Here is a 141,940-nt window from a genome sequence, read left to right on the forward strand (position 1 = left end):
TGCTTTCAGTGCTAAGCCCTCTTCCGAACCCCCCAGTAGGAAGTGGAAGATTTAGAGTGTGGGTTGCTTCCCTGTCCCTTGATGAGAACCAAAGAGTTGGGTAGATTCACTTAGTGCAGGGGTGGCCAACAGTAGCTCTCCAGATGTTTTTTGCCTACAATTCCCATCAGCCTCAGCCAGCATGGCCAATGACTGGGGCTGATGGGAGTTGTAGGCAAAAAAACATCTGGAGAGCTACCATTGGCCACCCCTGTGCAGTCACTGACCATTAACACTGTTCAAATGTTACATGACCAGAGACAGTGGAACCTCTCATTCAAATCTTCCCATTCTCTCTAGGGCTCTGCTGAATGTCTTCAGTTTTGTAATCATGAATTGTAATTCAAATCAAGAACTTCCCTGATGCCTTTTAGTCAGTTCTATAGTTTCTCCAGATAAGCTGCCCAACTGTCAAGCTTTCTGTTATTTCTTCTGTTTCTTAAAAAGAACCAATTTTATGCTGCGGGCCCAAAACGGTGTAGCTGGCCTGACTTGAGCCAACTTTGGACACCAATGAAACCGGAGTAGATTCCCAATATACACACTGGATCCTTCCTGCTTCCGTCTGATTCCTTGGCAGAATAGGACAGGTAGTCTTTGTTCTCCATCTTGATCTATCCACCCCGCACCTCTCGTTTTCCAAACCTCATGCACACCTTTGGCTCAGAAAGTACCGTAAGTCGTTTCAATCTGGAGTAGTTCTGTTGAACATTTGGTTTTTGTTGTCATAGTAATTAGGATAAGGAACAATTCTGTGTTTTGATTTAGTATTGCTAGCATTTGCTTAGCGATATCCCCCCCACACACTATTGTAACCAACTCCCTGAATAAACTCTGCATTCCTTTTAAAACCAGGTCTCTGTCATCCTTTTCCTGCTGAAAAATTTCTACTCACAGCCACCTCTTAGATAAAAGATCTGTTTTCTGTACCCTACACAAAACATGCAAGCTAATTACCCATGTTGATGTGGATGTATTTGTGGGGATGTGGTAACAGGGGGAACAATTTGAAAATCTTCTGTACCAGGATTCTCTAAGCTGTCTGGGGTTCTAATACCTTGATTTTGCTTTCCCTACGCCTCTTAGTTGTTCTCAAAAGTCCATGCTCTTGGAGCATATTCCACCTTCATTAGGGCTGGGGCATTTTTCTCCCCTATTTTAACAAATCCATATTTTTCAGTATACTGGATAATTCTTTGCACATATGGAGACCAATGCTCCCTCTAACCTGTGGAGTTTCATAAGCAAAAATTCTACTTTATGAGCTACTGCATAAATTTGCCCCGAGGTCATTTTTCCTGAGCTTAAAACAAATGTGTGAGCCAGAAGGTAAAAAACTGAGCTAGCTCACACTAACACAGCTTAGAGGGAATACTGATGGGGAATCTAACTTGCCTGGAGTCAGCGTTTTGCTGCTTCTGTGATTGGTACACTTGGGTCCCTTTGCACAATAGGGTGATACACAGAGACCTCTTTCCTCTTCAGTACTCATCCATAAGCACTCTTCACTCCCTGTTTTGATTCGTGTACACTGAACCTTTGAACACTAACAATTAACCAATGTCTCAGTATGGTTGCCTGCTCACCCATAGCCATCCCTTATTAACAGCTCACATCCTCACCATTGTGGTTGGGAAAAATGACCAGCATCTGAATGCGTAGAATGTTCATAAACATTTGATAACTCTTCATCAATTAAGCCAGTGAGGAGCAGGAACAACTAATTTAACACACTGAAGTTAATAGGAAGAAAGCTTCAAACACTTCAGTCAGTTTAGTGTAGTGGTTAAGAGCAGTGGACTCTAATCTCTCCACATACAGCCAGCTGGGTTACCTTGGGCCAGTCACAGTTCTCTCAGAGCTCTCTCAGCCCACGTCAGGGTGTCTGTTGTGAGGAAAGGAAGGGAAGGAGAAGATTTTTTTTTCTTTTTAGGAAGGGAAGGAGAAGATTGTAAGCCACTCTGAGACACTGAGTGAAGAGTTAGTATGAATCTGACTCTTCTTCAATCCAAGTTTCTCATTTAGGGTTTTATTACTGGTGGGGGGGTAAACTGGAAAAGACTCCCTTTTTTTGCAAGTCCATTGATATTTCATCCATATATTCACACTCTTGAAAACTGGCTTTGGACATTACAAATAGATATCTATGCATTTTCCTATCTATTCTCAACACAGAAGACGAGCTTGTTGCTTTCCAAAAGTCTAAGTGTTTTCAAAGAACAAAAAGCCTCTTGCCCTTAAAAGCCAATTGAAGAAATAGATTGTTCACCCTGATAAAATTGATTCACCTCTTAAATGGGACCACGTGATGTTCCGTGAGCAAGAGACACAGAAATACAATTGAGCACCAACCTCTCACAGTACATCCATGAATCATTACTTAAGTGAGGCGCATTCACTTTTTGGACGTGAGCTTTTCTATTAAAAAAGAATGATGCTGGCTGCCAAGTCATCGCTGAGCTTGTGGTTGGAGCCTCTGCCCTGAACTTCCAACATTTTCACCAGCAGAAATAAGTGTTATGATAGCCTGAGGTGTGGGGCGCCTCTGTATCCGTTCGCCTGATGCAGTGACGCATTTCTGGCACCCAATAACCTTTGTCCCCCCCCCCCTCAAATATGTTGAGGGTTTGTTCAGTGCTCTGGCATCTGTCATCAAACTACAGCTGACTTACTGTGGCCCCTCTTGGGGCTTTCAAGATGAACAGAGGTAGTTTAACATTGCCAGTCTCCACATAGCAGCCCTGGACTTTCCTGCAGGTCTCCCTTCCAGGTTCTAAGCGGGGAAACCCTGCTTAGCTTCCACAATGTGACACCGCCAGGCTAGTCCGGCCACCCAGGTAAGGTCCTGTTATGGCTCTTCTGTGTTCTGCTGACACCGTTTTTAATTATTGACTATTTATGCCACTAAATTTTTAAAAGGATGCACTACTTCTTCAGCTTCAAGACAGAATGAATGTTCTACTACTGTGTATGTCTGCAGTTACTACTGGGAACCATCGCAAGAGCTGAGAAGATAGAAGGCAAAACAAATGAATTAAATCAGTATTACCAAAACGGATGCTTATTTTCTTTCTTTTTCTGGCATTTTTAAAAATGTGCATGCGTGTGCACGCACCTGCAAGTTACGGCAAGCTCTGGTGACTCACCCCTAGTGGAGGCCTGGAGGATATGTGGCTGAATAAAGCCTGCCCCTGCCCCCCAACTTCTGGTATCCCAAGGAGGTCTCCCACCCAAGTACTTGCCAGAGTCCACCTTGCTTAGCTTCTGAGTTCTGATGAGATGGGGCTTGCCTGGGCTACCCTGACCAAGACAGCACTATATTTTCAAACAATTTTTTTTTTCTAAAACCAAGACCTTTGTGCAGTATCAGGCACCGATACCCTGTAGCATATTCCATTTTGTATGCCCTTTTGTGACATGATCCCTTGTATGATTTATCATCCATTTCAGATTATTTTGTGCAACAGCTCCTTCCACCCGTTCAGACAAAAACACGAAACGGCATATAACACAGATCCTATCTACGCTGCTTTTTGTAAAAGATTTTTTACTCCCTTCAGCATATAAAAAAACAAAATTAACCTGGTGGGAAGCATACAATATTCAACAGCAACATTTTATACTGGCCAGGAGGTTGTGTTAGTGACCCCCAAGCATGCTTTCCAACTGAAATGGGAAATCCGCACAAGCCCCTCTTGTAAATCCTAGCAATTCTCAAACTGCAAGCCGTTTATCATTTCTACGGCATGGTCGAGGAGGGACCCTCTGAGAGGCTACAGGTTAACTCTGCATAGGAGATGGTTTTCCTTGCAGTCTCTTCCTCTTCCATTACGGTAACATGGAGCAATCTGAATTCGTTAGGAAGCTATCCGGTTCTGAACATCCAAGGTATGAACCGTCGCAGCCATCATCCGCTCACTGGATCTCCCCCATATACAGCCGTTTGTCACTAGATGCCGACAGAACTGATGGGAAGAAACAAACATGTTTTCAGAAAATCCGAACGCTTAATTATTGTCATTTCAGTCTTTTAGATCCCTCTTGCTTTAATCGGTCTTAAACTGGCTTCCTTGCAAACGTGCCTAATGCAGTACTGAGCTGCCAGGCAAGGTCTTCCAACAGTGTCATGCGAGGAATGAGAAAGTAAAGGTAAAGGTTGTTTAGTTTATTCAATTTGTATCCCGCCCTCCCCACCTGAAGTAGGCTCAGGGCAGCTCACGACATGCAGTGAAGTCACAATAAAACAGTAGTCCCCTGTGCAAGAATCAGTCGTTTCCAACTGTGGGGTGACATTTTGTTATGGGGTGGTTTGCCATTGCCTTCCCCAGTCATCTTTCCCCCCAGCAAGCTGGGCACTCATTTTACTGACCTCGGAAGGTTGGAAGGCTGAGTCAACCTTGAGCCAGTTACCTGAACCCAGCTTCTGCCGGGATCGAACCCAGGTTGTGAGCAGAGAGCTTGGACTGCAGTGCTGCAGCTTTACCACTCTGTGCCACAGGGCTCCTTAGGAATGAGAAACCCAGGTTCAAATTGGCCCTCTGGTCATTCCTTAAGGGGTGGGAGGGGGAAGGTGAAGGAAGGGAGGGAAGAGTCATGCGTGCCACCTTGAATTCTGTCAAGGAAGGGCAGGATAATCCATGCCAAACAAATAAAAATATCAGTCCCTACAAATGGGATCATGAACTGCCCATGTGCAATTCCAAAAGAAGCTGACAGCTTCTTCCTCACTCATGCTGGAATGCAGATAATTTTCACGGTCTTTGTGAGCTCTATGAATGTGGATGAATGTTTTTCAACACCGGGATCTTTGTTTCAGAAAACAATACACCAAAGCTCTTCACAACATTCCCACTAGAGGGTGCAATTTTTACTAAAGCATCTTATTGCAATGAACAAAGAAAGGGTAGGCAGACCATTCCAATTCATCATGCCCCCCCCCCCCATTCAGCTTTAGATTTGTGCCTTGAAGCACAACTCACTTCTTGTCAGCAGCAAACACTCTCAAAAGACAAGACCAAAACCAAATGCAGCAAATGGAAGGGAACCATGAGTCTCATCCTCTCTGCCCTATGAGATCCAGCACGTCTGGCAAGAACATTCCTAAAGCTTTCATCCCCTAAATGTATATTATTTACTTGATTTATACCTCACTTTCTTTCCCCAACAGGGACTAAAAATGGCTTACAATATTCAACACTTTACACTGCGGGATAAACGAGGTTAAGAGTGTAAAATGGGCCCAAGGCCACCCAGCAAGCTGCCATGATGGAGAAGGGATTCAAAACTGAGTGATCTAAAATCACTCTAACCACCGTACTACAGGGGCTCCCCAAAGTTCTCTAGGGAGGACAGTTTCCACCTGCTGCGCTTCATTCACATTGTGTGGGTCCTGCAGCACTGCTACTTGCAGCAAACCTTATAACTCAAGGGACTCATTGAATGGGGCTCGGGGTATCTCTCGGAGCTATTTAACATGGCCAGCTTGTAGTAACATTTTCAGAAGAGCCACCCTCTCTGCTTCCACATGCCTCCGCACTTCCTGAATATTCACGATGGAGGAGGGGGAGCCTGGGAATTGCCAACAGGATGAGCTCCAGTTTAAGCATCTGTTCCTTTTTTGCAGATACACAGCCTGGATGTGGCGTGAGGCCAGAGGAGAGGAGGAAGGCTGGGAACTTCTCTTTGCCAGCAGGAGACCCTGAGCTAAGCTTCTGTTCCTCCTCCGCTGCACAGGTATTTAACACAAGCGTAGCCAGAGGCACAAGCCAAGGGGCACTTAGCCTGTGGCTTGTCTCCTGAGGCCCTGAATGAGCTCCACATAGGGAAGCCAGTAAAAGCTCAGGATGCTGCAGCATTATAATATGGATGTTTTGGTTTGCTTAATGTACACTGGATTTTTGGATTTATTTGGTAAGCCGATTTGGGTCCTGGTATGTGCAGAAAAGCAGACTGCAAATGCTTTATTTGGGGGGAAAAGAAGACTTACTGATGGGTTCCTCTGGATGAAAAGCCACTTCGTTTATTGAACCAGCATGGCCTGGCAGCTTGTAGAGGATTCTTCTGGAGGTTGTGTCCCAAACGTAAACGAACCTGCAAAAAGGCAATCGGGCATGAGCGAAGGCCTTCCAATGGTGAAACTGAATGCCAAGACGCAGCTCCCACCAGACCCGGCCAACTCTTGTTGCAAGATGGGACCATCTCAGTGGCTTGGCTAAGCATGAGGCAACTTCCTGCAAAGGACAGTCTGACTGCAAAATAATGGGCTGCCCTGGCCATGGTGCCCTTAAGCGAGAAGTGTGTCTGGCAAAAGGTGCATTTCCAAAGAGGGCAGAGAACCAAACAGCAGTGGCTGGACCCATGACGTGAGTCTGTCAAGGGACTGGGTAGATCTGTAAATCACGTCTTTTCTGTTCCCTACAGTTCATATATCATGACTGAGGAAGGTAGTTTTGCAATTAAGTTTCCTTTTCTACGTATTAGTCCCAGAAGAGCAGTTTTAATTTGGCCAGTTAAATAACTCTGGCTATCGAATCTATTTGCTGAGTAGGAAGAGCCCCTCTTTCCAACTTGAGCGATGCTGACAAACTTGGAAGGAACGCACACACACACACACACCACACACATGCATTTCCAGCCAAAATGCTACAAAGCATCTGGCACAGAACACATTAACAGCAGCCGGTTATGCTCTGGGGCAGAAAAATATTCCTTGCCTCTTCCGATAACAGCTTTATGTTACTCTCCAACACATTTACAGATGGCTTTTGCTTGCGGCTGAAGATTTTGATATTCAAGAAATTAATATCTAAAGCATTATTATACAAGGAAGACAGGATTTCCAGCTGCACTTTACAATTGGATCTATAAGTTTGTATGTATGCATCCCTGTACTTGATTTCAGGCTATTAGAAGCTGTTGTTTGCCATCAAGGCAAGAGATGAACCAGGGTTGGCCTTGCCACTAGGCCAGGGGTGGCCAACAGTAGCTCTCCAGATGTTTTTTGCCTATAACTCCCATCAGCCCCATCCATTGGCCATGCTGGCTGGGGTTGATGGGAGTTGTAGGCAAAAAACATCTGGAGAGCTACCATTGGCCACCCCTGCACTAGGCAATTGCCTAGGGCGCCAGCCTTCTGGGGTGCCAAATTGAGCACCCCCATGTGACTCGGTGATTTTATCAGAATTGGGGGGGGGCCGCCAGAAGCCAGCTTTGCCTAAGGTGCCAGACAGTCTAGGGCGGGTCCTGAGATGAACAGAAATGGCTTGCCATTGCCTGCTATTGCGTAACAACCCCAGACTTCCTTGGCAGTCTCCCAGCCAAGTATGAACCACGGCCGACCGTACTTCGCTTCTGAGGTCTGATGAGATTAGGCTGGTGTGGGCCATCCATGTCAGGTCATCACCAGCTTTAACTGTATTTAGAAGTGGCTTGCACTTGAAGACAAACAGAACCCTACGGGTAAACAGAATCCTATGGTTCATTTGTTTTTTACCTGTCTGCTGACCCAGCGGCTATCTTGCTTCCATCTGGTGACCAAGAGCATCGCAGAAGATTCTGACGAACAAGAGAACACCATGTAAATCCCAAAGCAAACCTCCATTTCCTCATCTGGCTTGAAATACGGTCGCCGCAGCTTTCGATATTGAGAATGCTGCGGCAATGTCCCCCCCCCCCCTTCTGAAAGCTTAGTCTGCAGTAATATTACTTTTTATTGCCCAAAATATCCAGTATCTTGTAATCTTACAAGAAGTAGATTGTGAATGTCAAGACACTTAATTTATAGACAATTAGAGCTGCACTTGGAAGAGAGGAAAAAATTTAGCTGCAGCAGCTTTAATTGGAATTCCACCTCACACATTAATCTTAGGTGCAGCACTTATTAAAAAGGGTTTGAAGGGTTTTGAAATTTTAAACAGCCATTTACATATGAATTAATTCTCAGCTGCCACCCATAAACAAAGAGTGTTCCAGCAAGCAACCGTGGCTCACCTTTTCAAAATTATGCACATTCCCTTGAAGGATCTTGACACATCTCTCCTTAGGGGCGAAAGGCCGGACATCCCAGATGCGAACTGTAACAGGCACAGAATAGCAGTTTAGTGCTGCTTTAACTACAGGGTATTAACTAGGAACACAGCAGGGTTGGTGTTCTGTGAGCCACTAGAATTCTTATCTAATGTGTTATCTCGTCACAAGCTACAACTGCTGGATTATCAGCCCTCGCCAGTATCCAAGATCATATGAGGATAATTTAACACAAAAAACTATCTTAAAAAGGGGGCGTTAACACATCTACAGGACCACTCCCAAGGAGCAGGACACTTAAGTCTGCACTTTGTAAAGTACCCACATCAGTACTCTGAGGGGAGCTGGATAAGCACTGTAAAGCTCAGAGTTCCAAACCAAAGGCATGAACAAATGATGGATTCAAACTGAAGCTGCTAGGCTAACTATTGTCAGGCAACTGACATTTCAAAGTCTGTGCTGCCAGATGTTTTCCGAACACTGATGGTATCTTCAGACTACATGCCCAGTGTACAAATTTCCCTTGGCTTTTGCAGCACAGCTTTCAAACTACTGAAGGACTTGATACAGTACTATGTATAAGGCAGTGAAGCCTTGGATACTGATTAGGCTGAGCAGATTCATCACGGAATGTTCAGCTGCCCAGGGCCAGACAAATGTGGAGTCTGGCTCATGTGTGGCAAGGGAAAGCTGTCATCTTGGCTGGGATTAAACAGCCCAGAAGAAACAAGAGGCAGCCTGAAGACAAAGAGACTGTGGGAAAAGCACAAGAGTGGACCTAGACAAAGAAAGAGAAACCATGAATACAACTTAAGCTCAGGGGCAAGGGAAATGAGGAGCTAACAGGATGGTGGAATGAGGAAACAGCAAAGCATTTAAAGTCAGGAAGTGCTCACTATTTTGGAAAGCAAAGAAACAGGTCAAGAGATAGGATGGGGAATACTGCCAGTTGCAGCATCTAAAGTAACTGCAACATGAAGACCCAAGAGGGCAATAAAGATTTAAAAAGCAGTGGGTGGGCAGGCAGTAAAACTCATATATTGATTTGATTTATCCAGGCAATTCTTTTCATGCAAGCGTCTAATTCTGATGCATTGCATTGGCATTTACTCTTGGGGCTTGAATATGCAACTACCAAAAGCTGAAACTATTTCTCCCCAAACGTCCCAGTTTCCTAATCATTAACTAGAAGCTTCTGAAGACAGACTCCTTGCTATATATGCCTTCCTTCTGAAAGGAATTATGCACCAGAAAAGAATTACCTGTATTGTCCATTGCATTGGAAAGCAAGTACGAGCCTTCTGAGCTCAGACTGAGACCTGTGACAGAGTCAGCGTGTCCTCTCATTGTATAGGTTAACTTGTTTTGTCGAAGGTCCCACACCTTTAAATACACAGAAACACCGGTACAGTAGTTTCTCAGTTAAGAGACAAATAAATCTGCACAAGAAGCAGTTATTTAGACTGTTGGAAACAGCTTGCTGCAAAACAGCACTGTTGCATTTCAGAGTTTCAGGGCCTGAAAAATAGCCATTGCAGGCCTAGCAGTAAACTCAACGATACATTAAGAGAGATTGTCCAATGCCTTTTCTGCAGAAGCACTTTTACACTGCAGTGCCCGACAAGGTACGCAGCCAATGGCAGCTTCCATAAAAGACAAACTTCAGAGCAAAATTGAAATGTTACCCTTTTTAATGGGGGAGGGGATACAACCCAGCCTCACTATGCCTCCTACTTTTGCAGGTGGACAGGCGTCCCATTTTGTTTCTCAAGTTTATTCTGCGTTCCTGAAGCCACCCACTCATAGACACACCCAGTTTTCCTTTCTCACTGACAAGAAAGCCACCATACTTTTGACATATTTTCATTATTCTCTCTGGCAATAAGCTCTCTAAGAAGATTTAAAGCCAATTTTTAGTGCAGGAGCTCCAATGAATGAACTTTAAATCATTATGGGACTTCCTATGATAAGCATTGGGTTGCCTGACAAAGACAGCTTTGATTCTTGAAACTTTGTACCCTGAAAATCTCTCAGGTGCTACTGGACTGAACTCTAGCTGTATTACTGCAGACCAAAACAGCTACCCTCTGGCGTTACCTTGATATCGTTGTCTATGCCTCCAGATATTATCTGGTCACTGGTATCATTAAAAGTGACAGATAAGACTTGGTAAGTATTCTGAAAGGTCTGAACAGCAGCTTTTTTCCTGATGTCCCACAGCTGAGGAGGGAAACAGAAAAAGGGAGGCATGAAAATGAAATTAACAGGAAAGTCAATGGCAAAATTTTAAGAAAAGTACAAAAAAAAGAATGAGTTATAATTGTCACCAGAATCTGAGTATTTATCAAAATCTCCCCTCTGTGAGAAGCTGGCCAGGGCCGCAGGGCTGAATGGCAGCCATCTGACTACAAAGAGTTACCCTTGCCATGTGCCTCAGGGACCCTGCTGAAAATCAAGCACTGCCTTTTCATGAACATCTCCCAGTCCTGGGCTTTATTTCTTGGCTGTGATGGAATATTGGAAACTAGCTTTCATGTGTATGGAGGGGAGAATGAATGCTACTAGAGAGCCCTGTGCTCTGAATGGCCATCTCTGTATTTCATAGGGGACAACACGGGTCTCTGCTTTTCTCTTGCAGAGTCTGAATGAAAGACCATCCATTAGAGGCACTTGTCTTACTTCCTATGGAAATAGGAAGTGGGTAAAAAGCACATGCTTCTTCTCCCAAAAAAGATGCTGTCCATATCCAAAGACAGAAAAAAAGTTGAGTTGGAACCTGACAAAATTAGTAATTTTTGCCAATTCACCCTTCCTGCTGCAGACCATCCACCCCCTTCATGTCATTGTTCAGGATCCCCTATCTCCTAGGATTAGCATTTCACGGAGATCAATAGACTGCTGTTGGAGGAGGAACCAAGGAAGTTCCATTATGTCACTAGTAAATCAAATCAAATGTATTAATGTTACAGCCCATAACCAATACGAATACATTCAAAGGTCACTAGTGAATTTAGTTAGACTGCATGCATTAAAACTAGAGAGGTAGCATGTTTAACCTAAGTTTGCATTATGACCGAACCAGGTCAGGAAAAAAGAAAAAGCATACTTCCTAAACATGCTCATTCTCCACTGGACAATATTCTGCTCTTGTAAAATGACTCAACACCAACCTTTACTGTCCCATCATCACTGCCTGTGCAGACCAGCTGAGGCCCCCGCCGCGCTGGGTAACAGGAGTTCACAAATGACGTATGGCCCTTGAGTCTTTTCACTCGCTCGCCTGTCTCGCTGTCCCACACTGCTACTGTTTTATCCGTGGAGGCAGAGAATAGCATGCTAGGAGAAAAATGTTTTTGAAATACTGAAGACAGGTACTTGACAAGGATCAGAATGTGCTCAATAATAAACAAGGTAAGAGACAATTAGCAAGAGACAATAAATAAGATGGTAAACAAGGACACTGTTGGACAGTCTTTGGACCATCTTCAGAAGAGGTAATTTTGGAACTGCAGACAGCAACAGCTGCAAAGGAAAGAGCACTGCTTTTGAAACTAACTCCAATTGCAGTGCTTGATCCAATCATTCCAAAATGCCCCCAAGGAAGTCCATGAGTCTACTGCAGAGTAAACAGAGCATATGGAAGAGAACCCACACAAACTTAATCACTTTAGGAACACAGGCCTTGTAAAGCTGTGTCTCCAGTACCCGGGAACCATATATTTTAAGATACCAGGTGAATTCCAGAGTTCATTTCATACTTAAAAGTTTGGATTTTTTGACCTCAATATGTGTCACCTTGACTTTACATTGAAATTAATTAGCTATCGAAAAATTTCCAATATTCTATTTTTCTACGGAAAAATTTCTGCACCACATCAGTTCGTTTATTTACTGTTGTCAGGGCTGTTGGGAAGCAAATCAATTGCGACAGATGGGCTAAACATGGGATACTATTCATGAACATTCTTGGTGCTTGTAAATGGTGCATTTGCCTACTTTTGCAAATGTTATTGCAATTTTGTGAACATTACTTAAATTTGAATTGGAAAATGGTTTCAAATTTTCCCGGAAATCCCATATTACTGGTTCTCACCGGCCTGAGTAATTCAGAATTATCTGCAAAGCTCGCTGCTACACTGCTCACCTGCAAGTATGGATCAGTTCTGAATTAAACAGCACCAGCCACATGGGACCCCCCTGCAAGAATTACTCATTTACTCTCTCATTTCTGTTGTGCAGTTAATGTTCAATCTTTAACAGGACCCGCCCATTAACCCCAGGAAAGTTTATACAAGTGTTATGGGTGAGGGAACTTGTCAAAAATTTTTTGAAAATCCAAGCACATTATGTCCACTGGATTCTCCTTATCGCATTCTTCTTAATGTGCCTAATCTATTCATCCATATCTCCCTTGGATCCCTTTTTAAAAACATGTCTGAGATTGGGAAAAAGAGTAATAAGTAGAGTATTAAGATCCAAAGTTCCAGAAAGATCCTGAGTGATCAAATAATCATTCCTAAACAACAGTGCAATCCTAATGCAGGTCTACTCAGGACGCTACCTGGATCTAATCAATGGGGCTTAGTCCCAGGAAATTGTACTTGGGATTCCACTGCAAACAGAGAAGAGAGAAAGTCTATGAGACAAATGACAGTCTGAAGGGTTTTTTCAATACCAACCTGCCGTCTGTGTTGTAGTGCAGCTCCATGACAGCCCCGCTATGTCCTTTCAGGGTGGCATAATTATCACAATCACCATACACGTTCCATAGTACTGAAAACAAGTCACATTGAGAGAAAATACTGCAGTTACTATGGCAGGTTTGCCGAAAAGCCTTTAACGCCTCAAATCTTCTTTCCCAAACCTAACGTTTTGTAAATGGCAAAGCAAGTCTCAAATTAGCTGCAACAGTCAGAGTTAAAACAAAACACATTTTTAACTCATCTAACATATCCAAGACATCTTCCTTCCTATACCAATAATAACAGAAAGAAATAATTAAGTGTCCCCAAAGGGAATTGTATTATGTTCATACACACATAGGCCTATCTCTGGTATACCAGTGCATGCTGCAAATAAAATGGCAAGATTACAGAAAGAGGAAGGGGAGAGAAAGAAAAGATCCCCCTATTGATCCATCCAACAAGCCATCAAGAAGGCACAGAACAAATACACATCAAGACAAAAGAACATATCAAAATTGTTGCACAACTTTGGAGCTACTGAGATTTTTCTGCTTCCAGAGCTTCTTTCAGCTTGCCAGCCTCAAGTGCCTTTTGTAGGTGCATGGTCACAACTAGAAATGTGAAAGAAAAGAAAAACTCCACACCGGGGCCCTTTATTCTGATTTTTCTGATGAGAAAATTGGAAATTTTGGGGAGTACTGGTGGGGGAGAGGGTTCTCCCATTAAACATTCTCTTTTAAAATGAATGAAGTGCTTTCAAAGACAGGGTAGGCATAAAGCTCTAAAATCTAAAATATATTTTGGCATCTAGAAGGATAGCTAATCTTACGAAAGGAGCAAAAGACTTTCATTACTTTTCAACTGCTGCACACCTTCTGTTGTCCTTTCGACCTGACTTGCAGTTGACCTTTTTATCTCCCCCTCAAACCATTGAGGCACATATACCCATAGGAAAAGGAAAGGTCCCCTGTGCAAGCACCAGTCGTTTCTGACTGGGGTGACATCATTTTCACAACGTTTTCATGGCAGACTTTTTATGGGGTGGTTTGCCATTGCCTTCCCCAGTCATCTACACTTTCCCCCCAGCAAGCTGGGTGCTCATTTTACTGACCTCGGAAGGATGGAAGGCTGACTCAACCTCGAGCCAGCTACCTGAAAACCCAGCTTCCACACCGGGAATAGAACTCAGGTCGTGAGCAGAGCTTAGGACTGCAGTACTGCAGCTTTAACACTCTGCGCCACGGGGCATCTTACCCATAGACCGGGTGACAAATAGTTTATTGCCCAACCTTGCTGGAGGGAATGAAATATCAGGAGGAAGGGCAGAAACTGCACCAACACTCTGAAAGTTTCATTGAGAACTGAGCTCCCTCTAAACAGAAAGCGAAGATTACAGTGCATGTGCTAAATTACAGCTGGGTATGAGCTTTCATGAATTTCTAATCACAGTGGTATCTGAAGAAGTGAGCAGTGAGGAAAGCTCATACCCAACCACAAATTTTGTTTATCTTTAAGGTTCCACTGGACGCTTACTCTTTTCTTCTACTACAGACAGACCAACATGGCTGTAAGTTTTCATCTAAGAACACAGTGGTTTCATATACAGGAATATAACGTTTAAAAAAAACAGTTCAAGGAATAAACTTACAGATCAGCCTGTCAAATCCAGCTGATGCTAAGGTGGCTCCATTAGGATGAAATTTACAACAGTACACTTCACCTTCATGCCCTGAAAGCAACATAATCGGTGCCTGGAGGGAGGAACATCTTGGTGGACCCTAGAACGCAATAAATGAAAAACAGTCAAGGAGATACAAATAAGTAAACAGGCATCTAAGTGCCAAAAAGATCTCAGAAAACTTTGTTTTATGTGCCACCAAGTTGCTTCTGACTTTCCACAGTCCTATGAATTGACGACCTCCAAAATGTCCTATCATAGCAATACAGAAAGACAGAGCTGGCACAGTCATCTAGTCCAACCCCTTGTACATTGCAGGCAATTCACAGCTACCTCCCCTTCAATTCCTCAGTGATCCCTGAGGCTCCCTGAGCCTGCTTCGACGGGGAGGGCAGGATATAAATCCAATAAACCTTAAACCCTGCTCTATGCCCAGCCAGACAAAGGCAGAAAACCACCAGAATCCCTGGCCCAATCTGGCCTGAAGGAAGATTCTTTCCTGACCCCAAAATGGCAACTGCCATTATCCTGGGCATGTAAGAAAGGGCCACAACAGCTGAACACTGGCTCATCCCTTCCTGCCCTACCTCTCATAATCTGTCTAAATTCATAGTGAGTCACAGAATCAGCATTGATATCAAATGGCCATTTAAAATGCTTAAAAACCTCCAAAAATAGGAGGGCCCACCACCTCTTGAGGAAGCCTGTTCTACTAAAGAACAGCTTCACCAGGAAGTTCTTCCTAATGTTTAGCAAAACTCTTTTGATTCAACCCATTGGTTCTGATGCAGCCTTCTGGGGCAACAGAAAACAATGCCACTCTGTCATTAACAGCCTTTCTCAGGACTCACAAACTGAAGGTTGTACCTTCCTTTATTAAGTCAACCCAACTCATGCTGGGTATTTCTTTTTTTCTGCTGCCCCAAACTCTTCCTAGCAATATTGTTTTTCCCAGTGAGTTTTGCCTTCCCTTACATCTTATTAAAACTATTTTGCTACAATTCAAAATGCCTTCAAAGGATGCAAAGGTGTTTTAACAAACCTCTCAAGATGAGCAAGCATCTCAAAACATGAAATTGCAGCCAGAATTATAATTACTTCTCAGTGTGGTGGATCAAGCCAATAGCTGTAGTGATTGGTGCAATTATAGCACGCCTATTTGATTAATGGATCCCCTAAGTGGGATGTGAACTCAGAAGTGGATTCAATGTTCAGCCTTAAAACCCACGTGTTACTAACTCTGCTCATGTTATCAGTAACACTAACAAACATACCTAGCATAAGCTATAGTGTGCTTGAGCCTGGAGATGATGGCTAGGCTAGAAAAGATATTACAACTGGCAGAGAAATGCACAAGCAAAAGAAAAAGAAGCCTACAGCATGATCCTTTGCACACTTACCTGAGAATAAATGCTACTAAGTTCAATGCAACTCACACTGTTCAATGCAACTTCCTCACAAGTAAACACAGACAAGATTGCAGCCTGAACTGTCTGGTTTTTAGTTTTAACAGAATGCTTTAAGAATTATGCATGTTGAAAAGGAACAAAAAACCCACCCTTTGATGGAATCCGACTCCTATTTTTTTCTTTTTTAACATTTTTGTTGATATAGGTCACTCTGAAACCTGCTACAGGGAAGCATGATATAAACACTGAAAAAGACTGAACTTCTAGAAGGCAGATCGTTAAGGAGAAATAGAACCACTTTAAGCTACTATACATAAACTAATATGCATGGAGAAAGAAGGCACAGAATTGTAAATTCCCGCAAACTTGAGAGCAGCAATAAACACACACTTTGAGGTAGGCACTGCCCCTTACCCATTTATTGCTGGAGGCCACACTGAACACATGCAAGATACATTATTTTCCAAAAAGTCAGTTTCTTGAAAACAGTTAAGAAAAGCTAACACTTTGATACACTCATTTACTCTTTAGATATTTGCAGTCTGCTTTTCTCCTCAATGTGGACCCCAAGCCATATAAAACATTTATCTCCCCCCTGCCTCCATTTTATCCTCGTAACAGTCCTGTGAAGCAGATAAGTCTGAAGACAAGGGCCAAGGCCAAGATCTTCTGGGGAACTCCCATGTGAAATTGGGGATTCAAACCTGACTAGCCCAGATCCTAGAATGACAGTCTAACCACTGCACCACACTGCTATCACTATTATGTCCAAGTCTCAGGTTGCTAGCTCCAGTTTGGGAAACACCTGAAAATGTTGGGGGTGGTACCAGAGAAGAGCAGATGCTGGGGAGAGAAGGAACTTCAATGGGGGATAATGTCACGGAGTCCATCTTCCAAAGCAGCCCTTTCTCCAGGGGAAGTGGAAATCAGTTCTAATCCAAGGAGCGCGCCAACCACCAACTAGAAACTGGCAACCTTACAAGCTCCCATAAACAAAAAGCCAGCTCAGAAATAGCTGAAGGGTATATAGAAACTATTTGTCTCTGCACTGCTGTTTTTCCTATAGCAGGGTGTCTTAATATTGCACCAATCACTACAGCTATTGGCCTGCGGGCCTGTCTCTCCCTATATACGCCCCAGGTCACTTTGCTCGGCCTCCCAAGATCTTTTGACCATCCCCAGCCCAAGAGATGCTGCGTCTTGCCTCTACCAGGGCCAGGGCTTTTTTGGTCCTGGCCCCAACCTGGTGGAATCAGCTTCCTATGGAGATCTGGGCCCTACCTTGCTTGTTAGCCTTTCGTAGGGCCTGTAAAACAGAGCTGTTCATCAAGGTTTTTGGATGAGGCAGCAGGTGTCCACTTGTTAGATCGGTTGGCCTCCCCTGCTGTACCATCAGTGCTGAAAAATTATGCTATTAATACAGTGTTGCTACTTCATCATTATTTGGACTGTTTGTTACTGACGGGCCAGTGGGTTATGCAAGATCAGAATATATGGTATGTAAACTGCTGATTAGATTCTGAGCTTAATGCTGTAACTGATTTTATTGTGTTTTTAGCTATTCTTGATTATTTTATTATTGCTTATTTTGATGTACTCCGCCTCGAGCCCCCATGGGGGAAAGGGCAGAATATAAACCAGTAACAATAACAACAACAATAATCAACAAGGTGGAAATATTCCAAGAAATGACATTCCGCAGCCTAAATTGGTGCAGCCCTTCCCATTCGGGCAAGCCTCCTTACTCTACTACCTCGCCCCAGGCCTAAAGCGGGCAAAGGCCTCCATTCCTAACGGAGAAGCCAGAGAACGAAACCCAGTCGTGCTTCGCTGGGCTGGCCCGGGACTCACCGTCTGCAATAAGGCCCCCGGCGGCGGCTGTCCGGCGGCGGGTCCAGCACCTAATATCAGCTCATGGCGGGGCTTCTTGGCCGCGGACGTCGCCGCCACCAAAGCCACATCCGGGCCGGGTGCTTTCCGTTTCTGCGGGTCGATCATCACTTCTCCCTCAGCAGCGTCTCCGAAGGAACCGCTTCGCAGGCCTCACGGGCGAGTAGAAGGAGCCAACCAAGCTTCCTGATTGGAGACTTACACGGAAACCCAACCCCCTTTCTTCTTTGACACACCAATGGGCAAGCGGGAAAGAAACTCGGCGGCCTTCTTCGCTCATCAACAAGGAACGCTCTGATTGGCGATCACGTTTAGATTGCCTGCCGAATGAAGGTGAAGGAGGGCAAGGCTGTTCTTTGTCCTAGAGATAGAGTGGAAAAGCGTAACAGTGACACTTCCGGGGGAATGGAACTCTGCTTGACCCCTCATAGATGGAACCCCCTTTTAAAACTGCAGATATATAGATTTAGATGCCTCTCACCAGTTGAGGGCTCGTGCCGAATTTAAGTCAACCAATTTCCCCCCTATATAGTTATTTGTAAGAGGAATTTTAAGCACCTTTAATTTGTGCAGTTTTTAAAGATTTCTCACATTTCTGTTAATATTATAGAAATGGCCTGTGTGGGAGTCTTGAGGAACCTTAAGAGTTCTCATATTTTTAATTACGGTTTAGTATTGGACATGAGGCCTTTAAAGACTGACGGCTTCACTGAAGACCACGAAAACTTCAACAAATCTTTTTTTTTTCCTGTAGTAAAATTAAGATCTTGTTTCCTCCCCACCGTCCGTGGCCCTGACCCTAGAATTGTATCAATAATTGTACAACAGTTGATCTCCCCCAATATAAAACACAAGCCCAGACAAAGTTGGAGTACAGTGTCACCTTTAAGATCAACAACGTTTAATTTTACACATAAGCTTTAGTGTGCCTGAACACTTCTTCAGATACGTTGAAACAGACTTCCTCAAGGGAGGAATTAGTCGCCAGGAAGAAGAAAAAGATATTGGATTTATATCCTGTTCTATACTCTGAATCTCAGAGGTCACAATCTCCTTTACCTCCCCCCCCCACACACACACACAACAGACACCCTGTGAGGTGGGTGGGGCTGAGAGAGCTCTCAGCAGCTGCCCTTTCAAGGACAACCTCTGCCAGAGCTATGGCTGACCCAAGACCATCCCAGCAGGTGCAAGTGGAGGAGTGAGGAATCCAACCCGGCTCTCCTAGATAAGAGTCCACACACTTAACCACTACACCAAAGGACTGGATCAGTTCAGGAAACTGAGCCGAAATACCTACTGAGCTTCCATGGAGCTCCTTCCTTCTCTCACACTCAGCACTAAGTCCGAACAGTTCCTTCCTTCCTAAGCACAGCCTTCGAAGGGAGGAAATACCAAGGTCGGTTTTTAACCGGACTTCAAACATGTTCTTGGAGGGTCTTTTCCCCTCAATCATTATATTTTTCGGTAGTTGCGCGGCGCACAGCATGACGCGTAAAAAAATTGACGGTTACTTCTGAGGGGATACAAGCTGGAAGTTTGACGAAGGAAGGGGGAGATGGGCAGGTGGCCCAGTTCGGGGTTTAATTCTTCCGGACGGTGCCTGCTAAATCAGCTCCCGCTTCTCCCTACGCTGCTCGGAGGAGAGAGACTGGGCCGCTTCTCTGGCAGGCCTGCTCCGCTTTGCCTTTTCTACCGCGGAAGGTGAGGCGGGGGTAGAGTTGCCAAGGCTGGTTTGAGAAACAGCTGGAGTTTGGGAGCGGAGCCTAAAAAGGGCGGGGTTTGGGGCTGGAAGGGACTCGAGTTTTGCATAACGCCGTAGAGGCCGCCTTCCAAAGCAGTCATTTTCTCCAGGTGAACTGATCTCTGTCACCTGCAGATCCGTTGTAATAATGGGCGGTCAAGTTTTGCATAACACCATATAGATGAAGGCAAATAGGGGAGGGAGAGGTGGAAAGAAAGCAACTTGAACTTTGAATGTTGTCTCCAGCCACCACCTGGAGGTTGGCAATCACAAGGAGTTTCACAGAACAGAATACGAGAGTGTGAATTTTTTTCCTTGAGGCATATGAACTTTTGATTGATTCTTGGGTGCATCGAACTTTTGGGACTTCAGTGATTTAAATAGATTTTTGGAAATTGAATGCATTGGGTTAGTTATTATTTCACGGTTTTTTGATATTACCACTGGACATTGACGGTCCTAGGTGGGGGAGTGTGCTCTGGTGAGATTTCCTGCTTTCCCCTCAATATCATTTTTCACCATTATTTTATTTCATCAATTATTGCTTATTTTATTCATATCTATTGTTTGCTTTTACTCAATACTGATGAGATATTAGCTGCGATTGCATACACTGAGGTGGCCATACTTGCTTAATGTAAGAGCCACATAGAATAAATGTCACATGTTTGAGAGCAGCAAGACATGAATGTCAGATGTTTTAAGGAAGGAGGGCAAATTGGGGAGGGAGTGGTTGAAAGAAAGCAACTTGAACTTTGAATGCATTCTCCAAGCCTTTTCTAAGCTGGCCAATGGGGCAGTGCGGGCTTCAAGAGCCACACAATATGTGTGAAAGAGCCACCTGTGGCTCCTGAGCCACAGTTTGGTCACCCCTAGCATATACTATAGCTGATCTCCCAATGACAGAGCAGCTTTTCTGAAGGAAATGGCAGTTTTGGGGGGTGGACTTAATGGTATTGCACCCCTGCTTGGCTCCCTCCCTACATAGCACCTCCAAGCTCCAGAATTTCGCTGAGCTTGACTTCGTAAGCTAAGATGGCAGTGCTGCTCTGCTTAATCAGACTCCGGGTTAAGGTTGCCAGTTATGTAGACAAGAATATATATAATATATATATGAAAAAATTATGATGCACTCCTCCTTGATGATATTGGTACTTGTATTGTATATTATGCTTTTTGAGATGAGTGGGCCCTCTTCTGAAGTGCCTTGAAAATAAGAAGAGTCCTGAAGAGCCTAGTGGTTCATCTAGTCCCCTGATCAACCTGGAGAGCCAGCAAACGGGCATAGAGGCCAAGTCCTTTTTCCCTGTTGTTGTTTCCTGGCAGTGGTATTCAGAGTTTCATTGCTTTGAGTGTGGAGCTTCCCCTAACGTGCCATGGTAGTAGCCATTGGTAGACTTTAAAAAAACAACAACTAACATTGTGATCCATTTTAAAAGCATATGGCGGGGAAGTGCCTCCAGGGAAAAAGAGACATTTGGGTTCTGTGAGTGAGTTTTTTTGGACCTGTGTACAGCAGCCCTAGGAAAGGATTCCTCCTGTCTGATTTCTTTATGAGAATTGTAGAACGACTGCTGTTTTGTGGATGAGGCTTTACATTTAACACGCCCCTCCATGTGTGATTCCTCTTCTGCATCTTGAGATGTGTTACATGTGCATGGCAAACCATGTTTGTACTTTCCTAACTGTTAGTTTGGATTTAAAATAGTGCAAATTTGAAAGTTTAACTTGCTGAGTAAATAATTTCCTGTTAAAAATTTTTCCCCTTTAAAAACAGTTTTTTTTAAAAGAGCCATAAATATAAAATTGACCTAACCCGGGGGTGGGGAACCTGGGGCTGGAAGTGAAGGGTGACTTTACTGGAGGGTCGGCAAGGGCCAGTTTGGTGTAGTGGTTAAGTGTACGGACTCTTATCTGGGAGAACCGGGTTTGATTCCCCACTCCTCCACTTGCACCTGCTAGCATGGCCTTGGGTCAGCCATAGCTCTGGCAGAGGTTGTCCTTGAAAGGGCAGCTGCTGTGAGAGCCCTCTCCAGCCCCACCCACCTCACAGGGTGTCTGTTTTGGGGGAGGAAGGTAAAGGAGATTGTGAGCTGCTCTGAGACTCTTCAGAGTGGAGGGCGGGATATAAATCCAATATCATCTTCTTCTTCTTCTTGCAAAATAATTATTTATTTACAAGGATTTTGCAAGGTTAAAAATTTTTTTCTGGAATCCTGTAGTGCCAAAAACTTGTAAAATGGTGTCCAAAACAAAGCTAACAAAAATCTAATTTAAACAATCTTAAGTCAACACACCTGATCTTTATCTTACTTTTGTTTTGACTTTTGACAGTAAGTGTAAACCCAGCTTGAATCTGAAATTTAGCCAGGTTGAGAGACTCATTTGGTTTTTTGAGTGATTTCTATACACTTGGAGCTGTGTCTGAGAATGATATCTAATGTATCCTAACACCTGATGTTATGATTTGGTGCTGATGCTCTTTCCACTAAATCTGAAAAGTTGCACTGGCATATGGGAGCTGTGGTTTTTCAGATAGCTGCAGTCTAACTGTGTACACTTCGATAGATTATTAGTTTATTGAATTGTACTTGAATAATATATAGTACTTAATCACAGTAAAGTCATGGCCTTCACCCCTAGGCATATTATGTATATATCTGAGACTTTAGCGTCCTTGGCCTCAGCAAAAAACTGCCAAAGCAGTCTCTTCTGATAAATGTCTACAGTATCGGTACAAGAACCATTGCTTGTTGAAAGGAGCTTTCACTATTTATTAACAGAGTACCACACTGTAAAAATTCAAGCTTTCAAACTTATAATTGTTTTGATTTGGTCTCCATTGCACCCTAGCATGTAGACAGAGTGTGGTTTGTTGCAGGCCTTTGTAAAGCAATTGTAAAGGCCTTTGTAAAGCAACTGGGGCATCTGCAAAATTAAGTCTAGGAGGAGTGATAAGCTTTTGAAATATGAGTGATGGTAATGATTCAAAAGAGCCAGCTTAAAATAATCATACAATTTTTTAAAAGATCTAGCATTGTGTAATTTCATGTCAGTCAAGAAAGATAATTTTTCGCTGCTGATGGTTAACAGAGCACACAGAAGAAAAGCTGGCTGAGTGGTTTATGCGACACAGATCTTTCAAGAAGAAGAAAAATTGACTGAGTGATTTATGTGACACGGTTTTTTCAAGAAATCTTCATTATTTAAGACAATGGAAGTGCTTCCAGAACTCTATGATATCTTTCAAGGAGAGGTATGTGCCGAGTTTATTTTGTTTTCAGAGTGACAGGAAGAAACACAGATTGCATTTTTGTTTTTCATTTTAGTTTCACTGCTGGACAAAAGTCATGAGGAGCTCTTTAAGGGTTGTAATGAATGTATTCCTCAGTAAGCCCAGTTCCTTCAACTGGATAGTTCTGAAATAGTTGTCTCTTAATTGGTCTAAGCAAAATAAATAGTTCTTTGTTTCCTAGAAAACAAGTACCATGAAAGGTGTTGTTGGCTAAATAATTTTCAACACAAACTGAAGAATAAGGAAGTGAGAGGGTGGGAAGTATACCACAAGTTTGAGAAATAATGTCTTCCAGTCTTCTGCTAAGTGTAACTGGTTATCATTGCAGGTCGCTGCTGTGACAGAATATGGAGCTTTTATAAAGATTCCAGGAAGCCGGAAACAAGGTTTGATTTTCTTATCAGATGAACTGTATAGTGGTTCAATTTATACTGAACTGATTAGGATAACTAATAGAAAATTGATCAGATTATAAAGCCTTTTAATCTGGGCATTCGAATAGTGTGTCTGTCAACTATTCAGCAAATTCTCTCCCCCCCACCCCCGATTTCTTCTTAGGTCTTGTACACAAAAGCCATATGTCAAGCTGCCGGATAGACAAACCTTCAGAAATGGTGGATGTTGGAGAAAAAGTATGGGTGAAACTTATAGGAAAAGAGGTAAAGTTGCAGCTACTTTTTTGAGGGCTGTGTAAAGTAAAGATGATTTCACAATTTCAGCGCAGTTTTGTTAAAGAATAATTATTCAATAGTCCTAACCTCTTTGAATGTGAGGTCCCTTCTGACTCTATGATTCTATGAAATAACTCACCCGGAATTCAATCAAGGTCACTTGTAAAAGCATGAAAGCTGGGAACATAAATACTCCTGTTTCTTATTGCTCTTACAGGAATGTTACGTGCATGTAGAACTGAGATATTAGTAATTCAGATATTCGTGAGGAGAAATAAAAACGAACACTAGAAATTTGCTGAGGGTTAGTGTCATGGCGTTGAGGGGGAGTGGGGAGGGAAGGGAAAGATAGAGGGAGGCAAGGTATGTCGAGAAGGCAGCTGTTGGGAAGAGAAATGGAGAAAGTGGGGGAATGTGGGATAGGCTATCAGAGAAGGGGGTAGATTGAGAAAGAAGGGATGGGGGCAAAATAGGTTGAGGTAGATTGCTTTCCATCTCCTCCCCCCTCTCTGCAGCCTCTACCTAGGAAAAGGACAGTCTTTCTTCACAGTGGGGACCAAAGCAGCTTATATCATTCTTCTCTTCCCCTTTTGTTCTTCACAACAGCCTTGTGAGGTATGTTAGATTGAAAGTATGTGGGTGGTTCAAAATAACCCAGTCAGCTTCCACAGTAGGAACCTGGTTGTGGCAGACCCTGCTCTGAAATGCTGGTTGCCACATCACAGTAGCTGTCATAAGGGGGCTGCTGCTGAACAGGAGCAAGCAGCCAGGGCTACTGAAGTCATGTCAGTCAGGTGGCATCAAGTCACCTGGAGGGTGCTGCCAGGCCTAGGGTGTAGGCTGAAGATCTCCTGGTATCACAACTGAACTCCAGACAACAGACCTTTTTTCCGCTGGAGAAAATAAGAGCTTTGGAGGGTAGACTATGGCATTATTTTCAGTTGGGGCCTCTCCCCTCCCCAATGTCTGGCTTCCGTAGACTCCATCACAAAATCTCCAGGAATTTCGCAACCTGAAGCTGGCAATCCTAGTCAGGACTGGTCCCAATGAGTTCTCCCTCAAAGGCCGTACCTTTTCCTGACAGAACCAAGCTTGGTTGTGGGGTTGCCAAGTTCAACTCAGAACCTGGGGTCTTTGGGGGTAGAGCCAAGGACTTGGGGTTGAAGCCAGGAGACTTTCCCATTCCGCCCCCCCCCCAAAAAAAAATGCAGCAGTGCAGTTCCCCTGAATACAGTCTTCATTTCCTCATCCCTTCAGCAGCTGGGTGCACTTCCACTAAATCAAAATGAACATGTGCACACACACTCTCATAAAGCAGCCAAAATAAACACAATTTGCAAAACACACCTTTGTGATCTCATTGGGGCAATTTACTCATTGGAGCTGATGAATGTAACCATCTGCTGTATTTCAACCAACTTCTTCAGATTAACAGGAAAACAAAAGCAGAGCAGCCTAGGGGGTGGAGTTTTTCTTCAAATAAAGGGACTGTGCTCACTTCTCTTCCTTTTACACACTTACTTGGAAGACCCAGTTGGCTCTGTTTACTCACCCTGCCCATTCAGCTTTTCTCTTGGTCTCCCATCCGAGTATTATTTCCACCTTCCCTGCCTTGTGACACTAAATATCTCTAGCAATAGGCACTGAGGGGAAAAGCAAGTCCAGTGGCCTAATTTTGAACACAGGGCTCCATACTCTCTATCTCTCTTCCCGTCCCCATATCCCCCTGTAAAAAGGGATTCCATTTTTTTGTCTATGTCTCTCTGGCTGTTTGGTTCCCCAGAAGAAGAAAGGGAGGGAGGAGCCCTCAGCCAATTGAGGGAATGCTTTTTGTGGCTGTTTCCCCCCGCCTCCCTCCCTCAGCCAATGGAGGACAGGCTTTCTTCCCTCTGTGAAGCAGTGCCTCAATCCTCAGCCAATGAAATGCAACAGACCTTGAATGGCAGTTGATGGAGTGCACACCATAACCAAGGGGAGACCTGGATTAGGGCTTTGATATATAGGATTCCATGGCAAACTTATTCTAGTGGGATTTTTGCCTTCTGAAATGGATCTGCCTTTGGCTGAAGCAAGAGCATCAGTAAAGATTTGCTGCTGCTGTAACTATGTTTTAGAAGTGATCTCTGCTTCAGTTGGGTTTACTCAGAGTTGAGGGTGCCACTTGCCCCCAGGGAGTTTCCTTTCCTCCTTTGTCTGCCTCAGTTCCTATGAATATTGGGTGGAGTTCTTTTGGCAAAACAGAAGAATATGCCCAGGAGTTGCTGTGCACATTGAAACCTGTTGTGCTGCAAGCCAGAGTAACCAGCAAAAAAATTAATGAGAATTGTAAGGGGAAAAAAAAGAATTATAAGTAGAGAGCTGGGGAATCAATTAGTTCCTTAGTTTGCTTTCATGAATTATTTATGCCCCACTTCCCCCTCCCCCACTGATGGTGGCTCAAGGCAGCTAACCTAAGAAGCCCAGAATCTCAAACTGAGTATAGGAGAGCCAGGAGTCCTTGTCTGTGAGTGACAGCAATCTAGCCATCTCAGCGTTGTGATTTCCAAATCTCAGTACCTGGAGCCATTTATTATTTGTGAAAGGCCCCATCATTATTGTGGAAGCTACTGATTTTTTCCAAGTTCTGTGGCTTTCATAGTGAAATCCTGCAAAGCAGTAAAATACATCCAAGAGACTACAATACAGCTTCTACAACTAACTTGAGTGGCTTAGCTGTGAAGTTGACAGTGCATTAAAGCAGAATCACAACCTGAGGCCACTGCTGACAACATGCTGGATCAAATACACATGGCATTCTTTCTGTAGGTTCACTCATTGCTGCTACCATGACTTCTAGCCCCAAGAACAGTTTGCTGGCAGACACACCACAGATACCCTGCTTTTACCATTTGGGCAGATGCTGTCCTGAAACTTTTATCTGCCTAGGCTTTTGTAGTATGCTTTGGATAATAATGTTGTTTTTTATCATTACAGTAATCTTGTGATGAAAGGGAAAACTCTTATGAGGCAGTGCACACCACTAGCCAGTCCCTCAACCGTTGCTCAGTTTTCCTTCCATTTTGCAGTTCCTTAACTTGCCCATCACAATCTGCTGTTGGTTTATACAGTGAGGTTAGAGAAATGTACAAAAAAAAATCCAAGGATTCGATGCTTATTATATTTCCATAATTTTTTTTTCAGAAGAAAGATGACAAACTGAAGCTGTCTCTTTCCATGAAAGTTGTTAACCAAGGAACTGGAAAGGACCTGGATCCCAATAATGTTGCCCTCGAGTAAGTGGTCCCCCCCCCCACAGTGCAGGTGTTAATTTATGCATGTCTTCCCCCAACCCCTCTTTGCCTTTTCTTGTCTCAGTCCCAAAGGCTGCCCCAGTCTGAGTAGCATATGCAAGGGGTTCTTCTAATGCTACTCTCATGTGGGAAGAAATCGTAAGGTTTTGCTGCAGTCTAGTTTTGTTGCATCTGCAGAAGGAGAAAATCCAAATACCTATTCAATGGGGTTTTTTTGCTTTCTCTTGTAAAAGAGTAGATTTTTTTAAATATAGCTAGGCAGAATTTCCCAAATGTTTCTAAGTCTGGTATAAAATTTTACTTGTCTTTCTTCTAACCTGCTAGTGAACTGTTTTTTAAGGTGTTTATTTCAAGGTAATAAAATAGAGCAAGGAGATTATAAAAGCTGTTAAATGTACTTGGTGTTCCGTAGTAGAGAACAATACTTGCTTACACCAGAGAAATGAAATGTAGCATACATTGTCTAACCATAACTAAACTTGCAAAGAAAGTGTTTAGCAGAGCCACTGAATGGAACCCTAACTAAAATGGGATCCCTGTGGTAAGTTAGACTGACAAAATGTACTCGATTGTAAGCTTTTATAAATTGGTACCCACTTCTCCAGACGCATTACATTATATCCACAATAGAAAATGAAGGGGAGAAGAATGCAAAATATCTGAAATTATCATATTTGAAATCCTGGATCTCAAAGCAAATACAAACCATGGTTTGCCATTATATTACAGTATCTAAGAAAGTATGTTTCCCTATGAAGAAAGGTTAAAACGCTTGGGGCTCTTTAGCTTGTAGAAACGTCGACTGCGGGGTGACATGATAGAGGTTTACAAGATTATGCATGGGATGGAGAAAGTAGAGAAAGAAGTACTTTTCTCCCTTTCTCACAATACAAGAACTCGTGGGCATTCAATGAAATTGCTGAGCAGTTGGGTTAAAAGTACTTCTTCACCCAAAGGGTGATTAACATGTGGAATTCACTGCCACTGGAGGTGGTGGCGGCTACAAGCATAGCCAGCTTTTAGAGGGGATTGGATAAAAATATGGAGCCGAGGTCCATCAGTGGCTGTTAGCCACAGTATATATATGTGTGTGTGTGTATATATACACACACATATATTGGCCACTGTGTGACACAGAGTGTTGGACTGGATGGGCCATTGGCCTGATCCAACATGGCTTCTCTTATGTTCTTATGTTTGAACAGAATAGAGGGAGCAGAAATTGCACAAATCAGGCTAGGGTTTTTTCCTAGCCTTGTTCTTATAGCAGCAACATATACTTTGCTGTTATATACAAACCAAGGCACTTAGAATTTTGCCATAGATTCAGTGGTTTCTCTCCATTGTTGCTAATGGGGATATTTGTAATTGACAATTCTGTTGTGTCTGTTTATAGTCAAGATGCACGGAAAAAACGCTCATTCAAAGACTTCAGCAGCCAAAAGATCACTCTTGAAGCTGTTTTGAACACAGTTTGTAAAAAGTGTGGTTGCCCAGGTATGTTGAAGCTGTTCCCATTTTAAAAAGTGTGTGTGTGTGTGTCTTTCTGTTGGGTGACATGTTGGTTATTTATTAAAATTTCTGCCCCAGTGCAAGAGAAACATACAATAATAAAATGACTTCAAAACCATAAAACCTTTTCTTTTCAAAAACCAGAAAAGTTTTGTTTTAAAATCATACTTTAAAGATGACAGTATTCATGTGGCAGTCAAAACTCTTCTGACATACAGAGTTGCCAACTTCGTGGTGGTGGCTGGAGATCTCACACTGTTACAACTGATGTTCAGGCGATAGAGATCAGTTCACCTGGAGAAACTGGCTGATTTGGAAGGTGGACTTTAGACTCCATGGCATTATGTCCCAGTGAAGCCCTTCTGCTCCCCAAGCTCTGCCCTCCTCAGGCACCACCCTCAAAATCTCCAGACATTTCCCAACATGGAATTGACAACCCTCCTTATATTGGTGCAAAAGGTATTGGGTCGTTTATGTTTTGCTCCATGTCCATGATGTAGTGGGTGAAGTGTTTTATATAGTCTTTGGAGGCCTGAGCAAATCTCCAGCTGGCTACTAAACCACCAATAGTGCAGTCCTATGCAGAGTCCTTGGAGCTCCATGGCGCAGAGTGGTAAAGCTGCGGTACTGCAGTCCTAAGCTCTGCTCATGACCTGAGTTCGATCCCGGCGGAAGCTGGGTTTAGGTAGCCGGCTCTAGGTTGACTCAGCCTTCCATCCTTCCGAGATCGGTAAAATGAGTACCCAGCTTGCTGGGGGGAAAGTGTAGGTGATGGGAAGGCAATGGCAAATCACCCCGTAAAAAGTCTGCCGTGAAAACATGATGCAACGTCACCCCTGAGTCGAAAATGACTGGTGCTTGCACAGGGAACTACCTTTACCTTTTGAATGCAAAGTTACTCCAATCTAAGCCCTTTGAAATGAATGGCCGTAAACTGGAGTGACTCTCCTTAGGATTGCAGTCCAAGTGACTGTCAGTTTCAGCTAATTCCAGAGCCATCGCAAGGATGAAAAGGAGAGTGTGTGCTGCTCAGAGGTTCTGTTGTTTTCTGGGAACATCATTGAATTCTGTAAACAAAAAAATATGTCCTCTGTAAATACGGATAACTCAGGCTAGTCTTATCCTGGAAACTAAGCACAGGGTTGCCATAAGAAGAAGAAGAGTTGGTTTTTATACCCTGCTTTTCATTACCTGAAGGAGTCTCAGAGTGGTTTCCAATCTCCTTCCCTTCCTTTCCCCACAACAGACACCCTGTGAGGTAGGTGGGGCTGAGAAAGCTCTGAGAGAACTGTGACTGGCCCAAGGTCACCCTTCAGGCTTCATATGGAGGGGCGGAGAATCAAATCCAGTTTTCCAGATTAGAGTCTGCCACTCATAATCACTATTCCACACTGGCTCTCATAAATTGGCTGCGACTAAAAACAACCACCAGAGGTACACCTGGCGTTAGCTGTCAAGTGTTTCTGGATTTCTGATTTTGAAAGTATCTTTTTTTCACAACTTGGAATGCTCCCAAAAGCTCTTCTCTTCCAGCTTCTATTAACCTCTGCCTTACCCTCACATTTCTGATCTTCATAGTTTCACAGGTGTGTTGAGAAACTTGATGGCAAAGGCTTTCTTAAACTGCTGATCCTTGTATTCCACTTACAGTTTTAGAACTCTAAAGTAGTAATTATGTGACAGAGGATGACATATTTCATAACTGATTTCACTTTTTGAGCTCGTCCTTCCTCCAAGAACTTCAGGGTGACATACATGGTTTCTCTCCTGCAGTCACATGGCAATTGATATATTAATATTGTATGGAACCTCTGGAAACACTGAAGATAATTGTTTCCAGATTTCAGACATGAAATATTCATTGTAGGAGGAAATGTTTTATTTTATTAAACAGCTGGGGGGAAAAGCGATTTAGGACTGTTTTGTGTCTGATTGGTTAGCTCCAAAACAGTATGTTGTTGTTTTTTTAAAAAGTGACTTTAAATGTTTTGCCAAAGGTCATTTTGCTAAAGAGTGCTTCGTGCAGCCAGGAGGCATCAAGTATGCTCTTATACCGGAGGAGGAAGAAGACATCCCTCCAGAAAAAGAAAAGAAAGCACATGAGTCTGAGCATTCTGCAAAGAAGAGAAAAAAAGTAAGAGCCCAGGCATGGCAAGCATAACCTCACAGAGCTGGGTGTTAATACTCAAAGATTAAAGACCCAGCTGTAAAAGGTGAAAATGGAGAGTGCTAATTGTTCTCAAGGCAAGGTATACAGACTATTTTTTATTATATTGCATAGTAAATACGGATTCAGAGGCTGAGGTGTGGTGCACGCACGTATGTATAGGCTTCCATGCCCAACAGCAAGCGAGAGCAAGTACCATCATGCCTTGCTTGTGGGTGACTCCTAGAAGCATCTTCTGGCTCCTGAGGAACAAGATGCTGAGTAAGCAGTCCCATCAGGGCTGCTCTTATATTTTTATGATCTTCAGACTATGTGCCCAGCACTAACTTCTTAAGCCCATATTCCCAAGAGCAAAATAAGAAAGTCTCTGTAGCTTTATTACTTGGGTGCTTCAATCCTACATTCCCATGTCATAGTTCTGGTATTTTTTTTCTCGGCAGAGCCAGAATACTGGCCCTAGGATTTAGTAGGATGAGACAATTTATTTGCTTAACCTGTAGTCTTTGACTAACCATTTTAATAGAATTTGGAGGTTTGACTTTCAGTGAACAACTGCCCAGCAAGCAGTAATTCTACAAAACAAAACCATTAATGTTTGCCCCCCTGCCTTTCCCCTATTTTTATTTTGCAAAAATTATTTTTATTTATTTTGCAAAATTTATACTCTGCCTTTCTGCCCTCTTAAGGGCCATCGAGGCAGCTACTCAGGGGCTTATTTCCTGTAAGCGTAACGTATGATGCCCAATAAATGGTAAGTGGAATTTGCACAGATGTTCTTAGGAGGGTGACATCCTAAACTAATTAGAAATAATGCTTCTGTGGAATATTCTGCTGAGGCATAGCGTTACAGATGGCTGAACGATTAACTGTTGCTGTATTGTGCTTTTGAATGTTAGAATCCAATGGATTTTGTTGATAACAGTTTCATGAATGGCTTTGTTGTAATTTCTAGAAGCGTGGGCATGCAGCTTTAGAAAGGCCTGGTTGGTCTGCTGATTGGTTAGCTCCAAAACAGTATGTTCTGTATTTTTTTTTTTTTAAAAAAATCCAATGCACATATTTTGCCAGCTCTTTCATTAACACTTCTGAAACCAAATACTGCATAACCTCCCCTAAGGAATTTTGAATGAAGTTAAAATAATGGATGAGGTTTCACTCATGACTCTTTAAAAATATGTTCCTGTATACTATTTTTCTTCTGCGGTTAAATGCCTAATGTATATCTTCATACGTGTTTCAACTGTGTTTGGTACACAAATACCTACAACAGGGAGCTGGGATTGCCACAGCTTCTTGCCATGTGTAAAAACACAGCAAAGCAGATCTTAATGGGAACGTGACCGGGAGTGAGGTTATCCAAAGAAACATGCATAGGAAGGGAGGTTAGAGAGAGAGAGAGGCGGACACTTTAGTCCATGCACTGAGAATGACCAAGAAGCAGTTCTTCAGGTTTTTCCTCTTCAAACAGCTTTTGAAATTAACTGATTTTCAGAGAGTTGGGCCTTCACAGATACATTAAAGGGTTTGAGGGAGAGGCAAGCCTCAAGCTGGTGACAAAGTAAAATTTGTTCTTTAAATATATAAAATGCCAACCAATAAATCATGATTTCTGATGTCCATTGCAAAAGGGAAAAACCCTTTTAAAAATTACCTTGAATCTGGACTTCATGAATAAATGTGACTTGGCATCTGTTTCTGGCTTTGTCTCTCTCCTCTTCCCCCCTGACCTGCTTCCCTTTTGTCTGATCTCTGGAATTCAGTATCCTGCATGTCCCTAGTTGATATAATTTTCTTTACCATTTTTTGGAGAAAGCAGGACTGAAATGGATTTCTGTTTAGTTCAAGAAACCCACTTAAATAAGAGAGCCTTTACCTTGTAACTGAAACCAGAAAAACTGGAGTAGCCATTTAGCATGTCCAATGAAATTAAAGATTTCCATAAAGATGGGTAAGTAGGCTAGATTTTTATGGCACAGCATATGGTACTACACACCAGGCTGTGTCACAAGCAGCTGTCTCTGTTTCTATTCAGTTAACACACACAAAGCTTTTGCTATAACGCGCAGTTCTTAGCTTAATCAGTGAGTATACAGAAACGTTTCCTATCGCACATGGTTTTGATTGATGGACTCCCTCTGACAGGAAAAGAAGAAGAAAAGGAAACACAAAAGTAAAATCCCTTCTGAATCGGATAATTCCGACAGCTGTAATTCAGACATCGGCGGTGATCAGCCTTCCAGGAAGAAGGCAAAACATGCTGAAAAGGCGAGTGCATCTCAGAAGAAGAAGAAAAAGAAGCACCATAAGAAAAAACACAAAGAATGAGGAGCAGATGCTAAGCCACAGGCCGTGCTGATACAACATGCCTCCTAACCCCCTCCTTTCCTTTTGGCTTCCCAGAGTCATCAGTCAGAGAAAAGAACAGCTGAGACAGTGCCTCTTGCTTTAAGGCAAAAGGATTTTCCTTCTCTGAATAGCAGCATTGTTTCCTACAGCATTTCACAGGACCTGTCACTTTTTTTTTTGTTTCTTCCACAAAGAGGGAAAGGGGGAGCCAGCTGCCATTTGGGCGTTCCTCGGCCCAGATGTTGTGCTTGTTCTTCTGGCACTTGTCTTATTCTGTAATTATTTTTTCCCCCAGGCAACATGCCAGGGCTGCAGCCAGCCCTTGGGGAACAACCCCTGAGCCACCTACGAGAAGCATGTAAGGCAAGCAGTGCAGCTTCTTTAGATGGGATGACAGCTGGGTGTTGATTCAGCATCTCCCAGCCATTCCACATGCCATTAGAAGGATAAGTGTACGCAGACTCTGAGCTGACAGTCTAGCTGTGGCCTGATTGGTGCAGAACAATCACTCCACTGCATTTGCTGTGATCCTATTTGTCAGCAGTACTGAAGGGAGGGAAAATCCATCAACCTACATATGTAGAGGCAGTTTTTTCAAAGAAAAAACATTAAATGTGGTTATTGCTAAAAATATAAGTTATGAAATAAAATTGATTTTGTTTTGGGCTCAGTTCTTCTCTGTGCTTTATTCTGTTCCATAGAATAAGTGGTTAAGTGGAAGAAGGCCGTGCTTCAGTTGCATTCAAAGTATTCTTTAACCTTAAAGCATAACTTGTTTGCTGATAGCTTCCCTTTTCAGCCTCTCGTCTGGCTTTCAACAATGCAGCAGATTCATCAGTTGCTTTGAGTCCCCAAGAACTGTGATTATTGGATTTGATTAATGCCCATCCTGTGGGAGAGTGCTCTTTGAAACTTCCCTGAAAAAAATGTTTTGCTGTTGTGTAACCACATTTTCTTCCAGTATAGACAGGGCACTCTTGGAGATCTGAGCCTATGCTCTAATGCAGCATAATCTCATAAAGCGCCAGACTGTGTTTTATTAAGCATTTGTAGCACAAATTGGAAAGTTTGGACTAGACGTGAGGGCTAGGCGATTTAAGTTTGGCAGCATACAGTTTAAATGAGGGCATGTACTGTTTGTGTTTAACAAAAAAAAAAAATCTAAATTCTGACGCAAGAAAAGCTGGCTTATTTATTCTGCAACTTATTTTGTGATAGTCATAGAGCCAAGAGTATGCAGGTCCTTTAAAACCACACCTTGACTGACAGAAACTTGATCTTTTGTGGTTGATGCACTTGAGGCTTAAAAGTAATCCCAAGCCAATCTCAATAGCCATTGTGGTTGGAAAAAACAGCCAGCCAAACTTGGATTCTCAGGAAGCCGGATTCAGTGACAAAGGCAACGTGTAGCCCCTCCACCTTTCTCTCAGTAGCAATTTGTGGCTGGTTCAAAGTGGTAGATACATAATATTGGTAGGTTAGGAAGATTAGATAGGGGCGGGTTAATGCCCTTCATTAATGAATGTGCAGTTAAGACTCCAGAAAATTCTCATTCCTGCATTGCAAAAAGCATAGCACCCCTACCCCTTTGCTAATCCTAAATGCAGTGGGTTTTAACTTCTAATATTTGAGCTTTTACTTACGTAAGTTGTTCATTTCTAGCCAACTTAAAGGGTGAAAGGTAGAAGGTTCTCATGATTAAATACATACCTGTCCCAAAGTTGATTCTGAACAATACCGTAAGTGTTGGACAGTGATGGTGAAGTTGGCTTGCTTGTGGTGTTTTTCTTGTACTGTTACATTGATGAACTTAGAGTCCTATATTGAGGACTCTGCTTTAGCTGAACCAGGGCAAATAAGTGGCTTGTACTACCTCATTGGCTCTTCCTTGCTAACAGCTTCTCTTGCCAGTACAATATGTATTTAACTTGGTCAAAACCCTTTCTTCTCTTGCATCCTTAATAAAAACTCCATCCACCCTTAGTACATGGAGATAGAATTGCCTTCTCTGAGCACTGCATGGGAATAAATAGAACAGTTCCCTGAAACTGCTGATTGTGACAGCTTTAATTAAATATAAAAGAACCCCGTGGCACAGAGTGGTAAGCTGCAGTACTGCAGTCCAAGCTCTGCTCACAACCTGAGTTCGATCCTGGTGGAATCTGGGTTCAGGTAGCCAGCTCATGGTTGCCTCAGCCTTCCATCCTTCGGGGGTTGTTAAAATGAGTACCCAGCTTGCTGGAGGTAAAGTCTAGATGACTGGGGAAGGCAATGGCAAACCACCCCATAAAAAGCCTGCCATGAAAACGACAGCAACGTCACCCCAGAGTCGGAAATGACTGGTGCTTGCACAGAGGATTATCTTTACCTTTGTAATGAACTATAAATGTTTGATATCTCCTAATACTTGATTGGTGGCATCAGAGTCCAGGTCTAGACAATATAAAGTAAATTGGATTTACAAACAATTACATAAACTTCACTATCACTGTTCTTTTACAAGTTATAGCATTTCTGATGTCTTAAGAGGGCTGAAATTGAATGAACACATGTGAGTACTCGTGTCCTGTTTATATTGCAGAAGGAATGAGGGAGGATCTTTAAAATTTCCCTTATTGAAGCTATGTGAGTGTGTAAAGTCATAACTCATTCTCTTGAAGTGAATTTTTGTTCTTATAATGCTTTTTTAAAAAAAGTACATTGAATTCCTTCTCTTGAAGGAATATCAATTCCCAAGCACTCAAGTACTCTTTCTTTCATCCTACACTTTTTCAGTCCCAGCTCTGAGTTGCTTTAAAACAACAACAGATTTTCATAACATAACGTAACATATCTTTCCCCCACTCACCCACATAATTAAGTCATGCAGTTATAGACGCAGCTATTGAAGAATTTTAAATGGCTACTTCCTTTCTCCTGCTCACCTAGTGCCTTTCTTTTCTTAAAAACAAGGCAAAGCCTCAGCCTTTCAGAATGGCAGTTTCCTCCCCCCCCCCCACAACAACTGATATCCTTTTTCCATAATTACCTCAAAGCTCTCCTATAGTTTGGGCTTTCCAGAAAGTGCCTTGATTCCCCTTAACAATAGAAGCATGTGGTGGCAGCAGTGGGACAGGGTGAGCAGAAGGGCAAAGGCCACCTTTCCCTCCCTCCTGTTTAGAAAGCCTTCTTCCAAGAATGCAGATTTAAGAGTTCAGCATGTCCTGACTACAAAGGTACAAAAACCGTGCTAATGCACTAAATAATACTAATAAATTCTTACTATGCTGAAAGTCTCTTATGTTTTTATTTTTATATTATTATTATTATATTCATAATAAATCTACCTTTCTTACTCTTGCAATATAATTCCAATGCTGCTAAAGTTAAGTATAACAACACATGACTATTAATACAGCTAAAGTATACATACAAATATGAAACATAGCTGTGAAGTGTAATCAGTACATCATCTTAAATCCAAGGGCTATATAACCATAATTAAGTGTATCCTACATCAAAGTCCATAAATATACTTGTGCTCTTGCTTGATGTCCAAAAGAAGACAAAGACTCTGGAATTGTGCTCTTTGTTTCATGTCTTCAAATTATGGACTGCCATCAATTAATCTGGTTGATGCCATCTAATAGACCGTTATGTCATGTTGCCTTCTGTTCCCAAATGCACTTTATTGTAGTCCTCACACAATCAGTGTTTAATTCTCACCTTCCTACTTTAAATGCACTCAATCCTTACGTTTCAAGAAATCAACTAAGTGTCTATTGCCATTATTTATTATTCTTTATTAGTCTTATTTAGCGCATCAGCATGGGTTTTGCTGCTTTGGGTTGTACTATTTTGTACCATGACCCCTTGTGTATTAACTACAAAGCTGTCTTACACTATTAACATCCAGCCCTCCGATAAACCTTGAGATCCACCATATTATAGTGCCCATAATCCCAAATACAACACCAGTGAAATGCACGTGAACACCCAGATGCCATTACATAACAACTTTAGTTTATTGTTTTCCACACTGTGTTTCTCCCCCCAGTATTAATTTAAAAAAAAAAATCAAGAAAAACTCAAGAGATTGGTTTGATAGGTAATTGTGAGGAGAGTCAAATACCAAATGGGTTCAAAAGTCCAATAACTATACAAAACACTGGATTAAAAAAACCGCAGGCAATTTGGCAATGAGGTTGGCATTGAATGACTGGTGGTCGAAAGCAGGTAGAAGCCGTTACTGTGCTTTCTGGTAAGTACGAGTGCAGACGATGTCACCGATGGTCAGAGTCTGAAAAAGATACAAATAGAAATGGTTTCAGAATTCACATGTGACTTAAAAATGCCTGTTTGTCAGTCATGTTTTGTTATAACTGAGTTGGCCCCGTTAAAAAAAGGTCATTAGAAATTACCACCCTAAGCAGTTTTCTCCTCAAATCTTTAACTTTTTTTTGTGCAGGCCAGTTTTTAGTTAACAGAAATGTACTTTAACCTTCTTACCAAAATTAGTTTTCCATCCTTCAGTTCCCGGACTAACGTTGTCTCCTTTCCATCCCATTTCTGCACATGAATGAGTTTTCCGCCTTCTAATGTCACAATGGACTGGAAAAAAAGAGAGAAAAGCAGTCTGTAGTCCCAAGGCTAGTGGTTTATAAACAAAGAATCCAAAGCAATCTGGAGGGTAAGCGCAAAGTCATTAGCCTTCCTCTCCATCCATACTTGTTTTCTTTTTGGCTGACGTTGAAGCTGACTTTTGGTGACCTCATAGGGATTTCAAGAAAAGAGAGTGAGCAACAGAGGTGGTTTGCCCTTGCCTGCCACCACATAGCAATCATAGACTTCCTTGGTAGTTTTCCCTTCCAAGGACTAATGAGGACTGACGCTGCTTAGCTTCTGAGATGTGACAAGATTGGGCTAGCCAGGTTACAGCCCATCCATATTTCCCGTAGTCATTTTATGGCACATTGGTGCCTGAAAGAAAAAGAACAAGCTCTCTGTTTCCACTTGGTCCTCAGAACGCAATTTATATTTGCCTCAGGGCAGATCAAGCAAGTGGCTATTTAAAAACCTGAGTTCAGTATGTTCTTTGAGGGTGATGAACAAATGCTTCTGATCATGGAAGTTCAAGGAAGTGGCTGCTCATGAGAGCAGCAATAAATGTATGTATGCCTTGGAACACATTGGAATTCAAGATAACATGTTGCGTTTTGCAGTGCCAAGCTTCTGTTTAATAATAATATTTAGCTGGCCAAACCAAATCATTGGAAGATGAGACACTGAGCCTTTTGTCCCGATATAGGAACGGAGAACCTCCCAAGTGCTTCTCCAAAACTCCCTCCCTCCTTACAATCTGCCTATATTAAAAGCTGACCTGTTTTAAGTCCGTAAAGCAAGGCATTAATTGCAGAGTTCTCTGCTCACCCATAGATGCAGTTCCTGATATTTTCATGCATCATTCTCTCCACCCCACCCCACCCCCAGCAATCAACCTGTCCTTTGGAAACTGCAAAATGTTGCCAAACTAGAATGAAGCAAGAGTGGATACCTTTTTGTGGTCTCAGCATGCTCTCAACATGTGGGTGCGTGCGGCAACTGCACTGATTCAATTCTGGGAATATTCTAAAACTCTAGCTTTGAAACTTATGCCTCTTGAGAGGATGCAGCATTTTCCAGAGCCCCTGTAATTGGCTGCTTTAGTCTAGAACTGGATCCTGCCCCGTATGCTGGGGCTGAAGGACTTTAGGAGTTGTGGGGGACAGGGCTGCAAGTGCTAACCAGTAGATCAAACACAAGTGGAACTTTAATGGCCTGAGGAACAAATTAAAGGCACAGTTTCATTCTCTGAAGCTGTTTTGTGTTCTCCTGTGTTTCTGTAACAGGAAATTGAAAGATATTAAGGGAATCTATCCTTTAAACTGTAGGTGGTAATTAAATTTACATTATTGAATACTTTTATTTCAAATGGTATTGCCGTTGAGGGCTTGGCCTCGACAGAGCTTTCAGCAGTGCTAGAATTGGTTTCAAATTCAGTTAAACTATTAAGAGAGGAGCTGGAAAATTCTGTCAGTTGACAGTCCTATGAAAAATGTAATTCAAGTGTCCCAAAGGGAGAACAATTTAGCTGTGCCTTACAACTTACTGTTACAGGAGCTTTGGAAGTCATTTAGTAAAAATATGTAAACGCCACATTTCCCTTGCCTTTTCCCTTGGCTCACACGAGAAGTTGAAAGCTTCCAAGAAAATTACAGTAGTTTGTTTCATTGGGGTTTGAAGTGACAAACAATGGAGGATTTCAGTTTTTGAGCCATGAGTCCTGGGGACACACAAGCCCAAGAAGTTCCAAGGAATATTGCTGAGTCTGAATGGAACCAAAGAGGGACAGGGCTTTCTTTGAGCAGGAATGCAATGCCGGCTGGCTTGGCATCAGGGGGTGTGGCCAAATATTCAAATGAGTTCCTGCTGGGCTTTTTCTACAAAAAAAAAAAGCCCTGAAGAGGGCTGCACCAGATTATGAACTCAGGCGGAGGGATTCGACTCCATTCTGGGGTTATAGCTCAAAGCCAGTACTTAGTGATGGATTCAGTAAAAAGGTAAAGATAGATTACGTAGCCTGGTATCTACTATAGCCTGCTCCTTTCCGAGTTTCCTACAGAGGGGTTGTTTTTTAGGTGGTGCCAAAACCCTGTTTTACTTGCCATGGGGTTTCAGTTGCAGGCATTTTTGGGGAGGCTATGTATGGATTTTTATTATGAATGGCTATTGATGGATTCAGTAGCCATTCATAATAAAAATCCATACATAGCCTCCCCAAAAATGCCTGCAGCTGAAACTCCATGGGAAGTAAAACAGGGTTCGGCACCACCTAAAAAACAACCCCTCTGTAGGGAACTCGGAAAGGAGCAGGCTATAGTAGATACCAGGCTAGGTAATCTTCTTTTGAGTATTTTTGCATTTATATGTGCGCACTTGGAAGTCATGGCGACCTTTGGTGACTGACCCCTCCTAGGGGCCTGGAGGGTATTCAGATAGGTGGCTGAAGAAAGCCTGCCCCTGCCCTCCTGACTTCTGGTATTCCAAGAAGATCTCCCGTCCAAGTAATTGCCAGAGTCAACCCAGCTTAACTTCTGAAATCTGATGAGATCAGGCTTGCCTAGGCTATCCAGGGCAGGGCTACAGGCTAGGTAATCTTATGCAAGAGCAACAGCCAGAAGCTGACATCTAGAAGACTATAATTGGCAAATGGGGACATACAGGGAGGGAGAGGTGAGGGTGATAAACTAGTGCCACAACCCAGACTGCTTAGTGGGCTGTTTGTTTTCACTGCAGCTCTCTTGCCACTAGATTGGCAACTAGTGGTTGTAGACGGTACCCCTGGGAGCCTATCAAGCCATGAGGCTGACCCTTATTGACCGGGCCCAATGGATGGGGAGTGCTCCGTCATTCATTCTCATGCAGTTTTGGGGTCAGACTAATTCCAGGCCGCAGGTCATGTTGCTCTCGCTGTTGTTTACCCTCTGGCTGACTGCCAGGCAAATGATATCCTTTGAAGGTCAAGTGCCCGGCTTGTCTTTTACATGCTGCTGCAGTTCACACACAGACACACATCCTGCCTGTGGAAAGCCAATGAGATGTGCCCCTCTGCTCCTAAGCCTTTTGCTAGGATCTGCAGAGGCATTTTTAACAATCATCAGTGTTTGAACCAATCTAAATAAATCTGTATGTTGGTAAACATACACAAGGTATGTCTGTTAGAATAAGGCAGAAAGTATTCAGTGAGTAAAACAAAATTTACCAGCTTTAATATGCCAGACCCAAACTGCCTTCAGAAGAGAAAACTTAACAAAAAGGCTTGAATCTGCCATATGCCAAGTCAGGCTGTATTTTCATTTTCCTCTGCATTCTCTCAGACAGAGAAAGCTCTTTTCCAACTCCTGCTACCCGACCCTGTTGACCAAAGATGCCAGGAATTTAACTTGAAACTTTCCACCATCTGCAAAGCATTTGTCCTACTACTGAGCCCCCTGCTCCTTGCTTAAGAAAGACGGAAGTCCTTCAGTCTCACCCCCCCATCACTTGACTTAAACTTGCAGTTCTGGGCGTACTGTTTTTATTGGCAACTTCGCAAGCTATTCTTGATAGACTGAATCCCAGTGGATAGTCCTCCTTTTCCATGAGTCACAGCTCGAGATTGATGGAAATGTGAATTATTATTCTCAGAAGCTTTTATCAAATGAATTATCACAATGCTTCTGTATCCCATCCTCTTATTTTGAACCACTTAGTACCACAACTTCCTCCCTGCAAGATGATAAAAAATAAAGCTATTACAGTGGAATTGGCCTAAGATCCGATAACAGTAGATACAGATAGCTTTCCTATCAAGAAGTCCTATCCAGTATTAAATTTGTGTTCCGAAAAAGACAAATAAGTGGGTTCTAGATCTAATCAAGCCTGAACTCTCCTTGGATGCTAAAATGACGAATCTGAGGCTATTGCACTTTGATTGCAGTATGAGAAGATGAGGGTCACTGGAAAAGGCAATAATGCTAGGGAAAGTTGAAGGCTGCAGGGAAAAAGAGGGATGATAGAGTCAGTCCATCCCAACATGAGCTTGATTGACTCGATCAAGAAAGACATGACAAAGCTGTTAATAATAGGATGTTTTGGAGGACATTAATTCATAGGGTCCCCATAAGTCAGAAGTGACTTAATGGCACAACACACACATATTAAAATTTGCATATTGTAGGAAGGGGTGGAATTCTAGCAGGAGCTCCTTTGCATAGTAGGCCACACACCCCTGATGTAGCTAGTCCTCCAAGAGCTTACAAGGTGTTTTTTTTTTGTAAGCTCCTGGAAGATTGGCTACATCAGGGGTGTGTGGCCTACTATGCAAAGGAGCTCCTGCTAGAATTCCACCTGATTGTAGGAGAAAGAAACATTGCCTCTTGTTCACACAAGGAGTGGGCTGAAACACTGAGAAATGATCTGGCACTTTGCCATCATTTTATGTCTTCCCCTATAAGCAATGTCACCCCCGAGTCAGAAACGACTGGTGTTTGCACAGGGGATTACTTTTACCTTTATCCTACTCTCAAGGTTAGCGTGATCTTCTGTTGACTTGATACCTTTTATGCTTTTATTAGTTGGTCTGATTTCAGTCCACTGAGCTATAGCTCTGCATTTAAAATCAGGGACTTCCTGGATTCCATGTGGGAGAAAAACCTCCAAGTGGAAACCAGCCTTAGTTACACAGAGCAGACCCATTCCAAATTAAAATTCAGTATTTTGAGCAGATTCATCCCCATGAGGCAGGCAACACTGATATATATATCCTTGTTAGAGGCAATGCAGATAAGATGTTTTGTGTTCCAGAGCAGTGGATTTATTTATTTATTTTTGCTGCACTGTCAACAAGAAGTTTCCTCTTGGTCAAAATGTCATGTTCAAGTAGCCAAGTCTTGCAAGTGAGAACCCAGCAAATGGGACCTGTTCCTTTCTTCACTCGGCAAAATTTCATCTCTATGCTCCTCTGCTGCATTTCACTCCATTCCCAGAGGTTTCTTTTGCACTCCCCAGAACATAGCAATGAAAGCATCGCTTAGCACTATGATGTTTCAAGAGTGGAAGGGAGAAATCCTCATCATCTACAATTTAGTTTACTGTCAAACTTGCACATGAAGAAGAAGATATTGGATTTATATCCCGGCCTCCACTCCGAAGAGTCTCAGAGCGGCTCACAATCTCCTTTACCTTCCTCCCCCACAACAGACACCCTGTGAGGTGGGTGGGGCTGGAGAGGGCTCTCACAGCAGCTGCCCTTTCAAGGACAACCTCTGCCAGAGCTATGGCTGACCCAAGCCCATGCTAGCAGGTGCAAGTGGAGGAGTGGGGAATCAAACCCGGTTTTTCCAGATAAGAGTCTGCACACTTAACCACTACACCAAACTGGCTCTCCACACCAAACTGGCATTTCATTCTTGCTCCTATCTTTGTCAAGAGGTTGTAAAGACAAAGCCTGCTTACCTGAAATGCAAGTGTGAACCAGGAAGGATTATGATCTCAGTTGAACAGGGGAAGAACTAATGCTGGTTAGTCTGCATGCCTGCATTCATAATTCACACATAAACCAAGGTAGTGTTCAACTACAGTTGCTGGTGAAGGAAGGTGGGTGGGGGAGACAAATGCTACAACTAGCTGGGTTTGCGCCCCTTTTCCCCTAAATGAAATGATTAAAAAATACAGCCCTGGCATTCAAGTCTAGAAGAAAATTTGTTTTCCAGCACTTTTTAAATTCTTTGCAAGCATCCAAGTCAGTGGCTGATTGCAAGCCTGAACGCTGCGTGCGTGTGAAGTGCTGTCAAGTTGTAGTCAATTTATGGTGACCCTGTGGGATTTTCAAGGATTTTCAATTTATGGTGACCCCGTGGCTTGCCATTGCCTGCCTCTGCCTAGCAACCCTGGACTTCCTTGGTGGTCTCCCATCCAAGTGCTAATCGGCATCAACCCTGCTTAGCTTCCAAGATCTGACGAGATCAGGCTAGCCTGGGCCATCCAGGTCAGGGCAAGCCTGAACTAGGCACTCCCTTTTCCTTGTCCAAATGGCATCTTCTGACTGGCTAGCCATGAGATGCTGCATGCAAGGCTGAGCCTTACCTTGACGTGCCTGTCATCCGCAGTTGTCTCATCAAATTCTTCTCCCAGCTTAAAGTTGATCTCTGTGCTCTTGAAAGTGCTCTGAGTCTTGAGACATATCTTGATCCCATCAACTTCAATAATGGTGGAGGGCTTGGTCATGTTTGCTATCTGCCTTGTGGCAAAGCCCACACCTGTTGGGGATGGGGTGTTAAAAAGAACAGAAATCAGCAATTTAAAGACTTAAATATATGGGGGAGGGGCTGTATATTATCAATTACTCCAAACTTCTGGGAAACCAAGTCCAGTTGCCAAGTCCAGTTCAAGAAATATCTGGGGACTTTGGGGGTGGAGCCAGAAGCAAAGTTGTGACAAGCATAACTGAGCTTCAAAGGGAGCCATCACATTTAAAGGGACCACACGCCTTTTAAATGCCTTCGCTCCATTGGAAACAATGAAGGATAGGGGCATCTTCTTTTGGGGCTCATAGAATTGGACCCCCTGGTCCAATCCTTTTGAAACTTGGGGGGTGTTTTGAGGTTAGGTTCCAGATGCTATGCTGCAAATTTGGTGCCTCTACCTCAAAACACAGCCCCTCCAGAGCCCCAGATACCCTCTGATTAATTCTCCATTATAACCTATGGGAATCAGTCTCCATAGGGAATAATGGAATGTCCAGCAGACATTCCCCCCCCCTGCTTTCTGGTGACCTTGAAGCAGGGGGAGGGCCCCCAAACTGGGGGATTCCCTGATCCCACCTGGGGATTGGCAACCCTAGAAACCAACTCTCATACCTGCAGAAGGGTGCTGCCTAGAGTCTCCTGTTCCCACTCCCCACCCATCAAAAACTGCCTCCTTAAATGAATTACAGCAATTGACAAGCATTCATAGTCGACCAACTATGAGACTATGGCCAAATTAACTAATTACATAAATAAGAGGTTGATTAGAGAGATTGGGGGGGGGGGGGGAATCGGCAATTTATTTTTAGTATTATAAAGTAAAAAGGAGGTGAAGTAAAAGGAATATTATAATACTCTATCTGAATGTAATTTCAATTTTTTCATGTCTATACTTAATGAATAGTTTCACTAACTATGTATATATATTTTTGATGTCTTTCTAAATTTTCATTATGTAGAATGGCCCTGATTAAAATCAGGACTTTTTTTGAGCAGGAACGCAGTTCTGGCTGGCTTGGCATCAGGGGGTGTGACCTAATATGCAGATGAGTTCCTGATGAGCTTTTCTCATAAAAAGCCCCGTGTGGAACAATGGTGGCATCTAGGGGTGTGGCCTAATATGCAAATGAGTTCCTGCTGGGCTTTTTCTACAAAGAAAGCCCTGGTTAAAGCTATTGATTGAGGACCAGTGGATAAGATGATACGACAGAAGAAAAAACTGATAATTAATTCGGCTTTTAAAAAATTAAATATGTAACCTTAGAAGACTGGTGTTGCAATGCATCGAATGTGTTGTTAGTCTTTAATTATGAGCTGCTTTGTCATGGATAAACTGGATTTTTTCAACGTCCATTTCCTTTGATTTTACTTAATTCCCACCTTTACTTTTTTCTGCACTCTATAAAATCTGAATAAAAATCTTTAAAACAACAACAGCAAAAAAGACAGGGGGCAGGCACTGAACATAAAATAAGATCCCTGTCCTGAACTCTTAAACTTACAAATTGGGGGGTGGGGGGAGAACACAGGGATGGCAGTGGAGGGTGGATCAGTTTGGCAATGTCAGGATGTTGGGGAGTGGCTAACAGGCATTAACTTGCCGTGGAAGCTGGCTACTCTTTTCCATGCTTGCTATTCCTGCTGGCAGGGAAGGTATGCTGGGTGCGAGTGTCCTTCTGGTGTCCTTCCCAGCACTTCTGCATTCTCTGGGCGGGAGACTCTCAGAACAGAGTTTTTAACAGAAGCCCACAGCTGAGGCCACACTGCTTTCCTCTTGCCATGGGAGGCTCTTTCTCATTTGGAAGCCTTTCAAGAAACCCAAATAGACCCCACTAAATTTTTCCTTCATTGAAGCAGCATAAAGGATTGCAGAAAAATCCTTAGACACAGCATTCTCCATTTCATGGCTTCTGATATTGATCAGCTGGTGAATTTGAAAGATTTATTAATTTTATTCAAAGTGGTTGGTGGTAAAAGTAACGGTTAAAAACAACAACAATCCTCCTTCATTTGACTTCCCCCACCCCAGTGACCTGACCCATGGCTCTAGTTGGCTGTTTTTTCAGGGGAAAAAGAGTCATCATCACAACTGTGGCATTTACAAGCATATCATTATATGGTGTAATGCAGACAATACGTTGGGACCCAAAGAGTGGGCGGTGATGTCTCTGCAAGTGGTTTGCAGGCCAATTGTCTGTCATGGCCACTTCTGCCCTGTGCATCTTTCTCTTTCTCTCCCCATTCCTCCTTGCCAGTTTTGCATATTCTCCCATCCTGCCTTGTGGCAATGTATAATGTTCACTTTGTGGGTACAGATTCTATATCTGGGAAGCCACATTAAGTCTGTTACGGCAAATGCAAACAGATTAATCCTCCACTTTCAGAAATTGGATTCAAACCGACAAATTAATCTGCTGCCCTCAGATTTTTTTAAGCTTAAGGTATCAGAGGACTATCGCTTTTAATGAATGGGCATAAATGTGTGCATCGAGAGTAGAGGAGAAGGAACGCAGGCATTTTGTTAGTCACTCTAACAATTTTATCTCCTTGTGTTTTCAGGCACTCTTGCTATTCATAGCCCACTTGGCAAGCCCTGTCCATTTTGATCTGAAAATGTATTACAATTTATATACGCTGTCTGTATTTTTTAAAAAATGGCATTAATTGAGTGAGTCAGTACCGAAGCAGAGTTGCACAAAAACTTCCTTTTTCCAGAAGGCGAAGAATTAAGCAAAAACTGAACCAATTTCTGGGATGTTCATGAAAGGTGGTTGCGTAGTTTGCATCTATTATTGGGCTAGCTCTGTGGAAAAGTTTAGAAGTTGCAGGGGAGGGGGAAATGATTGTGCAACCCATTGTTCTGGGCAAAATGCACTACAACCCCATTAATCCTCCCCCCCCCTCCCCACAGCTAGTAGGGGTCAGCAGGGTGTTAGAAAACTCCTCTGGACAGGACGACTCAACTAAAATGGCAGTCTGCTCAGTATAAAAGAGCTAAGCCTTCACCTATCAGAATCAAATCTGCAGCTTCCCTGTCTTTGCAATAAGGGTGGGGCTTGGGACAGATTCCCACCAGTGTTCCCTCTAAACTGAGTTAGTGTGAGCTAGCTCACAGTTTTTTAGCCTTTGGCTCACACATTTTTGTCTTAGCTCAGGAAAAATGGCCCCAGAGCAAACTAATTTAAACTAGGCGATTGCCTAGGTGCCAGCCTTCTGGGGGTGCCGAACTGGGTGTCCCCCATGTGACTCGGATGTTATCAGCCTTGCCTAGGGTGCCAGGCAGTCTAGGGCTGGCCCTGGCCATGGGAGAGAGAGAATGTACCCCCCATGGCTCTTTCTCATTTGAAACCCATATAGACCCACTAATTCTGCCTGCATCGAAGCAACATAAAAGATTGCAGGAAAACTCTTAGACTCACCATTCTCCGTTTCTTGGCTCCCTTCAACACTTGCCCCCTCTCCCCCAAATTAATGTGGGTGCTTGTCTGGATATCAGGAGTGGATTGGCCATTAAGATCACCAGGAAAAATCCTGGTGGGCTGATAGCCCGGGGGCTGCCCCCTGAACAGAGAGCCCCCGGTTCCAAGCAAGGGGAGGCCCAAGCACTGTGCCAGGTGGGGGCTCTAGTGTTGGCTGTTTTGTCAGGGAAGAAAGGGGCATCAGAACTGTCTAGGGTCACCAGCTCCAGGCTGGGAAACTCCTGGAGATTTGGGGGCAGAGCTTGGGGAGGAAAGCGACCTCAGTGAAAGTACAGTGCCACAGAGTCCACCTTCAAAAGAATCCCTTTTCTCCAGTGGAACTGAACTCAGTAATCTGGAAATGAGCTGTAATTCTGGGCAATCCACAGGTCCCCCCTGGAGGCTGGCAACCCTAGAACACTCCCCATTCATGCCAGCCAAAAAGCAATGAAGCTTAGGACCTTTAGCCAAAGTTGCATATCACTGGGCATCAAAAAGATGGCTTACAGTAACTTTTCTCCTGCAATGAGTGTCGTATTACCTGTCTCCTCTACAGTCTAGCTCTGTTCTCATATAATGATATGCTTGTTAATGCCACATAGTAGGTTCATTGAAATGTTGTTGTCTTCTTAAATTATTATCTTACTGCCTATGGATTATCCTTTTAAAAAATGAAAATAAATTTGTCCAGTTTCTAAACACTAAATGCCTGATCTCCAAGTTTGAGAAGAGAGGGATGGAGCATAATGGCAGACTCTCAGCTAATTACTTTCAGCATTCCACAGTTAAGGATACTTCAGGGCTTTTTTGCAGCAGCAAGAAGGCCTTTGCATATTAGGCTACACACTCCTGATATAGCCAATCCTCCAAGAGCTTACAGGACTCTTAGTACAGGGCCTACTGTAAGCTCCAGGAGGACTGGCTACATCAGTGGGCTGTGGCCTAATATGCAAAGGAGTTCCTGCTATGAAAAAGCCCTGCTTCTGGCCCATTGATCTCTTGATTTTGACATACTTATTTCCTTCAGTATGTCCCCCCCCCCCCCCGCCCGCCAAGAATTAAACCCAAACAAGTGTTAACCAAAGCTTGTGATTTCTGTTTGGTCCTTGCATCTGTTAAATATCTTCATTATGCCATATGCTAATTTGCTGCTCACCCTCTGCCTGTATGTATGGACTAGAAACTTCCATTTTGTTGCATCTGAGAAAGTGTGCTTGCACACGAAAGCTAATACCATGAATAAAACATTGTTGGTCTTAAAGGTGCCACTGGGCTCGAATTTTGTTCTGCCTGATCTCTCATTGCAAATAGCACTTCCGCCCCACTCGACTTCCACTTATCACCAGCCATGCAGGCAGTCCAGAAAAGTATAATCCTGCCCTGATGAACAATAATTCCCAAATGCAGAGCATTTGACTGTCCTGCAAAGCCAATAAAGAAGAAATGCTTGTTTTACATATGAAAACGTTGCAGCCATGAAGGCACTGGAGAGCTTTCAAGACGGAGCGGCCAGTGGTGGTGTCGGAAAGGAGAGAAAAAGGAGGGATGGGGGGACTGGTGGAGAGAAATGGCTCAGCAGCATGGAGTCTCAGTAGTATTAACAGCAGACACCATAAACAAATCAAGGTCATTTTGCAATGCTCTGCCCTTCTGGATTTCCTCTCTGCGAAATTGAAATCAGAACAGGGAGGGGGGGTGGATTTTGACTGCATTGATTGGCCAAAGGCTTAATTTGAGGGCTTTAAGCAATAGCCTGGGCAGCTGAGATGAACTAATATCTCCTGTTTGCAAACTGATGGTGTAATGGTGTAATGGGTCCCAGTGGGTTGGGACCCAAAAAGCGGGCGGTGATGTCTCTGCAAGTGGGTTGCCGGCCAACTCTCTGTCATGGCCACTTCTGCCCTGTGCATCTCTCTCTTTCTCTCCCCATTCCTCCTTGCCCGTTTTGCATATTCTCCCATCCTCCCTTGTGACAATGTATAATGTTCACTCTGTGGGTACAGATTCTATATCTGGCTAGCTACATTAAGTCTGTTATGGCAAAAGCAAATGGATTAATCCTCCACTTTCAAGAATTGAAATTAATCTGCCCTCAGATTTGTTTAAGCAGTGCTTAAGGTATCAGAGGACTCTCCCTTTTAATGTATGGGCATGAATGAACGTTGCATCGAGAGTAGGGAAAAGAAACGTGGGCATTTTGTTAGTCACAATTTCTCCTCCTTGTGTTTTCAGGCACTTTTGCTATTCACAGCCCACTTGGCAAACCCTGTCCATTTTGATCTGAAAATTTATTACAACTTATATATACTGCTGTCTGTATTTTTTTTTAAATGGCATTAATTGAGTCAATGCCAAAGCAGAGTTGCACAAAAACTTCCTTCTTCCAGAGAAGGCAAAGAATTAAGCAAAAACTGAACCAATTTCTGGGATGATCATGAAAGGTGGTTGCATAGTTTGCATCTATTATTGGGCTAGCTCTGTGGAAAAGTTTAGAAGTTGCAGGGGAGGGGGAAAGGATTGTGCAACCCATTGTTCTGGGCAAAATGCACTACAACCCCATTAATCCCCCCCCCTCCCCGCAGCTAGTAGGGGTCAGCAGGGTGTTAGAAAACTCCTCTGGACAGGATGACTCAACTAAAATGGCGATCTGCTCAGTATAAAAGAGCCAAACCTTTGCCCATCAGAATCACATCTGCGCCTTCCCTATCTTTGCAGTAAGGGTGGGGCTTGGGACAGGTCCCCACCAGTGCTCCCTCTAAACTGAGTTAGTGTGAGCTAGCTCACAGTTTTTTAGCCTCTAGCCAGGGCCAGATCGAGGGGGGGCAGAGGGGGATGCTTGCCCCAGGCACCGACACGGGGGGGGGGGTCAAATTGGGTATGGAGTCCATTGTATTCTATGGGCCCATAAGATAGAATGGGCCCAGAATGGGGCAACATTTTTAATTTTGCCCCCCCCCTCAAAAAACATGTAGATCCAGTCCTGCCTCCAGCTCAGGAAAAATGGCCCCAGAGCAAACTAATTTATGCAGCCAGGACTGGCCCTGCCACTCGGCAAACTAGGTGACTGCCTAGGGCACTGGCCTTCTGGAGGTGCCGAATTGGATGTCCCCCAGGTGCCTCAGATGTTATAAATTCAGGGGGGGGGGGCACCAGAAGTTAGCCTTGCCTAGAGTGCCAAACAGTCTAGGGCTGTCCCTGTATGCAGTAGCTCACAGCTTTAATGCTCAGTAGCTCACAAAGTAGAATTTTTGCTCACAAGAGGGAGCTGAGAGGGAGTCCCCACCACTTGAGAAGGTGGGAAAGTCAAGCCTACCCAGCAAACACCCTGAGAGGGTTGGCGGAGTGGCGCTTTCAAGTCAAATGGCTCCATAAGAGTGCGGCTGTTAGAAGGCCTGGCTGTTTGCACAAGGTGGGCTGCAGATAAGAACCCTCCAAGCAGCCGGAGGTGGAGTGACTGTGGCAGGGGAGACGGGGAAAGAGCCTCTGGGCTGCATTCCTTTGACCTGAGCTTTTCCTAATCTGGTTGCTGGTTCCCTTTCATCACTGGAGCCTACTGCAGGGAGGAGAAGCCATTGATGCCCCCCCCCAACAGAAATGCTGGGAGTGAAGCCAGCTTGAAGGTCACCCTCCATAACTGTTAAAAAGCAGTAGCTGGCCTAGAACAATAACAGGAGACAAAGAGCCTCAAGGAGGGTGGGAAAGAGTTGGGGGATCTTCCTGTCCCCCTTCCCCAAAGTAGGGACACCCTGTTGCCTCTGGGCTGGGCCCTCAGGAAGCGGGCCAACACTTAGCAGGCTGATCCTGCCCTCAGGCCTCTAGCTGCTGGTGAGAAGCTCTGGTTAAGGTTAGGTTAAGCAGAAAATCCAATAATGCGAGGATGACTTTAGTTTTTCTGTTGGTGACACAGATATGCTTTCTGTGTGCTTCAAGGCATCCCTCGCTGCAATTTAAGGTCTCCTCGGAAATAGGTTTGAGCAGATTGCAAAGGAGGTTAGGCTTGTCATTTCCTACACACAAACACTTTTGTGCTTTTAGGATAAGCAGAATTCCGAAGGTAAATTGCCCCATTATAGCCTTGCTCTGCCAGGAATGGCAACTCCCATGGAGTTCTTGCCCTCCTCAGCACTAAAGACACAGCAGCATTGCTGTATGAATAAAAGGGTGGCAATCACAGCACTGGTTCAAAAGCTCATTCCACCTCCAGCTGCAGATGCACCATCAGCAGCCTGGGATCTCAGTCCCTGCATTCAGCCACCCTTCCAGATCCACCTGGCCAACGTGTTTGGCAAGCTGCTTCGTTGAGCAAACCGGATCTCAGGGCTTGGCTACACCTCACCTTCTGCTCCCAGGTGGCTGCTCCGTCAGGTGCCAGGGCCAGTCTAGTTACAGAGGCTGCCTAAGCCACTGACTGGACTGCTGAGATTTTAGGGGGTTCTTCCTTTTACCCAAGATGTGCCAAACATTTTAGCAGAAAGGTGTCCGAGTCATGTGGAATTACATGTACATGTGATCATCCCTGACCTTGAGGTCCAGGCTAGCCTGATTTTCTTAGATTTTGGGAGCTAAGTAGGACTTGGGATGGGAGTCCAGGGTAGCCCCACAAAGAAAGGCAATGGCAGACCATCTCTGTGCCTTGAAAACCCCATGAGGTCCCCATAAATCATCTGCAACTTGATGGCACTTTCCACCACCCTGATCTCTCAAGTTGCAACTGACTTATGGCTTATCCAGGGGCTTTTGAGGCAGTGAGAAGTCCAGGTGGCTTCCTTTTCAGAGTCTTCCTTGATGGTTCCCCCATCCAAGTACTGCCCTTCTGAGATCTGATCAGACTGGACTATTCCGTACAATTCCACATCCCCCATGCTGAAGTCAGGGGAGCAAAAGAAAAGCATAAGGGATGCACAAGGCCATGAGGTGAACACTTCCCCAACCCCAGGTCATCCCTGTAGGCTCCTCCCCCACTCCTTTTTCTCAGCCCAAATCTATCCTGGAATGGAATTCCCAGCAAGAAGACGCCTCTCTGGAGCAGTCGACAAAGGCTGTGGTCCAGAGACCAGAATTCATGTCCCCATTCTGGCAGGTCGCTCACTGGGGGATGTAGGCCAAAACCTACCTCACAGAGTTGTTGTGTGCACAGAACCTAAGCAGCCTCAGGAAGGCACTGCATAAACTATCATGCTCAGAGTGTCAGACTAGAATCTGAGAGACCCTGGTTCGAATTCCCCCTCTGCCATGGAAGCTCAGTAGGACTATGAGTCACTCATTCTTAGCCTAATCAAACTCAGCAGACTGCAGGCCTTGGGTGGACTCTCCCTCACAAGGGACATGACCAGAAGGTTGATGAGCCAACCAGGCCACAGCTGTAAAGGGGAGACGTGAGAGTCATTAAAAAGGGAAATGAAAAAAGAGCCTTCTGGTCCATTCTGGACAGGATACATCTAACACTGCTCAGGCTAAGATAAGATGCAGAGGCTGGCAGTGATTTTCTTGTGAAACTGGCCTACTAAATTGTCTAGATTTGAGTCTAGTAGCATCTTAGAGACCAACAAGATGTTCAGGACACAAGCTTTCAAGGGACCAGAATTTGAAGTCCACCCATTAGGTGGCTCAAAGTGTAATGATGCTAATAATGATGGTGGTGATGGCAGGGCCAGTGCTAGGCTTTCTGGTGCCCTAGGCGAATCACCCACTAGCGCCCCCCCCCCAGTAGTAAAAAAAAAATACAGGGAAAATGAAGAGCCCCAAACCTGAAACTTTTCACGTTTTTAATTTACGGATTTTTAATTTTAATTTTTTTTTAAAAAAAATGTGACAAGTTACTAAAAAATTGTGCGAATAAGTGCTTGCCAGTCACAGCAGGAAGGAGGGTGGTGGGATTGGAGGAGGTGGGAGGCCAAGTCACACAGCCGGGAGAGGGGGGTGGCTTGACTTCGTTGAGGGCAGCTTGATGAAGGGAGAGGACAAGGGGACAGTGGTCAGGAGCCAGTCATGTGTTGGGAGGGGGCGCCCAGTGGTGACCCCTAGGCCAGGTGGCATCCTAGGCGACTGCCTACTTTGCCTGCTCCCACGCACTGGCCCTGGGTGATGGTACTGCTGAAGAAACACCTGTGCATTCTGGGCATTGAGCCACTGACACCAGCTCTGCTCCAGTAGACAGCTTGGCTTGGAACAGCAAGAATCCTGCAAAGACAGATCTGCAATTCCCAAGAACTGGGCTAGATCTCCAATTGCAGGACACCCTAGACCTGTCCAATATCTGACTGTGAGTGACCCTTCTCAAGGACAATACAATTGATTCCTTCTTGTCTGAGAAGGGAGAGTGAGGCGCCAAGGCGATTCCACCCAGGGGAGCGGCAGACTCTCTCCAGGACTTCAGCCCAGGCCCCGCCAGAGCCCAAGGGTGGGCCGGGGAGGGGACCAAGCAGGCAGGCAGGATGGACTGAAGGCGCTGCCCGAGGCGGAGCCCAGAAGGGGGGGGATGCGGCTGCCATAAGGAGGGAGCGGCTAGCTCCGTCCCCTCCCTCCTCTCCGGCCATCTCGCCCAGTGCCTTTCTCTCCCCCGGGAGCCGCGCCGCGCCGCGCCAGCCGAGGGCGGGGTTGCCAACCTCCCGGTGGGGCCTGGCTCTTTCTCCCGGAATGACAACCGGTCTCCGGACGGGAAAACGGCTGCTCCGGAGGGTGGTCTCTTGGCTCTATGGTCCTGTGTGCCCTACTGAGGTCCCCAAACCCGCATCCATCCTCCCCGCCCCAAATCTCCAGGAATTTCCCCACCCAGAGTCGGCAACCTTTGAAGCTCATTCAGCCACACTTTGGAGGGGGGGGGGGAGGTCGGTGAGCGGCCCCGGCTCCATCCCATGCGGCTGCAGAGGAGATGGCGCCCAGGGACGGATCTGTCGCCCGGCGCGCCGGGAGATGCCCGCCCCCTCCATCATGAAGGCAAGCCTTCTTCTCCCCCCCGCCGCCGCCCACGGAAGGTCCTCGCAGCATCCCTCCAGCAGCCCCACCTTCCCGGGTTTTGGCCCCGGCAGACAGAAGCAAAATGTCCCCCCACGTGGCTGGCCCCCGCGCTCGGCAGAGGCTGCTCCCCTCCCTCCGTCCCCGCCAGCCCCGAGCGCGCCTTTTGCCGCAGAGAAAACGCCCCAGGAGGCGAGGCCGGCCGGCAGGCCATCTGCTGGAGACGCTCGCGAGGGACGCGGCCGTGTGTGTCAGCGAGCAGGGGCGGCGCGGGGCTCGCCTTGGCCAAGCAGCCCGCCTGCTCTCTCGGTCGCCCCCGCCCTTACCGATGCCCTTCATGTAGTCGTCGAAATTGCTGCTGTCGATCAGGTTCCAGGTGCCCGCGAAAGCTTCGGCCATGGCTGGGCTGGGTGGCGGGAAGGGGCGTGCAGCGGCGGCGGCGGCGGCAGAGGCCGGGCAAGGCGCGCGATCTTTCCCCCTTCGCTCTCCGGCGGGCGCTGCCTTTCCTTCTGGCTGCTCCTCGCTGGGCTGGGCTGGGCTGGGCAGGCGGCGGCGGCGGCGGCCTCTTTTTAAAGCGCTCCCTCCCGGTCACATGGGCGGAGGGAGGCGGCGATGGTGGGGTTCCCAGCCCGAGCTCTGGCAAGCGGCAGCAGCAGCAGGTGAAATTCGCGCTGGGGCCTGGAGGGGAGAGAGAGAGAGAGATGGGCCGGATGAACAATTAGGCCAAGCAGGCACCGGCCTAGGGGCCCCCAAGCCTTTAGGGGCGTCGGGCCAGCTCCCCCCTGCTTGCAGCCCTTCCAGCCTCCACGCGCAGCCTGCAACTGAGCTGCTCTTTGCTGAACTGGCCTGGTGCGGCTGCTGCTGGGGTCGTTGCCGAGTTTGCCTCTCTTTTTGTTAAAGGGGCTTTTGGGAAAGTGCCTGTCCTGCAGGCTGCAGCGGAGGCTACAGGCTCTCCAACTCTGGGACAGTTTGCAAGCACCCCAAGATTTTGACTGCCTAGGGGACTCCGTAGGGTTTAATCCGGCACCTGAGAAGCCTGCAAGCGCATCGTCTGCCAGCAGATCCCCCTTCATAGCGCTCCCCCCCCTCCCGCTCCTCCGCCCTGCAAGGGCTCCAAAGCGAGAAGACAGGCGAGGGGAGCATCGGGGCAGGACTTCTTGTTCCCATCAGTGTTCCCTCTAAGCTGATAGATCCAAGTGGGCAGCGGTGTTGCTCTGAAGCAGTAGAACAAAGCAGGAGTCAAGTGTCACCTTGAAGACCCAACAGAGTTTGATTCAGAATGTAAGCTTTGGCGTGCTCCAAGCACACTTCATCAGGCAGGAATCAGGTCCCTCCCCTTCCCACCCTCCAAATCTCCAGGAATTTCCTGTCCTGGAGTTGGCAACCCTGTGCTCCACCCAGAGCAAACTAATTTATGCACTAGACAAATTGCTTGCTCACAACTTTAATGCCAACAGCTCACAAAGCAGAAATTTTGCTCACAAGACTCCACAGCTTCAAGGGAGTTCCCATTGCTCACAAACGGGGAGCTGAGGCGACCGGCTGGGGCTTAGAGCCCAGGTAGGATTCGAATCAGGGACCTCCCAGATGGCAGGTGTCCCAGGGCGTTAGCCGGGTTGCGCCATTCTAGCCCTGCCTGCTCTCACCTGGGGCCAAGGGAGATGGAAATCTTCCCACACGCAGAAACCAGAACAGACGAATTGCGCCCATGGGATGCCCAGGCCAGCCTGCCTTTCTCTGAAATCATGGAGGCCAGGAAGCGCCCCTCCCTGCCTTCTCTGCTGGGCAGGTGCTTCTCACCTGCAGGAGAATGGGCTGGGAATGAAGGCGCATAGGGAACTGCTGCCCCCCAGGGATCTTGTGGCGGACACTGGGAAGCTCCCAACAGCACACCCTGGTTCCCAATTCCTGGGGAGGACCCCTGTATTTTCTCCCCAGAAACTGAATTAAAGGCAAGGGGGGAATTCTTTGATCTGACTTGCCGGGGAAGCCATGGGGTGGAGCAATCCACCTGCTCCAGCTAGGGTTGCCAGTCTCCAGGTGGGGCCTGGAGACCTCCCAGAATCACCATTCATCTCCAAGTGACAGACAGAGATGAGCTCCCCTGGAGAAAGAGACTGCTTTGGAGGGTGGACTCCATACCATTAAGCCCTGCTGAGGTCCCTCCCCTTCCCACCCTCCAAATCTCCAGGAATTTCCTATCCTGAAGTTGGCAACCATATGCTCCACCCCCAGCCAACAGGGGTTCGCGTTCCCTTGAGAGGTCCCTTCTCAAAGCAGCTCAGGGCACATCCCCCCCCCCCACCCTGCAGTCCAGTTTAAAGGGCTTGGGACATTTCCTGACAGGAGTCGGGCTGCAGCATAACCTGACTGTGCAAGGGCGAAAGGGTTATTTTGGGCTGTCCAGAGCACTGGAGTGGTGTCACATGTGTGCTGCCATGCACACGTGATGCAGAACAGGAGTGGTTGCAGCAGCAGCAGCAGCAAGTGCAGTGAGATTTTTTTTTTTAAATTGTTGTTGTCATGTCATGGCAGAGGGTTTTCAAAGCCAGAGACGTTCAGAGGCGCTCTGCCATGGCCTTCCTCTGTGGAACCCTGGGCTCCTTTGGAGGTCTCCCATCCAAATATACTAACCAGATTCAACCTTGCTTCGCTTCTGAGATCTGACAAGATCAGGCTAGCCTGGGCTGTCCAGGGAACAGCTTCATGCAACAACCCTTCTGGTCCTGAACGCTGCTCCCGCAGCCCTGTGGGGGGCCTCTTCACACCCCTGTGTGGACTCAAAGAAGCCTTTGAATGTTCCTTTTGCATTTTTTTTAAAAATCCCTGCAAACAGACAAGGAATGCAGAAGGGAGAGAAAGTCCACTTCCCCTCTTTCTCGATTGTGCTAGATTTCTACGGGAGTTTCTCACTTAGACAGACCTGCCACTCAGCCCCATCTTGGCTGGAATCCAAGCTGACTTAGCACTCCGTCACTGGAGCCCTGCCCTGCCCTGCCCAGGCTAGGCTGATATCATCTGATAGCAGAAGCAAAGCAGGGGTGGGTGGCCACCATTCCTACTTGGATGGGAGACGGCCAAGGAAACCCAAGATCTCACACAGAGGCAGGTAGCAGCAGACCACCTCTGTCCATCTTTTGCCTTGAAAACCCTACGTGGTGGCCATAAGTCAGCTGCAATTGATGGCACTTTCTACCACCCCCTATTCCCAAGGATCAGCCTGGCTCCCCTATGCCTTATAACCCACCCACTCCGATAGCACAATCTTCCAGTGGACCTTACCTAGCCACGCGCCTGCTTTTTCCCTTCTTGTTCCTTCCACCTTTGGAATTTGACCCCCTGCTCGCCCTGGATTGCTCTTTCTTTTCCCTGGCTTATCAACACTTCAGCTGCTGCTTATGGAATTTGACCTCCCAGTGTTCTGGACTGCACTCCTGTCCTTCTGTCCCCATTGGACTGACCACTGGCTCCCTAGGAAGCCGGATTGCTTGGGACCTGATCTTTAACCATGACGCTCCAGCAAGCACTTAAAGGGAGGGGGAAGGATGCAAAATTGATTTCAACATGATTTCCAGAGCAATCACACCCTTGCTAGTATATAATTTTTAAGCACTGTATTTACCTGAGGAAAAGATGATCCTGAATTTAAGGTGCCCCCTGTTTAAAAAGTGATACACAAAAAAAGCTTTTTAAAAATACTGTATATACTTGTAACTTAGATTCAGGGGGCAGCTGTGTTGGCCTGAGGCAAGAGAACAAAGTTTGAGTCCAGTGGTGCCTTTAAAGACCAACAAAGTGCACACTAGGTGCGTGCGCACACAAACGCTTCTACCAAGAAGTAAACTTTGTTCTGATACTCCCTCTAAGCTGTGGAGTCTTGTGAGCAAAAAATTCTATTTCATGAGCTACTGGCATTAAAGTTGTGAGCTACTGCATAAATTAGCTTGCTCTGGGGCCATCCTTCCTGAGTAAAGACAAAATGTGCGAGCCGGAGGCTAAAAAACTCTGTGAGCTAACTCACACTTACTCAGCTTAGAGGGAACACTGCATCAGACAACCCAACACAAGAAAACAAAACTGGGGGTGGTGGTGGTGGTAAAGCTTAGTGTTTCCTTTGGAGTAAATGCATCAAGGGCTGATGTTGTCTATCACACTCGCTGTGAAAACCCCATCCAAGCCTGTCTCCTTGCAATGAATTTTGTGGACAATCAGAGTAATGTTTCAATTATTTTATTTTACTTTATTTACACTCTGGCTTTCTCCAAAGCAGTTTACGTTAGTTCCCTCTTCTCCATTGTTATCCTCACAACCGTCCTTGGGAGGTAGGCTAGGCCTAGAGTGTGTGTGTGACTGGCAGAAGCTCACCCGGCAAGTTTCCATAGCAGAGTAAGGATTTGAACCTAGGTCTCCCAGATCCTAGTCTGACACTCTAATCGCTACACCACATTGTCTGCCTGGGGAGGGATTCTCTGCACACTTGCTGGCTTATACTGGGTGACTTCTGATAGACTCACTGGCTTTGTGGTCTCAGTGCAACCCAGACTAGAGTGACACCTTTGTAAGCCTTAAAACTTAAATGGATTTAGAAGGGTATTACTCTGTTTAGCATCACACCCTACTAGACAGCAGCAGCAGCAACGAAAGAAAGATTTGATGCCTGACCTAGGTAGTCCAGGCAAGCTCTCTGAAGCAAACTCTCAGAAGCTAAGCAGAACAGGCCCTGGCTAGTATTTGGATAGGAAACCTCCAAGGAATACTAGGGTCATCATGACACAGAGACAGTTGATGACAAGCCGCATCCCAATGTCCCTTGCCTTCAAGCCCCACTAGGGGTCACCAGAGGTCAGCTTGAATTGATGTGGGGGGGAGAAACCCACACAGATTTGGTGACACTCTTGTAGTCCACTCTGGGTTGCTGCCAGACCACATGAGAACTGGAGACTTGGTCTTGTAAGAGGCATTTAAAAAATCCCCACTGCTACCCAAATATTTTTTTTAAAAAATCTGCAAATCCAATTATATGTCCAATGGCCAATCAGAAGCCCTGATGGCCAAAAGACCTATCTGGCCCCTCCAACTGTCTAAAAACACTTTGTAGGCCCAGAAAGGCACCATGGCACCCACACTGGGGACCCCTGCACTACGCCATGCTACTCAATCCACAGAAGTGTTCCCAGGGAGGGCTGCCAACTCCAGGTGGGGAAACTGGGAAATGGAAAGCAGCCATTTTCTCCAGGGGCACAGATCTCTGTTAAGAACATAAAGAAAAGCCCTGCTGGATCAGACCAGCATGCCATCTAGTCTAGCATCCTGTCTCACACAGTGGCCAACCAGTTCCTCCATACGGCCAACAACAGGGCATAGAGACCAAGACCTTCCCCAGCAGGAGCTCATTTGCATATTGCACCACACCCCTGACATAACCATTGTTTCACAAAGCCCAATAAAACTCATTTGCATATTAGGCCATACCCCTGACACTAAGCCAGCCGGAACTGCATTCCTGCTCAAAAAAAGCCCTGCTCCTGGCTCTGGGATTCCCTGCCTGGAGGTTGGCAACCCTATACTCATCTGAGCACTGAATAGATCCACTTAGCTTCAGCAGTGCCATGGGGCTCTCTACACCATGACCTTTTCCCCAGGGATAGAGGCCTGATCCACGAGTCCAGTAAAAGGCCTTGGTGTTCACACCATTAGAGTGATTTGAACCTTGGGCTTCCAATCTCATCTGAGTGCAACTCTTCTGAAACAACAGCCTCCACTTACCAACTAACAACAGAATTATTCCCAAATTGTTCTCTTTCAGCTGGTTTTCCAGTTCCACCTTGTTTCACAACAGCAAATCACCAAAGCAAATCACGAAAGCAAATCATGCAAGCTCAAGTTTGGAAGATGCTGAGATGGCCAATCTTCTCATAAAACTGGGACGTAAGGCTTGGTGGAAAACAGGAGCCACCCAAAAAGACTACTTGTATATTTGAAACTTGCAGCTCCCTGATGTCAAAATGTGAAGGGAGAACAAAACCCTCTCTGGATGCACAGAGGTGAACTTTATTTGTACATTTCTGCGAAGCTCTGGATGAGGCCAGTGATGACAATGGTGATTCTCCAAACAAAAGGGGGAGGTTAAAGGAGAGATGGCTGAAGCTGAATCCATCCAAGAGGAAGGTCACGTGGCTGGGAAAGACAGAAATGCTGGCTGGAGGGTCACTCCCGAGACTTGATGGTGTCCAGTTGACAGCTGCAGACTCTGTAAATGTCAAGAGCCTTGGGATGTGGTTAGATTCTGTGCTATCATTGGATAAACAAGGATCCATGGTAGCATGATGGGTGTTTTTCCACCTATGCCAGGACTGCCAGTGGGTTCCTTATTTGTCTGGATCAGACCTTGCCACATTGATCCATACAACAGTCACCTCCAAACTGGACTAGTGCAATTCGCTCAACATAGGACTACCCCTGAAGATGCTTTGGAAACTGCAGGTGGTCCAGAATGCAGCTGTAAGGCTGCTGAATGCAACATCATGGTCAGCTCATATTATTCCAATGCTTTGCCAGCTACACTGGCTACCAAGTAGTCTCCGGATCCAATTCAAGGTGTTGGTGTTAACCTTTGAAGGCCCTAATGGTCTGGGACCCTCATACCTGTAGGACTACCTCTCCAATTACAACCTCCTGCACTCCATCAGGTCATCCTCTAGTCTCTTGTAGGACCTGGTCCCAGGATGGCTCGGTTAGCTGTCAGAAAGAAGTACTTTTCTCCCTTTCTCACAATATGAGAACTCGTGGACATTCAATGAAATTGCTGAGCACTGAGCAGTCGGGTCAGAACGGATAAAAGGAAGTACTTCTTCACCCAAAGGATGATTAGTACATGGAATTCACTGCCACAGGAGGTGGTGGCCGCTGCAAGCATGGACAGCTTTAAGAGGGGATTGGATCATCATATGGAGCAGAGGTCCATCAGTGGCTATTAGCCATAGGATATTGTTGGAGCTCTCTGTGTGGGGCAGTGATGATCTGTATTCTTGGTGCTTGGGAGGGCACAGTGAGAGGGCTTCCAGTGTCCTGGCCCCATTGATGGACCTCCTGATGGAACCTGCTTTTTTTTTTGGGCCACTGTGTGACACAGAGTATTGGCCTGATCCAACATGGCTTCTCTTAGGTTCTTATCAGGGGAAGGGCCTTCTCAGTTGTGGTCCCTGCACGCTCAGATGACACCTGTGCCCTGCCAGACCTGTCTAGTTCCCACAGAGCATGCAAGGCTGAATTGTTTAGGTTGCCCTTTGGAGACTAACGTACATTTGTGGCTTGTGGTGGTCACATTTTAATAGCTTAACATTTTAATGTTAATGTTAATTTATATTTGTTATTTGTTTTTATGTTGTTTTTACCTGATTGGTTTCAATGTTGCAAGTCGCCTCAAGAGCCTTTAGGTGAGTGGCACCTGAAAAAAACCTAATAAATAATAGACAACAGGTCTGTGCCTGGACTTCTTTTTTGATAGATCAGTGATAGAGACAATGTTGTTTATTCAAACAGTTCCTGCCCACCAGGCTGTTTGCTAAGGAATGATTCCCAGGGTATGTTCCCTTTCCCAACAAGGTTGCTCCATACTGACCTGCCAAGTTCTCCCAAAGCTGTTGGCTGTTGGCCACCGGTGGACAGAGAAGCCAGACAGACTCGGTCCAGACCAATCAATCCCTGCAGGGGCTGTGGTCTCTAGTTGCTCCACAGTACTGGCGCACACTGCCAGGGTTAGTCTTCAAAGGCTGCAAGGATGCTATTTCTGGGGAGGAGGGGGTTGAAATCTCCCAGTGGCATTTGGACCTCTGCTTAGGGGCAGAAGCCAAAGTGTCTTGCTTTTCACATCTGCTGTTCCTGAAAGATGATGATGATTATATTGGATTTATATCCCGCCCTCCACTCAGAGTGGCTCACAATCTTCTTTATCTTCCTCCCTCACAACAGACACCCTGTGAGGTGGGTGGGGCTGAGAGAACTCTCACAGCAGCTGCCCTTTCAAGGACAACTCTTGTGAGAGCTATGGCTGACCCAAGACCATTCCAGCAGCTGCAAGTGGAGGGTGGGGAATCAAACCCGGTTCTCTCAGATAAGAGTCCACACACTTAACCACTACACCAAACTGGCTCTCATCAGCCAAGATGAGCAGCTCTCTGTTTTAGTGTTGCCAACCTTCAGGTCTGCTTAAATATATGAAATTTATAAATATAGTCCACTCCAGTCTCGTTTCAATATTTTGAGAAAAGTCTGCAAGAGACTGTTTAAGGCAAAGGTGCTTGTGTGAAAACTTTCAAAACAGATTGGACTCCTCACCGCCATCTTTGTGAGGGTTTTTTTGTCTGCCATCTTCTAATTACATTTTATCATACTTCTACACAACAATAATTCTCATAAGAATGTATTTTGAATAACCAAGCATTTCCGAAGAAGGAATCAGAAATGAGTGATTTCCAAGCTGATGGAACTCCATAGAGGTGGCAGTGAAGAATCTTTTGAGAAAGTTTTGGTGCAAGCACTTTTGGTTTAAGAATCATTGATGTTTTGTCTTCTGCATGGAGCACTTTGGAATGTATTTGGAAAAGGAACCTTTTGGACTACAGTTTGGACTTTTTGGCATAAGCCTTGTGAGCAAGCAGTCATAGACGGCGCTTGTTGTATTGTGGTCTGTTATTGACTTTTCTCAAAATAATGAAACAAGAGACTGGAGTGGACTATATTTATAAATTTCATGTATTTAAGTTACATGAAGAGTTTATATAAGGATAATCATCTTTATTCATAAATCCGATGTAGTTAATAATCCAACCATCTCTGCTTGTTGTTATATTCTCCTTCTGTGGCTCTCCCACTGCTAGTAACCTTCAGGTCTGGCCAGGAGATCTTCCAGAATCACAGCTGATCTCTTGACAACAGCGATCTAATCTCCCTTCCCTCCCCAAACCCTCTTCCCCAGGCTCCAGGAATTTTCCCAGAGTTGGCAACCTTACTCTCTCCCCAGGGCATCATTGGCTCCTGTCCTATGGCCCAGAGAGGAGGTTAGAATCTCAACATGATTGATTGACTTAGCACATTTTTATGCCAGCCCTTCTCCACGGAGCTCACGGCAGCAAACATCTGCCTTCCTTCCTCTGTTTTCCCTTCACTACTTCGGTAAGGCTAAGAGAGACAGAGACAAATAAACTGGCTCAAGGTTACCCAGTGAGCATTGTGGTTCAGTGGGGATTCAAACTCGGGTTTCCCAGATCCTGATCTGATACTCTAACCACTAGGCCAACCTGGCACTCCTGCTTTTAACATGAGAGTTCCAAGGCTGTCGTGGGTAAGACACGAGATCGGAAAGAGACAGCTTTGAACAACCCTGCTGCTTCATAGGCCATGGGAAGTATGCTCCAAGCGATTTTCATTCCATCATCTGGAAAATATTTTTCCTCAATGGATTTCAAGCGGCTAATAATCCTTCTAACCTTTGACTAGGAGTTCTCTCCACAGCTGACTGGAATTATTATTTTTTTTTTGCTCTGAAAGGCACAGACTGCAAGCTGACAGAAAAGAAAGAAAGAAAGAAAGAAAGAAAGAAAGAAGGAAAGAAAGAAAGAAAGAAAGAAAGAAAGAAAGAAAGAAAGAAAGAAAGAAAGAAAGAAAGAAAGAAAGAAAGAAAGAAAGAAAGAAAGACAGACTTGCCTGTGCAGGACAAGTGTATCAGGCTTTAATTAGCTACATTTTGCGTTTGCTTTCTTATAGATGGCTTTAAAAAGGGATTAGACAGATTCACAAAGAATCGGTCTATCACTGGTTACAAGTTACTGTAAGTAAAGAGAACCTCCTCATTCAAAGGCAGCAAACCTCTAAATATCAGTGCCAGGAGGCAACAGCAGGGGAAGGTCTCAGCCTCTCTGCCCTCTTGTTGGACCTCCTGGGCAATTGGTTGGCCACTATATGAGACAGTTTGCTGGGATGGATGGACCACTGGTCTGATACAGCAGGGCTCTCCTTATGTACTTATAATACTGCATTTGAGTTTCTGCCTCTAGCCTGTTCTTGAGAAGATATCCTGTCTCCACAATGAAAAGGGTTGGAAATTTTTTAAAAAATGAAAGCTGGTGTGTGTGTGTTTAACAGGATATTGTGGCAGTGTATTGTTATAACATTATAACATGATTGCGATCTAGCAGTTGCTAATTATTTTTTTTAAGGAACTCCCTCAAGGCCCTCTGGTAATGGAGAGAAAATGGCTTCCATATCGTGGGAGGGACTGAGGTAAATAAAATGCAGGGGAAACTGCCGTGATGTTTTGTTATAATAAGAGCTGCATATAGAACCATCTCCATGTAGAAGAAATTTAACTCAGGTTACAGTGATCGTCTGAATATAGGCCATCGTCTTGAAAGAGAATTTCCCATGCTGGGAATTATTAGGAAGGGAATTGAAAACAAATCAGCCAGTATCATAATGCCCCTGTATAAATCGATGGTGTGGTCTCATTTGGAGTACTGTGTGCAGTTCTGGTCGCCGCACCTCAAAAAGGATATTATAGCATTGGAGAAAGTCCAGAAAAGGGCAACTAGAATGATTAAAGGGCTGGAGCACTTTCCCTATGAAGAACGGTTGAAACGCTTGGGACTCTTTAGCTTGGAGAAACGTTGACTGCAGGGTGACATGATAGAGGTTTACAAGATAATGCATGGGATGGAGGAAGTAGAGAAAGAAGTACTTTTCTCCCTTTCTCACAATACAAGAACTCGTGGGCATTCGATGAAATTGCTGAGCAGACAGGTTAAAACGGATAAAAGGAAGTACTTCTTCACCCAAAGGGTGATTAACATGTGGAATTCACTGCCACAGGAGGTGGTGGCGGCCACAAGTATAGCCACCTTCAAGAGGGGTTTAGATAAAAATATGGAGCAGAGGTCCATCAGTGGCTATTAGCCACAGTGTGTGTGTATATATAAAATTTTTTGCCACTGTGTGACACAGAGTGTTGGAGTGGATGGGCCGTTGGCCTGATCCAACATGGCTTCTCTTATGTTCTTATGTTCTTAATCAGTTGATAGTCTGTCCCTGACCTGGATGGCCCAGGCACACTTGTTCTTGTTAGATCTTGAGAGCTAAGCAGAATCACTATTTGGATGGGACACTGCCAAAGAAGCCCAGGGTTGCTACCCAGAGGCAAGAAATGTTGAACCACTTCTGAATGTCTCTTGCTTTGAAAACCCTGCAGGGTTACCATAAGTTGGCTGCAGACTGATGACACTTTCCACCACCTGGATAGTTCACATCACCTTAGAATCTTCCTCTTCCATTTTCCTGTGAGCTCCTGGTTTTGGATTGACTGTTGCTCACAAGGTGCTGAGGCTCAGTGGTAGAGCATCTGCTTGGCAGACAGAAGGTCCCAGGTTCAATACTTGCTATCTCCCATTAAAAGGATCAGGCAGATGATACAAAAGGCATCCAGTGCCAGATCAAGAGCCAGTTTGGTGCAGTGGTTAAGTGCGTGGACTCTTATCTGGGAGGACCGGGTTTGATTCCCCACTCCTCCACTTGCACCTGCTGGAATGGCCTTGGGTCAGCCATAGCTTTCGTAGGAGTTGTCCTTGAAAGAGCAGCTGCTGTAAGAGCTCTCTTAGCCCCACCTACTTCACAGGGTGTCTGCTGTGAGGTGATGGGGGCGGGAGATAAAGGAAATTGTGACCGCTCTGAGACTCTGAGATTCAGAGTATAAGGCAGGATAGAAATCCAATTATTTCTTCTTCTTCCCTTGAGAGCAGCTTCCAATCTGAGTAGGCAATTCTGATCTTGATAGATCAGGGATCTGATGAGAAGGGAGTTCAATATGTTCCATATGTTCATGTGTACAGGTCAAATAGATAAAATAATAGCAGAGGGACCAACAGTCTCCTTCCTAAAAAAAAAAACCCTGCAGGAAATATTGCTGAGACCTTGTAGCCCAAACTTTAGTGAGGCTGTTTGCTACCTAAATCCATTTAGAGAAAGCCGTTCCCAGCGGCTGCGACAAAACAATACCAGATCGGGCCTCACCTGATGGCTTAATAGTCGGTGAAGACAAGAAGGCATCTATTACTAGATTATAAACAACCACCCACGATTGGATTTCGGTTCTGGGAGCATACTGCTTTCCCCAAACTGACACCTCGACTGCAATTGCAAGGCCTCTGTTAATGCCAGCTCCAAAACCTCCCCTGCTATTAAGGGCCTGGGTTATTGCATCACACTGCCAGAGACGTGTGGGACGGTTCTTGTATTGCCACTCATTTAATCAATCGCCTTTCCTCCCTTTCTCACAGTCCCACCTGGTGTGCTTCTCCTCTGTAGTAGTAATAATAATAATATCCTCATTCTGGATGTTAAGACTAGTCGGACCACCTTACAGACATGGTGGGGGCAGGGAGAGAGGAACCTGGCACATCCCGCTGACTGGTAAACCCCCCCCCCTTCCCCAGCTTAGCTTTAGCTCATCTGAATGCTGTGGTTTCCATCAAACATTGATACTCACATACAACAAAGGGCTGAGGAATGCCTAGAAATGGAGTGGCTGGTGGTCCCTGTGACTTGGAGAATGCGGTTTTGCTGGTGTCTCGACATGTCCAGACTTATGGTTCTGGCAGATATGCAAGTCCTGTACTGGGTGGCCCTAAGGATGTTTTCTTAAAAGTATGTGTCATTGAGTAGCCCCCGTTTCCTAGTAAACACCTTTAAGATTGCACCTGCAATCCTATGCATGCATATTTGGAAGTAAACTAAGGCTGTGTACTCCAGGAAGGGAAATACCTGGAGGTTTCTGGGAGTGGGGTGGAGGCTGGGGATGGGGGGTGGGACCTGAGCAGGATGTAATACCATACAGGCTACCCTCCAAAGTAGCCATTTTCTCCAGGATAACTGATCTCTGGATGTCGAATGGAATTCTGGGAGATTTCCAAATAGGGTTGCCAGATCCCGCCCCCCACGGCCGCGGCGGGTTATGTAGGGGTAGAGTTGCCAGATCCACATTGGAAAACTCCTGGAGATTTGGGGATGGAGCCTGGAGTGGACAAGGACCTCAGTGAGTACAGTGCCGAAGAGTCCACCCTCCAAACCATCCATTTTCCCCAAGAGAACTGACTTCTGTAGTCTGGAGAGGAGCTGTAATTCCAGGGGATCCCCAGGCCCCACCTTATCTCCAAGACTTACTGGGATGTTGACAGCACTGACTTAGCCCCACTGAGTTCAGGGGGCCTTAATTTGTGAATAAACACGCATAGAACAGACAACTAAAATGCAGAAGATGTTTCATTCAGACCGACCCAAACGGCTCAAAATGGCATGCGGGTTTTTGAGATCTCCAGAACTCTTCATCATGACTAACAGCCACTGTTAGACTTCTCCTCTGCAGGAAGTCCCAGATCTCATTTTTATAATATCCTTTGGAGCAACATAACTACTTAGAACAGGGGTGTCAAACATGTGGCCCAGGGGCCGAATGAGGCCCCCGGAGGGCTCCTATCAGGCCCCGCAGCAACTGGCTCTTGTCTGCTTCCTTCTCCCTCTCTCTTGTTTCCTTCTTCATCTGTTCCTGGGGAGGGAGGGAAAGAGCCAGAGCTTCCTTTGCCCAGTTCTCTGGATCCCATGGGAGAAATACAAAGAAAACACCTTTAAGACCAACAAGTGCTGATGTTTTAAGCATGTTTTATTTTAAGTTTTTGTTTTAAAAAAATATTTAGTCATGTTTCTCTGTTTCCTTTTAAAAGTTTATATCTCTACTACCTAATCTTAAATAGGTACACATGTGGCCCGGCCTGACATGGCCCAGCCCAATAAGAGCTCATTTATGTCAAATTTGGCCCTCATAACAAATGAGTTCGACACACCTGAGTGAACTGCATCAAGTTTTCTGCATCAAGTAAATGCCCTTTTTGTAGCACACTTATCCATCTTTTGCTGGCCATCCTGACTGGAGTTGGATAGCTCCATTGATGCTGCTTACCATCATAGTCCCAGATCTTCCTTTCAAAAGGACTCTGCAGGGCTCCTTGGAGGAGAAGTTACTTTTTAAACACACATTAATTTGAACAAGCTGATTACACCATACGGCAACTCTGGAGCAGCAACTGAAGGGACTCGTTCGCTGCTCTCCCAACCGTTTCCTTGCTCAGAACATTGTCCTCAGGGATGTCACCTGACCCTTGTGAGGACAGAGAGGTCTGGGAAGTGTTCTAAACACCACTGGAATTGAATGGCAGAGGGGAATTTGTAGGGTCGTCAACTCCAGGTTGGGAAACTCCTGGAGACTTTGGAGGGGGAGCGTAAGGAGGATGGGGTTTGGGGAGTGAAGGACATTCAGTGGATTATCATGCCTTAGAGTCCACCCTCAAGTGGCCTTTTTCTCAAGGGGAACTGATTTCTGTCATCTGGAGATCAGTTGTGATTCCAGGAGGCCCCACCTGGAGGATGGCAACTGCAGGAGGAAAAGAATTTTGAGCAATAAAGGGGTGGCCGGTTTCTAGAATGACATGCTTCTGCTGCAATGCTGTGCAGAATTATTCCAGATGAATCCTGTTGATTTCAATACTGGATTGATTTTGCTAGGATTACACTGTTCACTTGCACAGACCAGACAACAGCACTGTGTAAAACTCTCAGCCTGACCTCACAGGGCTGTTGTGACGATAAAACGGAGGAAAGGCTGCAAGCCATTCTGAGTCCTTGTTGGGGAACAAGGCAGGGTACAAATAAAGCAAATGAATGAGCAGATTCCTAATGAAAGTTTTGAAATGCATACAGTCTTCACTTATTTTCTGCTGCAGGGATTGCACTTAATTACAAGGTCCAATCCCGTCAGCTATATTCCTGTCAGCTCATCCACTTGCCAATCCTCCAGCATGACTTATGCCATCAGGTGTCTGTAATGTCTTTCTGCACTCTCCATGGGACAAATAGCTCCTGTCCCTACTCCCCCCCCCTCCCAAATCAAATAGAAACAGGACTTTAAAACATAAGAGAGGCCATGTTGGATCAGGCCAATGGCCCATCCAATCCAACACTCTGTGTCACACAGTGGCCAAAAAACCAGGCACCACCAGGAGGTCCACCAGTGGGGTCAGGACACTACAAGCTCTCCTGTTTTGCCCCCCTGCCAAGCACCAAGAATACAGAGCATCACTGCCCCAGACAGAGAGCTCCAACAATACGCTGTGGCTAATAGCCACTGATGGACCTCTGCTCCATATGTTTATCCAATCCCCTCTTGAAGTTGGCTATGCTGGCATCCGTCACCAACTCCTGTGGCAGTGAATTCCATGTGTTAATCACCCTTTGAATGAAGAAGACCTTCCTTTTATCAGTTCTAACCCCAAAATTGCTCTTTTCAGAAAACATGTTCCAGTCTCCCACGGCACACTGTTGCTGATCTAAACGCTTCCACTCCCTAGCCGAAGCACTTCAAAGGGAGATTGCTGTGTGAAACTGCTGAATCAGATCCATCAGCATGTTTGATGTTTCTCAAGAGCTTAACCAAGACTTGAAATGCCTCAGCCATTACTAGTGTTAGCCAGCCCAGCAAAATGAGGGAACTTGCCAAGCATTGCTGTTGTGAATGCTCTCTGGATTTCCTGAGTCATATTTAAATCTTACGCGATGACAACTCACTCTGTTCTTCATGCATTTCATGGGTCTTTGATCCTGTTTTTTTTTTAAAAAACAACTTTTAAAAACTACTCCCCCCTCACAGATCTTCCTAATGAGGGCAGAGTTGCCAACCTCCAGGTGGGGCCTGGAGATCTTTCACTATTACAACTGAAATCCAGATAACTGGGATAAGTTCCTCTGGAGAAAATGGGTGCTTTGGAAGGTGGACGCACCATGGCACTGAAGCCTCTCCCCTCCCAAACACTGTCCAGGCTCTGTCCCCAAATCTCCAAGAATTTCCCAACTTGGAGTTGGCAACTTTCTCCAAGAGCATTTCTGGAGTGGAGCTGCATGGGAGGCACAATGGTCCCCAATGGGAACACCATGGCGTCTGCCAACAACTTTCCTGGCAACTCAAAACATTTTTAGAAACTGTACAGGGCCAGATGGTTGATGGCAGGACAAAAATATGTTCATCTTTTAAGGTGCCAGAAGACTCCTGTTCAATTCTGCCGCAGCGGACTAACACCGCTCCTCTGGAATTAGCACTTACAACTGTACAACTTTCCTTAGGAAATCCCTGTGTGAGGGACAGTGCCACCCATTGGCTAAGGGATACCATTACACCACTCAACTGTTTGGGAATTAGTATGGTCCAGGCTATCCTGATCTTGTCAGAGCTCTGAAGATGGGCAGGGCTGGCCATGTTGGGAGACCACCAAGGAAGTCCAGGGTTGGCAGGCAGAGGCAGGCAGTGGCAAAGCACTCTGTTCATCTCTTGCCTTGAAACCCTTGACAGCTTTCCATCACCAACACCATCATCCTAGACTGCCTGGCACCCTTGGTGAGGCTAACTGCTGGTGTCCCACCCCCCACACTAATAACGTCACTGAGTCACAGGAGAAAGGCTGGGTATGGACAAAGCAAATGAATAAAACAGTTCTCCCTTCCATACTCTGACTTCCTGTATTTACCCACTCACTTCCAGGATCCACCAATCATGAAGGGCAGCTATGTGATGTCACTGTGATGTCAATGGATTGATTTTGCAAAAAGCACAACCGTTAGGAATGACGTGAAGGCTGTGCAGTGCAAAGGAGACATAAATATCCATACTTTTTATTTTACATTGATTGAAACACTCAGGTTGTTTGTTTGTTTTTTAAATTCCTCTCAGCAGCAACCATGAATTTAGTGTTTCATTTAGTTTGGCTTTCTTTGTTCTTTGAAAAAAAAATGGCTTTCCAGGCAATCGATTCATGGTGAAATACACACACCCTTGCAACTGAATCTATCTGCTGTTAAAGAAAAAAAAAAATACTATCTTGCTTGGCAGGTTCAGATTTAGTACAATTAGGATCTGGCGCTGAGCTTTCCAGAAGCATCCCAATCTGTTCGTCATATGCACAACAATGTTCTGCTTTGGCTGCCAAGCCTCAAATCAACAGTTGTAAAAGCTGATCCATGCCCTGGGGTTGCCAGCTCTGGGTTCGGAAATACCTGGAGATTTGGGGGATGGAACCTGGGGAGGGTGAGGGACCTCAGCAGAGTATATGGCCAAAGATCTCACCTTCCAAAGCAGCCCTTTCCCCCAGGGGAACTGATCTTGGTTGTCTGGTGACCAAGTGTAATAGTGGGAGATCTCCAGGTCCCGCCTGGAGGCTGGCAACCCTACTTGTGGAGTACCAGTCAACCCTTGATGATGTATTTTAAAACATCAAGAGGCGAGCAAAGGGAGAAAAGAATTGCTTCAGCAAATTGTCAATCCTCAAAAAAGCATGTTAGAACTAGGGTTGCCAGTTCCCAGGTGGGGGTAGGGGATCCCCCGGTTTGGAGGTCCTCCCCCCGCTTCAGGGTCATCAGAAAGTGGGGGGAGGGAGGGAAATGTCTGCTGGCCACTCTATTATTCACTATGGGGACCGATTCCCATAGGGTATAATGGAGAATTGATCTGTGGGTATCTGGGGCTCTGGGAGGGCTGTTTTTTGAGGTAGAGGCACAAAGTTTGCAGCATAGCATCCTGTGCCTCTCCCCAAAATACCCTCCATGTTTCAAAATGATGGAACCAGGAGGTACAATTCTATGAGCCCCAAAAGAAAGTGCCCCTATCCTTCATTATTTCAAATGGAAGAAAGGCATTTAAAAGGTGTGTGGTCCCTTTAAATGTGATGGCCAGAATACCCTTTGGAGTTCAATTATGCTTGTCACAACCTTGCTCCTGGCTTCACCCCCAAAGTCTCCTGGCACCACCCCCAAAGTCCCCAGATATTTCTTGAATTGGACTTGGCAACCCTAGTTAGAACTCGTGGGGGGAAATGTGTGCTAGAACAGCAAGATATAGCCAGAAGACAGTCATCTACACCAGACAAGTTTAATGAGCAGCGTTAGTGTGAACAAAACCTCACTAGACATTAGTGCTTTTGTAAGCCTGCAACACAGGAGCAACCTGCCCTTCAAGGGGCATTGAAAAAAAGTGTTCAAACTCCTCTGAACATTATGGCAGTTGCCATAAAAAAGGATATCAGTACAATGTCTTTCTAAGAGGCATGCTGGTATAAAAAGCTCACCGATGTGCTGGATTGGGGGGGGGGGTGGAATAGATTGAATACAGCCTTGCTATCTCTGGTTTCTGTTGAATGTACTTTTCTTTTTCTTCGAGCTGTCGTCAGTGCAGTTTGAATGCAGTCTCTGCCCATCTTGGGGTAGATGCTTTTAATGTTCAGAGATGGCAGCTGTGATATAACTAGGACTGCAAGAAACCCAAAAACTGTTGCTTGGCTTCAGATACTGGATCAGAGGACATATTTTCCCAGGTCTGTCTTCCCTCCGGAGGATTAGAAACTTAACCCCCCTCTTGTGAGTCTCAAGATGCTGAATGGCCAGCTCAGACCACATTCTATATACTTCTGCAGAATCTGCATCCTCCATAACTTTGTGCCATAATGAATGAAATTGTTTTTCAGATACTCCAGGATTTTTTTTTTAAATTGCTTCTGATTTTAGTCCTTTGAATCTCCAGTTGACAAAGAATCTTTGAAGATACTTTCCAGATTTTATTTCCCTTTCAGGAGATCTGGGTAGACTCTTGTGTCTTTTTTCCACACAGGGCACAGCAGGCTCCCAAATAGACAGGAAATACTTTCAGAAAGACATTTCCTTATTGGCTGAGATCAACCGTCTTTGGGATGTAAACAGAGGCCAGGCTGAACTCTTAGTCTGATAACTTTGCAAATTTACCCTTTGTGGCAAAGAAGACCCAATCCGGTAACAGAACAAACACACAACTCTAGACATCACAGTGAACAATGAACTCTATTAAAGAAAAAGAAATGGATCCTTTTAACAACCTTCTTTGTGGTTCTGTGAAGCGGTGACACGGTGCTCCTCAACAGCATCAGTGTGGAAACAAGAAAACCCTCCTCCCCAATCCCTCTCTTCTTTCAAACCTTTTTAAAAGAAAGAGACCCTCAAGATTTGGTATATCAAAAAATGGCTGCTTGTTCTCTCCTCTTTTCCCTGTTGCACCATCGCATCAAAGGATGTTAGGCAGTCTTGCCAAGTCATGACTAGGAAACGCCAGGCAAACTTCTGCTGACATTTTATGAAGTTTTTTTCCTTTCCCTTTTTGGCTTCATCTGCCTCCCCATGGAGAGGGTTAGGAGGTATCTTTCAGTTCTGGACTCTGCAGCGCCTGCGGAGGGACCTCTGTCGCTGGCGACTGCATTTCTTGAGACCTGTCTGCAGGGAGGGGGATTGGGAGGAGAGAGAGAGGAAGAGAGATGGATAGACAAGGTCAAGATTAATGAATGGAGACTGGGAGAGGGCCATGGGCTTACTTGAAGAGCAGACTAGGAAGTGACGTTGGCCCTGGAGCAAGTCAAGCTGAGTGGTCCATGGTGGTGCTATGAGCCTGCCCTGCAGGATAAGTCTATCAGTGGCTACTAGCCATAGTTGCTGGGGGAACCTCCACATTCAGAGGCACTAAGCCTCTGAATCCCAGAGCTAGGAGGCAACAGCAGGGGAAAGTCTTGGCCTCTATGCCCTGTTGTTGATCCTCCAGAGGAACTGGTTTGGGCACTGTGTGAGGCATAGGGCTCCCAAGTTCCCACTGGGGGTGGGGGAGCCCCTGGTTTGGTGGACCCCAACCCACTGGCAGGGAGGAGGCCACCGGGGGGGGATCCCCGCCCCCAAAAGAGCCTGTTGCCACGCAGCATGATGACATCACCCAGAAGTGACGTATCACGCTGGGCATGTTGCATGGAACGCGCTAGGAATTTGTTTGAAACTCTATGGTTTTGCATTGGGATGCTCTAGCAATTTGGGGGAAAACTCTATGGTACATGGGAGACTTGGAACCCTAGTGAGGCAGGATGCTGAACTAGATGGGCCATTGGTCTGATCCAGCAGAGTTCATCTTACATTCTTATTCAGGTCCCTCAGCTCAGTTGCCAGCAGTGTTCCCTGTAATTTCTTCCCCCCACTGAGCAGAGAAGTTCACATTGCTGTAATCTTCAAATGGGCAACGGGCAGTGCAAGACCCCGCAGGACTCCAGATTGCTGCTGAATGGGGATTCCTGTGTTAATCAGCAGACACTCACATACACAACTTAGCAGGAACACCAGTTGCCAACTCTGGGCTGGGAAATACGACAACAATGACAACTGCAGATTTATATCCCATCCTTCTCTCTGAATTAGAGACTCAGAACGGCTTACAATCTCCTATATTTTCTCCCCACACAACAGACACCATGTGAGGTGGGTGGGGCTGAGAGGGCTCTCAAAGCAGCTGCCCTTTCAAGGACAGCCTCTGCCAGAGCTATGACTAACCCAAGGCCATTCCAGCAGCTGCAAGTGGAGGAGTAGGGAATCAAACCCAGTTCTCCCAGATAAGAGTCCACACACGTAACCACTACACCAAACTGGCTCTCAGGGGATTTGGAGGTAGGGGAGGGTGGGGTTTAGAGAGGGGAGAGACCTCTGCAGTATTTAATGCCATAGAGTCAAAGTAGCTACAGTGCCTACATTTCCCAGGATTGCTTCTGTCCCTCTGATTGGATGGGCAGCAGTTTTGGAGGGAAAACTTGCCCAGTAGAGACCAGAGGGGTGGGACCTGGAAGGACGGAAATAAGAGGCCAAGCTAGAGAGGGAGGGTTGTTCTCTCTGGAGAGGCTGCAGTCAGGAGCATTCTCTCTGGATAGAAGGCTACAGCAGGAGGGTTCCCTCATCCTGGGAGGGGTGAGTGAATTGGAATCAAGGAAGGGAATGTATAGTTCAGGGGTGGCCAGATTTTCTTTATGCAAGAACCACATAGAATAAACATCAGATATTTGAAAGCTGCAAGACACAAACGTCAGATGTGATGTTTGAGAACTGCAAGACAGGAGGGAGGGAGGGAGGGAGAGAAGGAAGGAAGGAAGGAAGGAAGGAAGGAAGGAAGGAAGGAAGGAAGGAAGGAAGGAAGGAAGGAAGGAAGGAAGGAAGGAAGGAAGGAAGGAAGGAAGGAAGGAAGGGAGGGAGGGAGGGAGGGAAATAGATGGGGGCAGGAGGAGAGAGGGAGAGGTAGAAAGAAAGTGACTTGAAATGCATTCTCCAAGCTGTCAGTTGGCTTGACTTGGAGAAGTGATTTAAAGAAAGAAATGCCTTCTCCAAGCTGGCTGATGGAGTGGTGGGGGCTTCCTGAGCCATGGTTTGGCCACCCCTGCTGTTTATAAAGCATCGTACATTTAATAGGTTTAAATGCTATGTAACACATTCCCAGTGCTACTACTTGTGTAAAAACTCTATCACGCAACAAAAGTGAACTTATACATTCTAATACATTCCTGCTTGTACCAAGCCTGAAAATTGAATGGTGAAGTCCACCTTAAAGTAATCTGATATCATTCCAGCTTGTAGCACGCAGTGAGCGAGCAGACAAACGTATTACGTGTATTATACTTTATACAGAGTTTAGCAGCCATTTATCACGGTGGTTTTCTTGTGTGCATTCATATGCATGGTGATCCTGCTGTATATTTTGTCTAGCTATGCAGAGGCAGGAAAAGGCAGACCACCTCTGCTCCTCTCTTGCCTTGAAATCCCTACGGGGTTACCATAAGTTGACTGTGACTTGATGGCACTTTCCACCACCACTTCAGATCTACCAGAAACAGATCACAGTGACCCAAGATCACATGGTGTAGACCCAGGGCTTTTTTTGGTAGCAGGAACTCCTTTGCATATTAGGCTACACCTCCCTCATGTAGCCAATCCTCCAAGAGCTTACAGTAGGCCCTGTAAGAAGAACCCTGTAAGCTCTTGGAGGATTGGTCACATCGGGGAGTGTGTAGCCTAATATGCAAAGGAGTTCCTGCTACAAAAAAAGCCCTGCTTAGACCAGTGAACAGTTTCCATGTTTAATAAGAGCAACAATATTCTGGGGGTTCTGGACAAAGTATGCTAGGAGAAAAAACCCCTTTGGCTGAGGGCACCATCAGTGCAGGAGGTAAAGGGCTAGGCTGGGAGATACCTGTGTTCAGAGACATTTCTGCCAGTTTCAGTGGCAAGTCCGTAGGGGTGACCCCAGCGGGCGAGCCCAAGATGTCAGGCAAGGCGTTCCTTCGGCCGGTGCGGCCGGATGATGCGAAATCCAGTACAGGCTCCACCTCGGTCATTCTTCCCCTGAAAGGAAACAGGCATCTCCAGGTTAGGAAACTAGCATGCTTATTATGGCTACAGGGGTGGAATAAGGGCTTGACCCGGCCGCATCACAGCAAGGGTCCCTGACTTTATACAGTCCCCTGTATAAATCGATGGTGCGGTCTCATTTGGAATACTGTGTACAATTCTGGTCACTGCACCTCAAAAAAAGATATTATAGCATTGGAAAAAGTGCAGAAAAGGGCAACTAGAATGATTAAAGGTTTGGAACACTTTCCCTATGAAGAAAGGTTAAAATGCTTGGGGCTCTTTAGCTTGAAGAAACGTCAACTGCGGGGTGACATGATAGAGGTTTACAAGATAATCCATGGGCTGGAGAAAGTAGAGAAAGAAGTACTTTTCTCCCTTTCTCACAATACAAGAACTCGTGGGCATTCAATCAAATTGCTGAGCAGTCAGGTTAAAACGGATAAAAGGAAGTACTTCTTCACCCAAAGGTTGATTAACATGTGGAATTCACTGCCACAGGAGGTGGTGGTGGCTACAAGCATAGCCAGCTTCAAGAGGGGATTGGATAAAAATATGGAGCAGAGGTCCATCAGTGGCTATTAGCCCTAGTGTATGTGTATATATACATATTTGGCCACTGTGTGACACAGAGTGTTGGACTGGATGGGCCATTGAACTGATCCAACATGGCTTCTCTTATGTTCTTATCTGTTTGAGCCTGTGGGTTCATTTGGAATTCTGAGATGGCACGGTGCATGCAGCCACAAAATGGCTGCCGCAGGAGGCGGAGCCAGTCACAGAATGATTGCTACAGGTTCACTTCAGTCATACAGTGCAGATCCTTGTGGTGTGGTGGCAGCTGCTGCCAAAGCAATTAAAAAAAAAATTGGCACAGCCAATCAAACCTCCAGTGGCCAATCGGAAGCCTTGCTGGGCAAAAGCCCTGCTTGGCCCCACTTCCTAAAAACACGTGGTGGGCACCAGAAAAGGTGTCAGTGGGCACCATGTTTCCCCCCACCTTGCAGAGTACACAGGTTGTGCCTGGGATCCCTGCGCTGAGTGTCACAGTCAGATATGAGTTGAATGGATCTCCCTGATGGGCCAAATAGCATCCCCCATGATGGTTTCAGCTCAGGCAAACGGTGCAGGAGGAAAGCTGAAAGCTTCTACCAGTCATAATCCAAACTGGGCACTATGGGCACAAGAACTGAAGACCCCATACCTAGGGTTGCCATCCTCCAGGTGGTGGCTGGAGATCTCCTCCTAATACAACTGATCTTCAGGGGACAGAGATGAGTTCACTTGGAAAAAAAATGACTGCTTTGGAAGGTGGACTCTGTGGCATTGTACCCCATTGAATTCCCTCCCCTTCCTAAGTCCTGCCCTCCCCAGACTCCACCCCCAAATTCTACCCAAACCCAACCTTGATATTGTCAGCTTTTCCTTTCACCAGAACTCAGCATTTGCTGACAGAAAGGGCTGTTGTGGATTCCAGAAAAAGGTCTGTGTGGACCAGTCAACCCAAGCAAGTGAATGATTGCTGTGGAGCAACAAAAACTCAGTTATCTGATGATTTATGGATACAGTCTGCAGGTGAAGGTGCGTAGTTTGGCCTTCAAAAAACGTAACAGGCAACCTGGATTGGGGCTGCAGCATGATGGGCCATTAACTCTTTCCCCTTCTGCCTTTTCCTCAGTCACAAACACCCCTCCTTCTAGCCTGTTTCAAATGTTCCCTCTAAGTGGCAGAGTCTTGTGAGCGAAAATTCTACTTTGAGAGCTACTGGCATTAAAGTAGTGAGCTACTGCATCAATCAGTGTGCTCCGGGGTCATCCTTCCTGAGCTAAGACAAAAATGTGTGAGTTGGAGGCTAAAAATATGTGATCTAGCTCACGCTAACTCAGAGGGAACACGGGTCTTGTGTCTGTCTTTTTTTACTCCCTGAAGGATGGAGGGGAAACCAACCTGAAGAGGCCATTTTAACAGTAGAAATGGCACTGTGGCACAGGCCCCAACCCAGATGTGTCCCCCACCAGTGGTTGCTTTTGAGAACCAACTGGCACATCTGGAATTCCTGTCCCAGAATTATAGTATCATAGATAATTTGGTCCTTAGTCTACCTTCCAAAGAAAGAATGGTATTTTTTTAGTTTTAATGTGGGCAGCTGCATAAGAGAGGGCTCCCTGTTTGCTTCAAGGAGATGTCGGGCACCCGCAGGCCAGAGAATCCTACCCCAGTAGATTTCTCAAGATCGCACAGCTTTTAAAGGTCTTGATCAGGGAAGAGGCCCCCAAGACAGACTGGTGGGCGGGCCGCAGGTAATTGGTGGGGCAAAGAGTGAAAATTAGAGCATGTTTATCTCTGCTGGGTCGAGCCACCTTCCGGCAAAGACTGTGCCCCCACGGTTCCTTTTGTTAATCTCCACTCTCACAATAGAGGGGTGGTAAATCTAACAAGCCTTCCAGAAACAAGCTCTACCAGCTGCTGCTGCCACCCACCACTTCGGCGAATGAATATCCCCCTTCAGGATTCTTTTCTCCAGACAGTGCTGCCAACACTTTATCACTGTCCCTCCCCTTTCTCCTATTCTCCCTGCACTTTCCCATCTGTCTCCAGGGACGGTGCTAGTCTGTGCAGCCTCTGCAGAAGGGGGCCACCCTGGAGAGGAGCTGTGATCCTCAAATGGCTGTAGGGTCACAAGGGGAGAGGGGCAGGATTGCCAGATCCATGTTGGGAAACTCCTGGAGATTTGGAGATGGAACCTAAGGAGGACAGGAGCTCAGTGGGGTACAATGCCACAGAGTCCCCACTCCAAGGAATCTATTTTGCCCAGGGGAACTGATCTCTCTAGTCTGTAGATGAGGTGTAGTTCTGGGGGATACCCAGGTCCCACTGGCATGATGGCATCCCTAAATGGCTGGGTGAAATTCAGGGCTTTTTTTTTTGAGCAGGAACACACAGGAACAGTTACAGCTGGTTTGGTGTCAGGGGTGTGGCCTAATATGCAAATAAATTCATGCTGGCCTTTTCTACCAAAAAACCCCTTGTGACATTCATACAGGGTACTCACAGAAGCAACCTGATAGACTGCTCTCTCTCTCTCTCTCTCTCTCTCTCTCTCTCTCTCTCTCTCTTTGGGGGGGGGGGGGGTAGGAAGTCTGAAAGAGCCCTTGACCTGAATGGCCCAGGTAGAGTTGCCAACTCTAGCTTAGGAAATTTCTGGAGATTTAGGAGTGGCTCCTGGAGAAAGGGTGAGTGAGAGGGAAGGTACCCCAGCAGGGTGAAATGTCATACAGTCCACCTTCCAAAGCAGCCATTTTCTCCTGCAGAGCTGACTTCTGTAGTCTGGAGACCAGTTGTAATTCTAGGAAATTTCCAGGCATCACATAGAGGCTGGCAATCCTAGGTCCTGGCTACCCTGCTCTCATCAGATCTGGAAAGCTCAGCCGGGTTGGCCCTGGTTAGCACTTGGATGGGAGGCCACCAAAGAAATCCAGGGTTGCTGTGCCGAGGAAGGCAGTGCCAAAATACCTCTGACCGTCTCTTGCCTTAAAAACCCTACAGAGGTCACCATAAGTTGGCTGTAACTTGATGGCACCACCATCAGGCTAAAAGACTGGCTCAGAAGTTGTTAGCAGTGTTGGGGGTCTCCAAGATTAAAAAAAAAAAAAAGAACAAGCCACAATCTACACAATACCTTTTACTAGGGCCAACCAAAGGAATGCACGAAGCTGCCTCAGACCATTGGTTCTCCAAGGTCAGTATTGTCTGCTCGGACTGGCAGCGGCTCTCCATGATCTCAAGTAAAGATCTTCTACTTTACCTGATATTTTTCAGATGGAGAAGCCAGGGAACGAACATGGGACCTTCTGCATGCCAAGCAGATGCTCTGCCAATGAGCCACAGCCCCACCTGACACATAACTAGTGTGTAAACTTTTAAGTTTCACAGATCCCTCTGTTTTCTTCCGTTAAAACGGGTGGCCAAACTTTCACACATATTGTGTTGCTCTCAAAAGAAAACAGCTTTAACTTTAAATGCCTTCTCCAAGCCCCCACCACCCCGTCAGTCAGCTTGGAGAAGGCATTTAATGTTAAAGTTTCCACCTCTCCCTCCCCCATCTTCCTTCCTTCCTTCCACCTTTGTTGCATCCTTTGCTAAGGCAGCACCATCTAGTGTTGGGAGGCAAGATGTAAAGTGGAGCAAATCCTCTTATTATCTGACACCCTTCAGGCTAGTTTAAAGGCAAAGGTAGCCCCCTGCGCAAGCAGCAGTCGTTTTCGACTCTGAGGTGACGTTGCTTTCGCAATGTTTTCACGGCAGACTTTGCACACCCCTTTATTCTGAGATCAGCTGCAGAGGGCCTTGCTCTTGTGTGCTATTACTGTCAGCATCTGGACAGGCAGCAATATATGACAGGGCCTTTTTGGTGTCAGCCTCAGGAATCTGGAATACTCTCCACTGCAAAGAGTAACTGGTTCTTTTGGGCAGTCTACTGGAAGGCTGCTAAAACTTACTTGTTTAGCTAAGCTTCTGACTTAATGCAAGACTGACACTCTTACCGTTTTCGCACACAGCTTACCTCGCAGTCACAATCCTGTTCTCTCCGCAGCGTCTGGTCGGATTTCCCACCATCTGCGCCGGAGTTACAGGAAGTGCCGCAGCTTTTGCATAGCAAACGTAAACTGGGTTTTAGCGGTTTACGTTTGCTACACAAAAGCCGCGGCACTTCCTGTAACTCCGGCGCAGATGGTGGGAAATCCGACCGGACGCTGCGGAGAGAACAGGATTGTGACTGCGAGGTAAGCTGTGTGCGAAAACGGTATCTGGCTGTTATACGCAGGGCTTTTTTGAGCAGGAACACAGTTCCAGCTGGCTTGGTGCCAGGGGGTGTGGCCTAATAATGCAAATGAGTCCATGCTGGGCTTTTTCTACAAAAAAGCCCTGCCAAAACAATGGTGCTATCAGGGGATGTGACCTAATATGCAAATGAATTCCTGTCGAGCTTTTCCTACAAAAAAAGCCCTGGTTATACACCTGCTAGAGTCAACGTTTCTTCTTCTGTAGGTTGGAACTATATTTAAAATGTTCAGTGACTGACATCCTGCAGAGGATATCTGTGGAAGGAAGGGGTTTCCATCAGAAGGAGGAGGAGGATTTACACCTCACCTTTCACTCAGAGTCTCAGGGCATCTTATAATCCCTTCCTCTCCCCACGTCAGGCACCTTGTGAGATGGGCGGGGTTGAGAGAGCTCTGAGAGAACTGGAGCACTCCCCTCCTGCTGCAACCCCAAATGCCCCCCTCCAAAAAAACTACCAGATCTTCTACTAGATCCAACTCCCCTATTGTAAGCAGCCTTGGGGATGGGGCACTGCATGCCAAAAGTGCAGTCTGCGTTGTATCTGCAGTCTTTGCATTTGCATCCTTTGTATTCTTATCCTGGTTAACTGTATTTGTTACATTTGTTTTATATTGTGGTGAACCACTCTTAGCCCCAGTGTGTGGGGGAAAGAACGGTGTACAAACTGGAATAATAAAACAACCAAAGGAATATCACCTTTTTAATTAAGCAAAAGCTACCTCATTCACAACCCGCTAGCTCTTTCAGAGGATACATCTATGGCCGGCATGTCATGGAACCCAGGTCTGTCTGGGGAGGCCCCAGGAGCACAGACCAGCCCCCAGCTCTGCTTCAGCTTCAGCCAGGTGGCTGCATCTTCTGCTTCCAGAGCATAGCCTGAGACCCTGGAGGATGGAACGGGTGAGTCACCAGCCATTAATTACCACTTGCAGAACTCATGGCTCATCCAGCGTTAACTCAAACACAATTCTTTTCGGTAGTTCAGACCATCAATTGAGAGGCATCAACTGCTGAGTAATTAAGAGACGAGATCAGATGATGTCCTGGCATCTGTGAAGCAACCCTGACGGCCCCTTTTAACCCTACCAAAGGCCACGTGGTACAGCCTGCCACGTGAGTGTACCGCCTCGGAATGGGTGCTGGGATGGAGAAGATTACATCAAGATTATATGAGTGTTGGGATGGAGAAGTGTTGTGTAGTTGCCTGGCTAGAGTCTAGAACAGGGGTGTCCAAACTTGCTTAATGTAAGAGCCACACATAATAAATTTCAGATGTTTGTGAGCCGCAAGACATGAAGGGAGGGAGCGAGGGAGGGAAGGAAGGAAAATAAATGGGGAGTGGGAGGGGAAAGAAAGCAACTTTAACTTTAAATGCATTCTCCAAGCCTCTGGCTGGCTTGGCATGGAGAAGCGATTTAATAGCCTTTTCCAAGCTAGCCAACAGGGCGGTAAGGGCTTCGAGAGCCACATAATATGTGTGAAAGAGCCACATGTGGCTCCCGAGCTGCAGTTTGGCCACCCCTGGTCTAGAAATTAAGCAGGATCAGCCATGGTCAACCATGTAGATGGGAGACCACCAGAGAAGACCGAGGTTGCCGCACAGAGGCAGGCAATACCAAACTGCCTCTGCTCAGCTCTTGCCTTGCAAATCCCATGGGGAGTCGCCGTAAGTGAGCTGTGACTTAACAGATCTCAGTTACCATTGGTGTAAAAATCTCCCCGCATGAGGAGTGAGAACTTGTCAGGGAGACAATCCTACCTGCGGCGGCACAGTCATCACTTTAGAGGGGGGGTGTTTGAAATTCAGCTGGGGGAAAATAAAACTCGACAACAAGCAGTCCAGAGATGCTGCCAGACAGTTCCATATGTCAAAACCAGAGAAATCTAGGCCAAAATAGCTGGAGAGCAAATGTTTATAACGTTTCTATTCTGTTCTTTCTTTAAGGGAGGGGAAGGGTCCGTGGAGCCAGGTTCAATCCCTGCCATTTTCAGTCAGAAGCGTCATGCAGGGGATGATGTGAAAGATGTCCGCCTGAGACTGAAAAGAGCTGCTGCCAGTCTGAGTAGACAATACTGAGCTAGAAAAAGATGATATTGGATTTATATCCCACCCTCCACTCCGAATCTCAAAGTCTCAGAGTGGCTTACAATCTCCTTTATCTTCCTCCTCCACAACAGACACCCTGTGAGGTGGGTGGGGCTGAGATAGCTTTTACAGCAGCTGCTCTTCCAAGGACAACTCCTATGACAGCTATGGCTGACCCAAAGCCATTCCAGCAGGTGCAAGTGGAGGAGTGGGGAATCAAACACAGTTCTCCCAGATAAGAGATAAACCCGGTTCTCCCAGATAACCACTACGCCAAGCTGGCTCTCCAAAGTGAGCTAGGTGAGTCAATGTTAGCATCATGGCTCAGTGGTACAGCCTCTGCTTGGTATGCAGAAGATTCCCACCATCTCCAGTTAAAAGGATCAGGCAGCAGATTTTGTGAATGACCTCTAAATGAGACCCTGGAGAGCTGCTGCCAGTCTGAGTAGACATTACTGATCTAGATGCCTCAATGGTGGGATTCATGGCTCAGTGGCAGAGCAACTGCTTGGCATGCAGAAGGTCCCAGGTTCAATTCCCGCCATCTCCAGTTAAAAGGATGGTCAATGTGAAAGGCCTGCATCTGAGACCCTGGAGAGCTGTTGCCAGCCTGAGTAGACAATACTGAGCTTGGTGGGCCAATGGTGATGTCATGGCTCAATGGTAGCACATTTGCTTGGCATGTAGAAGGTCCAAGGTCCAATTCCCACTATCTCCAGTTAAAAGGATCAGGTAGCAGATGTGAGACCCACAAGAGCAGCTGGCGGTCTGAGTAGACTGAACTGTCCTTGACATCTTCATGTGTTCAAATCATGGGTCCTCCCTCCCCCATTTTATCCTTGCAACAATCCAGTGACTGCGTGAGAGAGAAATGTTTGCATTCTATTTCAGATTTGAACCTGGATCTCTCTAGTCCTACTATAACACCTGAACACTATACTGTCTCTCTCATTCATACACTCACATGATCCAGCACCTAGATCCAGGGCTCATGGATTAGTGGTAGAGTCTCTGCTTGGCATGCAGGAGGTCCATGCTTGGAATCTCCATTTAAAATGATCAGGTAGCAGGGCTTTTTTTTGCAGCAGGAATTCCTTTGCATATTAGGCCACACCAGGCCTCAGATTCAGTGGGAGCTCACAGGAGTGCAGCTCCTGAACCTTTCTGAGAGTTCCACCTTCTCCTTCTGAGAGTTCCACCCCCTTGTCCATTGAAAAGTATGTGCAGCTGCATAACAATCCCTGGATGAACTCCACCACCTATTTTTCTACAAAATGACCCCTGAGCCACACACCCCTGATGTAGCCAATTCTCCTGGAGCTTGCAGGGCTCTTCTTACAGGGCCTCCTGTAAGATCTTTGAGGATTGGCTACATCAGGGGTGTGTGGCCTAATATGCAAAGGAGCTCCTGCTGCAAAAAAAGCCCTGTCAGGTAGTAAATGATATGAAAGACCTCTTCCTGAGACCTTGGAGAGCTGTTGCCAATCAGAATGGAGGGCATTGACCTTGACCGACCAGGGATGTGACTCAATAGCACCATGAGTCCACAACTGATATTGGCTTTGTTTGTGTATAAGGGTCTGTGAGACACATGGGTCTAGTATGAGCCAGAGACTGGATCTGGATGATAGATCATGTGATGCATATGAGCAACTGGATATGGTGGTGAGAAACATAGTCAGCTGCCTTATACTGAGAATGATGATCCTTGGTCTACATTGCTTAGCAGCAGCTCTCCAGGGTGTCAAACTGAGGTCTTTCACATCAGCCTCCTACCTGATCTGTTTTGCTTGAAATGCCAGGGATCTTCCACGAGACCAGTGTTCCCTCTAAGATGAGTTAGTGTGAGCTAGCTCACAGTTTTTTAGCCTCTGGCTCACACATTTTTGTCTTTGCTCAGGAAGACTAATTTTTGTCTTCGCTCAGAGCAAACTAATTTATGCAGTAGCCAAACTGCTTGCTCACAACTTTAATGCCAGTAGCTCACAATGTAGAATTTTTGCTCACAAGACTCCACAGCTTAGAGGGAAAATTGCATGGGACCACAGCAATTTCCCTAGGAAAAATCTACTGTGATGGGCTGCGAATGAAAAGAGTCATGACACCGGCCCATTTATACAAATGAACATCTCTTGCCTTGAAAACCCTACAGTGTTGCTATAAGTCAGCTGTGACAACAGCACTTCTCACCACAACAGAAGGCCAAAATTTGGGGCAGCAAAAAGATGCCTGCCAGTCCAGTCTCACCCCTCTTCTTCTCCCTGACCTCACCTTTCTCACCTGCCATTCCAAAGAAGCTCCTACCTGGAACCGGCTTCCAAATCCTGTGCAACTCATGCCACTAGAAGGATGCCTTTCTGCATCAAAGACGCACCGGAGGACACACCCCAGAAGCACATGCCTCCCACAACTCATGGCTCCTACAAGCAGAAGCAGCCATCAAAGAGACACCTGCTAGCAGGGGCCATGGCTCAGTGGAAGAGCCTCTGCTTGGCATGCAAAAGGTCCCAGGTTCAACCCTGGGCATTTCCAGGGAAAAAGGATCAGGTAGCAAGCAATAGGCAGTGGGCCCTCTGCCCCAGAGCTGCTCCCAGTCTGGTCTCGATGGACTGAGGGTGAAGGCAGCTTCCCGCGTTCCTGTGCCCTTGCGAAAGCTCCATGCTTGGCAGCCTCTCGAGCTACCGCTCTGCTCACAAGCATCCATGCTCCAGCTATCTGCGATGTTCTCACATGATGCCCACATTATTTCCCCCCCTCTACCACAGAAGCCAACCCCCTGGCTGCCTGGAAAGTTTGATGCCTTGCATTTCAAAACCATGCTCCGTGACCCCCACCTTGCCCGTGGGAAACCAGTAATCCCTCTCTCACTCTCACTCTCTGTGCCATTTTTTATTCATTTTGTACGGTATTCTTTGACCCTTCCAAGGCTCCATGCAGCCTGCTCCTGTGTGGCTCCATGCAGCCTGCTCCTGGTTTCAGTCTCCATCCATTAAGACTACAGTGGTACCCAGAACAGCCACCTGTTTCCCTGCATCCTCTCTCTCTCTCCATCCTTCCTCTGTCTCCACTCAGATCTCCGCCCCCCCCCCCCCCCCCGCAAAATAAAAGGAAGCCGACGGCGGCACACTTACCCAGTGCAGCGTGTCGGAACGGCGGGGCTGCCGTCTGCCGGTGGAGCCTCTCAGTGGGATGGGAAGGGACCGGGGCTCCGCCTAAGGCCAGGGGGCTGCTGCTTCACCATGCCCGGGGCAGCCTCCTCCTCGGCCAAGGAAGGGAAGGGAAGAGAAGGGAAGCCACCCCCCTCCTGGACGCTCAGGATGCATCGGGCATCAGCAGACTGGCAGCTGGCTGATACACCGGCCGGATCTACCAAGCGCTGCCGAGGGGGGAGCCCTGCCTGCCTGTCAGCCTCTCTCCGCCCAGCCCGGGCGCGCCTCCGGAGCGCTCCCTCTCTCGGCCACGCTCTTGCCGAGCACAGGAGCGGGAGGGAGGGGTCCCCAGCCGGGCCAGCCCCTCTGCTCCCGGCCTCCTGAGGGGCGCCCCGCTTGGTGCCGCCTGCCTGCTCCAAACTGCCAGGGCTTCGCCTCGCCTCGCCTCTCCTCCTGGCCGCCAGGCTGTTCCTGCCATGGCAGCGAGCCTCCGTGTGCTCCCCTCGGCTTCTCTCGCGCCCTCCCCCCCTTCCCTGGGCAACAGGTCCTTCCGGGCTTCTGCCCTGGTCCTTTGCCTCTGTTTCAACCTCACAATAACCCTGAGAGGCAGGCTGTGCCCAGGGTCACCCACAGCAAGCTTCCATGGCAGAGGGAGGATTTGAACCTGGATCTCCTAGATGCTAGCCAGACACTGCAGCGGCTATATCAGCCCTGCCATTGGACATGATGTAGCTACCATTTGCTGCAGCAGCTGTATTTTGCAAAGCCTTTTTATTTATCTCCTCCATTCTACAATGACCCTGTAGGGCAGGCTGAAAGTGTGTGTGACTGGCCCAAGGTCACCCAGCAAACTTCCATGGCAGAGCAGGAATTTGAACCTGGGTCTCCCAGATCTTAGTCCAGCACTTTAACTAGTACACCACACTGGCTCTCTTTGGATGCCTGATCTCTCTCGGCTTGGCTTCGCGAACGAAGATTTAAGAAGGGTGCAATAGTCCACGTCTGCTGCAGGCTCGCTGGTGGCTGACAAGACCAATGCGGGACAGGCAGGTCCGGCCACAGTGGCTGCAGGGAAAAGTCTGATTTAGGGTTGGTGCTGTAGCAGTGCGATTCTTCCTCAATCTCCTTTTGTCCTTAAGACCAGCTATGCATGCGTTCTCAAAAGAAGAGACGGCCTGGTGGATGGTGTGCCTCCATGCTTTGCGATCTGAGGCTAGGTCAGACCACCGGTGATGGTTGATGCGACAGGTGCCAAGGGATTTCTTCAAGGAGTCCTTGTACCTCTTCTTTGGTGCCCCTCTATTTCGATGGCCGGTGGAGAGTTCGCCATACAGGGCAATCTTGGGAAGGCGGTGGTTTTCCATCCTAGAAATATGCCCTGCCCAGCGCAGCTGCGTCTTCAACAGCAGTGCCTCGATGCTGGTAACCTCCGCCCGCTTGAGAACTTCAGTGGATGCCTGAAAGCCTACATTAATAGTAGCAGCCACCCTGATGCTTTGTTTTATTTGGCCTAAGCAAGATGTGCCTTTCAAACAGCTCTACAGATGAAGGGAACCAGAGTGGTGCAGAGGACAGTAGGACAAGGATCTGGGAGACCCAGGTTCAAATTCCCAGTCTACTCACTGGGTGATGTGGTCCCTATCTCACTGCAAAACCTACCTCTCCAAGTTGTCGTGAGCCCAGAACACAAGGAGCCTCGGGAAAGCACCACATCAAACTGTCTCGAACTCTATGAGAAGAACAGTGACGTTTTCTTGTTAAAGGCATACATCAGTAAGCAGCAGGAAAGAGGGAAGGTTTCAAACAGCTCACTGTCCTTCTCAGAGTGTCAGACTGGGAACTAGGGGGCTCCGATTCAAATCCCTATTCTACTTTGGGAACTCTCTAGGTGAGCATGGGTCTGTTGTAAGTTGTCCTGGGTCTCCACTGGAGGTAGTCCCCTGTCGTTTCCAACTCTGGGGTGACATCGCATCATGATGTTTTCACAGCAGACTTTTTACGGGGTGGTTTGCCATTGCCTTCCCCAGTCATCTACACTTTCCCCTCAGCAAGCTGGGTACTCATTTTACCGACCTCGGAAGGATGGAAGGCTGAGTGAACCTTGAGATAAAGACATAAATCCAGAAAGGGTATCACCAGCACCTTATTTCCAGCTGTAGTCCTGTGGGCTGTGTGGATTGCAGTCCTTGTAGCTCTGTCTTTGTGCTGCGATAGCAAAACTGCCTTCTTGCCAAGGGAAGGGAGTGACCTGGGCCATGTGATTTAGACTGGACTTTATTTAGTATGGCTACTGTGATGAACATTTGAGCATATAAAGTTGCCATCTATTGAATCAGACCGTTGGCCTACCATGATCAATCTTGTGTGCACAGACTGGCAGCTGCTCACTCCAGGGTCTCAGGCAGAGGTCTTTTCACATCCCTTACTGCCTGCTCCTTTCAGTTGCAAATGATGGGGATTGAACCTGTGACCTTTTGCATGCAAAACAGATGCTCTACCACTGAGCCATAGCCTGCTCCCAGCCTTCTGGGGTGTGCATCTCTCATCATAGTCGCCTGTCTGACTTGTGTGGGACTAGTGAAGCTATCTAAGGGAAGATAACCTGGGAGGAAAAGTGCTATGCTTTTTGAAGAACTCTATGAAACTCTCAACATGTCAGAGTATTAAAGAAAACTGTTTTAAGATGATGTTCAGATGGTATATGACTCCTAAAAAGTTGGCAAAGATGAATAATAAGATGCCAAATAGATGTTGGGAATGTAAAAAACATGAAGATTCTTTCTACTACATGTGGTGGATTTGTGAAAGAGTGAAAAAGTACTGGCAGATGATTCAACAAGAGATTTCTAAGATCTTGGGATACGAATTTAACAAAGTTGCAGAGACTTTTCTGTTGGGATTACAAATGGAAAAATTTCCAAAAGAACATAGAACTTTAATTTGGTACTTGCTCTCAGCTGCTAGGACATTGTATGTGCAGTTGTGGAAGCAAGAAAAAATACCAGAGAAATGGGATTGGATTGTAAAAGTTATGACATGGAGTGAAATGGACACTTGGAGTGGGACTCTATAATCAGGAAGAATACCTGTCCCTGGAAGGGCCCCGCAAAATCTAAATGCAGGCGGGACCAAGGGTTTCATGTGTGTTCCCACTGTTGACCTGGTTCATTGCAGTGGCCCGCCGCTCCTTATGCAACTTCTCATAGGTGGCCGCCTTGTCCAGGGCGTCTGCCAGTGTAAGCTTCTTGTGCCTCGTCAGTTTGGCCTGTATCTTCTCGTCGCGGAGGCCCGCCATGAAACCATACAGCTTCATCAAGGCTCGCGAAATCACAATCTTGGGCCAGGCGGTGCAGCTCCACTAAGAAGGTCGAAGCGGTCTCGCCGGCCTTCTGTACCCTCTTGTGGTATTCTAGTCGCAGGGCTGTGAGCTTTGGCCTGGGTGAGAAATGCTCGGTGAGCCTCTCCATGATGGCCTGGTATGTGGCAGCATCATCGGTCAGCCGCACCAGTGACATCAGACTTTCTGCCAGCGCTAGCGTGTCTTCTCTGCAGAGGCTGAGCAAAAACTTCTTTCTGCTTCCGCTCGTTTTCAACGTCGTGGTAGAGGAGATAGAAGTTGAGTCGCTTCACCCATCGGTCCCATCTTTCGGGTTGATTGGGGTTGAACTCCGGCAGTTGCCCGTGGGGGCCAGGCACCACGGCCTGGTCAGGGTTGGCCTTTGGAGAAGTTGGTTCCCCGGCGCTGGCGGAGCCGGAAGCTTGGCTCTGATTCATCTCCTGTCCTGGTGTGGCAACCCTTGTAAGCAATGGTGGTGTGATGCATGGAGTGGGAGCTTGCTGCGAGGCGCGGTGCGTTGCCGGTTGCTGCGTCGTCTACCAGGATCCCATCCTCGTCGCCACGATAATATAATGGGTTCAAAGCACTGAAGGGATGAGATCACAGTGAGGACAGCTCTTTATTAAGGAAATCATGGTGAAGGCTGCTCCCAACAAAGACTGACTAAGGGTCTGTGGACCAAACCTATATACAACTTTAATCTTCCGCGCTAGCTTGCCATTGGTTCATTCAAACAGGCAGGGGTCTGTGATAGGTGCAGGGCAGCAGGTATTTGGATCCCACTACCCATTGTTATACAGTCCCCAAGCTCTGCTTTCCTGGCTGCAATGAGCCGGCAGGAAGTACACACTCTAAGGCACATACATAACAGGACCCACTGTTTACAATTCTCTTCTTCATACACCTGTATATCTGCCATCTAAACATGAATGTATCTGATGGTGTGAACAGAAGTTTATGTCACAGCTAATTGTGTTGAAGTTGTTCCAAGAATCTTTGTTTTAGTTTTTCCCCCCATGCTTGTTCCTGCTAAGGGAAGGAGATAAAAGGATTTTTAAAAAATTGTTATTTTTAAATTAACAAAGAGATACAAAATCTCTATATTGGGGGTCAGGCCAATGGGGGGAAAAAACATGTTGGTTTGATAACATGAGTTGATTTAGTTCCAAATTTGTGCTGGACCAGTGATCGGACGATGTGTTAATCACAGCAAAATGTTAATTGCCTAAAAGTGGAGATCTGCAAATGCTCTTTGGATCAGAGAACAGTGGAAGAGGTGGCGGCACATAGCAAAGTGAGTGAAATTGACCAAATGAAGCAAAAAACCCTTTCCAAAAACGCCATGTTTACTCTGTAGGAGATGGTTTTTTAAACCACCCTGGATGAGTCACCTGGGCTGGAGTAATATTGAGGGTTTCTTTTGTCGATTTCAGTGATTCGATTCTTAATGATCTGTCCTTCTGGCAGCTGAACTGCTCTTTGAGTTTGTTTTCTTAATATTCTTGGTCTCTCTTTTCTAGAGTTTTAATGTGTTAGTTCACACTGGCTATATATAGTATAGTACAAAATGTATTTGTTATTTCAGAACTGTTAATTTTACAGTTAACAAGGCCTCGGATGGATCCTCATTGACCTATTTTCCCCAGCGAGATTTAATCCTGCTCCTTATATAGAGGTATTATTATTAACCATGAACTGTCCACAGACAACGCATGGCCTTTTATAGTCTGTGAGATGAACGGTTTAATGCTGCCCCAAAGAGCATACCACCCAGGGCTTTTTTTTTGTAGCAGGAACTCCTTTGCATATTAGGCCACACACCCCTGATGCAGCCAATCCTCCTGGAGCTTAGTAGGCCCTGTACTAAGAGCCCTGTAAGTTCTTGGAGGATTGACTACATAAGAGGGGCTTGTGGCCTAATATGCAAAGGAATTCCTGCAACCAAAAAAGCCCTGATACCATCTAAACTCTGATGTTAAGAGAAACACCAAAGGGAAGGAGATGGAGAGCCTGATTACTAGAGGAAAGGGTATATGTTTGTTTGAAACCCTTTTCAGATGTTATGTCTGCCTGCATTGGGTTGCTGGCGTGCACCTGGGATGAAGACTCCACAGATGATAAGGGGCTCCCTATGTACTCCACTGGAGGTTTCAATCACTCTAGAAATCCCAGGGGCAGTCTATCTCCAACAGCAGGCCCCTATTCAAGGTCCCTTGGAACCAGCAGACCAAGGAAATGGAATAGCCCAGCTCTTGCACCTCCAGAGAAGGTGGAAGCAAGAGCCCAACCCTGGAACCTTCCTCACTCCCATTGGTCTCTGGAGGAAGGTGCAGGATCCAGGGCCTAACATTTGCTGCCTGCAGCATCAGGGACCCACCAGGAAAGAATGGGGTTTTCAGTTCCCTAGAGATTGTCCTGCAGTTGAGTCCCATCCTTTGCCAGTTCAACATCTCCATTCAACCAGCTTGGCCTTAGTCTGGGTAGCAGCTTATCCCTAAGAAACCTCCAGGTATCCATGATCTGCTTGACACACAGAAGGACTTCTATTTGCTCTAGACCAATGGATCTTGCCCAGGTTTTTCTGGCCAGTCTGTCTTCCTGCTGCCTTAGAGCTTTGCCAGGCACAGAATGGGACAATTGGCAACTGCTGCTCCCAAGACATGTGTTAGCAATGTCATCTCAACAAGGATGCTGAATATATTTTGCATTTGCGCAAATTAGGGAACCTGGGAAATCTAGAGTACAGGCACATGCAAAATATCTCTCTCTTCAGACAAGGACCATGTGTATCAGGAGCAGCTTGTACACTGGCTGGCCGACTGGTCTGCATGGACATAACATCTGGAAAGGGCTCTTGTCACTCATTCTGGGATTTACCAGAACAGGATGCTGGAACAGATGGATCACTGCTTGGCTCTCCTGATGCTGGCTCTTTTGGTGGGTAGCCATGTTAGTCCCTAGTATCTTACATCCTTCTCCTCTCCTCCATTATATCACAGCAGCCCTGTGAGGAAGGCCAGGCTGAGAATGTGTGACTCCCCCACAACCCCCATCAAGCTCCATGGCAGAGTGGGGATTCGAACCTGGGTCTCTCAAATCCTTGTCTGACACATGAACCAATATACTACATTGGGAAGAATAAGAATAAGAAGAAATTGGATTTATATCTCAGAGTCTCAGAGTGGCTCACAATCTCCTTTACCTTCTTCCCACACAACAAACATCCTGTAAGATAGGTGGGACTGAGAGCACTCTCCCAGAAGCTGCCCTTTCAAGGACAGTTCTGCGACAGCTATGGCTGCTGACCCAAGACCATTCCAGCAGCTGTAGGTGGAGGAGTGGGGAATCAAACCCAGTCCTTCCAGATAAGAGTCCACGCACTTAACCACTACACCAAACTGGTTCTTGCACCAGTGAACCGTCCCCATGGGTAACCTTGCACTAATACAAGCTTCTGCACAGCACACTCTCTGGCCATAAGACACCTTTTGCACCACCATCATAAAAGAGTTAAAGCTGCAGTACTGCAGTCCTAAGCTTTGCTCATGACCTGAGTTAGATTCCCGGTGGAAGCTGGGTTTTCAGGTAGCTGGCTCCAGGTTGACTCAGCCTTCCATCCTTCCGAGGTCGGTCAAATTAGTACCCAGCTTGCTGGGGGGAAAGTGTAGATGACTGGGGAAGGCAATGGCAAACCACCCCGTAAAAAGTCTGCCGTGAAAACGTTGTGAAAGCAACGTCACCCCAGAGTCAGAAATGACTGGTGCTTGCACAGGGGACCTTTCCTTTCCTTTCCATAAAAGTGACTGAGCCATGTTAAGACAAAAGCAGACAATATCAACAAAGGGGTTGCAGGATGGGAGGCCGAGGGACGGGGGAGGGGGGGTGTCATGAGAAGTTAGGTCCTTCTCAGTTTCTTGCAAAGCATTGCTTCTCCCACCTGCTTTTGTGTGTGTGTGTGTATGTGTGTCCCCTCCACAAGGGAATTTGCTCCAGTGATTATCCACAGACAGGCTGCAGAGAGTGAATTCTGCTTAGCCGGGGAGACTATATTTAGATCCCTGTGAAAGGGGTTAGCGAATTGCCTGGAGCCTGAAGAGCATCTAAGGCTGTCCGTGCAACAGCAGTCGGGGATGGGGGGAAAAAAATAAACCCAGAGCTTTAAGTAAATCCTTTGGACTGAGCTGGGTAGGGAGATACATGGAGGGGGGAGGGGGGGCACCAGATTGCAGCTGAGGCTGGAAGCATGGCTTCCACTTCATCCCTCCCCCCCCCATACTAGGTGAGGTCCTGCTTGGTTTGTAGCATTACCAACAGGTCCGGAGGGAAAAAAATTGTACCCTTCAGAATGCCAGGTGTTTCACTGTAGCTTGTGCAGGGGTGGGAAGTAGCTCTCCAGAGAAAGGGTCCCTAAGCTTTCCGAGCCTGTGGGCACTTTTGGATCCTGATGAGAGGTGGTGGGTGCAACCACAACATGACTGAGCCAACCACATACCCAAAGGAAACCCAATTGCAGGGGACGAGAGGAGTCATTTTTCAAAATACCCTAGGGGACAGGAGTATGAGGGAGAATAAAACCAATACTGTAACGGCAGCAGCTGCTGAGACATTATTTAACTCTGCACAACCAATCTGATCTCCAGAGGCCAGGCCTTTTTTTGTAGAAAAAGCCCAGCAGGAGACTATTTGCATATTAGGCCACACCGCCTGACATCATCATTGTTTCTCACAGGGGTTTTTTTGTAGAAAAAGCCCAGCTGGGACTCATTTGCATATTAGGCCACACCCCCTGGTGCCAAGTCAGCCGGAGCTGTGTTCCTCTGCATTCTTGCTCAAAAAAGCCTTGCCAGGGGCCACTCAGAAGCCCCCCCTGACCCCCATCCACTTTAGAAAAACTTGCTGGGTGCCAGGAAAGGTGCTGGTGGGTGCCGTGTCTCCCACATTGGGGACACCTGCTCTGGAGCAGTGTTTTCCAACCTGTGGATTGGGACCCAAAAGTGGGATGGGAAGGCTCTCCAAATGAGCCCTGGGCCAGCCCTCCCTAATGGCAGACCCTGCCCTTTCCAAGGCTCCTTTTTTGTCTGACCCTGGAAATGGTATCTTCGATGGCAGACATGAGTTGGTCTTTTTCTTCTTCATTGCATCTACATGTCAATAGAGTAAAATGCATCTTGATGGCCATGGGAGTGGGTGAAAATCTTGGAGACTCAAGAGAGCAATGGGGAGAATGGCTAAAGGCTGGAATGTAAACACTGTATGCAAAGGCTCTGCACGTCAGATCACCACTTGCTTGGGGTTTATAGTGGGAGCAGTTGTACCCTTTGTATAATGGTTGCCCGTTTCTCAAAAACAGGGGCGACCAAATCTGCTTAACGTAAGAGCCACATAAAATAGATGTCAAATGTTTGAGAGCCACAAGATATGAATATCAGATGTTTGAGAAATGCAAGACAGGCCAATAGCTGGGGGAGGGAGAGGTGAAAAGAAAGCAACTTTAACTTTGAATTCATTCACCAAGCTGCTGATTGGCTTGTCTTGGAGAAGTGATCTAAAGAGAGAAATGCCTTCTCCAAGCTGGCTGGAGTGGGAGTTTCAAGAGCCACTAAGACCCCCATGTGCGTCCTGAGGCACAGCTTAGCCACCCCTCTTCAAAAAGTTCCAGTTAGCCACTGTAGAAAATAGAATACTGAACTAGATGGGTGCCAACGTCATTATTTGCCTAGGGAGCAAAAAAACAACAAACCACCTTGGGTCATACCTGGATGGATCGCCATACCAAGTAAACTTGGACTTGTGGGTCATCATGCTGAAAGGTTGGGAACTGCTTTTCTAGAACAGAGGTCCCCGACCCCTTTTCCGTGGACCAGTACTGGTCCGTGGCCTGTTAGCAACCAGGACATGAGTTGTATAATTATTTTATTATATATTACAATATAGTAATAATAAGATAACATTGGATTTATATCCTGCCCTCCACTCCAAATCTCAGAATGGCTCACAATCTTCTTTATCTTCCTCCCCCACAACAGACACCCTCTAAGGTAGGTGGGGCTGAGAGAGCTCTTACAGCAGCTGCCCTTTCAAGGACAGCTCTGTGAGAGCTATGGCTGACCCAAGGCCATTCCAGCAGCTGCAAGTGGAGGAGTGGGGAATCATACCCGGTTCTACCAGATAAGAGTCCACACACTTAAGCACCACACCAAAATAAAGTGCACAATTGTATCATCCCGAAACCACACCCCCCCCCCGGTCAATGGTCTTCCTCAAAACCGGTCCCTGGTGCCAAAAAGGTTGGGGACCGTTGATCTAGAAGATAACCAAAAAGTATAAAACACATCAAAACCCACCTGGGACAAGTCCAGCTGGCCATGCAGGGAAATGTTTGGAATATCTTTGAGAGCATGGGCATTTCCTAACCCATTAATTTGTAATCACGCTGCATTAGGGGGCCCTATCAACAGTTGGCTCAAAAAGCCTCAACAATCCAATTAGCCATCTTCCACAATCAGTTTTCCCATATACTGTTGTGCTGGTGGCTTTTAAATGAGCCTGAAAGCTGGTTGAAAATCATCAGGACTCAAGAGAAGCCAAACACTAAAGGAACATGTGTGTTTGAAAGGCTTTGATGAGAACAGCCACTTCCTGGTCACACCCTCCTACTCTCAACAGTTTTTATTATCAGAGTGCTTGTTCGCCCAACCAAGGAATCCAAGATTATGACTTTACGCAACGGATAATTGAATTGTGGGATTCACTGCCAACGGGTGAAGACAACTAGCATAGATGAGGGGTTTCCACAGATTCATGGAGGGTAGGCTTACATGTCCTGAAAATCCTTATAGTGCAGGGGTGGCCAAACTGTGGCTCGGGAGCCACATGTGGCTCTTTCACACATAATGTTTGGCTCTCAAAGCCCCCACTGCCCTGCTGGCCAACGTGGAAAAAGCATTTCTTTCTTTAAATCACTTCTCCAAGCTGAGTCAAACCAGCTGGTGGCTTGGAGAATGCATTTGAAGTTGCTTTCTTTCCACTCCTCTTTCCCTCCTTCCTTCCTCTGACATTCATGTCTTGTGGCTCTCAAACATCTGACATTTATTCTATGTGGCTCTTACATTAAGCAAGTTTGGCCACCCCTGTTATAGTGTCTCCCCCTTTCCTGCTTCCTTCCCACCCACTAGCCAACGCACCTTTATCTCTCCCCATCCCCATCCTGATCTTCAGCTTTCCTTCCTTCTCTCCTGGTGTCCTAAGCCCAAGAAAACTATGACTGAATTGTGCACTATCAACAACTGGGCCCAGTGCAGTGGGGGAACCAATAAGGATTTGTGGGGAATACCTTTCTCCTGTACCTCTCTCCCCACCCTACCTCCACTGTACCTCATCCTAGCAATCCCTATATCCTCACCTTTCCCTGCTTCCTTCTTTCCTTCCCAGCACCAAAGATCGTACCTTTTATCTGTCCCCATCACAAGCTATGTTCTTTATTATCTTCATTTATACCTCACCTTTCTACACAACAGTGACCCAAAGCAGCTTACATCACTGTCTTCTCCACGGTATACTCACAATAACCATGTGTTAATCAGAGAATGTGTAACTGGCCCAGTGTCACCCAGCAAGCATCCACAGCAGAGTGGGGATTTGAACCTGGGTCTCCCAGATCTTAGTTTGAAACTCTAACCTCCTCCTCAGCCAGGCCATTTCATCAGGTGGGGGCCACAACAGAGATGGCATGGGTACAGGCACCTGCAAAAGGCCCTCATCAGATGGGTGAAGGTGTCATAGGGGAGAGACAACGCTGCAGATGATGTGAGAGTCCAACACAGTGAAGGGCTTTGTATGTGATAGCGGATACCGTCCTTGAATTGTACCCAGTAACTGATGAAGCGGCTGTAGCTCAGTGGTAGAGCATCTGCTTGGCATGCAGGAGGTCCCAGATTCATTCCCTGGAATCTCCAATTGAAAGGATCATGTAGTTGGTGATGGGAAAGACCTCTGCATAAGACCCTGGAGAGCTGCTGCCAGTCCGACCTTGATGGATCAATGGGTTGATTCAGTTTGACTGAAGAATGGGACTAATTGCCATGGGCCCGCCTCTCTGCTGATAATAACCAAGCTGCAGTATTCCACACCAATGAGAGTCTCCAAGATAATGGAGGGGGAGACCTGTGTATGATCCATTATGGTAGTCTAGTCTCAGTGTTACCATGGCATGTATCCCAGTGACCAATAAGCAAGAAATAAAGGTGGCAGCTATGTGGGGCTGTTACTCAGCAGGGCTTCTGTTCAGCCCCTGAAGATATGCCCAGCTTTGCAGAGTACCAAAGGTGCCCATAGGTTCGGGTCTCCTGCTCTAACTACTATACCTCACTGAGATGTTAATTTACTTGTTTAAGAATCCATTGGTGCTGTAGCTTTCTCTTTTCCCATCTTGAAAAATAATGTTAATTTGGATTTTTTTTTTAAAAAAAGAAAACATAACTTGTTTTGATCAAGTGATTAGCAGAACTTGCTTCAGAATCCATGAGTTCATATATGGTGCAATCCTAAAAACCAGGGCTTTTTTTCTGTAGCAGGAACTCCTTTGCATGTTAGGCAAGCACCCCTGATGTAGCCAATCCTCCTGGAGCTTGCAGAAGGCCCTGTACTAAGAGCCCGGTAAGCTCTAGGAGGATTGGCTGCATCAGGGGAGGGCATGGCCTAATATGCAAAGGAGTTCCTGCTACAAAAAAAGCCCTGCTAAAAATGCTTTCCTAGGAGTATGCCTCATTACATAACATGGGACCAAATTCAGAATAGGATTGCTTAGGTTTGCTCCCTGATTCTAGTAGCAGGCAGAGAAGAACCTTCAACAAAGGTTACCAAAATACACAGGAGCTGGTTTTCCCTTTAAGAACAGGAGTATTAAAACCACACAGATGAGTCCCCATTTCCTTCTTTGAAATGTTTTCTTCAGCGGAGAGTATTTATAACCTGCTCATGTCCCTTTACGATTCTCCCGGTGGCTAACAAAGCATTAACAAACCCAATTTGACAGCAATGGTATTTTTTTAGCTTGCAACGGTTTCAAACAAGATCCAAAAATGAAAACACAGCAGGCACAGAGAATAAGCGAGCCTGCGACTTTCCTCTTTCAACCCAGAGGCCTTCTGGAATAAAAATATCTCCAACTGGAAGTCCTGTAGGGATAGCAGCAATTTCACCACCCAGGGGAGGAAGACCAAAGTTTGGGGACAGCTGCTAAAAAAAGCCCTGCCATGGGTCCCAAACTCAACACAGATGGCTTCTGTAGGAAGGCATACCTCACACTGGAGGGCAGTGTCCCCTCTAAGCTGAGTAAGTGTGAGCTAGCTCACAGTTTTTTAACCTCCAGATCACACATTTTTGTCCCAGCTCAGAAAAAAATGGTCCAAGAGCAAACTACGGTAATTTATGCAGTAGCTCACACCTTTAACACCAGTAGCTCGTGAAGTAAAATTTTTGCTCACAAGACTCCACAGTTTAGAGGGAGCATTGCTGGAGGTGATGCTTCTGGATACAGATTCCTTCTTTGAAGAATTTAGTGTGACCCAAAAGCTTATCCATTAGCTTACAAAGTCCTGGGAAAACTAACAAAATTTTGAATCTCAGTCATGAACAAACACTTACTGCTCCCTTGGTCCCTCAAATTCAGTATCATCTACTCCAAGGTCTGAGACAGAGGTCTTTCACGTCACCTATTTTAGTTGAAGAGCATTGAACCATAACCCTTCTGCATGCCATACAGATTCTCTATTGCTGAACCACAGCTCCTCACCTTGGGAACTATTTCTTATAATCAACTCTAAATGACAGGGCCTACGTTCATGCTCCCAGTTTCAGGAGAGTTGTGTGCAACCAGGCACCCAAGATAAGCATCTCAATAAAATGGGCATTACCAGAATTAACCAGCTAAGCCAAACTACAGAAATAGCCAGTTGTGAACAGTCTCTGTACTCGTCTATATTATATTTGAATCTTATATAATTATATTTCAATCCATGGGATAGGATGGGGGTTAGTGGAAGAACCTCTGATTTGCATTCAGATGGTCCCAGGTTCAATCCCTGGCATCTCCAGTTAAAAGGACCAAGCAGCAGATGGTGTGAAAGACCTCAGTCTGAGACCCTGGAGAGATGGAGGGGCCATGGCTCAGTGGTAGAGCATCTTCTTGGAAAGCAGAAGTTTCCAGGTGTGATCTCTAACATCTTCAATTAAAAGGATCAGGTGGTAGATGATGTGAAAGACCTCTGCCTGAAACCCTGCCGCCAGTCATATAAACACAGAGCTGGAAGGGACCCCAAGGTCATCTAATTCACCCCCCCTGCACAATGCAGGAAATTCACAGTCACACCCCGCCCCCCCAGCATTCCCTGCTCTAGGCCCAGAGGAATACTAAAAAAAAAACCCTTCAGGATCTCTGGGCCAATCTGGCCTGGAGGAAAATTCCTTCCTGACCCCTAAGTGGTGAGTTGCACTACCCTGGGCATGTAAGAAAGGGCCATGAGAGCCAATCTTTTCCTGCCTTCCTCCTCATGATCTGCCTAAATTCATAGTCACAGAATCAGACACCCCTTCAAATACTTGCATATCACCTCTCAATCATTTCTTCTGCAGGCTAAACACAAACAGCTCCTTCAGCCTTTCCTCATAGGGCTTGGTCTCCACACCTCTCCCCATCATAGTGGCCCTCCTCTGGACACATCTGAGTTGGCAGTACTGACCTTGATGGATCAAAGTTCAGATTCAGTATAAAGCGGCTTTGAGTAGCTGCAGGTCATGATTCAGTATAAAGCGGCTGTAGTTCCTGCAGGTCATGACCCCCTGAATTTGCTGTTGGTTTCTTTTCATAACCTCAGATCTAGATGTCTACCTAATAAGAACTATCTACATTAGAGGTGACCAAACAGGTTGGGTAGCCATATGTAGCTCTTTCATACATATTGCAAGGCTCTCAAACACCCCCCCACCCCATCAGCCAGCTTGGAGAAGGCATTTCTCTCTTTAAATCACTTCTCCAACCCAAGGCAGCTGGTGGCTTGGAGAATGCATTTAAAGTTAGTCGCTTTCTTTCTACCTCTACCTCTCTCTCCCCCATCTATTTGCCTTCCTTCCTTCCTGCTCTCAACCATCTGATGTTCATGTCTTGTGGCTCTCAAACATCTGATGTTTATTCTATGTGGCTCTTTCATTAAGCAAGGCTCTGCTCTACATGCATCTGATGAAGTGGAATCCAGTCCATGAAACCCAACATGGGAATAAAGTTGGTCTTTAAGGTGCCAGTAGACTTCTATTTATTTTTGGGGTGACCAACTGCCAAAGGTACCCCTTTGGAATTACTCCCTTCCTTCTGTACATCACTTTTAAAATTTTATCTTGACCACACTGACCCATAGCTGAGTATTGCACAGTATCAGCCCACTGTCATTGGATTGGCCTGTCCACAGAGGAAAATCCAGATGCGAACAATTGATGTAGCACAATATCCAAGCATGTGTGAAGTCAGCCCCTGAGAGTATAGTTTCCTGGCAGTGATAAAATACAGTTAATTGATTCCCCAGCCTGGAATGCCAAGTGACATCATGAGAATTTGGCTGCCAGGGAGATAATGTGGCAGAATGCATTTATCCTGAACAAAGACTGCAGGCTTCCCCTCCCCCCCCCCCCACTTTTCAATTTGCATCCAGCCATTCTGCACCACAAAAGTGTCTCCACAACACAACTCCCAACTGGCTGGGGAAAACACATGCTCTTTTTAGGGCTGTCAGTTAAATCTTGTTCATTTTTCCTTTTTACCTTTGTGTATGCCTTGACCTGGATAGCCCAGGATAGTGACTGGGAAACCACCCCATACAAAGTCTGCCAAGAAAACTTCATGTGACGTCACCCCATGGGTCAGTAATGACCCGGTGCTTGCAACCCTGCCCCCTCCACAGACACTAGTCCTCTTCACAAGCTTACCGTGAATGCAAATCCTGCATATATGTATATACACTTGTTTGTACGAAAGAACCAAAGCACATGGACTTTACAAATGAAACCAAGGGCTGATACCTGGATAAATTGGGGGTGGGGTGATGTTAAAACACACAAATGTAACAATATATACATGTAAAGAAAAATCAAATATCTTGTACTAGGGTTACCAGCCTCAAGGTGATGTCTGGAATCCACCCAGATTGACAGCTGATCTCCAGACTACAGCAATCAGCTCCTGGAAAGAAACAGCTCCCTCAAGAAGTGACGTTGTGATCCTACAAAGCTTCCCCTCACCAGGTCTTCCCCTGTACTAGCACCCCAATCTCCAAGAATTGCTCAAGCCAGAGTTGGCAACCTTACACTGTGTGCATGAGATCAGCATATATATATATATATATATTATTTTTTTTTTAAAAAGAAAAGGCAAAGGTAGTCCCCTGTGCAAGCACCAGTCGTTTCTGACTCTGGGGTGAAGCCGCATCATGACGTTTTCACGGCAGACTTTTTTACGGAGTGGTTTGCCATTGCCTTCCCCAGTCATCTACGCTTCCCCCCAGCAAGCTGGGTACTCATTTTACTGACCTTGGAAGGGTGGAGGGCTGAGTCAACTACCTGAACCCAGCTTCCATGAGGATCAAACTCAGGTCATGAGCAGAGAGCTTCGACTGCAATACTGCAGCTTTACTACTCTGCACCATGGGGCTACCGGGTATAATTTGCAGACATACAAATGCACAGCTATCCAGTAGAAGCCAACATTTTCAGGGTCATTTTGAGAGTCAACAATGCTACTTTCATCAGAGCTTTGACTTTCAAAAGCTTATAACCCTGGAAATCTTGTGGGCCCGTAAAGGGCTACTGGGCTCATCTCCTTCTGTTCTCTTGCAGCCCTACACTGCTACCCTCTAAAACTAACACACAGATACCATATGCTTTTCTTTTTCACCCTCAAGTCACAGTCAACTTAGGCAACCATATAGGGTTTCCAATGCAAGAGATGTTCAGAGGTGTTTTGCCACTGTCTGCCTCTTTGCAGCAACCCTTGACCTCCTTAGTGGTCTCCCATTCAAGTACTAACCAGGGCCAACCCTGCTTCGTTTCCAAAATCTGACCCAGCTAACCTGGGCTATTAGGGTCAGGGCATACACACACTTTAAAGAGTGTTTATCAGGGCTTTTTCTCCCTGGGGAAACACAGCAGAATGGAATTCCGGAACCTCTTTGTAAAAACAAAATTCTCAGAAGTTCATGAGGGGCATCCATGTGTTTTTCCTTCATTTCTCAATTAAGAGAGATCTGGTACTACTTTTCCCAGGAAAAAAAGCCCAGCTGTTTATTCATTATTGTTCCATCAGAAGGAATCACCAATCACTAAAAAGAATGTATGCTAGGAATGCCATCCTCCAGGTGGGACCTGGGGATCTCCAGGAATTACAGCTCATCTCTAGACAGCAGATATCAGTTCTCCTGCAGAAAATTGATGCTTTGAAGGTCCCTGTCCTCTCCACACTCCATCTCCAAATCTCCAGGAGTTTCCTAACCTGGATCTGGCAATCCTAAATCATAATTTTTTAAAGCAGGAATGCAATTCTGGCTGGCTTGGTGGCAGGGGTGTGATCTAATATGCAAATGAGTTCCTGCTGGGTTTTTTCTACCCCGAAAAAGAGCCCTGGGCAAAACAGTTGCCTGCAAAACGAAGAAGAGGGGAAAGCCAACAAATGTCAGCAGCCTTTGCGCAAAATACGCCTCCCTTTTGTCACGCTCACTCTATTCACACGCCAAGTCCCCATGACGTCACCAGACACTGGCCTCGCCACTAATTGCACCGTCCCGGCTAACGAGCGCCCAGCCCACAGGACGTGCAGCGCCTTCAAAGGGAGAGCCCTCCGCTTTTCCCCGCCCTTTTTGCACCTGCGTGCTTCCCCGCCGCCTCCCCGCCAACCAGGTGCGCCGCGCCCAGGCCGCCTAGTCCAGTCAGGGCTTGAGTGGGCGTGGCTCTCTTGCTGGAGTATTGGCGGAAAGAACCGAAGGGGGGGGGGGGTTAAGGGAAGGCGGAAGGTGCCGAGGAACTCCGAGCGGCCTCGGCAAGAAGCCAGGCAGCCCCGGCAGCGGAGGAAAGAAAGAGCCAACTTTTGGAGTCTTCCTTTCCGCGAAGTCCGGCGGAGTTGGAGAAGGAAACGCCGCGGAGGTGTTGGCGGTGTCATGGGGGCGTGTTTGGGAGTCTGCTCGTTGCTCAGCTGCGTGAGTGGCCGCTGGGGAAGGAGGGGGGAAGAGGTGCTGGGGCTCAGGGCGGCGGGCAGTCCTGTCAACTTCTCTTGTGGTGGGGGGAGGGATAGCTCTCCCCCCCCCCGTCTTCTTTTGTCATTGATCTTTTAAGAACTGAACCGCAGCCGGGGTGGGTGGAAGAAGGTTCCGGGGCTGTGGGAGCTCCTCCTCAAGTTGTAACTTCGACCCCCTTTTCCTTTTAATCGCTCACTTTCACGCAATCCCTGTCTTCCCTCATCTTCCTTCCATTCCTGTTTGAATTTTCTTTTTAGCTCCCGAGAAGACCAGAGCCTTTCTTTTAAACAAATCGAATAAAGCTGGTGCTGTGTTTTTGTTTTTAAAAAAGCTTATGCTTCTTTAATGCAGGGCTTTTTGGGTAGAAAAAGCCCAGCAGGAACTCATTTGCATACTAGGCCACACCCCTGACATCACCATTTTTTCACACAGGGCTTTTCTGTAGAAAAAAACAGGAGAAACTCATTTGCCTATTAGGCACCAAGCCAACTGGAACTGTGTTCCTGCTAAAAGCCCTGTTCAAATAACTTGGCTTAGTTTATTATTGAGGAGGGGAGGGGGACTCGGGACCCGCAGCTCCATCACTGTAAGGGGACAGTTACTTTTAAAGTGAAATTTAAAAAGGGACCCCGTGGAGGGGAAGGAACAGAAGTGGAGAAACAAAAGGTGGCCACACACAATTTCTACAAGCTATTTTAAACTGTTTATCATCTGGCTTTTCTCAAATGCTCTGAAGAAAGAAAAGTAGTATAAGCACTGGTTCTGTATATGTTATTAATTTGGGCTAAGGGGGATTCTGGGAAAGAAGATGATTATAGGCTGGTATACCAGTGTGTTGTTTCCTCCCTGTAAGGCAGGAACGTTTCTCTCCTCCGCCCCATGTTGTAAGAATATGATTCCATCTCTTTAAAAATGGAAATAAGAATTTCTCAGTGGTAACAATGTTGCATATGTGCTTACTTCTCTGTGCGATATTGTCATGACTTCTTTGCCTGCCCACTTCCTGAAAAGTAAAACTGGGGGCTGGAGGAGAAGGGAGAGATCATATCAGGGGCTGGCAGTTTATTGTTATGTAATATATAGACAGAGTTGGCTGCATGCACTGGACCATAGTGTGCTGGTGGCTTTGAACTAGCACAGGTAACAGGCTGGAAGCATTTGGAGAACTTTTGACTTTGTCTCCCAGTTGAAGCTGTTGAAGGGAATTCGACTGGTTAAAAACCCGAATGGTGTTAAAAAACAGTCCAGTATGAGGCTGATCTTTGTTGTACTTTGGAGCATTTTGCCTTTGATGCAACTGTTTGCACACAAATAGCAAGTTACTCTTTACCGTGTTGTGGTTTTGGCTCCGAAATGACAGTCATGTTGCTTCTTGGAGGGGTTGTGGAATCCTGCCTTGATCTGGGTTTGTGGATAAATTTCTTCAAGTCATGGCCTTCTTTTGTAATCTCCTTTCTCTCTACCAAGGTAGTTCTAAAATTAAAGTGCAAAACTTCCGCACTCTCCTTGGACAACTAAAACCTTGGGCGGAAGTTGGAGAAGAAGGAAGTGAAAGTGAACCATACATCAGACATGCACCCTTTGTTAGAGTTTTCCCTCTTCTGACCAAATACTAGTAAATCTAGTTACTGGGTCACCCCTGAGTGTTGTTTTTTTCTTGGACTGCCTGGTCCAAGAGTCCTTCTTTCCAGGTATGATGTGTGTGTTGCTTTCTACTTCGTGAAAGATCAGACATGCAGAAAATATTATTTCTTTTTAATACCCACCATTGTTTTCTTTTGGGGAGCAAATGTAATTTTCCTGCAAAACATTTTAAATTATGTAACTTCACATCCTGTTGGTGTAGTGGTTAAGTGTGCGGACTCTTATCTGGGAGAACCGGGTTTGATTCCCCACTCCTCCACTTGCACCTGCTGGAATGGCCTTGGGTCAGCCATAGCTCTGGCAGAGGTTGTCCTTGAAAGGGCAGCTGCTGTGAGAGCCCTCTCCAGCCCCACCCACCTCACAGGGTGTCTGTTGTGGGGGAGGAAGGTAAAGGAGATTGTAAGCCGCTCTGAGACTCTTCGGAGTGGAGGGCGGGATATAAATCCAATATCTTCTTCTTCTTCTTCTAAACTGGAATCTAGCACACCTTGGTCTGTTGACTTACAGAATTCAGTTCTGTGGGGTGTGATTAGATGGATGTGCAAGATGAAAAATCCACCTATTTCTGTCTGTGACTCGGGGCAGAGTGATCCAGTCCAGATGCCGGAAAGCAGTTAGTGGGTGAGGGTCCTAGCTTGTGTGCGTCCGGATAACCACTGTTGAGCAAAATGAACAATTGGTTTCATTCGACAGGGCAGCTCTTACATTCGAATCTTCATTCTTACATATGCTTGGATTCAGGGCTTTTTATGTAGAAAAAGCCCAGCAGGAGCTCATTTGTGTATTAAGCCAACCCATTGACATCACCATTATTTCACATAGGATGTTTTAAAAAACCCCAGCAGGAACTAATTTGCATATTAGGCTACACCCCTAACGTCACCATTGTTTCCCACAGGGTTTTTTTGGTAGAAAAAGCCCAGCAGGGACTCATTTGCAAATTAGGCCACACACCCCGGTGCCAAGTCAGCTGGAACTGTGTTCCTCTGCATTCTTGCTCAAAAAAGCCTTGCCAGGGGCCACTCAGAAGCCCCCCCCCATCCACTTTAGAAGAACTTCTTGCTGGGTGCCAGGTAAGGTGCTGGTGGGTGCCGTTTCTCCCACGTTGGGGACCCCTGCTCTGGAGCAGTGTTTTCCAACCTGTGGATTGGGACCCAAAAGTGGGATGGGAAGCCTCTGCAAATGAGCCCTGGGCCAGCCCTCCCTAATGGCAGACCCTGCCCTTTCCAAGGCTCTTTTTTGTGTCTGACCCTGGAAATGGTATCTTCGATGTTGGAATTAATTTGCATATTAGGCTACACCCCTGATATCACCATTGCTTTGCATAGGGCTTTTTTGTAGAAAGAAACCCAGCAGGAAATTATTTGCATATTAGGACACACCCCTGACACCAAGCCAGAAGGGACTGCATTCCTGCTTAAAAAGGGGGGGGGGGCTGTTTAGATGTAAGTCTCATCAACCTTGATGGGTCTTGTACTGAGCAAAATGCCTGTTTTACTTGGAAGTCTCCATGGATTTGGGTCATGGACTACTGCTGTGTGGCCAGATCCTAGGCCTGTCTGCTCATGAGGAGGTCCTGCTTAGTGCTCTTGGGCCTTGAAGTCTGATGTGCCCCCCCTGAATTGTGACATTGCTGATCAGGAAATACGCACAGGACAGCCTCAGTCAGATGACATAGGAAAGAGGAGTCATCTTGAAATGCAGAGGAACTTGTATAGCCTCTGAAACAATCAACTGTTTTGCAGCACTGGAGCTATGCGGCGTAGAAGGGTGTGTGCCATATTTTCCAGGGCTGGTCACAGGGATTACAGTAGTAATTCATCCATTAGCAAGGAAGCCCATTAGCTAATGGAAAGGACTCTTCCAAACCAGAGAATGCCAGTAATCTTATTATGTGGTGGGGGATTTTAATGAACTGAGGAGGCTAAGGATGGTTTTGGAAAAGGGTAGAGGATTAGATAAGGAACTGTAATGTAACTATAGACATTTAATATTTGGCCCTAGGCAGTGAACCATCAATTGGAGGATTTGCACCTAGAACTAGCATAGCGATCTATGTGCATCATAAAATCATGATATGGAATATTTTATTTTCCTCTTGTATCCTCTCCCCATTGGGCATTCAACGCTTTATGTTACAGAGATTGTTCTAATATTTTGATGATTATGATATTAATGGATTTATATACTGCCCTCCACTCCAAGTCTCAGTGTAGCTCACAATCTCCTTTACCTTCCTCCCTCACAATAGACACCCTGTAAGGTGGGTGGGGCTGAGAGAGCTCTTACAGCAGCTGCCCTTTTAAGGACAACTCCTACAAGAGCTACGGCTGAGCCAAGGCCATTCCAGCAGCTGCAAGTGGAGGAGTGGGGAATTAGACCCAGTTCTCTCAGATAACAGTCTGCACACTTAACCACTGCACTACACCAAACCCTCCCCCAATGCATTTATTTTTTTAATTTTCCTGCAAAACTTGAGCTTCTCTAAGGTTTGAAGAAAAATCCCCATGTCTCTCCCTGGCCCCATTGTGTAGATATTTTTGGTTCACTCTAGGACAAGGTTTAGAATTGGCTATAATGATAAAACCTGGTGCAGAGGGCCAGGTGAGCTTCTGGCAGTCAAAGCAGACAGTAGTCAGACAGCACTGATCTTGATAGAGCAAAGACTTGGTAAGAGGTTTCTTTGGGCATACTGGTGGTGGAGGAAAGTGGCGTCAAGTTGCAACTGACTTAAGAATTTCAAGGCAGGAAACATTCAGGGGTGGTTGGGGCTGCATACCTCTGCATAGCGACCCTGGTTTTCCTTGGTGGTTTCCCATCCCAAGTACCAACCAGAGCTGACCTTGCTTAGCTTTTGAGATCTGGTGAGATCCGGCTAGCCTGGGGCACCCAGATGAGGTGTGGTAAATGCTAACCTTTCTTAAGTTACAAGGTTGTTGATAGAGGCCCAGTTTACACATGCAGCAGGATCAAGTGATAGTCCTTTGTCTTGACTCATTTCAGAGCTGCAGGGAGCTGTGTGTGTTGGCTCTCTATTACACACAAGGAAGGCTGTTGGATGTGGGTGGGCATAACACCGCAAGTCTGTAGTCTGAAGCCCAGCTGAAGCTTTCTCTCCCATCTGGCGCAGGCAGACGTTAGTTCTGAGATAATGGAGAGATAATGGTTTAAAGCACTTAGGGGAAGTGCTTTGAAAAATGACCGTTTACTTTTTTCTTGGGAATAAGCACCAATATTTTGCTCTGAGACCTCTTGAAATGAACAGTTTAATTTTTTTTTTGTGGGGGGGAGAAGAATTATAAATGGTTGTGTCTGCAGCACTTACATCCCTTCTTCCCTAAGAAGGTCAGTTTGCACTTGCTACAATTCATCCTGATGTCTGTATTTGGGAAACGAAAATTTCTCTGGCATATGTTTTGATCATATCTTTAAGTATGAGCATGATATGCAATAGCTTTTTGAAAAAATGAAAGTAAGAAATCTAAGGACTTCACTTACTGTATCTTGGTTTCTTACAGTATCTGAAAGGCTCCTTTTCCACATCTGAACCTTTTTGGTGATGTAAGATAACCCTCGGAGGCTTTTGCTTGGTGCTTCCAGCCTGGAAGGATTGTTACCAGAACAAGGCCTTTTCAGTGGGGGCACCTCATCTGGGGGAGGGGGCAGGGTTGCCAGGTCAGACTCAAGAAATATCTGGGGACTTCAGGGGTGGAACCAGGAGCAAGGGTGTGACAAGTGCAATTGAACTACAAAGGGAGTTCTGGCCATCACATTTAAAGGGACTGTACACGTTTTAAATCAGGGATGTCGAACTCATTTGTTATGAGGGCCGGATCTGACATAAATGAGACCTTGTTGGGCTGGGCCACATGTGTACCTATTTAAGATTAGGTAGCAGAGATAAAAACTTTAATAAGGACGCAAACAAACACAATTAAAGAATAAAACATGCTTAAAACATTAGCACTCAGTCTTAAGGGTGCTTTCTTTGTATTTCTCCCTTCGGATCCAGGGAACTGGGCAGAGGAAGCTCTGGCTCTTTTCCTCCTTTCCCAAGGGACCAGATGGGGAAGGAACCTCAGCCAACAGAAGGAAGAGAGGCTTGGCTCAGTAGCTCTGCTGTGTGATTGAGAGAGCCTGGCAAAGCCAGCTTCCCCCCCCCTTACTCCCCAAGAGAGGAGCCTCAGCCAATGGAGAAAATAGATGCTTTGCTCTGTAGCTCCTGTGTGATTGAGCAAGCCTTGCAAAGCAAGCTGTGATGCAGAAGGAAGTAAGTGAGAGGAAGCCTTGCAAAGCAAGCTGTGATGCAGAAGGAAGTAAGTGAGAGGAAGCCTTGCAAAGCAAGCTGTGATGCAGAAGGAAGCAGATGTCAGCCAGTTGCTTGGGGGCCTGATAAGAGCCCTCAGGGGACCTGATTCGGCCCCTGGGCCACATGTTTGATATCCCTGTTTTAAACGTCTTTCCTCCATTTGGAAATAATGAAGGATAGGGGCACCTTCTTTGGGGGCTTATAGAATTGGACCCCCTGCTCCAGTCTTTTTGAAACTTGAAGGGGGTGCTTTGAGGAGAGGCACCAAATGCTATGCTCAAAAAGCAGCCTCCCCATATACCCACAGATCTCCATTATACCCTATGGGAATCGATCTCCATAGAGTATAATGGAGTGCCCAGCAGACATCCCCCCGCTTTCTGATGACCCTGAAGTGGGGGGAGGGCCTCCAAACCGGGGGATCCCCTGCCCCCAATGGGGGATTGACAATCCTATGTGGGATTACCAGAAATGTATTCTTGGCACCATCTCTTTATTTCCCATGTTTTTGAGAGTGTTGCTTTTTGGTTGTAGTTTAGTTGCCCTTGTGTCCTGCTCCTTGCACTATTTCAGGATTGATACATGATGCAGAATCTTGAGAGCCAGTTTGGTGTAATGGTTACGAGCGGGTTTGATTCCCCTCAGTCTGGGAGGACAGGTTTGATTCTCCACATGAAGCCAGCTGGGTGACCTTGGGTCCGTCACAGTTCTCTTCAGAGCTGTCCTCTCAGGAGCAGTTCTCTCTGTCAGAACTCTGTCAGCCTCACCTACCTCACAGGGTGTCTGTAGTGGGGAAAGGAAGGGAAAAGAGATTGTAAACTACTCTGAGTGAAGGGTGGGGTATAAATCTATTCTCTTCTTCTTCTAATTGTTATACAAACTTTTAAAAGTACATGTTACAACTTGTGTGTCACCTTGTTGTTGGTCTTAACATTGCCACTGGACTCAAACTTTGTTCTGCTGCTTCAGACCAACACAGCTGCCCCCTGAATCTGTCTTTAATTTGGGAATCTGGCAGGGCTTGTTCTGTGGCACTTTTTTGACTTCAATGGGTCTCAGCTTTTGCTCATTACCGAGCTGACTGAAAATCTGTGTAAGGTCACTTTATGTAGTCTCAGTTCGTTCTTTAGATCTTCCATCATGGAAGTCGGGAGTGGGATTGTAATATGGGATGGAACTTTAGAAACTGAGCAAAACATTCGCTGGTTATTCCTGAGGCTTCCTCCCATGAGCTCCTAGTGGATGTTCACCTTTGTTCTTTCCATGCCAGGTGTCATGCCTCTGCGGCTCAGCCCCTTGCCTCTTGTGCGGCTGCTGCCCTTCTACAAAGAACTCCACCATAACCCGGCTGTGCTTCACCTTGTTCCTGTTCCTCGGCACCTTGGTCTCAATTATCATGATCATTCCTGGAGTAGAAGCTGAACTCCACAAGGTAACTCATGCCTTACTCATTTCCCCATATCCCCAAGAAGCAAGAAATTCCAGGAGAAACGGAGTGAAATAGGCTGTATCCAGGGATGGAATTCTCGCAGGAGCTCCTTTGCATATTAGGCCACACACCTCTGATGTAACCAATCCTCCAAGAGCTTACAAGGCTCTTTTTTGTAAGCTCTTGGAGGATTGGCTACATCAGGGGGTATGGCCTAATATGCAAAGGAGCTTCTGCTAGAATTCCACCCCTGACTGTATCTATTGATAGAACTTCCACCTGATCCAGCTTCACCTAAGGTAATGCAAACAGTGGGGAAGGACATGTCCTGAGGAAGCTTGATGTACCTACTGTCTTGTTTCAGTGGACTCTAAAGCCATTGTATGTATAATGTTAGCATGCCAGGAATACACAACACAGCATTCCACTGGCACTCTAATGTTGTGTGTATAACTAGGTTGTTCCTATAGTGGCTGAGTAGAGGCAACATCAGGAAAGGCCCCTGACCTCTTTGCCCTTTCATTGGTTCTTCAGGGCAGCTGGTTGGCCACTGTGTAAGAAGGGTTGCTGGATTAGGTACACCACTGATCCAGGAGGTCTGTTCCTGAGTTTAAATGAGACACTGGGAGCACACAAAATTGCATGGGAAGGTTCTTCTGTCCTGGCGACATCCAGTGTAGGTCACCATTGTGAACTTCTAGGGGGCAAGTAAAGTCTGACTTGTTTATCAGTGCTGTTGAGCACCTAAGTGAAGAACAAGCAATATTTAAGGGCCGTCTTGACATTGTTTATCCTTCTACCAGCTTCCTGGTTTCTGTGAAGGAGGTGCTTCGATTCCGGGCGTGGATGGGAAAGTCAACTGCAAATCCTTCCTGGGTCATAAATCTGTGTACCGCATGTGCTTTGCGACAACAGCTTTCTTCTTCCTGTTTGCCTTGATGATGATCTGTGTACGAAGCAGCAAAGATCCTCGGGCATCGATACAGAATGGGTGAGGTGGCTAGTCCTGGGTGAGCCCTATCACAGGGACTCTGTGTGAAGCCAAAGGGTTTATGTCCCTTTAGAACAGGGGTACCCAGCTTGCTGGGGGGAAAGTGTAGATGACTGGGAAAGGCAATGGCAAACCACCCTGTAAAAAGTCTGCCGTGAAAACGTTGTGAGAGCGATGTCCTCCCAGAGTCGGAGGTGACTGGTGCTTGCACAGGGGACCTTTCCTTTACCTTTTAGAACAGGGGTGACCAAACTTGCTTAACATAAGAGCCACATAGAATGTGTCAGATGTTTGAGAGCCACAAGGCATGAACATCAGATGTTTGAGAGCCACAAGATGGATGGAAGAAAGGAAGGCAAATAGATGAGGAGTTGGAAAGGAAAGAAGTGGAGAGAAAGCAACTTTAACATTACATGTATTCTCCAAGCCACCAGCTGGCTCAGCTTGGAGAAGTGATTTCAAAAGAGAAATGCCTTCTCCAAGCTGGCTGACAGGACAGTGGGGGCTTTGAGAGCTACACAATATGTGTGAAAGGGCCACATGTGGCTCCCAAGCTCAGTTTGGCCACCTTTGCTTTAGAAAAAAGGGAAGATGCAGACATCCCTAAAAGAATGAGTCCGTCAGGACTGTCAAGAACTAGCACGGTCCTATCAGGATTTTCTCTGGTAGTCCCTCAGTCCCAAACCCAGCTCAAGCATCATGGTGAAAATAAATCAACATGACTTGCCAAACTCCACGGATCCCACAGTGACTGGGCCACCTTAGAGTTTTGTCACTCCCTTATCAGTGCCCACAGTCAACATGTCTCCTGGACCCTCCTCCTTGAGTTTGCCTCTACAGACCAATTAGCAGTATGTGAATGCAGTACTGAAAGCCGGCCCAGACTGATCCAGCTGCAGGCACACCAGGGACCACTTGCATCCTGTGCAGCACGAACAGCTACATAAATGGTTCTCCCTGCTTGGTGTTCTGAGGTTGCTTGACAGTCATAAATATGTATCACACCACCGATCTGTCTAGTCCAGCATCCTGGAACTGCCTTAAGTTGTGTCAAAGAAGAGTAACATCCCTGAGCTATTGCTGCTGGCCAAATCTGGATAGTGTTTGAGTTTCAGCAGCTTATGGAGGAACTGCAGTCTAACTTCCTGCTTTGTGAAGTCTGTAGAGCCAGGCCACTGATGTATTACTTCAGCTGCAAAACCTGAAGGCTGATCTAAGCAACCAGGCAACAGCGGGTGTTAGATGTCTTCATTCCTTTCCAGAAATAGATGCAAATGAGACAGGAATAAATCACCTCTCTAAATAAAACCATGCCTGGCTTTTGGCAGCAGCAATTTCTTTCTTTCTTTCTTTCTTTCTTTCTTTCTTTCTTTCTTTCTTTCTTTCTTTCTTTCTTTCTTTCTTTCTTTCTTTCTTTCTTTCTTTCTTTCTTTCTTTCTTTCTTTCTTTCTTTCTTTCTTTCTTTCTTTCTTTCTTTCTTTCTTTCTTTCTTTCTTTCTTTCTTTCTTTCTTTCTTTCTTTCTTTCTTTCTTTCCTTCCTTGAGAAAGCTTGCAAGGCTCTTATTGGTCCTTGACATTCTTGGGCATCAAAAATGTAGAGACACTCAGGGCTGTCCTGGGTTGAGTTCAGCTATGCTTCCTGCTGTCGCTTGAAGGACTCATTCTGATGTTGATGCAAGGGAGCAGCGGTTCTCTGATGTTTCCTTGTGGCTGACTTAAGGCAAAATGATGTATAGTATTTGTGTACCTTATGTTTGTGGGTGTATATGCATTTATGCAGGGCTTTTTTGTAGCAGAATCTCCTTTGCATATTAGGCCACACACCCCTGATGTAGCCAATCCGCCAAGAACTTACAGGGCTTACTGTAAGCTCTTGGAGGATTGGTTACATCAGGGATGTGTGGCCTAATATGCAAAGGAGTTCCTGCTACAAAAAAACCCCTATCTATACATATATATACACAGACAGGGCTTTTTAAAGCAGGAATGCACTGGAACACAGTTCCAGCTGGCTTGGTGTCAGGGGGTGTGGCCTAATATGCAAATGATTCCTGCTGGGCTTTTTCTACAAAAACGCCCTTTGTATAGATACATACTGTGCATCTTTCCCTTTCCTTTCTTTCACAAAGCATAAGGAACCATACAGGATTCCCTCCCTCCCTTCATTTTATCCTCATAACAGCCCTGTAAGGTAGGTCAGGGTGAGACAGGCCCAAGATTAGTCCATGAGTTTAGTATGACAGAGTGAGGGTTTGGTCTTGAACATCACCAGTCTTAATCAGGTACTATAGCTATTACGGCATGCCGGTTTTCAGTGTCCCACCCCTACATCAGCCCTATAGGGTGGATCAGGAGCACTGTCTCCCTTTTACTGTTCAGAGGGTAAGGCAGTGAGAGAGTTGGCTTGCCAAAGGCCAGCTCTTGTGCTCAGAGGCAAAGTCAGAACTGGAGAATGACCTTTTCTCTTCTTGTCAACTTCAGGTTCTGGTTCTTCAAGTTTCTGATCCTGATTGGAATAACTGTGGGGGCCTTCTATATCCCTGATGGACCGTTCACATCTGGTAAGTGAAGCAGCATTAAAACTTGGGTCTGAGCATTCTTATGTGCAATACTGCTGTGATGTCAAGTCATTGTGTTTACCTGTCTGTGTAAGGTAGGGCAGGGTGCTTTCTACTAGGAAGTGTGACGGGCTGTTGCCAGACACAGAAGCCTTTCCTTCTGGCAGTTGGTAGCTCTGTCCAGAATCCTCTTTTGGCTTCTGGGCATTCAACATGTGCTCTTGCAAACTCTTTCCCCCAGTCATTTAATGCTGGCAGTAGCAGGAAGGAATTTTGCTCTGGTTCCAAATTGAATGCATCTGTGAGATTTGCATAGCTCTTGTGCTGTTCCTTCTGAAGAGTGAACAAAACAATGCAGAAGGACAAATCTGATACCCCTGATATCGGCTGTTAGTTTGTGATTAATTGGTGCCCATTGTCGATTTGCTGAAGGGCTGGTGGACATGTGCTGGGTGGATTGCTCTGAAAAGACTGAAAGACACTCTCCTAATATGGGGCTGAGCCTCTCACCCTTTTAGCTATGAAGCAACCCCTTCTGGTTAAAGAGTCAGCTGCATTACTGAGGCCTGATTCTGTTCAGCGCATGAAGTGTACGTATGCGTCTTATTCTGCGGCAGGGCTGTGTGAACTTTGATGAACACATGAAGCTGCCTTATACTGAATCAGACTCTTGGCCCATTCATGTCAGTACTGCCTACTCAGACTGTCAGTGGCTCTCCAGGACCTCAGACAGCAGTCTTTCACATCACCGACTGTCAGATCCTTTAACTGGAGATGCTAGGGATTGAACCTGGGACCTTCTTTTTGCCAGGAGGTGCTCTACCACTGACCCACAGCCCTCCCCAACTTGTGTACTGCTGAAGGCTTTTGGTTACTCAGTCCTAGTGAGAAACACTCAATAGCAGTTTCTCCAATTGAATCTGTAAATGCTTTTATTCAGAGGTGGCCAAGCTAGGTTTGACTCGGGAGCCCCCATTGCCCCATTGTCTGCTTGGAGAAGGCGTTTTTCTTTTTATTTAAAATTAAAGTTACTTTCTTTCCACTTCTCCCTCCCTCTTCCATTTATTTTCCTTCCTTCCCTCCTTCCTGTTCTCAAACATCTGACATTCATATCTTGCAGCTCTCAAACATCTGACATTTATTCTACATGGGTCTTACATTAACCAAGTTTGGCTACTCCTGCTTTTATTAATACTACTTGGTGTCTACATAGCACTTTCTGGGGTGGATCCAGTCATCCTTTCAGAAGGATGAAACAAGAGCCATTTAAGGTTCCTTGGGATTCAAACTTTATTCAGTGTTGCAGAAGAGTATGGGTAGGATCCACACGCTCTCTTGGTCTTCAAACAAGTAGATCTTTGTTTTTTTTTTAATTTTTGAAATAATCTTTATTTTTAACATACACCAAACCAATATGTCAATAAATTAAAACAATTTATGGAATGACAAATACAAAGATTGATAACTGCACATGTAGATCTGAAGAACTGGGAAAATGATTCCTTTTGGTTTTGACTTCTCTAAATGTTTATGGGATATGGCTGCAGCTCAGTGGTATGGCAACAGCATTGCATGCAGAAGGTTCCAAGTTCAGGTTCAATTTCTGATGGGAACTGGTGGACCCCAGAGAGCAGACAGGGCTGGCCATGATAGCCCAAGGATCTGACTTGATAGAAGGCAGAGAGTATGCAGTAAATTCTGCTGTGAAGCTGCCTTATACTGGCCTGGTGTATTTGATATATCTGTGTCTGTGGCCGATGCACTAAGGCATAGCGAGAGAGCATGCACTCTTGCTATGCTTACAACCACATACACTATTTTTAAAGTAATTTATATTCTGCCTTTCTCACTTGGACTCAAGGTAGGTAACACAGACTGAGTCAGTACAATCTATAGAGTGGTGTATTCAGTAAACAATACAATAGGATTAATGCCAAACCAATCAGAAATCTAAAGAGAGAGCCAGTTTGGTGCAGTGGTTAAGTGTGGTGACTCTTATGTGGGAGAACCAGGTTTGAGTCCCCTCTCCTCCACTTCCAGCTGCTGGAATGGCCTTGGGTCAGCTATAGCTCTCCCAGAGCTGTCCTTGAAAGGGCAGTTGCTGTAAGAGCTCTCTCAGCCCCACCTACCTCACAGGGTGTGGAGGAGATTGTGAGCCACTCTGATTTTGAGTGAATCTTCTAAGGACGGAATGGAATCAAAACTAAGCATAAACATGGCATACGAAATGATACAAAATTTCATAGTAGGATTCTAGTTTCAGTAAGTTAAACACAGTAGCATAGACCACAGTCCCTAATAACTTAGCTAAGTAACTTTGTGCATTTTTTGGTGCAGTGCTACTCTTTTGCCTGCATAGAAAAGCTCTGTTGAGTAGTTCAGGAAGATAGGAGTTGTCCTGACCCCCTCTAGCAGGCCATTCCACAAGGTGGAGGCCACAATAGAGAAGGCACGTGTATGGGCAGTGGTTGATTCCACCCATTTGCAGATTGGCACCAGAGGAAGACTTTACCCAGATGAATGACACTGTCATGTCAGTGCACAGGGAAGAAACAGTCTTGCAGACATGAGGGCCCAAGGCCACCAAGGGCTTTGTATGTAGCAGCCAATACCTTAAACTGAGCCCTGCAACTGGTGGCCTGGTCTGCCTTCACCTGAACTTGGGCACAGCTGCTGTGCTTGTGGGATTTGGACTTGCAGACAGTGAGTGGCAACCACCAAGGACAGATGTTCCACAGGAGACTATGCATTTACCAACACTCTACTAACATACAGTAAAAGCTCATAAAAAAGGGGACAGAGATAGCTTGGTGGTGAGTGGAAAATCAGACCAGCATGTTTCTATCCAACCCTCTGCATGTGTTGGCCCTTCTGTGTGGTGGTGTAAAGTGTGCAGGGCTTTTGAGTCACACCAATGGCACAGCTACTCCAATTGCCACTAGCTGCTCAGCCTCTCCACGGTCCTGTTACCAGAGACTCGTGTGAATACGTGCAGTTGCCTAATATTGAATTAGATTCCTGATCTGACAAGGTCACTGTTGTTTACTTTGACTGGCAGTGGCTCACCTGGGTCTCAGGTCAGGGTCTTTCCCCTTACCTACTACCTGACCCTTTTGACTGGGGGGGTTGAACCTGGGACCTTCTGCTTGCAAAACAGATGCTTTGCCACTGAGCTACAGCTCCACCTCCAGCACAGCCTCACCCTTTAGGTAAACAGCCTCTTTCCACCTCGTACGCTTTCTCCTAGAATTCTCCAGTCTAGTCTTTTGTCAGATTTTTTTTGCTGCTCCTCTGAATGGGGAAAACAAGAAAACCCAGGTACGTTCTGCAGCATCAAGTGCTCTTGGATGTAGTGTAGGTGCTTGCTACCCACTGGCCTTGAAAAGCAGAATGCAGGGTGTATTAGTCCCCAGTTGGTCCCCTTGAGGCTTCACTTTTCAGTCTGCACTCTGCAATAAAGGATGCAATTGGCAACCAAACAGGACCAGCAGGAAAGGGAGATCAGGCCTAGATTGTTCATGTGCACTTCACGTTGCTGGAATTGGAGCAATACACAAGCAAAGAAACTTGAAGAGAGACAGGGAAACAGAAGCTGACATGACCCTTTCATTAAGTTTACTCGTCCCTACTGGCAATTATCATGTTGGTTTGTCTTATTCCTACTGGATTCAGTTGAAACCTTTGCTTCTGTGACTGATCTGTTGAGTAATAATCCATGTGGTGGATCCAGTGTTGCTTCTGCTGAGATGCTGAGCAGGGGGACTTCTAGAAATCCCATTGACTCTCCAAATTTGTACTTGTGCTTGTGTGTGAAATCTCTCTGTAACTGGTCTAGGATGTACACTGGCATTAGGGCAGTGGTTCTCAAACTGTGGCCATTTCCACATGCATTATGCATCCTAGCCCTGATCTGGATGGCCCAGGCTAGCCCAGTCTCATCAGGTCTTGGAAGCTAAGCAGGGTCAGCCCTGGTTAGGACTTGGATGGGAGACCACCAAGGACATCCAGGATCACTACGTGGAAGCAGGCAATGGCAAACCAGCTCTGAACGTATTGAAAACTCCACGGGATCACCATAAATCGGCTCTGACTTGAGAGCAAAAAACCCCAAACCTTAAGTAATATGTATTCTGGGCTCAATAATGCTGGGACATGGATCCCCCACCCTGCTTCTCTGTAGCAGCATCGTGCATTCGTAAACTTCCTGGGGTTTTCATGGCTTTTCTCCAACACTGCTTTTTAAAAATTTCACTGTATTTTATCATTGTTGTTTATTGCTCAGAGCCCTATTCAGGGATAGAGTGATTCATAAATAAAAAATATAAGTAAATAAATAAAACACAAGCTTTCAGGAGTCAGTTTCCAAAAGCTTATACAGGAATAGACTGTAGCTAACGTTGAAGATGCTACGAGACTTTTGTTTACTTTTGCAACCACAGGCTAAAGGCTAAACTAGATGAGACTCCCTCCCAATGGCCAAAAGTTGGTTCTAAGTTCCTCTGACCAGACTGTCATTTGATGAGTTAGACATTAGCTGCTGGGAATTAACTAAGAGTGCAGGACTCAGTTCCCACTGGAATCACAAGGGACTAAGAAGGGGCGTTAGCCTTTGTGCTGTTTTCCCAAACTGAATTGTGTCTGGGGGTGTTTTCCCTTGTTGGAGTAACACAAAGCTTCCCAACACGTTGGTAAAATGTGGGAGAAGTCTGATGCCTTTTCTCACCCCACGTCATGGTTCTGAATAGGATCCCTGCAGCGCTCAGGGATTTGGTTCCCAGGTCCAACTTGGAGGTGAGAGAATTTCTCTCTTAGTTTGGCCTTAACATGGTAACCCGCTTGGATCTAGAACTTCCTGTAATGATACATTCTCACATCTCTCTCTTTTTTAATATTTGAGTTTGGTTCTACTTTGGAGTGGTCGGCTCTTTCTTCTTCATCCTCATCCAGCTTATCCTGCTGATAGACTTTGCGCACTCCTGGAGTCAGATTTGGCTGCACAACGCGGACGAAGGCAGTACCAAATCCTGGTACGCAGGTCTGTATTGAGTGCCAGTTAGCCATGCTTTGAAAGGACTTCTGTCAGGCTCTGCTGCCTGGCTGGAGTGGGACATCTTGGTTGTTTGTTGCATTTTATGTAAGCTACTTTGGATATTCTGTTGTTGCAGAAAGGTGGGATATAAATGGTTAAAATATGTAAATGTGGTGCAGGCAAACAGGTTTCTTTCCCCCAACACCTTCTCATTTATGTAGTTCTGTATTTCCATCCCCCCCCCCCTATCTTGGCCTGTGTTCTCTCCAGCACTGGAGCCCTCCTTCCCCCTTCTTTCTGCCTTTCAATTTAAGGAAGTAGGCTATTTTATTTATATGAGTGATCTCATTTTATTTATTTACTTCATGGCGCAGAGTGGTAAAGCTGCAGTACTGCAGTCGGAGCCCCCTGTTCACAACCTGAGTTCAATCCCAGCAAAAGCTGGTTCAGGTAGCCGGCTCCAGGTTGACTCAGCCTTCCATCCTTCCGAGGTCGGCAAAATGAGAACCCAGCTTGCTGGGGGGGAAGTGTAGATGACTGGGGAAGGCAATGGTAAACCACCCCATAAAAAGTCTGCTGTGAAAACGTGAAAGCAACGTCACCCCAGAGTCGAAAGCGACTGGTGCTCGCACAGGGGACTACCTTTACCTTTTTTCTCCTCAATGGGGATCCAAAGCAGCTCCTATAATTCTCCTCTCCTCATTCATATCAACCCCATGAGGTAAGTTACTATGTATTTATTTAAAATATTTTTGGCACCTTTCTGTCTGATCAGGATTCCCAAGGCGGTGCACATAAAAACATTTGAACAGTGTAAAAACACTTAAAATAATAAAATAATTCAGTAAAAACACATTGGCCACACCCAGCCCAGAGAGGAGGGCCAGTAACTGTTGTTCGGGGTATGCCAAAAGAAGATACCTATAGAGGGAGACAGATGAATCTCCCTTGGGGAGAATTCCCAAGTTTTGGTGCCACCACTGAGAAGGCCCTTTCTTGGGTCACCAGCCATCCAGCCTCAGATTGCAGGGTAACCAAAGCAGGCCCTCAGATGATGTCTGAGAGCAACTGACTGGCCCAGGGTCAGCTGACAAATCTCCATGGCAGAGGTGTAGTTTGAACCTAGCCTGACACTTTAAGCACTACATGCTAAGTCTTCTCATGCCGTGAATTCACTGCTTCTTCTGTTAAACAGCTGAGAAGTTCAGGAGAAGGCAGTACAATGTAGTGGTTGAAATAGGGTCAGGGAAACCAGGGTTCAAACTGCTCCTACACAATGAAGCTTACTTGGCTGGTTGCTGTCACTACCTCACAGGATGCTCATGAGAATAAAATGGAAGAGGGGACTGCTGTGAATTCAGAGATCTTGGGTGCTGGGAAGCACATTGGAAAATCCTCGAGACCAAGTCAATGGTTTATTTTCACAAAGGATAAGGCAATGAAATGTGCCAGAAGGTTGGAGAGGCAAGAGATGGGCTTCAGCTTGGAGGAACTATTTGCTAATCTGCCAGGGAACAGGATGGAAAGTGCTATAAAACATGATCTGGGGTGTGGAGGTGTGTGCTGCATGATATTTAACCTGACTGGAGAAGAGTTTAGGGATATTGCCCATGAGGAACAAAAGCCCTAAATCTGGACTGGGCAGAATTGCCAGTATAGGAGGCAGGAAGGTTTAAAAGGTGGAATTTTCCTTTGTTCTTTGTTCATATGCTTTACCCAGATGCTGAGACCATACACTGTGACCCAGGCTCCTCCGCAGTGGGGCAGGAGAGGCTCTGGGGTGTGTTTGCTGCCCCAGATGTAACTGTCTTGTATTGTAGCTTAGCTAGACTTATAGTTTTTCTATTGTTTTCTTTGATCTGTAACCAATAGACATGACAGCTATTTTACACATATGTCCTCTAGTTCAGGGGTGGCCAACGGTAGCTCTCCAAATGTTTTTTTTTGCCTACAACTCCCATCAGCCCCAGCCAGCATGGCTGATGGGAGTTGTAGGGAAAACACATCCGGAGAGCTACCGTTGGCCACCCCTGCTCTAGTTGAAGCTTTAGTAATAAAACTTATTTCCTGGTTGAGAAATTAGACTGTGATTTCGATCTCACCCTGACCTGGATGGCCTAGGCAAGCCCGAAGTCGTCAGACCTGGGCAGCTAAGCAGGGTTCATTCTGGCAAGTTCTTGGATGGGAAACCTCCTTGGAATACCAGCAGTTGGGAAGGACAGGGCCAGGCTTTATTCAGCCCCTCTCTGAATATCCTCCAGGCCCCCAGTAGGGGTCAGTCACCAGAGGTTGCCATGACGTCCAGGCACACACACACAAATACAAAAATGCCCCCCCCCAAAAAAAAAAGAAAAAAAAAGGAAGTCTAGACCGTTCACCCATCCTAAGAACATGCACCCCCAAGTTGGGGGAGCTAAAGTAATTGGACAGCTCTGCCCTTTGCCCTTGCTCATAAGCCAGTGTACCCAAAGACACTGGTTATGGCACAGGCTGGGTTTTTGTAACTTTCAGTGCTGGCACATGAAGAACTGCAACATGCATGTAAGAGCACACAGACCCCGAGTGGGTTTGTGACAGGGACAGCCATTCAAACTGTCCTCGGTTCTTTACCCTGGAAAAACACTCTGGAAAGTCTTTCCTTTTTAATTGCCAATATCTCTTTCTCTTTACCAGCCCTCTTCTTCTTCACCTTCCTCTTCTACGCCGTCTCCATTGCAGCTGTGGTGCTCCTCTTTGTGTATTACACAAAACCAGATAACTGTACAGAAAACAAGGTGCTGATCAGCCTCAACCTCATCTTCTGTATCGTGGTCTCTGTGCTGTCCATCTTGCCCAAGATCCAGGTAAGAGACCATTGGGATCCTGTCTTGTCGTCATGTGGACTGTTAACACACAGTGGCCTCTGGTGGCCTTGTGGGTGTTTTAGTAAGTAAGTAAGTAAAGTAAGTAAAATTTTATTTATATCCCTCCCTCCCCCGCCAAGCAGGCTCAGGGCGGCTAACAACAGCAAAATAACAATACATTTAACAAAACATTAAATTAACCCCAAACCGATTAATACATTAGTTAAAACAGTTACTAAGTCTAAAAACATTAAGTTAGATCTGACAGTACCATTATTAATCGACGCTATGCCTGTCAGTTTGTGTAATGATGGCGGATCTCCAGACTGGACCATTTTGATGTTTCTTTGTGGACTTGGTCAGCCATTCATGAATGCCTGTTTGAAAAGGGTGGTCTTGCAGGCCCTGCGGAACTGATCAAGGTTCCGCAGGGCCCGCACCTCCTCTGGGAGTTGATTCCACAAGGATGGGGCCGCGGTAGAGAAGGCCCGTGCATAGGTAGTCCGAAGTTTAACTTCTTTTGGCCCAGGGGTGGTCAATCTGTTTTTGACCATGAGTTTCTCTCTTTTAAGTGGCCTCTTTGTTCTGTGGTGAAAAGGATGTTGGAGGAATCTCTCCTGTCTCGACCTCTGAAATGTCACCCTTGAAATGTCTAGCTGCCCTGAGTCCGTTTGGAATGGGTGCTATATAAATGGAAAGTAAATAAATAAATAGAGATGGACCCGTCTGTTGGTGATATTACTAGAGGTCAAAGCTGCTCCCATTGTAGGAGTACTAAGATACTGTTGATGTACCCAGATGTTTTCAACCCCTAATGGCTATATATAGCCTTATAATGCGAATGGTGGTGTTTTTTGCTAGTGTAGTTTAGCTTCTCAGGAAGTTTATTGGTGTTGGAAAGTGCTGTCAAGTTGCAACTTACTTATCACAACACCAGAAGGATTTCCAAGGAAGAGATGTTCAGAGGTAGTTTGTGATTGCCTCCCTTGGCATAGCAGCCCTTGACTTCCTTAATGGTCTGCCATCAAAGTACTAACCAGGGCCAGCCCCACTAAGCTTCTAAGATCTGATGAGATCTGGCTAGGTTGGGACATCCAGGTCAGGGCAAGGCAGTTTATTAGGCAGATGTAATGTAGAACCAAACCTGCGTTTCTTTAACGTGGCCTGACAAACTTGCCAGTTTTAATGGGCTTAGTCTCTCATATTAAATCTTCTCTGCTTTTAGAAAACCAGTACTTAAGGGAGAGGACTAGTATATTCCTGCATTGTTCAGGGGGTTGGACTAGATGACCCTTGTGGTAACCTTCTAGCTTTATGTTTCAGTATCTCAGCTAAGAAGGAAGCAAAACCGGAAGAAAAATCCTGCATGTGAGGGGGAGGGAGGTGGATGAGGTCATTATGCATGCTAAGTAGGTTTTTGCTGGACAGAAGAAGAATCCAGACATTTTCAGAGGATGGGACTTGAGAAAGGGGGATGTCTCCTGAAAAAAATAGGTCATCTCAAATTGCAGCAGGTAACAGCCTATGCTTGTTACCACCAGTGGGGATTAATTCTTCACATGATAGGTGTAACCTACCAATAAAGGTTATGCATATCTTCAGAGGTCAGGCTGCCAGCTGACTTGGGCAAATCCTGGCTTTTGAAGCATGTGGTCAGGTCCTGACAAGATCAGAAGTGAGTCGTATTATGTGACTACTTCATGTGCAGATGCTTCACAGCCATCCAGATACTGCTTCAAGTCTACATCCTTGCTTCTAGCCTGCAATCCAAAACAGACCATGTGGATAACACGGAGCATCTTGTATCCTCTGGCTAGTGAGGCAGGCATCGCTTTGCAGCAGGGGCCCTAGATGAGGGTGTGGAGCAGCTTTCCCTTCCAGCTCTGTGATAGGGCATTTGCTTGGCACACAGAAGGTCCCGAGTTCAATCCCTGGTGTCTCCAGGTCAGAGACCTGGACTGATTTTGCACTACGCTTGTTCCATGGTGGAGAGCCCTTTTGCTACTGGGTCTTCGCTCCATTTTCGCACAAATTGCCCCAGAGTTGTGAGTTGGCACACTGCTCTTTCACAGCAAGTGAGATATGCTGACAAGCAGTTTCTGCTTGCTGCAGAATAGTGGTGTGCCAAATCACAGCTCCGGGGCAACTTGTGCAAAAACGGAGCGAAGCCCCAGTAGCAAAAGGGCTCTCCACCACGGAACAAGCATACTGCGAAATTGGTCCTGGAGAGCAGTTGCCTATCAGAACAGACAGTATTCACATTGACAGATCAGTGCTCAGACTTGATTTGATGCGTCCCACATGCATGGATGACAGAATAGGGGTCAATCAGACATGCAGGTAGGTTATTCCAAGACTGGCCTTCCAGGAGAAGGCTGTGCCAACTTCGGAAAGATGATGAGGCTGGTTGGTTTTGTGGGTAAGTGGCAGGTAGGAGGAAGGTTTGACTTACTTATTTTACTCAATTTATATCCTGCCGTCCCTGCAAGCGGGCTCAGGGTGGATTACAAGGTCACAGAATCATGACAATAAACAATATCACATATCAATATAAAACCAGAAGTTTAAAATTTACAATGGTAACAAGAACCAACACAAAGCAGTGCCTTGGTGATGATGGGCCATTTCTGAGTGGTGCCGCTGACCATAGGGCAGGGCTACCAGTGGGGGAGGCCAAGAATTGGAAGAATTTGGATGCCTGCTGCTTCGATTAAAAGCCTGGTGGATCAGCTCCATCTTGCAGGCCCTGCGGAATTGTAATAAATTTGCTTTTTAGGTCTCTTAGCTGCACAGCTGTGGGAGATGAGAGTAATCCTGCTGACTGTGGCCTCTGTGGGCAAAGTTAAGGTTGCCCTGACAACTGGCAGGAGATTTACCTTGTAGGTGGGAGGAGCACTTCCCCAGCCATGTAATGACATTGGCGGTGACACACTGAGGTCACTGGAGACAGGCCGTCATCACTCCCCATGTGCTTGCACGTGACATCAATGTGTTGCCAGGGATGCTCTGCCCTTTGGGTAAAACTCTATGGTTAACCATAGAGTTTTGTCCAAAGTCCAGGGACATGCTGATGTAATCTCCAGACAGATGGGCGGGCCTAGGGCAGAGTTGATGTCACCACACATAGTTTGATGTTCCTGGAGTTTGTAGACAAAAGGAAAAGCAGGGTGGGATTCTTGTTGAAACAGCTCCATTGCTGGTTGAACTCAATGTTCCCTTCTAAGCAGAATGTCAGACTGTGCCAGGGCTGGTCCAGGTTTTAATGGGACTCCTCTTCTCCACAGGATGCTCAGCCCCACTCGGGCCTGCTGCAGGCTTCCATCATTACCCTCTACACCATGTTTGTCACCTGGTCAGCCCTTGCCAATGTGCCAGGTAAGTTTCCATCAACCTCCCCCAAAGGATGTCCTTCTTTGTTCCTTTATATCTGCTGGGGCTACTTTTGGAGGCAATGGTCAAACTGCAGAGCTACCAAGCTTAGCAGGCAGGGCCTTTTTAGCAGCTGCACCTTGTCTGCAGGATGCCCTTCCCCTTGAATCTGCTTGTGGCTTAGGCAGTTTTGTGAGATTCGTTTAATGCCAAGTTTATGCTCCAGTTATTTGTTTTAATGCTGGGTTTGTGACAGTAAACCTTTAGAGTGATATCTTCTTAATATGTAGCCCTTACAAGCCAGATCTCATCACATCTTGGAAGCTAAGCAGGGTTGTCTCTGGTTAGTGCTTGGATGGGAGTCCCAACAAGGAGGACAGGGATTCCTAGGCAGAAGCAGGCAATGGCAAACCCCCACTGCTCCTCTCTTGCCTTGAAAATCTCATTGTCCTGGGATTTATTTATTACTTTAGTTTTCTATCCCGCCCTCTCTGCAAGCGACTCAGGGTGGCTAACAGTCAATTTAAATACAATTTAAGGTTACAATTTAAAACAATAGAATAACAGTTAAAATACATTTCGTGGTGCTACTCAAAACTTCTGTATAGGCAGGATCATAACTTTTTTTCTGACAGTGATCCCATGGTGATCATAATTCCTCATGAGCAGTGTAGGGTGGCAGTCCTTTCCCATTTAGGTATTAAAGGCCTGTCAAAATAATTCAGTTTTACTGGCCCTGTGGAATTGGGAGATATCCTGCAGGGCCCTTATGGCCTCTGGGAGGGCATTCCATATTGTTGGTGCTGCCACTGAGAGGGCCCTAGCCCGTGTAGAGCACAGTCTGGCCCTTGGTCCATGGATAGACAACAGATTTTGTGTCCCTGAATGCAGTGCTCTCTGGGGAACATATGGAGAAAGGCGATCCCATGGATAGGCAGGCCCTCTACCATAGAGGGCTTTAAAGGTCAATACCAGCACCTTGAAACAGGCTCAGAATGCAATAGGTAGCCAGTGCAGCTCTTTCAGCACTGGTTGAATGTGCTCCCATCAAGGAAGACCCATTAATAACCGTGCTGCAGTGTTCTGCTCTAGCTGTAGTTTCTGAGTCCGGGTCAAGGGCAGCCCCATGTAGAGAGCATTACAGTGGTCTAGAGTGGGTTACCATGAGTCGGTTGTGATGACAGCACCCTCTCATCTTCATCACCACCACCAGACTCCTGGAGCAGATTCTCCGGAGAGGCAGCATAGCAATTGTCTAACACAGCCTCCTTGTGCCAGATGAAAGTTATGCTGGAAGATCACGGATTGTGTTTCCAGTTCTTTTTTGAACTGTGCAGCTCAACAGTTGGTGAAGTTGTAGGGTGTACAATCAGGGCGCACATTTTTTTTTGTGTTTAACACAAGTTGTATACTACCAAGTTGCAACCAGTTCGTGACAACCCTGAGACCATGGGGTCTGCACGGTGAGAGGTGAAAGCAGAGGTGGTTTGCCATTGCCTTCATAGCAATCCCAGCCTTCATTGATGATCTGTCCAAGTACTTGCTAGGGCAGAAAGTGTTTAACTTCCAAGCTCTGACTAGATCAGTTATTCAGGCTGCTTTATAGTATTTACTGCTGTTTACAGCCAGTTTATGGCAACCCCTTGTGGGGTTTTCAGGCAAGAAATGTTCAGAAGTGGTTTGCCATTGCCTGCCCCTATATAACAACCCTGGATTTCCTTGGTGGTCTCCCATCCAAATACTGGCCAGGGTGACCCTCCTTAGCTTCCAGAAGCTGCTAAGATTGGGCTAGCCTGGGCTGTCCAGGTCAGTTACATTTATTCTGAAAAATCCTGCTTATTCAGTAGTGATTGTCCCAAATCCTCCCCTTCTCTAGCAAGCTTCTTGAACCAGTGGAGATGTGACTTCTGGATCACAGTCCTAGTCCATCCCCTTGATCCACTGCACAATGGTGAACTTAGTTCTCTGTCACTGCATATATATTTGTTGTAGAACTCTTGACAGTTTCCTTGGGGACATGATGGCATTTCCATCCATTCTTCCAGGCTCCTCTTTTGGCTTTTTGTTTCTCTCCTGTTTGGATGTGGCTGGTGTGCCACTGGCCCCTCTGGGCCCAGCTGTGTTTCCTGTTTACTGCATTTGCTGAAATTTTGGGCAGAGGATGGTCTTCCTCAGTGCTTGAAACTTGAGGTCCTGAGCTCTGACCTGGCTAGCCCAGGCAGAAGCTAAGCGGGGTCAAGTCTGGTTAGTTCTTGGATGGGAAGACCTCCTTGGAATACCAGCAGTTGGGAGGACAGGGGCAGGATTTATTGAGCCACCTCTTCTGAATATCCTCCAGGCCCCAGTAGGGGTCAGTCACCGGAGGTTGACACACACGCACACACACCATTTTTTAAAAAGGAACTCGAGGTCCTGCACTTGAGACATGGCGGGGATTAAAACTGGGATGTTTTGTGAGCAGGGTTTTTTTTGTAGCAGGAACTCCTTTGCATATTAGGCCACACCTCCTTATGTAGCCAATCCTTCGAGAGTTTACAGGGCTCTTCGTACAGGGCCTATTGTAAGCTCTTGGAGGACTGGCTGCGTCAGGGATGTGTGGCCTAATATGTAAAGGAGTACAAAAAACCCCTTTCTGTGAACAAAACAGATTCTTTATCCACTGAGCCATGGCTTGCCCCACTGCATGTGCAATTTTGAGCTCTTTGAAGGAAGAGGAGGAGGAGATGATGACGATGATATAATTTTCAAAAATGAACCAGGCTGCTTGTAGGGCTCTGGACAGGGACAGGGACATGGTTGTTGGTTCTTCAGGTGTAACTGTTTCTTGATTTTTTGGTCTTGTTCCTCATAGAAAAAGAATGTAACCCAACCCTTTTGCTACGAATGGGAAACAGCAGCACAGCAGCGATGCCAAATGGTGGAGAGATGACACAGTGGTGGGATGCTCCGAGCATTGTGGGGCTGGTGATATTTGTCCTGTGCACGCTCTTCATAAGGTGAGAATCTGTTCTCCTGCACTGCTTCCACACTGTGGAATATCAAACCTAAGCTATGCTTGGGGAAGAGTTGTAGAGCACATGTTTTGCATGCTGAGGGTCACAGGTTTGATCCCTGGACGGTCTACAAAGTCTTGTCGCAGGTGATGGGTAAGACCTTTTCTGCCTGAGGCTCTAGTTGAGTAGGTTATATTGAGCAAGCCAAGTCAAAGATTAAATCATAAGAAGAGGCTTGCTGGATCAGACCAGTAGTCCATCTGGTCTAGCATCCTATCTCACATACTGGCCAACCAGTTCCTCTAGAGGTCCAACAAGCAGGGCATAGAGGCTGAGGCCTTCCCCAATGTTGCCTCCTGGCTTTGAGATTCAGAAGCTGACTGCCTCTGGAGGCTCCCCTTAGCCACTATGGCTTGTAGCCATTGATGGACCTCTCTTCCATGAATTTGTATTATCCCCTTTTAAAGCTGTCTATACCTGTGGCCATCACTTTATCCTCTGGCTGCAAATTCCTCATTTGAATCACTCACTGTGCAGTATTTCATTTTGTCTGTCCTGAATCTACTGCCCATCGGCTTAATTGAATGCTGTTGAGTTCTGGTATTTTGAGAGTGGGAGAAAAAGTTCTCTTTGTCAAGTCTCTCCACCTCATGCGTAATTTCTTAAACCTCTGTCATGTCTCCCCTTTGTCATCTCTTCTCTAAACCCAATAGTCCTAGACTCTTCAGCCTTTCCTCACAGGGAAGGTGCTGCATATGTGCAGAGTTTTGGGAAGAGGCAGAGGTGGAATTCTAGCAGGAGATCCTTTGCATATTAGGCCACACACCCCTGATGTAGTCAATCCTCCAAGATTGTAGGATTGGCTACATCAGGGGTGTGTGGCCTAATATGCAAAAGAGCTCCTGCTAGAATTCTACCCCTGGGCAAGAGGTGTTGGCTCTTTGGCAGAGCACACATTTTATAGGGAGAAGGTCCCAGGTACTGTCTGTGTAGCATCCCCAGTTAGAGAATCTTACATTGCCAGTATTGAGAAGAGCCTTTCTTGGCCTGAGTCCCTAGAGATCCACTGCCAGTCAGAGTAGACAAGACACACTGGATGAGTGACCTGATTCTCCCAGGCAGCTTGGCCATTTTGTGAGTTTGTGCAGAGCCGTAGCCAGGATTTCATGTTTGGTGGGACCCACAGGAGGATTTCTTGTTTGGCGGGGGCCGGGGGGGGCACATGGTTTGGCAGCCCAGGGCTCTCGGCACTATAAACTGCCTCGAGTTCCACAAACTAACCCCCCTTTGCCTGGGCAGTCACAGCAGCTCTGCTCCTCCCACCCCTTTCTCATGCCTCTCTCAGAGAGACAGAGACCTCTTGACTCTCCCCCACCACCTTTGGTCTGCAAGGTGTGTTAGGGAAGGGGAGAGAAAAAAATGAAAAGGCCAGCAGCAAGGCTACTACTTGTTCAGAGTGGTGGTGAGCAAAGGGGACAAATTGGGGGCCCTCCAGAGGAGGGGCCATATAGTTGGAAAGGGGGGGTTCAAAGGATGGGCCTGGCCCCTCCCAGGCCCCACTGTCGCTACGGGCCTGAGTGTGTGCATGCGTGCATGCCTGGAAGTTGTGGTTGACTTCTGGTGACCCCTATTGGGGCTTGGATATTCAGAGAGGTGGCTCTATTGGCTGCCTCTGCATGCTGGCCCTGGTAATTCCTTGGAGGTCTCCCATCCAAGTACCTGCCAGAGTTGACCTTGCGAAGTTTCTAAGATCTCATGAGATTGGGGCTTGCCTAGGCTATCCAGATCAGAGCATTTTAAAGCGCGTGTGCAGCCCTGTGAGAGCTGCTTCTCAAAAACCTGCTCCCGTGAAGGTTGAGCGCCCTTTATGGTTTCCTGGAACGCAGCTGTGATGAGAACCTCAGTGTGGGCGAGGGTCAGAATCCAAGCTGCACCTCCTGTTTGGCTTATTGCTGATAATAGTTTCACAGCAGGGGGCCTGGCCTAGCCCCTCTCCTTTTGAAGGCTGCAATGAATGCTGGGAGACAATAAGGAGGCATGGCTTGGAAATGTTCTTGTGCAAGAGAACAGGGTCGCCTGCTGAACTGTCGCCGCAGGAGGTACCCAGTTACCTCAGCATTGCTTCCGATCTCCCTCTGGTGGTAATGAGGAGTAAATTCCTCACCAATCATATATTTTCAAGAAAACTAATACAGCATGGCTTAAATTGGTACAGTTTAAAGAAAAAAAAACAGGGAAGTTGTTGGGTTTAAGAAGGTCGCACAACTTTTCTGATTTCCCTGGGACTGAAAACCTCTGTAATTTGGTTGCATTTATGGTTGCCAACTCTAGGTTGTGAAATTCCTGGAGACTTGGGGCTGGAACTGGGAAAGGTGAGGTTTTGGGAGGGGATGGACCTCAGTGGGGGCATAATGCCATAGATCCCACCCTCCAAAGCCACCATTTTCTCAAGGGGAATTGATTTCTGTAGTCTGGAGATCAATTATTCTAAGAGATCTCCAGCCCCGTACCTGGAAGTGGACAACCCCAGTTCCATTGTTTTCAGCTGGGCTTTGGTTTAGTTTATACTTAGATGGTCAGCCAGAATGTAGGCTCTACCATATCATGAGGGCTTCATTTTATGTAGCAGGAGCTCCTTTGCATATTAGGCCACACACCCCTGATGTAGCCAGTCCTCTAAGAGCTTACTGTAGGCCCTGTAAGAAGAGCCCTGTAAGCTCCAGGAGAATTGGCTACATCAAGGGTGTGTGACCTAATATGCAAAGAAGTTCTTACTACAAAAAAAGCCCTGCATCTCACTCTTCAACTAGTGACTGAATTCTCCTCTCTACAAAGAGCAAAGGCAAAGCTGTATATATGTATGTATGCTTTATGTATGTATGTGCCATCAAGACCCCAGTGACTTATGGTGGCCCCAGCAAGGGGCTTTCAAGCCAAGTGAGAAGCGGGGGGAGGGGGGTTGCCATTGTCTTCCTCTGCAGAGCCTTCTTTGGCAGTCCCTTATCCAAGTACTGACCCTGCTTAACTTCTTAGATCTGACGAGATTGGGCTATACTATACCATTCCATGCTCCCAGCCCTGTGTAGCATTTAAGGAAGAAATCCCTGCCTGAAGAAGAACAATACTCAAGTCCAGTAACATTCCCCCCCCCCCGGGTATAAGATTTTGTGAGTTAAAAGGTGGTGGTGGAAAGCACCCTCTAGTCACAGTTGACTTAGGGCTAACCCACAGGTTTTCTGTTGGGTTATGGCAATTTCACTTCCTGGAGTCGTGAGTTACTTAATTCTTTGCTAATTCATGCTGGTACTTAGGTTCTACCACTGACTAGCTATCAGCTAGTCTGCACGTATCTCCTACCAGAAACTGTGTGTCAGTATGCATATTAACCTGTAAGGGGAAGCCCTAATTGGGTAATCAATAGATTGGGGATAGTCCTGGGAGAAAGCATTGGGTTACGGTTTTTACAATCCTTTGTTCGTTCCTAGATCTCCTGGCCGTTCCTGTTTGGATCTTAGAGAGTCAATATGTAGTTAGAGAAGACAGGATGTTAAATCCTTTTCTTGTTTTGTAGAACTCCCAAGTTACCCCTTTCCTCACTAGACAAGTAAAGATTACTTTGCTAAAGCTAAATGCATGTGCCTGGCTATTTTGTAGTTTACTCTGCTAACAAAATCCTAACATTTTCAAGTCAAGAGATGCTCAGAGATGGCTTGCCGTTGCTTGCGTCCTCGTCATTACCCTGGTATTCTTTGCTGGGCACCAGGGTCAACCCTGTTTAGCTTCCAAGATCTGATGAGTCATGGCAGGTATAAATTTCCATGAGTTAAATATCCTGGAAAATTTTGTTGGTCTTTAAGATGCTACTGGGCTTGGGCTTCGTTCTCCAACTAGTACAGCTATCCACCTGAAAGTTACCTGTCCCAAGAATCTCTAGGAATCCTGATGGATAAAATGTGTTGGTTTTTAATGTTACAGGTCAAGTGGGGAAAAATATACAAAGGAATGCATGGATGTAATTTCTCTCTCTTTGCCACCAGCATCCGGTCCTCCGATCATGCTCAGGTGAATAAGATGATGCTGACAGAGGAGAGTCCAGCGATGCTGGGTGGGAACACCCCGGCCTTGGAAGACGGGGTACACCGGGCTTACGACAATGAGGAGGATGGAGTGTCTTACAACTACAGCTTTTTCCACATCTGCCTCCTTTTGGCCTCCCTCTACATTATGATGACCCTCACCAACTGGTACAGGTGTGTTTGGCCACTGAATGTGAAGTGAGACATTTAATACCCCACCCCACCGCTCCTTTGCTGCTTATTTTAGCGATAAGATCAGGGATGGAATTCTAGCAGGAGTTTCTTTGGATATTAGGCCACACACCCCTGATGTAGCCAGTCCTCCAAGAGCTTACAAGCCTCTTTTTTGTAAGCTCTTGGAGGATTGGCTCCATTAGGGGTGTGCAAAGGAGCTCCTGCCAGAATTCCACCCTTGAATAAGTTAGATTTCAGTTTGCCCTATTATGGGAAACATAGCAGGGAGTCTGGGCCAAAAAACAACCACGGGGCTGGTGGGTGGGATAGTATTAGGAAGGGACCACAATCTGGCTTCTGTCGATCAAGAGGGAAAAAACTCTGGAGATCTGACTTCTCTACTAATACAGTGTATGTTGTGGGGGTGAGACTGACCCAACATGGATATTCATGAAATCCACCGTTGCTTAGGAAGGAGGAACTAGAAACAGCAGTTGGTAACTCAGTATGAGGGAGGAGAAGTTATTCTGTAAAAATTCAGCACAGATCTTGGTTGAATACTTTTCCACGGCTGCCTGTGCCCTGGGTTTGCATTCCTTACCATGTATCCGGCTTGGAAAAACTTAAATCCCTCCTGAATAGCCTTCTAAAACTCTGCGTTCCTTTGTATGTGCATTTGCATACTGTCTCCATATGTTGCTGAGGTGGGAAATGAATCTAAACTTTTTGCAAGTAGTAATAAACAGTAATACAGTGCCATAAAACTTTGACTGCAGCAAAAACTTTAAATGAAAATGTCACTTTAGAGCCAGTGTGGTGTAATGGATAAGAGTGTCAGGCTAGGATCTGGGAGACCCAGGCTGGAGTCCTTTGGAACTTGCCTAGTGACCTGGGGTTGGCCTAACCTACCTCTCAGGGATGTTGTGTGGATAAAGTGGAGGAGAATAGAATGATTTAAACTGGTTTGGATCCCTGTTGGAGAAAAAGGCAGGTAATAAATGAAAGAAATTGATCCAGTTTGGCTCCTTGCAGGTGACTGTGAGAACAGTGTTGCCTGAGGATAGTGTTGTATAAGGCAGGTGCCACGATGGAAAAGGCCCTGCTTCTGATGGGAGATCCAGAGCTCTGATGCTGTTCTTAATTTCTGGGCAGACTATAACGGGAGCAGGCACTTAAGGTTCTTAGGCTGTTTTAGGACTTTAACAAAAATAAGAACCAGTGCTTTAAATGAGGCCTTGAAAAGAACAAGCAGCCAGTGGAGTTCATCCATGACTGATGCATTTCTTATCAATGCCTTTCAGCAGTATTGTCATCATACTTGGAGCTGGCTGAAGCTTCCAAACCACCTTTGTAGGTGTCCTCTAACCCTTTTATAACTTGTACATGGAGAAGCCTAGCCTTAGTTGGTCAGAGGTGCTGTGTGCTATACGTGTGACTCAAACAGCCATCCATGGGCTCTGATCACAGAACACCTCCAGACTACAAGCCTGTTTCCTCTTGGGGAATGCAGTTCTATCCAAAACTGGCTGAATGGCTTCTTGATCTGGCCCTTTTATCAACCAGCAACGCATCCATTGTAGCAGGATTATGGCAAAAGTTTATTTTGTCCAGCCTTCCCGCCACCTCAAACTTGGTACTTTGAAAACCTGTAGGCTGGTCTGTTTGAGGCTGGCTTTATCCTTCTTGTTCTACCAACCCATCCACCCCCTGCTGCTGAAAGACATTTCCTTTTCCCAAGGATTGTCTGTTAATACAGAAAAAGGGATGGGTTTTATTTCACAGCCCACTAGTGTTGGCTTTTTTTGTGAGAAGGAAAGGAAAACACTGTTTTTTTTTTTTGTGATTCTGACTGATTTCCCATTAGCCTGATGCCACTCTCACACGCCGCTTCTCAGTGGGGCTTCTGTTGGATTTCACACTATCTGCCGTGGGGCTGCAACTGGCTTCACCTTTTTCGCGCAGCAGACAGAAACCGGTTTTCAGAGGATCTTGTTTGCTGCGCGAAAGAGGCTGAGCGAGTTGTAGCCCCGGGGCAGATAGTGTGAAATCTGACAGAAACCCCTCTGAGAAGAGCGTGACAGCAACAGAAGGCTAGTGGGAAATTGGTCTCTGTTTTAGTGAGGTTTGCGGTTTGGAATTTTTTAACAATAATTTTTGAGTGGTTTGGATTGTTTTACTATGGCTGTTTGGTTTCTGGTAGCTGTCTGGAGCACTTCTGAGCAAGTGGGGTACAAACAGTTTGAAAATAATCATGGTGATCTCTGGTGACTGACCCCTACTGGGGGCCTGGAGGATATTCATGGAGGTGGCTGAATAGAGCCTGCCCCAGCCTCCTGACTACTGGTATTTCAAGGAGGTCTCTCATCCAAGTCAGCCCTGCTTAGCTTCTGAGACTGGACTGGCTTGCCTGGGTTATCCAGGTCAGAGGAAGGAGAGAATTTCCTGTTGATATATTTTTATCCTACCCTTCCTCCTAGGAGATCTGAGCACCTAGGAGTGCTCCTTCTGCTCCATTTCAATCCACACAGCAGCCCTGATAGGTAGGTTCAGCTGAGAGAGAGAAACCACCATGGCTGGCTCAAAGTCATGCAGTGAGTTTCCATGGCAGAATAAGTATCTGAGCGTTTGCTGTTTCTCCCCACCCATCCCAGTCTGTCAGACGCTTGTAGTAAAGATGGGGAGGTTTGAACCCATGCTGTTCCCCCCACTCCTGGTTAAATGCTTCTAATAATCATGGTGGGGCCTTGTGCAATGTGCCCCCTAAAGTTCCCTGGTGCAAGCTACATACTGAGTGACTTTTTTTTTTTAGGCTTGTGGTGTTTAGCTTTACTCTCTGGTGTTGCCTAGGCAACGAGCATGGAGCAGCAGTTTTGTTAGGCTGGACTTTGAGGAGGAGAGCAAAAGGACATCTCCTTGGATGAACTCGCTATAGGGGGGCAGAGTGCTCACAGTCCTCAAGGGTGTTTCCTCCCGAGCAGCTCCAGGGGGACATAGTTTGATTTTTTTTCAAAACCAGAATTACCTGCCTGGGTCCTGGTCCGCCTGCACCCTTGGCTGTGGCTAGGCCTTTCCCACTGTTACGAGCACCTGGCTATTTATAGCGCATGACTTTTCTGTCGCATTCCTACCTGCAAATGTGCCAGAGCTGCAAAGCGTTTGCTGTTGTCTCTTAGCGAGCTTGGCAGCGCATGGGAAACTGGCAGCTAGCTCTAGTGTTCTGTTGGTTTGCAGCCACAAGCTTAAACTGCTTTGCTCTCTCCCTCTTCACCACCTCCCTTCCTCTCCCCAGCTTTGAACATGGCTAGAATAGAGGCAGCCCGCATAGCGGAAGGTTGGCCATCTATGGACCGAGTCCCACGGAGCGGATGGCTGCCAAAGGGGCAGGAAGGGGAAATGCATCTTGGCTAGAACAGATGAGGCCCCTTTGCTGTGATGATAATTCCATTCATTAAAAAGAAAAATACTGGGGAAACTTGGGAGAGGCCAGCGAGTGGGCACCTCTATATGTTGGATTACTTGTGAGGAAGCATTTTAAAAAAATCCACCTGTAAATATTGCACATCCAAAAATAACTGAGTAGTAAAGGGGAACTTCTGTGCAGCCAAGGCAGATGTAGTTTGTTGAGTCTGGCCTTGCGGAACTGTAATAAGGCTCTATTCAGACATTGCACCCCTGTTCAACCATGGTTATCTTTGGTTTCCACCCTTCCCTTGCAGGCTGCTCAGAGATTTGGAATGTCTTCAACCTGACAGCTTTTTGTTGTGACATCTTAATGCACTCACCTTTATGGGGATTTGGAATTTTTTAAACATAATTTTTGAGCAGTTTGGGTTGTTTTACTATGGCTGTAACTGGGTTTAGAATTTCAGTTTGTGAGAGAGAATTTATTTATTACTTTGAATTTCTATCCCGCCCTCTCCACTAGCGGACTCCCGACGGCTAACGATCAGTTCCATAAGACAGTTTAAAAACCAATAAAATACAATTTAAAAAATTATATGGTGCTCTATAACTTCAATATGGCGGGATCTTCTTTTCTGTTCATGATCCTATAATGTTCATAGCTCCTCAACAGTGTGTGGTGGCAGTTCCCTCCCAGTTAGATGTTGAAGGCCTGTCGGAATAGTTCGGTTTTGCAGGCCCTGCAGAATTGCGAAAGATCCCAGAGGGCCCTTATGGCCTCCGGGAGGGCATTCCACATTTCTGGTGCTGCCACCAAGAAAGCCCCAGCTCGTGTAGAGCACAGCCTGGCTTCCTTTGGTCCGGGGATGGACAGTAGATTTTGTGTCCCTGAATGCAGTGCTCTCTGGGAACATGCGGAGAAAGGCGGTCCTGTAGATAGACAGGCGCCCAACCATGAAGGGCTTTAAGGGTCAAGACCAACACCTTGAAGCGGACTCGGAACATTCATGGGGTTAAGTCAGAATAACAGTGCTGCCTCTGTTCTCTTCTAGACCTATCCTTTGGATTTGTGTAATTCCTCCCCGCCGTCCCTTTAGCCATCTGAGCGAGTGGCCATGGCTGTATTTTTTGTGGCAGGAAGTCCCTGAAATTATACACGATCTGAAGAAGTTTTTCCTTTTTGTCCATCCTGAGTGTTGACGTCTCTTACATCTGTAGACCTCATATGATATCAGAGTGTGAAACTAGGATCTGGGAGACCAAGATTCAGATCCCACCCTCCCCCCCCGTGTTGTGGAAGCTTGCTAGGTGGCCTTAGATCAAGCATCCTCTCTCACCCTGACCTACTTCACAAGGTGGTTGTTAGGATAAATTGGAGGAAGGAGGAAAGTTGTAAGCAGCCAGATAACTTCATGATGAGCCCCCCCACCAAAAGCCAAATTTTCCTCTCAAGATTGCTAGGATGGAGGCCTGACCTGGATAGCCCAGGCAAGCCTGGTCTCGTCAGATCTCAGAAGCTAAGCAGGACTGACTCTGGCAAGTACTTGGGTGGGAGACCTCCTTGAAATAAAAGCGGTTGGGAAGACAGGGGCAGGCTTTATTTGGTCACCTCTCTGAATATCCTTCAGGCCCTCAGTACGGGTCAGTCACCAGAGGTCGCCATGACTTCCAGGTGCAGACACAGACACAGACACAAATGCAACCCCACTCCCCAGAAAAAAAGATTGTTAGGATGGAATAGAGGAGGGAAGAAGTATGTTGTAAGTCAATGAGTGACCTCAGGTTCAGTCACTCTCTCCCTCAGCCTAACCTCCCTCCCAAGGTTGTTTTTCAGGTAAAATGTAGGAGAGAAGAACAGTGTTGTAAGCCACTTTATGTTCCCATTGAATAAGATGGGGTATACATAGACACAGGAGACGGCTGCTGCCATGTGGTCTTTACAAATACGAAATCCTATCCTCTTTGTTTCTCTCTCCTTCCCTCCCCAGACCTGATGAATATCACCAGAAACTCACTAGTCCATGGACTGCAGTCTGGGTGAAGATCTCATCTAGCTGGGCTGGGCTCCTCCTCTATGTGTGGACGCTGGTTGCCCCCATCGTGATGCCAGACAGAGACTTCAGCTGAAAGGCTTCCCCAGACGCTCTGCGAACAAATGAGTCCTTGTTGCCAGGCGGAAGCTGAAAGAAGGACCCTGGTTCCTTGACTCGAAGTGAGGTCTGGCCTCCGGTCCCTGTGGGCATTGGAGCTGCCTACTGTTCTCTTGCTCTTCTGCATTCAGACTCGTGCCTTTTCCCCACCCTTCGGTTTTTTTTTCTGAGGAAAATGATGCCAAAACAGGGATTCTCTCTTGCTTGTGTGAAATGTTGGGTGTTTAAGAAAACAGGAAGGAATTGTTTGTCACTGTTGGCAGTGGCCTTTGGAACATGTTACGAAATAACAAAGGAAACCCATAACATTCTACACTGTCTTTATTTTTGAAGAATGTTCAGAAGGTTCATTGTAAAATGTAGCTGTTTTAAAGTGACTTCCTAAGCCGATATGCCTTGTTTCCAGAAACCTTTTATACAAACCTGTGTACCTTTTGATATGTGACTTTAAATGGGGGAAAAAAAAGATTGAAATAAATGGGCAGCTTTTGAGTGTCAAACTTAGCTCCACTCGGACAATGAGACCCAATTCTGGGGATGAGCTTTGGCTTGTGATAAGCAGAAGGTTGATATTATGTTTGGAAATGAAGTCAAGCAAGGCTCCAGTGGCACCTTGAACGGCACTTTCATGCACACTAAATCATGCACTTTCAGAGCCAGTTTGGTGTAGTGAAGAGTGGTGGTCTCTAATCTGGGGAACCGGGTTTGATTCCCCCCCCCCTCCACATGAAGCCAGCTGGGTGACCTTGGATCAGTCACAGTTCTCTCAGAGCTCTCTCAACCCTACCTACCCCAAAGAGTGGCTGTTGTGGGGAGAGGAAGCGAAGGTGATTATAAACTGCTCTGAGACTCCTTCAGGTACTGGAGTGTGTGTGGGGTATAAAACCAGCCCTTCTTTCGATCCACTTTTATGGTGCTTTGCATTGGATTTTATTGTGTGAAACAGCAGAATCCACTTGCAAAAAATGCTTTAAGTTTATTAGTGGATTATTGTGTATGAGATAGTGTCACATGCACTTTAAATCCACTTTCAAGGCACTTCAGTGATCGTTTGCAAGGGGATTTGGCCATTTCACACAGGAAAATCCAGTTACAAAATGCATTGGAAGTGGACTGAAAGTGAAATACGTTTTTTAAAAATCCTTTCTAGTCTAGTGTGGTTTTCCACTACAGACTCATATGGCTACCCATCTGGAATTTTTTTTGGAAATGGAGAAAATTTGGCTCTAATGTACACAATATGCAAGAGATTGGGGTGGGTGGGTTTCAAGGTTTTAATAGGCCTCTGGGCACAGAACCAACAGAACTCTCTAGTATTGCTGCCTTGTCCTGAAATGCCAAATCCTGGCTGGCTTTCATCCCTCAATTGTAGCTATACTGGAGGAAGAGAACATCATTCTCTTATATTCCTTTTAGCCCCATTGGTGCTGGATGACCAAAAAAGGAGTGTAAAAGGGGGCTTGGAAAAGGGCTGTGCTTTTGGCTTTTTCTCAACATAAGGCAGCGGCCACCCAATCTGCTTTCAGCCCAATGAGAGTTCTGGGGAATTTGAACTTTTACATTTTTTTTGCTTTCTCTTCACTAAACACTAGAGGGCAGCACCTGTCTATCCAGAACAAGGAACTTATCTCTTCTGGTGTTCACGGTTTGTTAAGGTTTCTATTAAAAAACCAAACCCGTGGGCTGCGGATGCAGTTCCTGTGCCTTGAGCTTCCCTTCGGGTAGTGTGAAGTGAAACAGACAGTTCACGGTATCTTTCAATATAGCACGAGCCGTATCCAAGGAACCCACTTTGGAAGAAAAATCTTTCTGCATCATTAACACATGGGCAGCCAGCCCAGTGCCTCTAAAAGCTCAAAAGCTTGGAGTGCAATACCTCTCTCCTCCTCCTGATCTCCAGTGGGAGGTATACTGCATTTGAGCATGGAAGCTCCATTTAGCATCCATGGCTAATAACAGTTGGTAAGCCTCCACCCAGCTGTAGAAACTTTTGATCACATGATCACATCTTGTGGCAATGAGTTCCAGAACTCTAGTCATAAACTTTAGGCATGAGGCCAAGAGGCGAAGTTATCAGGAGGCCTCAAGAAAGCCTTTCCCTCACACTGGCCTTAGTACCAATTTTCCAGCAGGCCTACATTTCCCAGTCACCCTCTAAGCCTCAGGACTGTGCCTGGAAAAATGGGAGCCAACTGCTGTTAAGGAGGCAGAGGTTTGACAGAAAGTGTGTATGTAGGAGCATTTGCTTCCTGAGGCTGGGTAGCAGTGAAGCTGCTTTTGGAGGGAAGGGAGGCTTCGATCCCAAAATGCGGTTGGTTTGAACCAAAAGGGACCATCAGGCATTAATAAAGAGGTAGGGATAGTCCGCTGCATTCAGAAATTCTGTTTTCCTGACAAGTTTATTTTCCATGGGAGTTTTGGCCTGTGTAGTTCTAGTGTACCTGAATTTTCTGCTCCATTTTTATAACTGTTATCGTGCTTAACCATGGCAGTGTTTGTATTCCTGTTCACTCCAGGGCTGCATAGGGTTGCCAGCTCTGGGCTGGGAATTTCCTGGAGATCTGGGGGCAAAGCAAGGGCGGGGTTCTCAGTAGGGATGTGATGCTTTAGAGCCCACCCTCCAAAGATGCCATTTGCTCCAAGGGAACTGGTTTCTGTAGCCTGGAAATCAGCTGTTTCTGGAAGGACTCATGTGGAAGTTGACAACACCAGTTGCAAACCTGAAGCTGGAAACCGGTAGGAGACTCACCTGCGAGGGGGGCTTTACCTGCATGGCAACATCACTTCTGATATAACCTGGAAGCAACACCATGTCACTGGCTGAGCTCTAGCATTTGCTCCAAACTCTATGGTTTAACCGTAGATCTTGAGGCGAATGCTAGAGCGTTGCCTGATACAATGATGCCACTCCCAGGTCAACCAGAAATGACATCATGGTGTTGCTGAAAAAAGCCAATCCTTCCCCCACACAGCTGAGTGGCAGTTGGCAAGGGGGGGTGGGGTG

General features: G+C 46.1%; 5 protein-coding genes across 5 annotated transcripts; 2 read left to right on the forward strand and 3 right to left on the reverse strand.

Annotated features, from left to right (window-relative positions):
• Positions 1-3,569: 3,569 nt before the first annotated feature.
• On the reverse strand, positions 3,570-18,022 carry SNRNP40 (small nuclear ribonucleoprotein U5 subunit 40). The gene is made up of 10 exons (XM_060258302.1): positions 17,688-18,022; positions 14,398-14,527; positions 12,744-12,837; positions 11,235-11,400; positions 10,162-10,284; positions 9,327-9,447; positions 8,029-8,111; positions 7,532-7,593; positions 6,026-6,129; positions 3,570-4,004 (listed from the first exon to the last, which is right to left on the reverse strand). The coding sequence occupies exons 1-10, from the start codon at positions 17,832-17,834 to the stop codon at positions 3,955-3,957; spliced, it is 1,080 nt and encodes a 359-aa protein (XP_060114285.1). The 5' UTR covers positions 17,835-18,022; the 3' UTR covers positions 3,570-3,954.
• Positions 18,023-19,161: 1,139 nt separating this feature from the next.
• On the forward strand, positions 19,162-33,421 carry ZCCHC17 (zinc finger CCHC-type containing 17). Its single transcript, XM_060258303.1, has 8 exons — positions 19,162-19,430; positions 22,564-22,726; positions 23,094-23,151; positions 23,324-23,424; positions 26,617-26,708; positions 28,123-28,223; positions 30,236-30,372; positions 32,548-33,421. Exons 2-8 carry the CDS (start codon positions 22,685-22,687, stop codon positions 32,728-32,730), a joined length of 714 nt encoding a protein of 237 aa, XP_060114286.1. The 5' UTR covers positions 19,162-19,430; positions 22,564-22,684; the 3' UTR covers positions 32,731-33,421.
• Positions 33,422-36,803: 3,382 nt separating this feature from the next.
• Positions 36,804-54,497, reverse strand: FABP3 (fatty acid binding protein 3). Its single transcript, XM_060258375.1, has 4 exons — positions 54,295-54,497; positions 43,396-43,568; positions 37,240-37,341; positions 36,804-37,030 (listed from the first exon to the last, which is right to left on the reverse strand). Exons 1-4 carry the CDS (start codon positions 54,365-54,367, stop codon positions 36,977-36,979), a joined length of 402 nt encoding a protein of 133 aa, XP_060114358.1. The 5' UTR covers positions 54,368-54,497; the 3' UTR covers positions 36,804-36,976.
• Positions 54,498-72,903: 18,406 nt separating this feature from the next.
• On the reverse strand, positions 72,904-76,271 carry LOC132586513 (cAMP-dependent protein kinase inhibitor beta-like). The gene is made up of 2 exons (XM_060258624.1): positions 76,122-76,271; positions 72,904-73,348 (listed from the first exon to the last, which is right to left on the reverse strand). The coding sequence occupies exons 1-2, from the start codon at positions 76,264-76,266 to the stop codon at positions 73,266-73,268; spliced, it is 228 nt and encodes a 75-aa protein (XP_060114607.1). The 5' UTR covers positions 76,267-76,271; the 3' UTR covers positions 72,904-73,265.
• A 27,299-nt stretch (positions 76,272-103,570) lies between these two features.
• SERINC2 (serine incorporator 2) lies at positions 103,571-139,436 on the forward strand. Its single transcript, XM_060258628.1, has 10 exons — positions 103,571-103,930; positions 111,193-111,354; positions 112,155-112,342; positions 114,824-114,903; positions 119,798-119,935; positions 122,603-122,772; positions 126,057-126,147; positions 128,993-129,137; positions 133,172-133,384; positions 138,775-139,436. The coding sequence occupies exons 1-10, from the start codon at positions 103,892-103,894 to the stop codon at positions 138,911-138,913; spliced, it is 1,365 nt and encodes a 454-aa protein (XP_060114611.1). The 5' UTR covers positions 103,571-103,891; the 3' UTR covers positions 138,914-139,436.
• The last annotated feature ends 2,504 nt before the right edge of the window (positions 139,437-141,940 follow it).

This window comes from Heteronotia binoei, chromosome 17 (genome assembly GCF_032191835.1).
Source record: "Heteronotia binoei isolate CCM8104 ecotype False Entrance Well chromosome 17, APGP_CSIRO_Hbin_v1, whole genome shotgun sequence".
NCBI classification, from domain to species: Eukaryota; Metazoa; Chordata; class Lepidosauria; order Squamata; family Gekkonidae; genus Heteronotia; species Heteronotia binoei.

Excerpts from the sequence above, each read along its gene's own strand:
- SNRNP40 (XM_060258302.1), bottom strand. The coding sequence starts at position 17,834 with ATGATCGACCCGCAGAAACGGAAAGCACCCGGCCCGGATGTGGCTTTG. Across the intron at positions 12,838-14,397 it reads TGGATTTGACAGGCTGATCT|TACTATGGAACGTGTATGGT; the intron begins GTAAGTTTATTC and ends ACTTGTTTTCAG. Across the intron at positions 10,285-11,234 it reads GTGATGATGGGACAGTAAAG|CTGTGGGACATCAGGAAAAA; the intron begins GTTGGTGTTGAG and ends TTCCCTCCTCAG.
- ZCCHC17 (XM_060258303.1), top strand. The coding sequence starts at position 22,685 with ATGGAAGTGCTTCCAGAACTCTATGATATCTTTCAAGGAGAG. Across the intron at positions 22,727-23,093 it reads ATGATATCTTTCAAGGAGAG|GTCGCTGCTGTGACAGAATA; the intron begins GTATGTGCCGAG and ends TTATCATTGCAG. Across the intron at positions 26,709-28,122 it reads CCCAATAATGTTGCCCTCGA|TCAAGATGCACGGAAAAAAC; the intron begins GTAAGTGGTCCC and ends GTCTGTTTATAG.
- FABP3 (XM_060258375.1), bottom strand. The coding sequence starts at position 54,367 with ATGGCCGAAGCTTTCGCGGGCACCTGGAACCTGATCGACAGCAGCAAT. Across the intron at positions 37,342-43,395 it reads CGGATGACAGGCACGTCAAG|TCCATTGTGACATTAGAAGG; the intron begins GTAAGGCTCAGC and ends CTTTTTTTCCAG. Across the intron at positions 37,031-37,239 it reads AGGATGGAAAACTAATTTTG|ACTCTGACCATCGGTGACAT; the intron begins GTAAGAAGGTTA and ends TATCTTTTTCAG.
- SERINC2 (XM_060258628.1), top strand. The coding sequence starts at position 103,892 with ATGGGGGCGTGTTTGGGAGTCTGCTCGTTGCTCAGCTGC. Across the intron at positions 122,773-126,056 it reads CCATCTTGCCCAAGATCCAG|GATGCTCAGCCCCACTCGGG; the intron begins GTAAGAGACCAT and ends TCTTCTCCACAG. Across the intron at positions 133,385-138,774 it reads ACCCTCACCAACTGGTACAG|ACCTGATGAATATCACCAGA; the intron begins GTGTGTTTGGCC and ends TTCCCTCCCCAG.
- LOC132586513 (XM_060258624.1), bottom strand. The coding sequence starts at position 76,266 with ATGACCGAGGTGGAGCCTGTACTGGATTTCGCATCATCCGGCCGCACC. Across the intron at positions 73,349-76,121 it reads AGAAATGTCTCTGAACACAG|ACAGGTCTCAAGAAATGCAG; the intron begins GTATCTCCCAGC and ends CCCTCCCTGCAG.